Genomic DNA, 121,074 nt, shown 5'->3' with positions numbered 1-121,074 from the left:
GTATATGTGGGAAAGGAAGAGCTTAGCCAAGGCCTTGGCGGAAGGAATCTTGTGGCACGGCACGAAGTGAACTTGCTTGGAGAACAAATCAGTAACCACCCAGATAACCGTGTGCCCCTGGCTCTCGGGAAGGTCCACAATAAAGTCCATAGAAATTTCCTTCCACGGGGCAATGGGGCGGGCGACGGACTGTAGAAGTCCGTGTGGTTTCCCCGGAGGTTTTTTGGCGGTTAGCGCAAACCGGGCAACTGGAGACATAAAGTTCAATGTCCTTTTTTAAAGAGGGCCACCAGAATTGTCTCTTCACGAGGTGCAAAGTTTTCACGAATCCAAAATGACCCGCCATCCTGGAGTCATGAGCGCGACGAAGGACCACAAGACGTAAGGAAGCGGGGATGTATAATTTAGCTCCAATCCACGGTAGATCGTCTCTCATGGTGCATTCGTCCCGATGGTTCAGGAACCAGTCGTCTTGAGGGAGAGCTGCTTGAGGTCAGAAAGCAGGTCGTGAGGCACGTCCTTTTGGGCCTTGGTCTGGTGACGTGTGAGCACCGGAGCCGCCAAGAGCGGTTGGACGATACTCAGCTTGGAACAATTATACTGAGGTAACCGGGACAAAGCATCGGCCATGAAATTCTTTCCACCCGGGATATACTTCAGAGTGAAATTGAAACGGTTAAAATATTGGGCCCAACGCATTTGCTTTGGGGAGAGACGGCGAGGCGTGCGCAACGCCTCCAAATTTTTGTGGTCAGTCCACACCTCAAAAGGGTGTTTAGAGCCTTCAAGGAAGTGGCGCCAAGTAGCGAGGGCCCAACGAACTGCAAACGCCTCTTTCTCCCAGACCGCCCAGCGTCGTTCCGTGTCAGTGAGTTTACGTGAGGTGTACGCGCAAGGCTGTAAGGTACCCTGGTCATTGGCTTGTAGCAGAACAGCCCCAACAGCGACATCACTGGCATCAGCTTGGACAACGAAGGGTTGGTTGAGGTCAGGATGTTTAAGAACTGGTTCAGCGGCAAAAAGGCGTTTAAGCTTTTCGAACGCCGCCTGGCATTCCATGGTCCAGTCTAAAGGCTTACTGGGTTTAGGTTTTGGGTCGCCTTTAGTTTTGAGCAAATTAGTAATAGGGAGAGCAATGTCGGCAAAAGAGGGAATAAATTGACGGTAGAAATTAGCGAAACCCAAAATTGTTGCAGTTGTTTACGAGTTTTGGGAGCGTCCCATTCAGTGACGGCCTTTACCTTCTCAGGGTCCATTTCAACTCCATGAGGGGAGATACGGTAGCCCAGATAGTCAATAGTAGTTTGGTGAAACTCACACTTAGACAATTTGGCATACAAGTTGGCTGCACGGAGTTTTTTCAAAACAGTGCGCACCAGATTGACGTGGTGGTCGTGAGAGCGAGTATAAATGAGGATATCGTCCAGATATACGATAACGCCCTTATAGAGATGATCGTGCAGGATCTCATTAATAAACTGCATGAATACAGCAGGAGCCCCCTGTAGGCCAAAAGGCATGACCCGGAACTGGAAACAACCAAGAGGGCAGTTAAAGGCGGTCTTCCATTCGTCCCCCTCCTTAATGCGAACCCTATAGTACGCTTCACGCAGGTCCAATTTTGTGAAGATGCGGCCCTTCCCCAGTTGCGCCAATAAGTCCTTCATCAATGGGAGTGGGTAGAGGTTTTGAGAACATATGGCGTTAAGTAGAAGGGGCCCCTTGTTTGAACTCACCCAGTGAGGTGAAGTGTCGTCATCTGAGTCATCAGAAGAAGAGGAGTTAGCATCCGCGTCATCCTTCAAAGGTTGGGGAAGAGGAGGGGGGTTGGTTTCCCCAGCGAAAGCCGTTTCCCTCTTTTTCTTTTCAGAGCCTCTGGCAGGTTTCTCTTCACGTCTGGGAGGGGGTTGGGCAGAGAGGGGTGATTTCGCCCGACAGAGGGGGGCGGTGTGCCCAAGCTTCCCACAGCGAAAACATGTTAAAGGTCGGGAGGAGCCAGAAGGGGGCTCCCTCGCGTCGCCTCGGCGTTTGGAAAGCGCTTGAGTAGTAGGAGGGGGGAGGGACTTGGCAGCTCTTTCTTTTCGCTTCCTTCTTTCTTCAGTAGCATAACGCAGACGAATTAAGTCAAGCTCAGCGTCAGCAGCATGTTCAAACCAAGTGATTAAACGCCTCGGCAGGTTACGATTGACACATTGTTGATAAATGTCAGCGTTTAAGCCTTCAGCAAATCTGTCCAGAAGTGCATCCTCCCCCCAGCCTCTCATGTACTGAGACAGACATTGAAATTCCTGGATGTATTGGGCGACTGGTCTATCGTCTTGGTCAAAGGTTAAAAACTTTAATTTGTTCCGCTTCTCAGTTAACGGGTCATCAAAACGTTGGCGGAAAGCCGCCATAAAACGGTTGAAATTCCCCAAGAGGGGAGAACCAGACATATGCAAAGCCGTTGACCACGTAGCCGCGTCACCATCCAAAGATAAAAGAACCATTCTGACCCTTAAAGTGTCAGATTCAAAGTCCCGCCCATATATTTCCATGTAGTTAAAGACTTGCATAAGAAGGAGGGAAGGGTGGCTGAAGCACCATTAAAACGCACAGGCAAGGGAGGAATTTTAGCCATCCGATGTCGTCGAGGGGGGGCCTGGGGGGGAGGTCCCCTTTGATCAGCAAAACCTCTAGCCGCAGGGGGTGATACAGGCCGAGGGGGGGGTGGGGGAGAATCCTGGCGTGGGTGACGTTGCCAACTTCTCCAGTCTCTTTCCTCCTCCCCCCTCCTGTCCTCCAAAATGTTTGACCCCAATAATCAGGTAACTCACTCCGCTGTGGTTTTCTCACGGGGCCCTGGTGTTGATAATTTCTCCATTCAGCTTCATCGCCTCTTTGGCTCCAATAGTCAGGGAAATCACCCGCCTGAGGTTTCCTCACGGCCCCTGGCTCCAGCGAAGTTTGTTGAGGTGGTCTCTGGGTGAGTCCAGCATTCCAGCTTGTCTCTATTTCTCCTTGCCCCACTGAAGTTGACCAACGGGGTAGGGGGGAAGGCTCAGGCTGATTGGAAATTTGTAGTTGAAATAAATCTTCGTGCAGAGGTCGGTCAGACGGGCTGGGCTGGTGTAAAGAAAGGTCGGGAGGTCCCAGTTCACTGGAATCCGTCCCTCCCACGGCGCCTTCCTCTTCTCTGGTCGGAGAAGACATTATGTCCCTTCTCGGTAGACGTAAATCTCCTGGAAAGGGATATTATTCAGATCTTGCTTCTTGTCACGCCCCACTCCATTCCATAATTAGGAAAGAAGACCAAGAGACTCCATGGGTTGGAAATCCAAAGTACTTTTACTAATTATAAACGGTAAGCGAGCAGTAGTGAAGCAAGATCTGAATAATATGGCGCGAAAGCAATTGATATATGGCAAAGCCCGTTCCCCCCCTTAGGATCAAAGCTCCAGTCCAATCATAAGTCCTTCAAATGTCAGGTGTGAGATAACTTCAAAAGACAGGCCAAGATGGAATGTGAAGGCCGTTGATGCAGGCGGGAAACACGTACGCATGCGTAAACCCCAACGACTGGAACATCCTAGAACATTCCTGCAGCAGACCTCCAGCACATCAATTAAAACCCTCCCACATACACGCCCCCCCCCTCCCGATTCATGGCAGCTGAAGCAGCAGCAAAGCAGAAGCTGACACATACGCTTTTAAGGAACAAAACACTCTTGTGGTTGAACCATAAGCTGTCTAGGCAGGAAAAAGGGGTCCCATCACCCACCCACCCACCCCTCATTTGGGTGCTGCCAAATTTTGCCAGCTTTTGACTTAACAGCATTTTATAAACCAAGATGCAGGATACACCCATTTTTAGCAAAGTTCGTTTGTTGAGAGAAAGGGAAGGGCAAAAGGCTACTTACGTTAACTTTCCTCCCCCACCCCGTCAAGAGCTGAACAGCGAGAGAACGGGGACGGTTGATCTGGTTTAAGTCAAAAGCAAAAAAAAAAAGGAACTAGAGAAGGAAAGGTATTCATGTTCTGAAGCTCTCCACCACAGAGTTTGCTGGTCACCTTGGAGGTGTGCAAACAAGCTAAGGTTTACTTTTGAGGCAGTTCGGAGCCAGCCCTCTGCAAACAGCTGAACCCCTTGGAGACCGGGGCATTCGGTGGCAACCCAGAGAAAGCATCTCCATTTCGGAGTCCTACCAGGGGGTGATCAAATGGTCCAGTGGGTGGATGACCCTCCCTTGAACTTTTGCCTAAGGAAAGGAAATGATTTTGTGGTGGATTTGGGGGTTTTGATGATCAGGGGAAAAAAACCTGGATAAGAGAAAAGAGTTTTCTTTTGCAATCAGAGTAAGGAGATAACTTTGCATTTGTTAAAAAGGAAAATGGCCCATTGTTGTGGCCCAGCAGGAGCGGTTGGAGCAGACTACTACAGCGAGGGGCCCTCTGAGTTGGCTCTGGAGGATGTGGAGGACCCTGGATAGGGTTCCAACTCCGAGCAGGGTGCAGAGAGGCTGGTTGGCCACCAGGAGGCATCTGAGCCTTGGACCAGTGGGGAGGAGACAAGGGAGAGTGAGCCAGATGCCAGTAGTGAGTTGTTCCTGGATGCACGCCATCGAAGAGCTAATAGGCGTCAGGAACATTTGTGCAGTTACAGGAGGCAATTGCACTCAGCTGGTGGTCATTAGGCTCCTCTCCAGACTATAAAAAGTTACTGGTGCACATGCCCCTCTTTGCAGAAGTCAACGCAGGATTGAATGTCGGAGGACATTACTGTGAGCTTGGCAGGCTGGATTGCTACCAAGCCTTATCTGTGTTTATTGCTGCCCGAGTTTGTGAGTTGCTGCCAAGGTCCTTATCTGTTTGTTATGCTTGGCTTTCAGCCACCGAGGTTTTGGTTTCTTGCTATTAAAGTACATTCCAGTTAAGCTTGTCTCAGCAGTCGTTACTGGATGGAGGAGGGAGTCAGAACAGCCCATTATTCTTTCTTTTGCTTTTTATTCTTCCTTCTTGCACTTTTTTCCTTCTTTTTCCTTTCTTGACTGTCTTTTCTTATTGTATTACTTTTTATGCTCTTTATAAAACTTTCAATAAGAGTGGTGCAGTTGCCCAGAGTTCTCGCCTCACCATCAGGAGGCTGTAAGTTCGGTCCTAGGCAGATATTTCATTCTCTGGGCACAATGAGAATATATCTGCTCAACAAAGCAACAGGAAAGGCATCCGGTCATTAAAACGCTTTGCTAGTGCCATCCAGGTGCCCAGACTCCACTCGCAAGGGATTATTAGAGCCAAAGTGGCGCAGTGGTTAGGGTGCAGTACTGCAGGCCACTTCAGCTGACTGTTATCTGCAGTTTAGCGGTTCTAATCTCACCGGCTCAAGGTTGACTCAGCCTTCCATCCTTCTGAGGTGGGTGAAATGAGGACCCAGACTGTGGGGGCGATATGCTGACCCTGTAAACCGCTTAGAGAGAGCTGAAAGCCCTATGAAGCGGTATATAAGTCTAACTGCTATTGCTATTGCTGTTATGGGTTTGTTAAATGATGATGATGAGCACTCCATGGTAGTGGATCTGGGTACTTGAGAGACCGCCTTCTGCCGATTACCTCCCTTCGACCAATTAGAACGCACAGACTGGGCCTCCTCCGAATCCCATCTGCCAGTCAATGCCGACTGGGCGACCACACGGAGGAGAGCCTTTTCTGTTGCAGCTCCGACCCTGTGGAACGATCTCCCCGTTGAGATCCGTACCCTCACCACCATCCAGACCTTCCGCGCAGCCCTCAAGATCTGGCTCTCCCAGCAGGCCTGGGGATAGGTTCCCAATTCACCCGCCCGAGTGTTTGATTGCTGAACGAAAGTTGTGTTTTATTATTTTTCTTTGTTCACATTTTGTTTTGTTTTTTTGATACTGCACCCCCCCTCCCTTGTGATTGTAAGCCGCCCTGAGTCCCCTCAGGGAAAAGGGCGGCCTATAAATTTTAATAAATACTCAAATACTCAAATACTCAAATGATGATAAAGCTGTCGATAAAAAATATATTTAAAAAAATGAGAATTAGGATGAAATCTTTGAGAGCAAAGTTTGATTAGAATTGTATGTATAGATGACTTACGACCAGATGGCCCATCAGGGTTGAACGTTCTGATGGTCGCAAAGTGGATCACCCACATCTGATCCAATTTCACAACCTTTTTTATGACGGCTGCTTAAGCAAACTTCATGGTTGTTAAGTGAACCAATGGTTCTCTAGGAGCCAGTTTTGACAAATCTGGAAGGAAGTGCCGGTTTTCGGCAAAACCATCAAACAGGGCCACATTACTAGGAGAGTGTAAACAGCTGTAAAAGTGAGGTGATTGTGAGCACTCAATATGCGATCACAAGACAGAGCATCAGTGTCACCGAAGAACCACAGCGACACTCTGAACACTTGCAAGAAAGGATCGGGTCTCCCAACTATAATCCTGTCCCTGTCCCTTAAAATAAAAAGAGCAACCAGACAAGACAAACACACTGATCTTGTTCTTTTGGCCTCGACAATCGGATTTTATACAATCACCACAGGCACAAAACAATTTCTACAAGGAAAAAAAAAAGATATTGAGACCCTAGAAAGATTGCAGAGAAGAGCAACCAGGATGATCAAGGGACTGGAGGCTCAAACAGTACGATGAACGGTTGCAGGAAGTGGGCATGGCTAGTCTAGGGAAGAGAAGGACCAGGGGAGACAGGATAGCAGCATTCCAATATTTGAGGGCTGCCCCAGAGAGGAGGGGGTCAAGCTATTTTCCAAAGGCAGACAAGGAATAATGGATGGAAACTGACCAAGGAGAGATTCAACCTGGAAATAAGGAGGGATTTTCTGGCAGGGAGAGCAATCAACCCATGGAACAGAAGTTGCCTTCGGAAGTTGTGGGAGTTTTCATCCCTGGGAGCTTTCAAGAAGAGTCTGGACTGCCATCTGTCAGAAATGGTGTAGGGACTCCTGCTTGAGCAGGAGGTTGGACTAGATGACCTACAATGTCCCTTCCAACTCTGTTAATCTGTTTAAAAAGTCTCTTCTACACTTTTTTTTAAAGGATTGAGGGAGAATGGTGTTATGATCCTGACTTCACTCAGCCATGTGCCTGTTTTATTCCATATACACACTCCCTCCCACTTTTAAATTCATGTTGCTCCCCCAAAACTGGGTGCATTTGACCTTGAGAATGATGTTACGCTGATGCATGAGACAATTATGGCCCCATCAAAGCTTTAAAGGAACAACCGCAATGCTTACTTAAGATGCATTCTTATTCCTGACAACTTTCTCCTGTAATTACAGAGAGATATTAGGATTTAATGCTCCAGAGATTTAGGAGAGAAGAGGCTGGGTTTGTAGAAGGATGGATGGATGGATGGCATCCTTCACCCAGTCTTGGGTTCCAACTGTTGCAGAACCTCCGTTTATCCAGGTAGTCCTCGACTTAACGACCGCAATTGAGCCCCAAATGTATGTTCTTAAGTGAGAAGTTTGTTAAGCGAGTTTTGCCCCACTTTACGACTTTTCTCGCCACCTGTGTAGAGCGAATCACTGCAGTCCTTAAAATAGTAAAGCAGTTAAGTGACCGCTGGTTTTCCATGTAGAAAAGTGGTTTTCCACGTGGAGTTTGCTTGTCAGAAGATTGCAAAAGGGACATGTGACCCCAGAACCAGTGGTGAAATCCAGCAGGTTCTGACAGGTTCTGGAGAACCGGTAGCGGACATTTTGAGTAGTTTGGAGAACTAGCAAATGCCACTTCTGGAGGTGGGGAGGGAATGGAGATTTTGCAGTATCCTTCACCTGGAGTGGGGTGGGAATGGAGATTTTGTGATATCCTTCCCTTGCCATGCCCACCAAGCCACGCTCACAGAACTGGTAGTAAAAAAAATTGAATTTCACCACTGCCCAGAGCACTGCACACACGCTCACATCTGCGAACCGGTAGGGAAGGGTTGTGAATAACACTCCTGCTCTGAACATTCTTAGCCAGCCCACCGACAACTTTCCCCAGTTGGTTTCCTTGTTCCTAGTTTCGCTGTTCGCCCAGACCAAGACGAGGCAGAGAACAAATTGGAAGGACAACAAGGAAAGATTCCTGGAAGAACGCGACTTACCTTGGATTTCATATCCAGCAGAAGCCGAGGTATCAGGTCCCTCACTGCTTTGCTCCAAGCCCAACGCAGATCGCAGCTGATCAATGCTTGTGCATGCTGTCACCTCACCAGCGGGGTCCCCAATCTGCAAAAGAAGCAATGATTATTTGATTTTTTTCTTAAAAAAATGGATGCCTGCTTTGACAATAGCTTGCAAAAGTGAATTTCCAAAGCCCAAACCTCCTAAATGCCCCCTTGCAAAGAAGCTGGAGAGCTAACCCATCGCTTTATTTTCTATGGATGCCCATTACATGCTTGCTGACATTTTCCTTTTTATAAATTAAATAGTTGAATATAAGGTTGGAAGATATCTGACAACCCTGAAGCTGGCCTGGCTGAAGCCACCTTGAAGCTGGATTAGAGATAGCTAATTAGCAGTTAGACTTATATACCGCTTCATAGGGCTTTCAGCCCTCTCTAAGCGGTTTACAGAGTCAGCATATTGCCCCCAACAACAATCCAGGTCCTCATTTTACCCACCTCGGAAGGATGGAAGGCTGAGTCAACCCTGAGCCGGTGAGATTTGAACAGCCGAACTGCAGAACTGCAGTCAGCTGAAGTAGCCTGCAGTGCTGCATTTAACCACTGCGCCAAAATAAAATACTTTCTCTTGGGAACCAAGGACGTTCTCAGACCTGGTCCGAGGAAGGAGGAGGGATGTCACCAGGCAACCAGACAGTGCTTTGATTGGACCATGTGACTGATTGTTTGGGGTTGAGGGAAAACTTTTACTGTTAATTAGGTGAAAACCCGCGGGAAATCTTAAGAGTCGGTTGTCACCATTCTGTACCAATATGACAAATCCAATAAAACTATTCTTTAAGGAATCGATCTGCCTTGTTTTGTTTTTTGTAAAACGTTTTATTTTTTCCTTTCCACATACATTCATAAATATACATTGTCATGAGTACCCTTAATATTTATCTGTTATCTTCTAGCATTTATCACAATCTGTTGTGAAGATGTTGGATAGCCATTTGTCTGAAATGGTATAGGGTTTCCTGCCTAGGCAGGGGGTTGGACTAGAAGACCTCCAAGGTCCCTTCCAACTCTGCTATTGTATTATTGTACAATCTGTTTAAACATATAAAAAACATAATTGTGGTCACACTCTTTCCACCCCGTACATCCATCTTATTTTGCAACAACCCTACCCCTTTCTTCACAACCTCCATTCTCAACCTTCTTCTTTCCTCTCTCCTTCCTCTTTTCTTCTTCTCCTCCCCTCCCCCACTCTGCTCTTCTTCTCCTTCTTACCCTACTCTTATACCCCTCCCTTACTTCCTCTCTTTTGCCCTTCCTTCTTTTCCCTCCTCTTCCTCCCTCCTTCCGTTGTCACACTTGCTTATTTTCTTCTTTACTCTGATGGATTTTTGGGGTGGAATACCAGCCATCCCGGTCTCATAATTATATAGAAGTAAATTTCCTCTTCCACGTTTTATTTCCCTATAATAATTCCACTTGTATCGTCTTTTAAACTGTATATTTGTATCTTAATACTTTGCTATTTTTTCTTTTCCTTCCTCTTGATTTGATAACATGTCATCTGTACAGCTTAATCTGTAATCTTTTTCTGTTTTACTTATAATCCTTTTCTAATCAATCATAAAATCGCCCCCAAGTCCTGAAGTACACCGATTCCTCTTTGTCCTTTATGCTCAGTGTTAACCTATTCATTTCTGCGCAATCCAATATTTTCTTTATTACTCCCCTTCTGACGGGATTTTGTCTGCTTTCCAGTTCTGTGCAAATACAATTCTGGCTGTTGTTATTATGTGTATAATCAAGTATGTATCTTCTTTGCTGCATTTCTCTGGTAAGATACCCAATAAAAATACCTCTGGTCTCAATTCGGTGTAACATTTTCTCTAACCATATTTGTATTTTAACCTGCCTTGGAGTTTTGTTTGCTATGAGTAAGTTACTTGGAACCCTGGCAATATCGTAGATATCATCTTAACTAGTGTTTCTTTTTTACTCTGGCCACTTTAAAAATGTGTGGACATTAACTACCAGAACTCTTCAGTCACCTGGCAGGGAATTCTCGGAGTGGAAGTCCATAGAAAGTTGGGAAACGCTGCTCTTCTCCAATCCTCTGACCTGAGCAGGAATCCATCATGGACCTCAGTTGAGACACTACTTCAACTGTTGAGAATTCACTTTTTTTGTGCTGAAACAGTCTGTTCTGCTCTTAGCACATTTTAAAATGATTTCGAAGAACCTATTTTTAAAACAAAGTCAAAGGAGGGCAGGATTTGTACAGAACAGTTCTGCGAGAAAGGCTGGAGAGGGGACGATAAAACCGAGCTCCTAACAATTAAGGAACCAGTTAACAGATCCATTACTGGTCACCTAAAGGGGGGGCAGCGGGCTTTCTAATTTAAAAAGAGGTTAAGCAAAGGAGGGCACGACGCAAAACACACCTGCACCGAACAAGTTTAATAAAACAGAGTTGGAAGGGACCTTGGAGGTCTTCTAGTCCAACCACCTGCTCAAGCAGGAGACCCTATACTGGGTTGAACTAGAACAGTGGTCCCCAACCCCCGGTCCGCGGACCGGTGCCGGGCCCTGGAGTACCTGGCACCGGGCCGTGCAGCGGCCGGGGACCATGCAACGGCCGACTCTTCACTCATGCAGCGCCGTCGCCGGAGGGGGGGAGCTGCGCGGAAGCACAGGAGCAAGTGAGGCGAGGAGGAAGAATCCCCCGCTACTACACCACCTCCGCCCCCTCCCCGAGTCAGCCGTCCCCTCAGTGAACGCCTCCGCCTCTTTCTCCTTTCTCGCCTCAGTCGGCTCGCCTGGAAGCGAGGCGAGGAGGGGGCGGACCATGCGCTGGAAGCGGAGCCCTTGGAGGCCGCTCTCTTCTTTTTTCCCGCCCAGCCTTGGCTTGTGAGAAGGAACGGCGGGAGAGGGAGAGAGAGAGAGAGAGAGAGAGAGAGAGAACGTCGGGCAGCCGAGGGCGGGGGGGGGTCTTTTGAGGGGAGATGGGGGGTGCGCGATTTTGGCGCCAGATTCAGGCCGCCGCTGCTGCTATTGCAGCACACGGTGGAAAAGCGGCGGTCTTGCCCACCCCTTCCCTGCCTCCCGCCCGCTCCAGTTGCCGCAGCCAGGGGTGGGGGCTCGGTGCCTGAAGTCTTTTGTCTCTCTTCCAAAATTTCGCCAACGGGCATCGGTGAAGCACGCTCTTTCTCTTCCTCACAAAACACATTTCCTTTCCCCCCACGCGTAGTTATTGGCGATATGGACTCTTGGAGGCTGCGCTCCCGGGTCGCGTTTCCTTTTTGCAGCCCACGAGAATGCCTGGTTCTGAGCCTCAAAAACGAGAGTTCTCTTAAGGCTGCAAAAAAGGAATATACTTTGGTCCTTCTGTAAATATATTTATTCATTTTTCAGATTCCATTGCAATCACTTATATACAGGGTATTTACTATAAGAAAAGAAAAAAAGAAAAAGGAAATAAAACGAACAAGTAAAAAGGAAACACAACTCATCATTCACAACCCCACCTAACCCTTCCATACTCCTTCCTTACTCCTCCCTCTTCTTTCCCTCTACCTCCCTCCTTGGTGTATGCCTTTATTCGAGTGTTAAAATGAACCAAGAAAAAGAAAAAATAAAATAAAAGAAAGAAAAAACCACCGTATATAAGTACATTCTTATTCTTATTAAGACTATTTTAACACCCCCCCACCCCCCCCCCCACAAATCCCCATCCCCAATCCTCCCGACTTCCCAGGGCCCACACCTGGCACTACCTTCTGTCTAAAATATCTTGTATACATATGGATTAAAAAATAAAAGTAATATGTCAAAAGAAAGAAAAACAGAAAAAAAAAGAAGAGAGGAAAAAAAAGAGAAAAGAAAAAAAGAAGAAAAAGAGAAAAGAAACCACTCTTTGTGTTGATCTCAGCCCCCCATCTTTATCTATACTTAAATAGTATAAATCATTCTATCTATATTTATTCTCGTCTCTTACTTCTTGCTATTTACCCCAACCTTCTATAGACTCTCCCGTTCCTCTTCCTAAACCTCATGATCCCTTCCGATAAGATTTAAGCTACGTGGTTCATGCCACATATTCAAATATGACTTTACAGAAGAGTAATCAAGCTTTCCCTTCTAGTAAAATTTAAACAGCGTAAGTGATCTTTCTTAACCTCCTTTTCAAACAGTAATTCAAAATAGTCTAGCCAAGCTTCCCCTTCTTAGTAAAATTAAGCAGCGTAGATCAAATATTACTTTACACAGAAATCAATTTCTATCTTAAGATAATTCCAACCGACTTTCTCTTCTAATAGGATTTAAATAACGTAGTTCATTCCACATGCATTTTACCCTCATCCCTTACTTGTCTAATATTTACCACTATCAAATTTATACTAGCATTTGTTTAAAATCTAACTCAAAGCAATTTCAACCAACTTTCCTTCTAATAAAATTTAAATAGCATGGACCGTTCCACATATTCAAACAATACTTTCAGCAAGAGTCAGTTAACCTTCTATTTTAAAGTAATCCCTTCTAACAAAGTTTAAACAACATAAATCATTCCGCATTCTTTTTACACTTATCTTAAGATAATCCCAACCGGCTTTCTGTTCTAATAAGCCCAACGTAAATCATTCCACATATATTTTACCCTCATCCCTTGCTTGTCTGATATTTACCACTATCAAATTTATGCTAATGTTAATTTAAAATCTAGCTCAAAGTAGTTTCACCCAGCTTTCCCTTCTAATAAGAATTAGTCCGCTTTTTCTACCGGAGAGAGGTCTCAAAACCCCATTCAGTCCTCAACTTTGGCGAGTATTTTAAAATGTCTAAATTCTCGATCTCCGTTTTTCTGCTTCTCCGAGGGAGGAAGGGCTACCCCCTCCATCTTGCAGCCACATGGCCTGCCGTTTGCCTTCTCCTTCCGCTTGTCTCTCCTCTCTTCCAAGCGAGTCAGGAAGTCCCGCCTTCAGAATCCTGCAATAGAATCTTGAGCCTCTGAAACAGAGTAAGACAAAATCTTGATTCTCAAATGTAACCGTGATGCCGGCAGGGGCCTCCCATCTGTATCGAATCTGTTGACTCCTAAGCTCCTTAGTTAAAAAGGTGTAATCCCTTCTTGCCTTTAACATCTGGAAAGGTATTTCTTTGAAGACAATCAAGTTCTGGCCATCAACTCGGAGACTGTTATTATAAAACTTTTGCACAATCGCATTTCTAGATTCTTTTGTAGAAAAATATATAATTATGTCCCTCGGGAGCTGTCGCTGTTCCGCAATCAATGAGTTCTGGCGATAGATTTTCCGAATCTGCCAATCAAAGTTAAGTCCCGGGCTTCCCACCGCATCGCTGAAGGCTTCAGCAAAGGTCTGTTTCAAATTCTCTTGCTCCTTTTCACGGAATCCTCTGACTCTTATTGCAAATGCCTTCCTATTAAAATTTATCATCATGAGCTCTTCTTCATTGTCTCTAATTTTTTGTTGTAAAATTTGAATATTGGTAGTCAAATTAAAATTAGCCTCTCCAAACTTTCCAATTTGTTCTCTATTTCAGCAGAGTAATCTGACAGGGCAGACACGGCTGCAAACGTATTCGCCTTCATTGATTAACTTTAGACTTTAAATCATCATAAAGTTCCCATACAAATTCCTTAATTTCTTGTTTAAAGGCATTAAACATTTTAAAGAAATATTCCTGTGTTAGAAATTCTCCAGTAGAGGGCATAGGAGACAAAGGTTGTGGTTCCAGTAAAAATTCTTTAAATTCTTTAGACACATTTGTAGCAAGACGCTTCTTTGACCTGGGTGCCATAAATAAATAAACAAGTAAGCAGCGCTTTGCTCCCCTCTATTTCCAAAAAAAAAGAGTTATTTTGTTAAGGAGCGGTCTGCAGGAAGGTAAAACCGGCTAAGTACGTCCATTATTAATCATCCACGGAGAGAAATCGCCATTTTGAAGTCATTTAGACAAAGAAGTCTCTAAAACAAATGGTGCTGGTATTTAAGATAGTAATAAAAGCATAAATCTCACAGGGTGGGACCCGCCCGTATCAATTCTAGCTTGAAAAAACTTTGTTTGTCCTGGGGGGGGCTAGCTGTCTGGGGCTGCCAAAAAAAAAAAAGGCAGCTGAGAAGAATTGGCTGGAGAAAGCTCTGCTCCGGCTGAATCTAATCTCTGTCCACAGCCAAAAAAAAAAGAAAAAGGCTGTGGCTTACGAATAGACCCTCGCCTACAAAGCTACTCCCTGCCCCTTTTTTGCCAAAAAGGGGTGCTATCTATGATCTTGTTTAGATATACAGACCAGATCTCTGAGGAGCTCGGTGGAGCCCATCCTCGGCAACAGGCCACGCCTTTGGTCCTTGAAGCGCTTTTCCTGTTATTTGGACATTATATATATACGTACGTACATACGTACGGTATATATATGCATGTATGCATGTATGCATGTATTGTATGTATGTATATATATATATATATATATATATTATATATTGTGTGTGTGTGTGTGTGTGTGTGTGTGTGTGTGTGTGTGTTGTGTCTGTAGTCCCATAATATAGTGATGATTAAAAAAAAAATTAGTTGAGCACATGGAATCTTTTTTCTTTTAGTATATTTTAGAGGTGGGGGCCCACTTTGTTATTTAAGATAGTATCTCCTTTTAGATATGGTAGTGAAGATACTAATACTCTCACCCCCTATTTCCCCCACGACACCCTTGTGAGGTGGGGGGGCTTAGATAGAGTGAATGGGCTTAATACTGTATTCTTTTTACATTGCTATCCTCTGGCTTATTTAATTTTGCCCTTGCTCTTTTTACCTTTGACCTTGATTAATTCAGCTGTTTATTCCTTAAAATCTACATACAAAATGGAAGGTGGGATATGATTCAGATGTTGAATTGGGAAGGTGGATTTAAAAAGCGGGCCACGGTAAAATTATCAAAGGCTGACTGGCTCGCGGTGATAAAAAGGTTGGGGACCACTGAACTAGAAGACCTCCAAGGTTCCTTCCAGCTGTATTCTGATTATTATCTTCTCCAATATTGTTTTCTAGACTGGTCTGGCCTAGGCTTTAGAATAGAATAACGGTGTTAGAAGGGACCTTAGAGGTCTTCTAGTCCAACCCCCTACTTGGGCAGGAAACTGGTCTGATTGTCAGGTCTGGTCTGATTTACCTGATCCTACCCTACTCTCTCCTATTTTACCCTAAATTTCCAACTAACAGATTTCATTTATAGTCTTATACACTCACAAAGGCTTAGGGATTACAACAAAATGTGTTAGCTGGAAAAGCTGTTACCAGATTCCTTGCAATTTTCGGGGGAAAGGGGAAACAGAATTGGACATGATGATGCAGGCGGCAACATGGCACATGAAAAAGCATCTCTGGGCACAACTGGGACCCAAGAGGAGCATAGTTAAATCTGCCACCATAGGTAAGCCCACCCCTATTGAAATGGGGATAAAATCTTGCAAGCTGATTTACCCCTTGTTTAGGATAACATAATAACAGAGCTGAAAGTGACCTTGTAGGTCATCTAGTCCAACCCCACCCACCCAAGCAGGAAACCCTACACCATTTCTGACAGAGGGCAGTCCAGCCTCTTCTTGGAAGCCTCCTGGGATGAAGCTCCCAACAACTTCTGAAGGCAACTTCTGTTCCGTGGTTGATTGTTCTCACTGCCAGAAAATTCCTCCTTATGTCCAGGTTGAATCTCTCCTTGTTCCTTTTCCATTCATTGTTCCTTGTCTGGCCTTCAGGTGCTTTGGAGAATAGCTTGGCCCCCTCCTCTCTGGGGCAGCCCCTCAAATATTGGAATACTGTTATCATGTCTCCCCTTATTGTGGGGAAGAACACGGGCCAGTTCTGGAGCCTGAGGAAGGCTCTGATGGATGCTCAGCATCAGACACAGAGATAGAGCAGGGCCATCCGGCAATTCCTAGCCACCAAAGAGGCAGCTGTCTTTGGAGGCTGAATTGAGTGAGGAGGAGGAGGAATCTGGGGCCTGTTCCAGATGCACATATGCACAGAGCAGTTAGGAGAAGTGAACAACAGAGGAGGAGGAGGAGGAGGAGGAGGAGGAGGAGGAGTCGACTTGGGAAGCAAAGCACACATTGACTCTGAATGGCCCCTCCCTGTCTGGGGAATAATAGAAGGAAAGGGGAGTGTGGTCGTAGGAGACACAGTTCGTATTTCTGAAGATTTTGCTCACTATATTTCGTGCCACAAGACTGCCTTGCCAGAATTTAATTGGCAGCCTTTCGGCTACGAGCTCATGGCCTAGCTATTATTGCAAGGAACTGATAAGGTCTGTTGCTGCAGTTAACTTTTGCCTGGACTTTTCGGTGGATGAATGCCATTAATTCCAAGAGGTAAATAAAGAGGGGGTTTTCTTTGCAAGAAGTCTGTTTCTTGCTTCTGCTAAGGTAGGTCAGGAACAGCCCTGGTCCTTCTCTTCACTAGACTAGCAATGCCCAGTTCCTGTATGTTCTTTATGTTTTAGCCTCCAGTCCCCTCATCGTCCTGGTTGCTCTTCTCTGCAACCTTTCTAGAATCTCAACCTCTTTTTCATAGTGTGGGGACCAAAACTGGATACGTGTGGTCTTACATAGAGCTTTATAGAATGGTATAGTATCTCACATGATCTTGATTGAATCCCTCTGTTATTGCAACTTAGCTATGCCTATTCCACCCATGCTGGGCCAAGGGACCAGGATTCGGCTCCCTCTGCAGTTTGTGCAATCATGAGCAGAGCAGAAATTCTTCTTCTGAGAATCTTGACACAGAAGGAACATCTTCCGCCTCCATACTTCCCCCACCACCAAAATGGGAGACAACCTGTCGCTTTCCCTCTCTTCTGAGTCAGTAATTAGGGGGACCCTCTTCCCCACAATGCCAGCCGCCCCCCCTGCCCAGAAACGTCCATTGTTCCCTTCCCATCTGGAGTTGAGTAATCAGCCTGCCACAAAGTGCAAAGCCCAAATTGCACCCAGCAAATAATATTTATCTGTAGCAGCTGACAGTTTAATTCTAGGGCGAGCAGAGGCAGGCGTAAAATGCCTTAATACCCTAAGATACTGGCCCTCAGACTCAAGGCTGACTTCCCTGCCTCTGCTAGACTGATTTAGTTTCCGTTTTTAGGATCTATTTATAACATTTCTGACTTGCATTCTGGCTGATAACCACTGACATCCATCCAGAAATTATAAAACATCTTGGACCAGACCATAAACCCTATTCCTACCAAGCAACTTTGCAAGTAAAACCATGCTAAATCACTGTTTCAGCCATTGAGTTAGTCATGGCTGCTGGGCAATTCTGGAAGTTGAACTCCACCTGTCTTAAAACAACAAGGTATCGCCTGCAGTCATATTCCTTTTAGGGATCTTTGGCCTGCCACACTCTCTATTATTTTCTATGCTGTTTCATTAGTGGGGATTGGGGAGGGGAATAGTAAGGAGTTAATTGTAGAACGTGTTGTTGTCATAATAGAAGATTCCTTTCTAGAAGCCCAGGTCATCCTTTGTCTCTGCACCTCTGCACCTGACTGGAACTAGATGGGTGGAGATGCCAGCGTGGCAAGGAAGATCGGAGCATGTGATGAACTTGTGGGTGTTGGGGCAAGTCTTGAACTTTCAACTCAATGGGGAAAACCGGGAAGCTTTCAGATTCGGGTTTTCCACAGATTGTACCAACTCTCTCTCTATTAAATTGGAACTTTAATGAAGCTACATGTCTGAACTCTGATTTAATTCTGGATGATATTGGAACGCTGACAAGGTTGAGAAACACTGGTCTACCACAATCAAAAGCTTTTGTGTAGTCAATGAAGCACACTTAGAAGTCCTTTTTGGCATTCCTTAGCTTTTTCCACCATCCAACATAGATTAGTGTTCCTCTTCCTTTCCAAAATCCTGCTTGTACATCAAGCAGTTTCTTATTGTCAGTTGGGGTCAAATGTGGCTAGATGATCTTCCAGAGGATTTTCCTGTTTTCACCCAGGCTTCCTTAGAAAGCAAGAAGCAAAATCTTGGTCCCGACAAAACCTCTTTTATTTGCACGACTGTTAATTCCTTTCATTCACAGTCAGCCAGGCTTTAGCAAACAGCTTTTCAGAGGAATGTTTATCCACACGCACCTTATCTCATTTGGAGCACTGCCAGATAACTAGTTTCCAAACACAGGGCAAAGCAAAACTTGGCACAGAGGCTCTTAGAATCACAAATAGAACTTTCCAGACTGAAGGAACAAATTGTTTCCTGAAAAAGCCCCCTCCCCGTTCGCTCCTCTTTTATTTCCTATGGGAGGGGCCAATCACCTCCAAGGTGTGGCTTTACTCCCAAGTCAACCCTGCTTTCTTAGTTGTTCTTGTCTTCTGGCAGCTCTGTGCATGCGCACACTGGGAACAGGCTCCAGCTGTTCCTCTGCCTCACTGCTCTCTAGCTTCCACTCTGCCTCTGGCACAGAGCCCACGTCTGAGCTTTCTTCAGTCCCCAGGACTGACTCATGTTCCTCTCCAACCTCCTTACTGTCTGACTCTGTGGCCAGTTCTGCTGGCCACCGGTGGGCCACAACATTTCCTCATGGATGGTATCAAGGTTATGATTTGGTGATTGGAACAGTCTTTAGTATCGCCTTTCTTTGGTATTGAAATAAATACTAATCAACATTTAGTACTGTACTTCCCCTCTTTGAAAACAGCCCCATTTTTGCACCTCCTAGCACTCCTCAACTCCCTTTCCCAGTCATGAGGACTGCGGCTGCATCTGACTTCCTTCTTTCAATTCAAGTCCCCTTTAGAAACTAGTTTTGGTCACCAAGCAACATCGTGCAAAATAGGATGCCATGATTTGATTTTCTTTCAGTCTGCAAAAATGTCTTCTTGACATACAACAAAAATATTCCAACAGTGATATAGGGAGATTTTGTAGCATTTATACACCCAGAGAGAGAGAGAGAGAGAGAGAGAGAGAGAGACACCACACACAGAGAGATATAAGAGAGAGAGACAGACACACACACACACACACACAGAGGGAGAGACAGAGACAGACAGAGAGACACAGAGAGACAGACAGACAAGAGACAGGCAAAACACACAGAGACAGAAACACACTCACAGAAAGAGAGAGAGAAACAGAGAGACAGACACACACAGAGAGACAGAGGCACACAGAGAGAAAAAGAAACAGAGAGAGAGATATACAGAGAGAGAGCAGAGAGATAGAGGCAGAGAGAAAAAAAGAGAGAGACACAGAGGCAGAGGCAGAGAGAGAAAAAGAGAGAGAAAGAGATACACAGAGACACAAAGGCAGAGGGAGAGAGAGAGACAGAGAGAGAGGACAGAGACACAGAGATAGAGGCAGAGAGAAAGAGAGACACAGAGAAACAGAGACAGAGGCAGAGAGAGGCACAGAGAGAGAGAGTCAGTTACCTCTTGGGAGAGTTCGAGATGTTTTTCTGCAAAGTGTAAGGCTTGTTCATACTTCCCAAGTGAAACGTAAGCATTCTCCAAACTCCAGCACGCTCTTCCTTCTCCCACTCTGCAAGATCAGAATGATTGTCAGGGAAAGTGCTTTAAAAGCCAGTTTTTAGAGATCAATCTCGATCACAGAACCTCAAGTCAACATTGGCATGGACGGCTAAGAGAATCCAATTCACCCTTTGCAGGACATGCCTTGCTTGATTTGAGTTTAAAATTTCATGGAGAGTCAACCAATTGTGTGTGATCCACCAGCCATAAACCAAGGTGAACAATGGCTTGGTGTGTCAGTAGCCCACAATTATTCTGGTGGCAGAGATCTATGAACATTTATCAGGTTACAGCAGTGTTTCTCAACTTGGATAACGTGAAAACTGAAGCTGCATGGACTTGAAATCCCAGAATTCCCCAGCCAGCCTGATAAGTCTACAATACAGCATGGTCAACTGCCAATTCAAAACTCAAGAAAGGAAACGCTCAACTCTGCTGAATTCGAAAAGAGGTACTTTTACTAAGTTTCAAATTATGGCAGCGAAAGAAAGGCAAGACCTGGTTCAAAATGCATGAAGGTTACACACTGAAAGTTACCTCAACCCCCCCCCTCTGGATCCAGCTCTGAAAGTCCAATCAATATCCAGTATGATGTTATGGGAAAGTTCCTCTGCAGGTATTTCTTGCATCGAGAGTCTCAGGATGGTTGGCCTTGACGGCGTGTAAACAACTCCACTCAGAAGCACCATAATCTATGAATACAAACCTCCCTTCCAGTTCTCATGGAACTACTACACACCAGCTCGCGTCCTCATCCAAAATGCCCATGCCCCCTCCCCATTTCTATGGCAGCCAATAGCAAGCATGCTGCCCCGATGTGGTATAGATCTAAATCTAGCTATATAGATAGAATGCATCCTTTTCTCCACTTCCTACTGTCCCCCTGTAATCTCATTTGTGCAGGAACTTTACTATAGAGTTAGTCCTCAACTTACAACAGGCTGCTTAGTGACCATATCAAAGTCATGACAGAAAAAGGGACTTTGAAAGATATTATGGCCCTTCCCCAGTCAAGGGACCATGTTATACTACAAAAAGGGCCATAATATCAGGTATGGTGATTGACGACCTGTTTTACGACAGTCATAACTAAAACTGCAGTCCATCTATAGTTTATGTCATTTCTCTTTCAAGAGCTGAGGTACCTTTGGGGTGGGGGAAGGGATTCACTCATTACAAGTAGTATTTTCCTTGCTAGTCTTTTTAAAGAAAGGGATTATTCCTATAAAAATGCCCATTCATCATCATGGCATAGTCTTAAATTTCTGGGCGAAGGCTTTGCCCCGCCCATCCTATTTCATGCTTTGTTCTCTCATCTCAGGACCCTTGTTCCCTAATTCTGTCTTATTTCACTTGGGGAGGGGGGAGCAGAGGGACTACAGGTCCTAACATTCCCAGCCAGAATGATAACACTGCAAATAGTTCCAACCTTGAAGAGCCTCGCGTGTTCTTATTTTGTTATGTGCTTTCGAAAACTTGTGTCAGGCCTGCAGCCTTCTTTTCTTTTGGATCTTTGGCCTGCTACACTTAATATTATCCTACTATGTCTTTTCTATGGTGGGAAAATGGGAGGGGGGAATTGTACAGAGTTAGATGCTATGTAGCCATAACAAAATTCTTTCTAGAAAACCAAGGTCATCCTTTATCTTTGCACTTCTGCATCTGACCGGAACTGGATGGGTGGAAGCTGCCAGCATGGCAGTGGGAGATTGGACCACGGGGTGGACTTGTGGGTGTGGGGGGCCAGATCTTGAACTTTCAACTGGGTGGGGAAAACCGGGAAGCTTTCAGATTCGGGTTTCCCCAGATGTGCCAACATGGCTCTCTTCATCAATTGGAACTTTGAGCAATACTTTGCCTTGGACTCTGATTTACTTTTGGGTGCTGTTTGAAACCCTGAAACCTTGAAGACGCCCAAAAATGTCAATAAAGATGCTTAATTGCCAATAAAAGTGATTAACCAAGGACTTTGGGAAGTTTACCTGGGACAGGTAGCAGGCTGGCTGGGGAATTCTGGAAGTTGGGCCATACAGTTTGAAGTTGCTAAATTTGAGAAATGCTATTCTAAAACATTACCATATTGGGCCGATGCATCTTGGGCTTCCTTTCAAATCCAAAAGGAGAGAGAAAAGTTAACAACCCTGGATTGAAGTCTTCTACCAGCTTCAATCAATCAGAACAGAGTTGGGAGGGACCTTGGAGGTCTTCTAGTCCAGCCCCCTGCTCAAGCAGGAGACCCTATTCCATTTCAGACAGGTGGCTGTCCAGTCTCTTCTTAAAAACCTCCAGTGATGAATCACTCACAACCTCTGGTGGCAAGCGGTTCCACTGATTAATTGTCCTCACTGTTAGGAAGTTTCTCCTTAATCCCACGTTGCTTCTCTCCTTGTTTGGTTTCCATCCATTGTTTCTTGCCTTCTTTGGTGCTTTGAAAAATAAGTTGACCCTCCTCTTCTTTGTGGCAGCCCTTCAAATACTGGAATCCTATTAACATGTCACCCCTTCTTCTTCTTTTCTTTAGACCAGCCAAACCCAAATCCTGCAACCGTTTTTCATCTGGTTTTGTCTCCAGGCCTTCAATCATCTTAGTTGCTCTTCTTTGCCATTTTTCCAAAGTCTCAAAAGTCTTTTTAATAAACAAACAGGAGCGAAGTGACTGAATGAATTAAAAGGAAAGCCTCTTCCCACAACCACAGGGACAAATATTACTGTTGGAGATGCTCCCATAAAATCCCATCCAGATTAAATTCTGGGAGCTGAAGTCCACACATCTTAAGTTAACGAGGTGGAGAACACTGTTTTATAATACATGAGTGGCTTAAATCAAGACACACCAGTTACGTGACGTGAGGTTTATGGCTGGTGAGGCACTGACACAGTGGTGGGTTTCAAATTTTTTTAGACTTGTGGACTTCAACTCCCAGAATTCCACAGCCAGGCATGCTCAGTTCCGATTTAAAGCAACAGCATTTGTTTTTCTCTTTTGCGAAAAAGTTTTCCTTCATTCTTTTTCTTCTCCGTGCCTCATCTACATCAGGAATTTTTCGGCTTTTAACCCATGCTTAGCTCTGCTCGAGTGATAGACTAGATGAGGCACCTCGTTCTCCTGCCGCCTCCTGTAGAGGGCGCTTTTTTTAGAGGCTTTTTTAAACAGTTAAGCACTAAGCAAAGTCATCCATGGTGATTCTGGCAGCAACTAGCTCAGCCTTTTTCCTTTTACATTTTTTTCTTTTCATGATGACAGTGATGAGGCTCTGCCTCCCCTGCCTCCCCTGACTGCACGTCCCTGAGACGCACACACCGTCATCGCCTCACTGTCCCTAAGCCATCCAGTCTGACAGTAAAAACAAAACCCCAGGAATTTAGTCCAGTCTGGTTTGGGGGAAAAGTCAGTGAATAATAAACGCAGCAATTACACAGAAACACAGCCAGATATTCAACAGGTCTGCCATCACATTTCTGCATAGGGGCACATGGTCCTTGTACTTAGGTCTTGGAAATTTACCAGGGAAAAGAAAAGGTGGGAATGCTTATCATAACGGCAGTGAGAATAACATATGCACAAAATTGGAAGAAGAAGAATATACAGAGGTGAATGTTACAATGAAAGTGCTAGAGTGTGCAACGATGGACAAATTTACAAAATAAATAAAAGAAAAGGAGGAAACAGAATATTAATGGTATGGAACAAGTGGTGCAAATGGCAGGTGTAAAGCTTAAGAAAAGACTAAATGAAGAAACACAGGAGTTAGAAATTAACAATGCATAGGTAGAAATGAACAAACATGTATAAATGGAATGAAGGATTGTAAATTAAGGAATGTATATAGTATCATATGTATAGACAAAGAAACACTGAAATAAGGGGGGAGAAGTACATTTGCAATGGATGTACACCAAGGTGGAAATGTTGTACAGAAGAACATTGCAAAGAAATATTTATTTTCGTTTGTCTTTTCTTTTAAAAAAAAACCTGTTCAATAAAAATTTTAAAAAAAGAAAAGGTGGCAATGCCATCTTGTGGCAAAACAAGAAAATAAACAACAGGGATGGTTAAGCTTGCAGTGAACGTTTAGTTATACAGTTTGGAATGGACACTCTTTGGATGGTGTGGGAGGAGGAATGGATTTCCAGAGGGGGAAAAATTGCAGACTCCAGGAACTATTTGCACCACTCAGGTGACCCTGAGGACACAGAGAAACCTCCAAGTGGCCTCAACGGCCCTATAAAAGAATGCAAAGGACCAGCTGCCTACAAGGAATATAAATCCTTCCACTCCCCACTATTCCATCAGAGCTGAAGGAGTTTCTTGGATGGGAAGCAAATCATCTCCAACAGAAAAAAAAACAAAAAACAAAAAAGTCCAGTTGCCTCCTGGGGGAAAAAAAGCACCTTTAGGACAGCCACGGGCTGGATAGCTAAAACTCTCTACAGACTTGTAATCTGATGTGCTGAGAAAAAAAGGGTCTTTCATTTCAGGGATAGGTTTGGGAAGAGGTTTAAGTTTCATCTGATGCATCAGATTTCATCTTGATTTGCAGATCATTCACTTAATGACCATCTAAAGCCAGACAGACATGAGTAGATACTTGACTAGATACAGATTAAGTGAAACCTGACCAGAGGTGGTTCCTACCAGTTTGCACCAATTCGGTAGAATCGGTTCGTCAAATCTACCGAACCGGTTAGAAGAGGTTCCACCAGTGGACCCGGAAAGCAGGCCACACCTACAGAAGAGGTTCCAAAAATTTTTGAAACCCACCACTGGTCCTTGAATATGATTATTCTACACTATCATGCTCATATTTATAAAACTCAGTGCCTCTGTGAAAGGTAAGGATGACTACTGCATTTGTGGTGCAATCAGAACATTGTGTGTGTTGAAGTTGTTTTAACACAAACCAAAGATGCCTTTTAAAAAACAAGTTTACATCATATTCTTATGCATGCCAGTGTGTGTGAGGTAATTTAAGGTGGTTCTGACAAGTGTCATTGGCATCTTCATATCCAGTCACATGGGCAGCCAGCCACTCCCATCCGGTCACATGGGGGCAAGCCACTCCCACAAAGGAGGCCACACCCGCAGAGTAGGTTCGAACAATTTTTGAAACCCACCACTGAACCTGACTCAAAAACAATCACTGTGAGTGGGACCTTGAAATCCTAGAGTATAATCCCTTAAACATGAGCCAGTTGTGTGCGGCGGCAGTCAGAAAAACTAATATAATCCTGGTGTCAGGGCTGTAGTTATGTTCCTTTTAGGATCTTTGGCATGCCACACTTTCTATTATTTCACTATGCTGTTTCATTAGTGTAGTAGTTGGCGTGACCGACAAAAGCGCGAACGTCATAAGCGCGCCGACAAAACCGCAGCGCTAAAACCGCGATGTCAAAACCGCGTCGACAACAGCACGCCGACAACAGCGCGCCGACAGAAGCGCAATTTAAGTTAAGGTAAGGTTTAGGGTTAGGTTTAGGGTTAGGTTTAGGGTTAGGTTTAGGGTTAGGGTTAGGGTTAGGTTTAGGGTTATGTTTAGGGTTAGGTTACAGCGTGCTTCTGTCAGCGCGCTGTTGTCGGCGCGCTTCAGGGCTCATTCGTCGCTCCTTCGTCGCACGGTTTTGTCGGCGCGGTTTTGTCACCGCGGTTTAGTGAGGCGCGCTTTTGTCGTTCGCGCATTTGTGGTGGAACCCTAGTTGGGAGTGGGGAATAGAAAGGAGTAGAATTGTGGAATGTGTTGTTGTCATTCCTTTCTGGAAGCCCAAGATCATCTTTTGTCTCCGCACCTCTGCACCTGACCGGAACCAGCTGGGTGGAGATGCCAGCGTGGCCAAAGAAGATTGGACCATGTGATGGATTTATGGGTGTGGGGACAAGATCTTGAACTTTCAACTGGGTGGAATCCCAGGAAGTTTTCAGAATTGGGATTTCCAAAGATGTGCCAACATGTCTGTCTTATTAAATTGGAACTTTAAGGATAGCTCTGCCTTGGACTCTGATTTAATTCTGCATGATATTTAAAACGCTGACACCTGGGTTGTATAAACAGAGGCCTAGAATTAAAATCACATGAAGTATTAGTAGCGCTTCATAAAGTCTTTAGTAAGGCCCAACCTATTGCATCCAGTTGTGGTCACATTACAAAACAGATGTTGAGACTTTGGAAAAAGTGCAAAGAGCAGCAACTGATTAAAAGCCTGGAGATTAAAACTTACAAAGAACGGTTGCAAAAATAGCTGTATTTCGTGTATAAGACACACCAACATTTCCACGCTCTTTTAGGGGGGGAAAGGTACGTCTTATACTCTGGGAAATATGGTAACTTCCTGAACTGCATGTTTGCTATTCCAGCAAAAGAGACGTCAAGATCAACACCAGATCAAAAAATAAACAAAAAGCAGCACATAAAATAGATATTTCTTACCTGTCACCAAGTTCCTGGGCAATGGCCAGGTGTTTCAGGTGATATTCCACAGCCTTCTCGTAGTCTTCAAGAAGAGTGTACGTGTTTCCAAGACTGTAGCATGTCTGAGCTTCCACTGTTTGGTCCTTCAGTTGCCTGGAGAGGTGGAGGGTTTTCCTGAATTAGGAGAGAGAGAGAGAGAGGAGAGATGGAGCACTTCTTCAACTAAACACTGAAGCCAACTCATGTTCTGTGCGTAGTAAACGGCCATCTTCCTCAAGCTGGGGCACTCCAGATGTCTTTAAGTGAGAATTCTTGTACATCCGGAGACACCCCCCCACCAAGTTATGGAGACCTACAAATCAATGGATCTCACTGAGTCAAAACAACTATAACAGATCAGATTTACTGGATCCCATGAGGTTTACATGGACAAGGAATGGATAAATAAATCGTATTTTGGGGAGGTGCCCTAAGAATCAAAAGACGTTTCTTTAGTGTACTAAGCTGTTACATTCTGAAAACGTTTAATACTGTTTGTATAATAGTTTAATATTTTGAGACATCATTTTGAGTATGTACATAGTACAAGGAAAAGCCACTGGACAAAAAAAGGGAATTCTCTGCGCTCTTCCTGTCGCTAAGAAAGTTATGCTTCATCCCTGGAGGTTTTTAAGATGAGGAGAACTGGACAGCCACTTGTCTGAAATGGCATAGGATCTTTCTGTTTGAGCAGGGGGCTGGACTAGAAGACCTCCGAGGTCCCTTCCAGCTCATTCCATTCTAAATTCATATTCCATTCCATTCTATTCATTTCAATTCATTCCATTCCATCCCATCTTCTATATTCCCTATTCCATTCCATTCCAATTCCAATTCCATTCTATTCTAATTCTATTCCAATCCAATTCCAATTCCATTCCAATTCATATTCCATTTCCTATTCCATTCTTATTCTCTTCTATTTATTCCATTCCATTCCAATTCCAATTCCATTCCATTCAATTTCAATTCCATTTCCTATTCCTATTCCTATTCTGTCCTGTCCTGTCCTATCCTATTCCATTCCAATTCCATTCTATTTCCTATTCCATTCCATTTCCTATTCCATTCCATTTCCTATTCCATTCCATTTCCTATTCCATTCCATTTCCTATTCCTGTTCCAATTCCAATTCCAATTCCTATTCTATTCCATTCCATTCCCATTCTATTCCATTCCCAATTCCATTCCAATCCCAATCCCAATCCCTCTTCTCTTCTCTTCCATTCCATTTCCTATTCCATTCCTATTTCTATTCTATTCTATTCTATTCCTATTCCAATTCTATTCTATTGTATTCTATTGGGACACAGGACCCCTTAGCTGATCTACTGCCACAAATCCAAAGAGGTCAGATCTGGAGGGTACTGGCTTCCCCTGAGACACCCCCCCCTTTGCTTACTTGTAATACTCCGCAGCAATATCGAAGCTCCCCAAGAAGATGTGAGCGTTGGCCAAGTTGCTGTACGCTCTCCTCTCAGCGGCTCTGTCTCCAAATTCCTTCGCGATGTTCAGCCGCTGAAACAGAGAAAGTTCGTAGGTGTCACTGCAGGGCTATCCCCTCTATTAGGGCACCAACCTTCTAGCCCTCCCCAGACGCATATGTCAACCCTGAAGAGCCCCTGGCTGAGGCCATCTTGGGGGCTTCAGGGTTGCCACAAAGTAGAAGGGACAGGGATTTGGGGGGGGGGAAATAGCTAGATGGGATTTTGTTTTTCTGTGGGAACCAAGGACATTCTCACAGGTGGCTGGCCAGAGGAGGAGTAAAGTAATCAAGCAACCAGCCAGCACCTGGATTGGACTGCGTGACCAGTGACTTGGGGGAAAGGGAAGCTTTTACTTTTTAATGAGGTGAAAGCCGTGGGAACTTTTTACCAGTTGTGTCAATAGGATGTATCCAATAAATTGTTCTTTGGGGAATCTGCCTGCCCCAGAGATCTACTTTCTATGGGTACATTACTTGAAATGCTCACAGTACATTTAGCAACCAAAGAGTTCCAAAAAGCATGGTTTTTTTAAAAAAGGTTTCTATTAAACATTTTAACCTTTAAACAGGGAAAAAATGCACGCCGTTGAAGGGCTACTCGGCGTCAAGAACAACTACGTAATTACAGGAGGTAATTACGTTCAGCTGATGGTCATTAAGCTCCTCTCCAGACTATAAAGAGACTGCTTGTGCCACGCCCTTCTTGCAGAAGTCAACGTTTGGGACTAAAGAAAACGAACTTGGCAGGCTGGATTGCTGCCAGAGTTTGTTGCATTGCTGCCAAGGTTTGTCGGACTTGCTGCCAAAGTCCTTATCTATTTGTTTATTTGGCTTTCAGCCACCGAGAGTCTGGACTTGCTAATTAAAGGACATTCTCATTTAAGCGTATCTCGGCTTTCGTTACTGGACGGAGGAAGGGGGTCAGAACACCTTCCTATCGGTTTTAACATCTGTAATAATGTAATCCCAGTTATACCCACAGTTGCAACAATAATAATAATTTGTTCATATCACCATTAGATTTACATTATGGTCAATACTTTTAAGTTTGATAGTAATTAGTAACTTTGGTTAATTTTTATTCAATACTGGTTTAGAAAAAGAAAAAAAACTTCTATTTTCTGTTTTGGCTTTCTGTTTTTCCCCAAAACATGTTGGCACGCTTATTGCTTTGTTCAAAATTCAGGGCCCCCTCCTCAAAATCTCCCCCCCCCAGTTTTATTTACACATAGTTCTGGACTTGATGATCAGAATTTGGACTGGGATTTCCATCGTTAATCATTGCAGTGATCCGTAAAATTGGACCCAATTATTAGTTAATAGTTAAATTATTGGAAAGGTGTGTGTGTCTGTGTGTGTCTGTGTGTGTGCGCGTGCATCTATGTTTTGGTAGATTTTCACGGGTATAGGTATGCTGGTCTTGTTGTATTCGGGTCTTTTCCCGTATAAGATTGAGATTGTCTTGGCAACGTTTCAGCAAGGTCTCACTCACTATCTTCAGGTGAGTGGTGTGTGTGTGTGGAGTGCTGGCTTTGTTGCTGTAAGTGAGTATAGAAAGACGGCAGCTCCGACCACGGTTTAAGCCCAAAACCCAGACTGAAGATATATATTATGTCACAACCCCTGGTATGCCCAAATACGGGAGGAAGCATATTGCTTCCTTTCTCTGTCTATCGGCTCATCTCAAGAGACCATCCAGACAGAAAGCCCATTATTTTTACTGTTGCCTTTGTTACATTTGTGTTGCATTTGTACTGATAAATAAATAAATAGAGACTAGTATAGATCTATTTCAAGCTATTTAGTAATCCCAGTAAGGGTATAGCTAGCTGATGAGAGCTAAATAGCTTGAAATAGATCTAAACTAGTCTCCCTTTATTTATCAGCACAAATACAACACAAATGTAACAAAGGCAACAGTAAAAATATTGGGTTTCTGTCTGGACGGTCTCTTATGACGAGCCGATGGACAGAGAATGGAAGTAGTGAACTTCCTCCCATATTTGGGCATACCAGGGGTTGTGACTTTAAATATCTATCTCTCTATCTCTATCTCTATCTCTATCTCTCTCTCTCTCTATCTATCTATCTATCTATCTATCTATCTATCTCTCTCTCTCTCTCTCTCTCTCTCTCTATATATATATATATATATATATATATATATATATATATATATATATATATATATATATTTCACAGGTGTAGGTATGCAGGTCTTGGCGCATTCAGGTCTTTTCCCATGTAAGATTGACAGTATCTTGGCGACATTTCAATGAGGTCACACCCGTCATCTTCAGGCTGGTGCCTTTGGCTTCGTGCTTGTGCGAGCAAAGTGTGATCGGAGCTGCAGTTTTTATCTAAATATAGATGGGGGTGTGTGGAGTGTTGGCTTTGTTGCTTTAAACGGATTGGTTGGCTGTGTTGTCACATCTTGATTGGTTGATGGAATTGATGTTTGGTGAGGGTGATTGGTGATGATGTCCTGTGTTGTTCTGGGTCCTGTGTCGGTTTTTGTGGCTGGGACTCATTTATTGACTAGGGCTGGTTTCCACACTAGGGCTAACACACACAGACACACACATACACAATTAGTTAGTTAGTTAGTTAGTTAGTTAGTTAGTTAGTTAGTTAGTTAGTTAGTTAGTTAGTTAAACATGTACAAGATAACAGGTATATGAACATGGACATGAACAGAGGAAAACAGAGGAAATGGGTACAAATAAATGGGGATAGTAGGACAGGGGTGGTAGGCACGCTGGTGCACTTATGCACACCCCCTTTACAGACCTCTTAGGAATGGGGTGAGGTCCACGGTAGACACTTTAAGGTTGAAGCTGTCAAGCTTTCAACTGACAAACCCAACCAAGCAAGCACTGTCGAGACGATCCGATCTCTTAGTGCAAAACTTTATTGAGTACATCATTTTGGCACAGATGGAAAGCAAAACCAACTCTGGTTAACTCCTGCGCAAACCTATAATAGTTAAAGAATAGACTTCCCCCTCCCTTGATTAGTGCAGGTCATATTGTCCAATTGAGTGTTGATATATTGTTATGGGAAAATATCTTTAGGGTTAGGCAAACACCTGCAGAAGTGTCCTTGGTTCCCAGGGGTTGTCTCAGGCGATGTCTAGAACCTGCCTTCCAATTCTCTCCCCGCTCCCCAAACTGAGAAGCAGTAATGATTGCAACGCCATAAGCGTGCTTCAAATGTTGTCGAATTTGACAACATTGTTGTAATTACATATCTTTGTTCATGGCCCTGAGTCCCATCCCCCCCCATGCTGTACATCTCTACAATGGGTCAGAAAGGAGACAACCCCACCTCTACCCTGTGTGTGACCCAACAGCGGAGCTGGCAGCAGAGTCGGACAGCGAGGAGGTTGGGGAGGAGCATGGGCCAGTCCTGGAGGCTGGGGAAGACCCTGATGGGGGCTGTGTCGGAGGCAGAGAGGGAAACAGGGCCATCTGGCAGTTCTCAGCTGCCTTCAGAGCTAGACAGCAGTGAGGCAGAGGAACAGCTGGAGCCTGTTCCCAGTGTGCGCATGGGCAGAGCTGCCAGAAAAAAAGAACAGCTAAGAAATCAGGGTTGTGAGTAAAGCCACAAGTGAATGGTGAATGGCCCCTCCCATAGGAAATAAAAGAGAAGTGAAAGGGGAGTGGGCTTTTGCAGGAAACAATTTGTTCGGTTGGTCATTAGATTCGTTTCAGGAGTGTGAAGATCTGTCCGTGAATCTCAGAGACTCTGCGCCCAGCCTTTCCCTGCACAGCACCTCATTTGGAAAATATTGACATGGCAGCTTTCCAAGATAGATAAGGTCTGTGGTCATAAATACTCCTTTGAAAGACTGTTTGCTAAGCCTTGGTTGAATGGGAATGAGAGGAATTCACATTCGTTTAATAAAAGGGGTTTTGGCGGGACAAGGACTCTGCTTCGTGCTTTTTGGGGAAGCCTAGCTCAGAACACTGTGTTTCACCTGCTTATGGAAAATAATTGCTTTGCTGAAGTTGCCCAGCAGGTAGTGGGCATTGCCGAGGTTTCCGTAGGCCCGGCCCTGTGCAGCTCTGTCGGCCAACTCCTTCACGAGGGAAAGGTTCCTCCTACAAGTAAGCCAGAAAAAACAGCCCTTAATTCTCGAGAAAAGGACCAGAAAATCATTTCAAATAGGAAAATCGTGCATTGCTGAAGAGCATCATTGCCACCTTTCCATTTCCTCACTTACCACTTCTCCCTTTTCTTCTTAACAACATAGGCTTTTGTCTGGAGTTCGATAGGTAGATAGATAGATAGACAGACAGACAGACAGACAGACAGACAGACAGACAGACAGACAAATAGCAATAGCCCTTAGACTTCACAGTGTTTTACACCCCTCTCTAAGCGGTTTACAGAGTCAGCCTCTTTTCCTCAACAATCTGGGTCCCCATTTTACCCACCTCAGAAGGATGGAAGGCTGAGTCAACCTTGAGCCTGGTGAGATTCAAACTGCTGGCAGTAAGCAGAGTTAGTTTGCAATACAGCATTCTAACCACTGCACCATTACAGCAGATGATAGATGATAGATAGATAGATAGATAGATAGATATAGATAGATAGAGATAGATAGATAGATAGATAAAGACAGACAGACAGACAGACAGACAGACAGAGGGACGGACAGACAGACAGCAATAGCACTTAGTCTTATATCCCGCTTCACGGTGCTTTTTACAGCCCTCTCTAAGTGGTTAACAGAGTCAGCATCTTTCCCCCAACAATCTGGGTCCTCATTTTACCCATCTCGGAAGGATGGAAGACCGGGTCAACTTTGAGTCTGGTCAGATTCAAACTGCCAAATTGCAGGCAGCCGGCAGTCAGCTTGCCGCGCTGCACTCTAACCACTGTACCACCATGGCTCATTTGGGATGTTAAAAAGCACCGTGAGATTTCCTTGTGGTCTCCTCTCCTAACTGTAATGAATGACGTTTCAAGGCCAGACAAAATTACCTGCGGCTGAGGTTTTTTTTCTTAAGGAGCAACGCAGGTAAATAAATCATCGAATAACATCATTGCACTAATAATTGAAATGTCAGGACTGCAGTTATATTCCTTTTTGATCTTTGGCCTGCCACACTCTCTCTTATTTCATTATGCTGTTTCATTAGTGTAGAAATCGGGAGGGGGAAATAGAAAGGAGTAGAATTGTGGAATGTGTTGTTGTCATTCCTTTCTAGAAGCCCAAGGTCATCTTTTGTCTCCGTATCTCTGCATCTGACTGAACTAGATGGGTGGAGAGGCCAGCATGGGTGAAAAGATTGGACCATGTGAGGGATTTATGTGTGTGGGGATAAGATCATGAAGCTTTTAGATTTGGGATTCCACAGTTGTGTCAACATGTCTGTCTGTCTATCTCTGCTCACTTTGCTACCTGTTACCTAATTTATTATTTATCATCTGCTGTTTGCTATTTATTATCGTTGTAATCCCCTCCGGACCTTGCTCCCTGCTCACTTAATTATAAGAGGAGTAGGACTGTGGCCAACTGGCAAGGAGGAATAGAGGATGGCGACAACAGGGACAAGGACTGAGCCCCGAAAATACCAGCAATTTTCCTTCCATTTGCAAGAGCGGTGCAAGTTAGCCTCGAACTCTGGCCTCCTACATTGGGGCCCTTATACATCTTTGAGAAAGAGACTTTCGAATATACAGCCCGCTAACCTCCACCAGTGGGGCAAGACTATATGGGAGCCGTCTACGAACTCTGGAGCTTTATATTCAATCTTGTTTGTCTACAGCCACCTTATACTACGTACTTTTGACTTGGTGGCTAAGGACATCTCCCCAGGACATAAGAAGGGAGAGGAGCAGACCATCGCTTCCTCCACTGTTTCCATATTATATATTATAACTGCGCAATTTTAAATAGAATGTTGAGTGTATGGGAGTTGCTTGGAATTGAATGAATGGCCCACTTTTAGTAATTGTTACCTTTGTATTTATATGTTTTAAATTCTTACGTGGGATTTGTTAGAGTGGATAAATGAGAATGTTTGACTCAGGACCTGCTGCGGAAGGCGGGAGGAACCGGGGTGGTTGGGGGGACCATGGACATGGGAGTGGGTCGGAGCATAGCGGTCGTGACAGGGAGAGGCAGATACGGCGGGGACCTTAGGGCTGGCCATTACCGGGGAAGGAGGGTTCGCTACATTACAGAGATCCCTCCTTCCGGCCCTAGGAGTCCCACTCCAAGACCAGATGGCGCGAGTAGTCAGGACCCTGGTCTCAGGCTGTTGTCGCTAAATGCCAGGTCTGTTGTTCACAAAGCTCCCCTCGTCCGGGACTTAATTGTTGACGAGAGGGCAGACCTGGCATGTATTACTGAAACCTGGCTGGGCACAGAAGGAGGAGTCCCCCTTGTAGAGATGTGCCCAGAGGGATTTCAGGTGCTTCATCAGCGAGAGCCCAGGGAAGGGTGGCGGTGTGGCTATTGTAATCCGGGAGTCTCTGTTACCTCGTAGGGTCCCTGCTCCGGAGCTTGTCGGGTGTGAGTCTCTGCTGATAAAGTTGGACCTCAAGGGTCAAGTGGGTTTGCTGCTAACGTACCTGCCTCCCAACTGCGTTGCAGCATCCCTCCCCTCGCTCCTCGAGTCAGTAGCCGAGCTGGCAGTTGAGTTCCCCAGGCTTATAGTTCTGGGGATTTCAACTTGCCATCGCTCGGTGAACGCTCTGATGGGCGCAGGAGTTCATGGCTTCCATGACAGCCATGGGCCTGACCCAAGTAATTCGGGGCCCAACCCATGCAGCGGGTCACATGCTCGACCTCGTATTTCTCTCGGAGCAGTGGATGTGTGATCTTGGTCTGAGGGGTAATGAGATCATACCCCTGTCGTGGTCAGACCATTGCCTACTGAGGCTTGACTTCCGGAGGCCAAACCCCCACCGTAGGGAGGAGGAACCGACCAAGTGGTTCCGCCCCAGGCGACTTATGGACCCTTTGAGGTTCCAGACGGAGCTTGGGGTTATTCCTGATACCCTCGCCCACAGTTCGGCGGAGACTCTGGCTGCCGCCTGGTACTCGGCGGCGTCGGAGTCTCTCGACCGGATTGCGCCACTACGGCCCCTCCGGGTCAGTGGATCCCGGAGAGTTCCCTGGTTTACCGAGGAACTCCGGGAGAAGAAACGCCGGAGGAGATGCCTAGAGCACCAGTGGAGGTCCGATAGGTCCGAGGCAAACCGAGCACTCTTAACTACCTGCACCAAGGATTATGTCCGAGCATTAAGAACTGCAAAAAGATCATATATTTCTTCCTTGGTTGCGTCCGCCGAGTCACGCCCAGCCGCCCTGTTCAGGATAACCCGCTCCCTCCTTAATAGGAGGGATGCGGGAGACCCCTTGCAGGGTAGGGCTGAGGATTATGCTCAATTCTTGGCGGACAAAGTAGCTCGGTTTCGATCGGACTTGGACTCCACCGCAGTAGATCCAGCTGAGACACAGGAGGATCATTTGCCACATCAGTTCTGGGTTGAGTTCCAGGAAGTTGCCTCTGGGGATGTGGACAAGGCCATCCGAGCTGTAAGTGCCTCCACTTGTATTCTGGACCCGTGTCCCTCCTGGCTGGTGGCCAACAGCAGGGAGGTGACACATGGCTGGATCCAGGCGGTTGTCACCGCCTCCCTTCGGGAGGGGCACTTCCCCGCCGCACTCAAAACGGCGGTGGTGAGACCCCTCCTAAAGAAACCATCGTTAGATCCAGCCATCTTAAACAACTTTCGTCCTGTCTCCAACCTTCCCTTTATCGGGAAGGTTGTTGAGAAGGTGGTGGCCTTTCAGCTTCAACGGGCCTTGGAGGAAGCTAGCTATCTTGACCCCTTCCAGTCCGGCTTCAGACCTGGTTACAGCACAGAAACCGCTTTGGTCGCATTGACCGATGATCTCTGGAGGGCCAGAGATGGAGGCTATGCGTCCATCCTGGTTCTCCTTGACCTCTCAGCGGCTTTCGATACCATCGACCATGGTATCCTTCTGCGACGACTGCGGGAGGTGGGAGTGGGAGGCACTGTTCTGCGGTGGTTCTCCTCCTACCTCTCGGACAGGTCGCAGTCGGTGTTAGTAGGGGGGCAGAGATCGTCCCTGAGGCCCCTAACATGTGGAGTACCTCAGGGTTCGGTCCTATCCCCCCTACTATTTAACATATACATGAAACCGCTGGGCGAGATCATTCGGAGGCACGGGATAAAATACCATCAATATGCGGACGATACGCAATTGTATCTGTCCGCCCCGTGCCAACTCAATGAAGCGGTGGACGTGATGAACCGGGGTCTGGAGGCCGTTAAGAACTGGATGAGTGCTAACAAACTGGTGCTCAACCCGGATAAGACCGAGTGGCTGTTGTGTTTCCCCCCCAATAATTTGGCTAATACACCAACGCTGCTAGGCTGGGGGGTCAAATTTTATACCCCTCAGATAGGGTCCGCAACTTAGGAGTCCTCCTGGATCCACAGCTGACTTTTGACCACCAGCTGTCAGCTGTGACCAGGGGGGCATTTGCCCAGGTTCGCCTGGTCCGCCAGTTGCGGCCCTACCTAGATCGGGGGGCCCTCACAACAGTCACTCGAGCCCTTGTGATCTCTAGACTGGAATACTGCAATGGGCTCTACATGGGGTTGCCCCTGAAGTGCATCCGGCGACTACAGCTAGTCCAAAATGCAGCCGCGCGAGTGATAGTGGGCGCACCTCGGTTCGCCCACGTTACACCTGTCCTCCGCGAGCTGCACTGGCTGCCTGTTGGTCTCCGGGTGCGCTTCAGGATAATGGACCATCTTTAAAGCACTCCATGGTAGTGGATCTGGGTACCTGAGAGACCGCCTTCTGCCGATTACCTCCCTAAATCGACCAATCAGATCGCACAGACTGGGCCTCCTCCGAATTCCATCTGCCAGTCAATGTCGACTGGCGACCACACGGAGGAGAGCTTTTCTGTTGCTGCCCCGACCCTATGGAACGAGCTCCCCATAGAGATCCGCACCCTCACCACGATCCAGACCTTCCGCGCAGCCCTCAAGATCTGGCTCTCCCAGCAGGCCTGGGGATAGGGCTTCCAATTACCCGCCCGAGTGTTTGATTGTTGAATGAAAGTTGTGTTTTATTATTTTTCTTTTGTTCACAAAGTGTTTGTTTTGACCTTGCACTTCCCCTCCCCTGTGGTTGTAAGCCGCCCTGAGTCCCCTCAGGGAAAAGGGCGGCATATAACCCAATAAAACCAAACCAAACCAAACCTGTCTTATTAAATTGGAACTTTAAGGATAGCTCTGTCTTGGACTCTGATTTAATTCTGCATGATATTTGGAACGCTGACAGGAGATGGAAGGTTTGTGTGTGTGTAGAAAAGCAATGAGGTGAATTCATTCTCGCAACTTCTCAAAGTAAGGCAAAGGCATGAAAGAAGTCAAGTCAAATCTAACCACCTGAAGAGGTTGGGAAGGGCAGGCAATCGTGCCAAGAGAGTTCTTGCCAACTTCTTGGTGCCCAAGAATACCAGGAGAAGACAATTGCTATACTTATTGGGGGACTGGAACCTTTATGGAAAGGTTGGCTTTGGCTGAAAAATGAGAAGAAATAAACATGTGATTTGTGATTTGGTTGTGTTTTATTTTTTTGTCTTTAATGACAAAACCCATAATCCCTTGCATTGGGGGTGGAGTCGGGGCAACTGAATGGAGCTGAGGGTTTTATTGCCGGATTCCCGTCCTGTCGCCAATTGGTGGAGTTTTGTTCAGCAGATATATTCTCATCGTGCCCAGAAAAGGAAATATCTGCCTCTACCTAGGATCAGAACCCACAGTCTAGTGATTGTGAGGTGAGACCTTTACCTCTAGGCCTACCACACCACTCAATTTGTGGGGCTTTTTTAATATCTAAAGTGTTTTAATTTGACATTTCCCAAACATTAATCACAATTACACTTTCACAGCGTTCGCTTATCGTAATTTCTTTTTTTCTGATTTCGGGTTTTCCATTTTCCATTTCTCTTCTCTTCTACATATTCTTCTTTGTGTTCATACTTTCTCATTTTACAATATACACAAATATATACAATATTTCCATCTCTATTGCTTTCTAAGCAGAAATGTGCAGTCAGGGGAGAGCAGGGGAGCAGTTGGTGGGTTTTCAAAAAAAATTTGGAACATCTTCTGTAGGTGTGGCCTGCTTTCCCAGGGTCCACTGGTGGAATCTCTTCTAGACAGGTTCAGGTAGATTTGACGAACCGGTTCTACTGAATAGTGGCGAACTGGTAGAAACCCACCTCTGTAGGGTGAGGCAGGAGCCTCACCACTGTCATCATGAAAAGAAGAATAAAATGTAAAAGGAAAAAGGGCAGAGCTGAGGTCAGGCTGAGCTAGTTGCTTGCCAGAGTCACTATGGATGACTCTGCTTAACTGTTTAAAAAAATCCTCTAAAAAAGTGCCCTCTACAGGAGGGAGGCAGGAGAATGAGGTGCCTCATCTAGTCTGACCTTTTTATGATCACTTGAGCAGAGTTAGCAAGGTTAAAAGCCGAAAAATTCCTGACGTAGATGAGGGCAAATTTGTTCTCCTGCCTCCTCCTGTAGAGGGCGCTTTTTAGAGGCTTTTTAAACAGTTAAGCAGAGTCTCCACGTGGCGACTCTGGCAGCAACTAGCCCAGCCTGACCTCAGCTCTTGCCTTTTTCCTTTTACATTTTTTTTCTTTTCATGATGACAGGCAAGAGCAGAGTTGAAATCCTCTCTGAAAAAGCTGGAAAATGTATGTGTGGGTCGGAGGGAGGGGGAGGAATTCAAACTTCATCCTCCTGGTGCAACTTTGTTTGTGTGTGTGTGTGTGTGTGTGTGTGTGTGTTTGAGAGAGGGGGGAGGGAGGGAGAGAGGGAGGAAGGAGGTGAAGGGAGAAGAAAAAGAAAAAGAAAGAAGGAAACTTATTTAGCAAAGGAGAAAAACAAATGTTGTCGCTTTAAATCGGAACTGAGCATGTGGAATTCTGGGAGTTGAAGTCCACAAGTCTAAAAAAATTGCTGCCTCACCAGCCATAAACCTCACCGCACGTCACTGTTTCTAAGTATATGCCATCTCTTTCATTGTGTTTACGTGTTCCTTATGCATTGATTTTACATCTCTTTTCAAGCCAGTTATACCCACCTATTCCATATCTTATAGTACTCTGTTCCCTCTCTATCTCTTAGCTCCATCGTTTACTTTGTCCCTTTCCACGCATTCTAGCATCTTTTTTTATGATTTCTGCATTTGAGGAATGGTTTTTTTGTTTCCAACTTTGGGCAAATGAGATTCTGGCAACAGTGATTATATGAAGCATTATATATTGGATATCCTTACTAATTTTTAATATTATTCCTAGAAGAAACAGCTCAGGGTTCATGTTAATTTTTTGTTCTATTATTTCTTCTGACCATTTTGAATTTTTGTCCAAAATTCTTCAGCTTTCGGACACGTCCACCACATATGATAGAAGGTTCTCTGTTGGTGGTTACATTTCCAACAGTTTGGAGATCTATTTGGGAACATTTTGGCCAATCTCGCCAGGGGTAAATGTCACCTATAAAATATTTTGTAGATGTTTCCTTGTAGGATGCTGACATTGTCAATTTATCATTTTTCCCAGTGCTCCAATTCAATATTGTACCCGAAGTTTTTAGCCCAAATTATCATTGTTTCCTTCACGGTTTCCTCCTCCATTTTGAATTTTTAAGAGATAATTGTATGTTTTGTAATCATTTTTTCTTGCCGTTCTTGTTATTATTTTGTCCAATTATTGTTGTTCTTTTGAAATCCATACTGTTCTAAATAATTTTGTATCTTGTTTGAATTTGTTTTGATATTGTTTTCTAATTTCTTAATCATTTTTTTCCCTTTAATGCTTTCTTATTCTTTGCCTCTTTCCTCTAGCCATTTGGACCATACATTCCATACTAAGTAATACTCAGATTCTTCTTTGTCTTTTCTTTTGTAAGTCTGTCCATTTCTAATACTTTTTTAAATCACATTTTCTTCTGCTGGTTTATTTTTGTTTTTCCAATTTTGTGCATACATGATTCTTGCTGCAGTTATTGCATGCAATAGTAAGTATTTGATTTTTTTCTCACATAATTCCCTGTAATTATCCCTAATAGAAATAGTTCTGCTTTTAATTCTATTGATGGTGTGGTTACATCTTCCAGCCAGTTTTTTTATTCTTATCCAATGAATATTGGGGTGTCTCAATGGGACCCACACCACTCCTCTCCACCTGGAGAAGACCACCCACTCACTCACTTGTAAAATTCGGATGCCTTTTGCAGAGCCTCCTGAATCTCCTGGGGCAACTGGCCTGGCTCCTCCTGGGGTAGGGTCCACAATGCTTCCTTGCCTTTGGCATGGTAGACATTGCCAATGTTATACAGTGCTCGGGCCTCCCCCACCTATAAAAAAGAAAAGAGAAAAGAGCTCATGGCCCCTCCAATGATTGCCACATTCACAGTCGTATCACAGTCCAGATATTGGTGTCAGACCTGCCCTAGTCTGATCGTTTAGGAAAGAAAAATGCTCAACTCCCTTTGGTTGAAGTGATAAGTGTCTTTTACTAAAAGATGCTGGATGCGAAAAAATATCAGAGTTTGAATTTCCCACACGCAAAACAACACAGAAAGTTTCCCCCCACATCCCAGCCCGCTTTCCCACAACCATCCATCTTCAGCCAATAAGAGGTTGGCCTAGGTCCGTGATGGCAAAGCACAGGTGGCATGTGGAAGCCTACTCTCCGGGCACGTGAGCCATCGCCCACTAAGTTCCACCGCACTTGCGCTCCTGCCTCCTGCCCAGGCCACTGATTTTGGGTCTCCGCTGTGCATGCAGGAGATGGTACGCGTGCGTGGAAGGAGGGTTGTCGTGTGTGCATGCGCGGGTGCATTGGGAGCACGGGGAGGGTGGTGCATCTCCCTGCACCCCATTTTTGATCCAGGTTTTTAGAGAGGCATGGTAGGCCCAAAACGGGCGGCGTCAGAGGGGGGTGCATGGAAGCGCGGGGTCGCGTATACCCCTGCGCATGCATGCAACCCCCCTAAGGCCCATTTTGGGCCTAACAGGCCCTCTCTAAAGACCTCCTGGAGGTGAGGAGGGAACGCAGGCATTTGTGCATCAGTGGTGGGTTTCAATTTTTTTTTAGAACCTCTCCTGTGGGTGTGGCCTACTTTGTGGGAGTGTGCTTGCCAATCATGTGACCAGGTGGGAGTGGCTTGCCGGCCATGTGACCAAGTGGGAGTGGCTTGGTGGTCATATACTCAGTGGGCGTGGCCAGCTTATAAAATGTGGTGAAAACTCACTTAACAATGCTCTTGCTTAGCAACCAAAGTGTTGGCTCAGAAACTCTGGCATTTGAAGCACGCAAGTCTTAAAGCTGTCAAGTTACAAGACCCGTGCTCCCCCAACCCTTTAGGACAAAAAAACCCAGGGGTATTCAAACTTGACAGCTTTAAGACTTGTGGACTTCAACTCCCAGATTCCTCCTCTCGCTCTTCATCTTGATGAGGTGCGGAACGGATGGGGGGAAGGGAGATGGAACCGGTTCTAAACCGCACTGTAGATTTGTGGACACCTCTTCTATAGAAGAGCTTAGAACTGGCAGAACCCACCCCTGTTTGTATGTGCATGCACATTGTGGGTGTGGACACGCGCATGCACGCTGTCGCTATTTTGGCACACGAGGGCAAAAAAGATTAGCCATCACTGGCCTAGGTGTTTTGGGAACGCTAAGATGTTTAGGTAGTTCACATTCCTTCTCAGGGTGCATGGCCTTGATTGCTGGCACAACTTGTTTTCCTGCTCTCCTGCTCATCATCACGCTATCTTTCCCCCCTCCCAATTTCCCATCATGCACAGTTTGATTGCCCTTTTGTTCCACCCCATGTCCCCCTCTTCCCCGTTCAGCCTTTGATGGCAGGATGCATGGCAGACCTGACAACTGGTATCGGGATGGGGAGGACTCTCCTCCTGTTGTGGCCGGCAGTGGAACTGACAGCAGATTCGGACAGTGAGGCGGTTGGGGAGAAACCTGGGCCACTCCTGGAGTCTTGGGAAGGCTCTGAGGAGGACTCTATGTTGGAGGCAGAGAGAGAGGGGCCATGGGCCATCTGACAGTTATCAGCTGTCTTCAGAGATCAGACATCAGTGAGGCAGAAGAACAGCTGGAGCCTGTTCCCAGTGTGCGCATGCACAGAGCTTCCAGGAGAAGGGAACAACTAAGGAACATGGGTTGACTTGGGAGGAAGGCCCCAGGTGGACGGAGAATAGCTCTCCCAGAGGAAATAAAGAGGGGCGAAAGGGGAGTGGAGTTTGCAGGAGACCATTAGTTCATTCCTGCATTCTTGGCAAATATTGTGGCGTCTGAGAGATATCGGCCTGGCCATTCTCCAAGCCTGATCAAAGCCGGTAATTGGGAACTATCTTGAAAGATTTGCAGGAGAGGAAGACTTTGCTGGAGAGGAAATTCACTGTAAATAAAGGAGTTTATCGGGAGGAAGACTCGGGCTTCATGCTGCTGGGGAAACCTAGGTCAGAAAACCTCCCCTGACAAAGCTTCATTCAGAAAGTTAAGACTCTCAGAGGGAAAGCCATGATGTCAGCCCAGAAATTATGGAATGAAGCCATCCGTCTCCACTGCATCGTGAAAAGGAAGCACATTTTTTGCACCCTGGTGCGTTCCTGCTCATCATCATGCCTATGCCACCTCCGTGCAGCTTAGAATGAGGCCTCTTCCTGTAAGCATCTTCAACCAACTTGAATTCACATCCTAACTCAATGTTTCTCAAACGTAGCAATTTTAGGGTGTGTGGGCTTCAGCTCCCAGAATTCCCCAGCTTAACCTAATCTTAACCCGTTCTGTCTGGGGAATTCTGGGAGTTGAAGTCCACACATCTTCAAATCACCAAGGTAAGAAACACTACTTTAGCTAGGAGTCAGCCCCAGATCAGTGTGGCTGGATGGGACATGGTTTGTAGAGTTAAAAGCTACCATCCTGCGACTGTGTAAGGCTAAGAGGGTCTCCTCATTCCGTTCCTCCCCACCCTAGGCTGCTGTTTTCCTTGCCAGAGGCTGGATGGTCACTGAGGGGGCCCCCCTTCCTACCTTGTCTCCTTGTTCCTGCGAGATGTCCAGATGTCTCTGGCAGCAAACCAAGGCTTCGTCGAACTGGCCCAGGATTTTCAGCGTGTTGCCAAGATTGCCGCTGGCTTTGCCCTCTCCGATCCGATCCCCGATGGTTCTGCGGGCATTGGGAAAAGATGCTGGGAGTTTTCTTTTGGAAGAAGCAGCCATAGCACTTAGGCTTATATACTGCTTAATGGTGCTTTCCAGCCCTCTCTAAGCGGTTTACAGAGTCAGCCTATGGCTCCCCAACAATCTGGGTCCTCATTTGACCCACCTCGGAAGGAGGGAAGGCTGAGTCAGCCTTCAGCCTGGTGAGATTCGAACTGCCAAATTGCAGGCAGCCAAAAGCACCTGAAGGCCAAACAAGGAACAATGGATAGAAACTGAACAAGGAGAGATTCAACCTGGAAATAAGGAGGAATTTTCTAACAGGGAGAACAATCAATCCATGGAACAGAAGTTGCCTTCAGAAGTTGTGGGAACTTCATCCCTGAGGCTTTCAAGAAGAGACTGGATTGCCATCTGTTAGAAATGGTGTCGGGTCTGCTTGGGCGGGGGGGTGGACTAGATGACCTTCAAGGTCCCTTCCAACTCCGTTAATCTGTACCTGTATCCCTTTTCTTGACTGCTTCTATTTCTCTTCCTTTTCCCAGCTTCCCCATGAGCTCCTTCCATCTCCCACAGATCACCTCTCTTTCTTTTCCAGCCCAACCCAAAAGGGAAAATGGAACATTCTGGCTTTCTTTCCTGCGGGTGGAAGTTTTGCCAATCTGGCATGGCTTGAGCGTTGCAGCCCCAGACTCGGTTCCTCCTTCATGTCTCCAGAGGGCTCAGTTCTGGCTGCAGAGCGCTTACCTGGCCAGCGTGAGATCGTGCTTATGGTACTCCAAAGCTTTGGCATAGTCCTTCAGGTAGAAGTAGGCGTTGCCCAGTTGGCTGTATATGGCGCTGAGGGTCTTCAGATCCTCCGTCCCCACTTTGACTGCGTGTTCGAAGAAGGCAGCTCCGGAAGGGAAATCCCCTGCCTTGCACGCCCGCTCTCCTTCCAGAGCTAATTCCAAGCACGAGGCCTCCATCCTCCTAACGAAAACAGTCAAACAATCTTGGTCAAAACGTCATTTTCTAGAAATTCTCAGCTTGTGCGAGAGAAACTGTCCAGGCTTACAAGCAACTGGGAGAAGATGAGATGTTGTATCTTCTATCTATCTATCTATCTATCTATCTATCTATCTATCTATCTATCTATCTTGTGACCCGAGAAAAGCGTGCACGACAAAAGCATGCTGACAAAACCGCGTCGCTAAAACCGCGATGTTATCACCGCGGCGACAACAGCGCAGCGACAGAAGGGCACTTTACAACAGCGCGGCAACAGAAAGCCGATTTAAGTTAAGGTAAGGGTTAGGGTTAGGCTTAGGGTTAGGTTTAGGATTAGGTTTAGGGTTAGGTTTAGGGTAAATGCTAGTAAAGCATTTTGCTGAGCCCTTCGGAAGGTGCGGATTTGCCCTCCGCGGTTATGTCGGCGCGGAAAAGGGCTTCGCGGTTTTGTCGGTGAACATCTATTTATCTATCTATCTATCTATCTATCTATTTATCTCTCTATCCTTTCTATGTCTATCTCTTCCATCCTTGTCCATCCATCCATCCATCCATCCATCCATCGTATTTTTCAGAGTATAACACACCTTTTCCCTCCAAAAAGAGGGTGAAAATCTGGGTGCGTCTTATACACTGAATACAGCATTTTGCCTACCGAAATCCTGCCCTCTTTGCAAAAATTGAGGTGCAGAGGGTTTGGGAGGGCTGCAAAGTGCTCCTGGGGGCTGGGAAGGCAAAAACATGCAAAAAAAAGGCCATTCCCACCCCCCCCCCCGCCACCAGGAGCGTTCTAAGAGCCTCCCAAAGCTCTGCATGCCCTTTTTTTTGTTTTTTGCAAAAAAAATGAGGCATGCAGAGGGTTGGGAGGCCTGCAGAGTGCAAAACCTTTTTTTAAAATTTACCTCTTCAAAACCATGGTGCATCTTATACTCCGGTGCATCTTATAGTCTGAAAGTGTGTGTGTGTGTGTGTGTGTGTGTGTGTGTGTGTTTTCCAGCATAACTCTGGAACGCCTCGAGCAATTTCAACCAAATTTGGTACGCAGACCCTGGAAACAATACTGTGGGGGGGTAAGACACCCCTTCAATCTGCTTCAGCCACCCCAGACTTTGGACCCCTTTTCTGCACCATTTCAGGCCCACAGGAGGGAAGGGAAAACGAGACACTCTCCCCCTTGCACCATTACTAGTTTCCAGTTATTTGAACTGCACGAACCGCTTGCGCGAAATTAACATCTGCGTAAATCCTGCTTGTGGAATGTGAGTTTGTATATATGAAGATGAATGATCCACGTTTTAAATTAATTTAATTTTATATTATTGTATTATTGTACTATTGTATTTTTTTTTAACAATTACAGTGGGGTATGTATGAGGAGAATATCTGTGCGGTATATATGAGAGGATCAAGAGTGCGGCCTGGAGCCCCCTCCACTGAGTGCAGAAGCAGAAGTGGATGGGGGCCCAGATCCGCCTCTCGTCCTAAAATGAATGGTATGAATGGCCTGCCGGGAAGAATGGGGGCAGTGGGAGGAGAGGAAGGGTCTACGGGGATGGGGGCGGGCCGGAGCATCTCGGTTACGACCGGGAGGGGCAGGTATGATGGGAGCTACAGGGCTAGCCATTATCAGGGAAGGAGGGTTCACTACATCACAGCAATCCCTTGTTTCGGCCCTGTGAGCTCAACTCAAGGACCTGGTGACAAGAGAAGTCAGGGCCCATGACAACCATGGACTTGACCCAGGTAATTCAGGGTCCGACTCATAGAGTGGGACACACGGTCGACCTTGTGTTCCTCTCGGGGCAGTGGAGACGTGATCTTGAACTAAGGGGAATAGAGATCTCGCCCTTGACTTTCGGAAGCTACTCCCTCACTGCAGGGAGGTGGAACCGATTAAATGGTTCCGCCCCAGGCGCCTGATGGACCTGTTGGGATTTCAGAAGGAGCTTGGAGAGATACCTGATTCCCTTGCCCACAATCTGACAGAATCCATGGTCGCCGCCTGGAATACAGTGGCGACTGAGGCGCTGGATCGGATTGCGCCTTTGCGGCCTCTCCACAGCAGTGGATCCAGGAGGGCACCTTGGTTCACTGAGAAACTCCGGGAGATGAAGCACCAAAAGAGACACCTAGAGCGACGTTGGAGGGCTAGCAACTCCGAATCCGACCGAACACTATTAAGAGCCTTCATTAGGACTTATTTAGTGGCGAAACGGGCCGCAAAATGTGCACATTTTTCCACTCTTATTGCGTCTGCAGAATCCCGCCCAGCCGCCCTGTTTAGGATAACCCACTCCATCCTGAAAGGGAAGGATGCGGGGGAACCCTTACAGGGAAGGGCTGAGGAATTTGCTCAGTTTCTGTCGGACAAAATTACTCAGATTCGGACAGACCTTGACTCCACTTGGACAGTACCAGCGGAGATGCCGAGGCAGGGTCTTGATCAGATTTCCTGGAATGAGTTCCAGCTTGTCACCCCTGAGGAAGTGGACAAGGCCATGGGAGCAATGAGTGCCTCCACCTGTTTATTGGACCCGTGTCCCTCCTGGTTGGTCTCGATCAGCAGGGAGGTAACCCGAGGCTGGCTCCAGATGATCACAAACACGTCTTTGTAGGAGGGATCTTTCCGCAACCTCTGAAGGAAGCAATGGTAAGACCCCTCCTCAAGAAGCCTTCTCTGGACCCAGCTATTCTTAAAAACTATCGTCCAGTCTCCAACCTCTTTTTGGGGGGGAAGGTTGTTGAGAAAGTGGTGGCCCTTCAATTCCGATGGATCTTGGATGAAGCAAATTATCTGGACTCCTTTCAGTCTGGTTTCAGGCCTGGATACAGCACCAAAACCGCTTTGGTCGTGCTGACCGATGATCTCTGGAGGGTCAGGGATAGAGGACATTCCTCTATTCTGGTGCTCCTTGACCTCTCAGCGGCCTTTGATACCATCGACCATGGTATCCTTCTGCGACGGCTGGAAGAGGTAGGAGTGGGAGGCACCATTTTACGGTGGTTCTCCTCTTACCTCTCCGGCAGGTCGCAGTCGGTGTTGGTTGGAGGGCAAAGGTCGACCCCTAGGCCCCTTATATATGGGATGCCGCAGGGCTTGGTCTTGTCCCCCCTCCTATTCAATATCTACATGAAGCCACTGGGTGAGATCCTCCGTCGGCACAGGATTAAATAGCATCAATACGCGGATGATACACAGTTGTATCTCTCCGCCCTGTGCTAGCTCAGTGTAGCGGTGGAAGTGATGTGCCAGTGCCTGGAAGCTGTTATGGTCTGGATGGGAGTGAACAAACTTGCATTCAATCCTGACAAGACCGAGTGGCTGTGGATGTTGCCCCCCAAGGACAGCCCAGATAGTCCATCCCTAAGCCTGGGGGGTGAAAATTTACACCCCTCAGAGAGGGTCCTCCTGGATCCGCAGCTGACATTAGAACATCACTTGTCGGCTGTGACCAGGGGGGCCTTTGCCCAGGTTCGCCTGGTGCACCAGTTGCGGCCCTATTTGGCACTTCAATCGGTCACTCACGCCCTCGTCACCTCAAGACTTGACTACTGTAACGCGCTCTACATGGGGCTGCCCCTGAAAAGTGTTCAGAGACTACAACTGGTCCAGAATGCAGCCGCGCGAGCGATACTGGGTGTACCAAGATACACCCATATTACACCTATCCTCCGCGAGCTGCACTGGCTTCCTATCGGTCTCCGAACGCAATTCAAGGTGCTGGTTATTACCTTTAAAGCCCTATATGGCCTAGGACCTGGATATCTGCGAGACCGTCTTCTGCCACATACCTCCCAACGGCGATAAGATCGTACAGGGTGGGCCTTCTCCAGGTGCTGTCAGCCAGACAATGTTGGCTGGCGGCTCCCCGGGGGAGGGCCTTCTCTGTAGCCGCTCTGACCCTATGGAATGAACTACCCCCAGAGATCCGGACCCTTCCCACTCTCATGGCCTTCCGAAAGGCTATCAAAACCTGGCTATTCCGGCAGGCCTGGGGCTGTTGACCTTATGACTGAGGTCCAGCCCTGACCAGATTGAGTGCATGATGTGGTTTTTAATCTGTTTTTCTCTGTGTTTTAATTCTTTATTTTTTAAAATGTATTTTCTGTAAGCTGCCCAGAGTCCTTCGGGATTGGGCGGCCTATAAATTTATTAAATACTAAATACTAAGGAGAGAGATTCAACCTGGAAATAAGGTGGAATTTTCTGACAGTGAAAACAATCTACCCATGGAACAGAAGTTGCCTTTGGAAGTTGTGGGAGCTTCATCTGGAAGCTTTCAAGACTGGACTTCCAACTGTCAGAAATGGTGTAGGGTCTCCTTCTTGGGTGGGTGGGATTGGACTAGATGACCTACAAGGTCCCTTCCAACTCTTTTAATCTGTTAAAGAAGAGATTGGACAACCATTTGTCTGAAGTGGTTTCCTGCTTCAACAGGGGATTGGACTAAAACATCTCAAAGGTTCCTTTCAACTCTAGGAGTTGGTGAGTTATTCTGTTATTCCTAAACATTTAATGAACATCTACAACATATGGTCAATTAGTATCTACAAACACAGCACTTCAAGTGTGCAAAATTATCTCATTAAAAGCTTTTCTGTTTCTTCCTTTGGTGTTAATAAATTCAGCCTTGTTCGCAGACGGAAGTCTCTACTGCTTTTCGGTAAACAATGCAGAACACAAGATTAATTAAAGTAAGGAAAACATATGCTATTAAGCAACAGGATGTTAAAATATTTGCAAACATTGATTTTTTAAAAAACATCTGGGTAAAATATTGATTTTGGAATGAAACAGGTTAGACCACACACCAAGTAAGGTGGAATCAGGACAAATAAGTAGGTGGGGCCAATTGATCAGAATGACAGCCAATTAAGACTAACTCAGATTCAGTATCAGTCAAGATAAAGGCCCTTTGTATATTTATTGATTTTTTTTTTTAGCAGCCACAAAATCCTGCAAGTGAATCTGTATTTACGAGCCATCAAAGCTGGTGGACGCTGGCCAGGAATTGTAACTAAAGAAAAAATCCAGACTTTTGAGAACCAGAGAATCTAGAATAGAATAGAACTAGAAGGGACCTTGGAGATCTTCTAGTCTATGCCCAGTCTTTCCTTGCACAAGACCTCATTGGGAAAATATTTCCATGGCAGCTTTCCAAGATAGATAAGGTCTATGGTCATAAATACTCCTTTGAAAGACTGTTTGTCAGTCCTTGTTGAATGTGAATGGGAGGAATTCACATTAGTTTAATAAAAGGGGGTTAATAAAAGGGGGTTTGTCCAGACCAGGATCTGCCTCCTGCTTTCTGGGGAAGCCTAGCTCAGAACAATACTCTCCGCCTTGAGTTATATGCAAAAATAATGAAGGCAAGATATAAATACATTTTTAAAAATGTGCAACCTATGATTTGTTTTGGCTACGAGAAGCCAAATCTGCCACAGATTGGCTTTAAATGTAATCCTAAACACGATTGTGGTTTGGAAGCCATTAACCACCAAGGTGGCGCAGTGGTTAAATGCAGCACTGCAGGCTACTGCTAGATCAGCAGGTCAGCGGTTCAAATCTCACCGGCTCAGGGTTGACTCAGCCTTCCATCCTTCCGAGGTGGGTAAAATGAGGACCCAGATTGTTGGGGGCAATATGCTGACTCTCTGTAAACCGCTTAGAGAGGCCTGAAAGGCCTATGAAGCGGTATATAAGTCTACTGCTATTGCTATTGCTATTGGTTAATCCTGAGGACAAGCCAACTCTGAGCAAAACATGGGACGCTCTGCGAATTCAGCCACTTCCCGACATTTTGTACTTTGGGTAGAGTTGCAAAACTTTTCCAAATTCCGATTTGAGGTTCTCATGCCCTCACTGGACCAGAACTAACTTCATCCAGGACCATCGCTATTTATATCTGGCTCTCACCGCCACAATTCTGTAACTCCTTCTTGGAGAACATCAAATCCTTCTCCAAACATCTGCCTTTGCCACCTGCCTGGTTGTGGCTGAGGATTATGGGAGGTGAATGTGTTTGGAAGGTGAGCATGAGAAGGCTACTTGGGGCTCATCCCTCAATTTAGGTGGGAGGGAGATCCATAAATAGGACTTTTTCGAAGACTCCAAAAAGAGGCAGCATTAATTATTTCTGTCAATGCCAGGCAGGACAGAGAGATGAAGCCAAGCCAGCATGGATAATGACTACATTCCTTTAAAAAAAAAAAAGATTTTATACACACCCAGTGGCTGTGGTGGGCCAGTGCCACCATTGCTGGTCTAAATGGGAATTTTTGAAACCTATAAAAACATCTGTGAGGCTTCATGCAGGACAAGGAGGATCAAAGCCACCAGTTACAACACAAACACAAATCTTTGCAAGGCTCTATCAAATTTTTGTCCAGGAATTGTGAAAAATCCCAGATACCCTCCATCCGTAAAGATACCACTTTGTCTCTCTGCCTTATCCCAATGTTGGGGCCAGTGGAGCTGACAGCAGACTCGGACAGTGAGGATGTTGGGGAGGAAGATGGGCCACTCCTGGAGGCTGGGGAAGGCTCGGATGAGGGCTCTGTGTCGGAGGCAGAGAGGGGGCCAGGGCCGTCTGACAGTTATCAGCTGCCTTCGGAGTCAGATATCAGTGAGGCAGAACAGCTGGAGCCTGTTCCCAGTGTGCGCATGCGCAGAGTTTCCGGACGAAGGGAACAGCTAAAGAACAGGAGTCGACTTGGGAGTAAGGCCACAGGTGGACAATGAATGGCCCCTCCCAGAGGGAATAAAAGAGGAGTGAAAGGGGAGTGGAGTTTGTAGGAGACCATTAGTTTGCTTCATTGGTTCGTGACTCTCCGAGACTCCTTGCCAAGTTTTGCAGAGATCGGCCTGGCAGCTTTTCAAGCCAGATAAGGTCTATGACTGTAAATCCTCCCTGGAAAGACTTTGCTGGAGGTGAATGAGCAGAATTCACAGTCAATTAATAAAAGGGATTTTTATCGGGACCAGGAGTTTGCTTCAGGCTCTCTCCATCCATCCATCCATCCATCCATCCATCCATCCATCCATCCATCCATCCACCTATCCATCCACCCATCTATCTATCTATCTATCTATCTATCTATCTATCTATCTATCTATCTATCTATCCATCCATCCATCCATCCATCCATCTATCTATCCATCCATCCATCCATCCATCCATCCATCTATCTTCTATCCATCCATCCATCCATCCATCCATCCCTATCTATCTATCCCTCCATCTATCTTTGATGTATCAAGAGGGGCAAGTGAAAGGTGTATATGTATATTTGTGTGTGTGTGTGTGTAAATTTATATAGATATATAGATATATAGATATATAGATGATAGATTGATAGATAGATAGATAGATAGATAGATAGATAGATAGAGATAGATAGATATATAGATAGATATAGAGATACATATAGAAATAGAGATAGATTATATAGATATATAGATATATAGATATAGATATAGATATAAAGATACATATATAGATATAGACATAGACAGACAGATAGATAGATAGATAGATAGATAGATAGATAGATAGATAGATAGATAGATAGATATAGAGAGATGGAGATGGAGATAGAGATAGATAGAGATACATATAGAAATAGAGAGATAGAGATAGAGATATAGATATATAGATAAAATATATATAGATACAGATACAGAGATATAGAGATAGAGATATAGAGATAGATATAGATATAGAGATAGATAGATATAGAAATAGAGATAGAGATAGAGATAGATAGATTATATATATATATATATATATATATATATATATATAGAGAGAGAGAGAGAGAGAGAGAGAGATGTAGATAGAGATGTAGATATAGAAATAGAAATATAGAAATGAAATAGATATAGATTTATTAGATTTTTTTAAATCTCCCTTTATTTTTTTTGTCTCCCTTTATTTATTTATCAGCACAAATACAACATAGATATAGATATATATAGATGTAGATATATAGATGTAGATGATGTAGATGTAGATGTATAAATATAGATATATATTTATATATATAGATATATATTTATATATATACATTTAGCAGTGTCTCTCCTTGACCAGCTTAGCTCGGAGACCTCCAGGTTCAGCCCTGAAGAGGGGAGAGGGCTTTTGCAACAGGCTCTCTCTAGCACCATAAATTTTATCCCATTTATGACCATTTAGGCTTTTGCAAAACAAGCGTCTCTTTCACCCTGCATTCTTGGAGCAATTCAGGGAGAGATACGGTGACCTTGGTGGAGCAATGAAACTGGAGGTTTTCAACTCAGGGAAGGGAAAATAGCCCCTTTGGGGGGGGGGGAACCCTCACCAAGCATGGAAAAACAAGCCGCTGTATTTACTCAAGGCAGCTGAGGCCAAGGATAGGAGACGGGAAGATCTGGCACAGCCGGTGGGCTTTTGTGGGTTGAAACTTGATTACAGGCTCCGCTGAGGACCAACTGCCAGAGAACAACCAGAGAATCCAAGAAAAACAAGAAAAGAGGAAACGAGCTTGGAGGACCAGCCACGTTTCATGTGGCTGGACGTGGCACTCCACGTTGCCAAGACTCTCCCTTCTGCCGCTCAGCTCAGGTTTGTCCCAGGAGGGACGATTCCAAGCTATCCTCCTGATTTCCCAACTTCTGAGACCCAAGGAATAGTTTTCCTTTTAAAAATAGGCCGCTGTGGGCAGCCAGGGCTGTTAAACGCCCTTCTCAAATGCCCTGCAATTTCACAACTTCACTTTGGAAGAGAATATGTTCACAATGAGGATGTATCTGCTGAACTAAAACTCTGTATTGGCGACAAGGAAGGGCATCCGGCCAATAAACACTCTGGCAGCGCCATTCATTGCCCAGATTCCACCCCGCAAGGGATTACGGAGTCGTTAAATGAGGATGATGATCACAACTTCTCTTTGGAAGAGAACATATTCTTTCTCTGAGCACAAGGAGGATATATCTGCTCAACAAAAACTCCACACTGGCAACAGGAAGGGCATCTGGCCAATAAACACTCTGCCAGCTCCATTCAGTAGCCCAGACTCCATCCCAAGGGAAGAAACAAGGTGCCACCGTTGTTAAGTGAAACACTGCAGTGGTTCAATGACAACATGGGTGTTAAGTGAATCTGTGTCGACACCCATAATGCAATGCATGCCCCCCCAGCATCCATGCGCGCATGACGGGTGCGACCCCCCCCCCCCATTTTTTGCATGCTTTTGTCGTCCTTCCCAGGCTCCAGAGGCTTTATAGGAGCCTGGGGAAGGCGAAAACAGCCTCCCCCCCCACCCGGAGACCTTCCGGAGGCTTCAGGAGCTTCCCTGAAGCCTCCGGAGCACAACAAAACAGCTCTATAGGCAAACCAGAAGTTCAGGAACGGACTTCCGGTTTCCTCCTAGGGCTGGTTTAAGCCCTCTGGAGCCTTCAGGAGGCTTCCCTGAAGGCTCCGTAGGATGAAAAACAACTCTACGAGCAAACCGGAAATCGCTCGTAGGGTTGTTTTTCGTCCGCCGGAGCCTTCAGAGAAGCCTCTGGAAGGCCCCTGAAGGCTCCGGAAGGCTTAAACTGGCCCTAGGAAGAAACCAGAAGTCCGTTCACGAACTTCCAGTTTGCTCATAGGGTTGGTTTTTTGCACTGGAGGCTTTAGGGAAGCTCTTTTCACCTTCCCCAGGCTCCTATAATGCCTCTGGAGCCTGGGGAGGGCAAAAAATGGCTTTAAAAAAGGCTGAACTCAGCTGGCCAGCGTGCGCATGCTCGCTGGCCAGCTGACAGGGCAACACCTCGCGTGCCCTGACAAATGGCTCCGCAAGCCACCTGTGGCACGCCTGGCATAGGTTCGCCATCCCGGGTATCGTCTTTATTGTCATTGTACAAAATAAATGCAACAAGATTGGTTTTAGCCTCACTGGTACAAAACTATAGCGGAAATGAAAAAGAGAAAGAAAAAAAATAGTCATACATTTCTTACTTGTGCAGGGAGTGATTGTGGTTGTGTTTAAAAGTCTGACAGCCCAAGGATAGGAACTGTTTTTAAACCTATTTGTTTAAAACATGTGCCGCCCCTCCCCCATGCGTGGCAGAGACCCGAAAATCAGCTGGTGGGCGGGAGACACGCCTACATGCGTGATGGAGCTGAGCAGTCCCCATGTGTACCCTGTAGCTTCGCCATCACATTACATAGGTTATGCTGAAAGGAGGAAAGACGTGGGCAGGGGGTGGGCCGAAAAAAGAGTATTTGTGCCCAGTGGGGGGCTGACATGGAGATTGCACAAAATCAGGCCCCCAAAAACTGCAGAATCACTCTGTGTGTTTTTTTAGAAGCACCTTAAGAAAAGAGGTGCTGGAATACTACCAAAATTTAGCCACTCTGGCTTCCTCCAGCAGCGCAGTACTACAATGTCCATGGTCCTCCTTTAGATCACAGATTAAAAAACAGCCCTTGGACCAGGCTGCATCTGACTGATGTGAAGTGTAGTCCAAAAGTACAGGTCAACTTGTAATGTGTTTCCAAGACTACTATCAAGTTGACATGGAAAAGGGAGCAGGCCTGTGAGGCGTGAAATCTCACAGCCTGCTACAGTACCTCGTTGGTGGATGTGACTTATGACACAAACTGAGGGGAGGGGGAGACATGGAGTAAAGTTCAGACACCATTAACCAGAAATCAGGTTCGGCTCCGCAGAAGAACATGCCAAAATGTTGCTCCTAATAAATCACTAGATTTCTTTTGAACTTTGTCTCGAGGCTCGTAAATTAATTAGGGCATCTCTTGGAAACTTCACAGTACAATTCGCTTGCCCTCACAGCCTCCTTTATCGGCTTCCATTCCAGAAAGACTGGACTATAATACCCATCCTCCTCTACTTTGCACTGCTCTCCAAGCTATTGATGGTCAGTTGTCCCAGGGATGAAAAATATACAACATTCCAGCTAGGAGCCAAAGCAAGGCAACACTTGGCCGTTTCAGTGTGGTTAGAAATGAGACAAAAATCTGCTTTCTAGGCCCTTTTGGGTCTTCAGATATATTATTATTATTTCCTTTTTGGAGGGGAACTGATATTTAAGCCTCTGGCTCAAGACAAGTGCTGAATTGCAGCTCCCATTATCCCCCACTGGCCCCACTGGGACCTTATTTGAAAGGTGTGAAAAGCAAAGCTTGTGAGGATCCGCAAAAACCTTTCATTTCACAACCCCCGGAGAGAAGGTTGTGAGTCAACAACGCTTCCATCCTTTCCTCAAATACCGCGAGGGTTGCTACAAGCCCTTCGTCCCCACTTTCTTTCCAACAAGCAGCATATCATAGCTTCCTTCTGCGGCGTGACGCCAACATACTTCGATAGCTTCACCACAGCCAGACTTCAAAATCATGCGGTTTCCTTCAGATTGTGTGGGGAAATGGTTTTGCCAGAGTTTTCCTCTCAGATAATATATATATTATAGATATATATATATATATATATATATATATATATATATATTATATATATATATATATTATATATATATATATATATATATATATATATATATATACATACACACACACACATATACATACATACATACACACACACCACACACACACACACACACAAACACATACTTTCCTATGGTCTCCCATCCCGCTCGGTGCGATTTTGCTTAGTTTTAGCTAGGCACTCTCTCACGACCCCAGGAAAGAGGCAAGGGAAAACCACTGCTGGTCAGCTCCACCTGTGGCTTTTTTTACAACCTTCAAGCACAGCTGGAGGAGGAGGCAGCAGTGGCCTTGGGTGTAGGGCCTTCTGCTTGGGTGGGAGGTTGGACTAGGTGACCTCCAAGGTCCCTTCCAACTCTGTTTAATCTGCTGCGGCCTTCTTGCAAGCCCCGTCCAGCAACCCCCTACCAGATGGATGATTTTTGCAGCTGGTTGCACTGTGCAGAGGCAACAGGAGAATCTTGAGCAGGGAGGACGAGTTTCAAGTCCTCATGAAGGCGGGGGGGGGGAAGAATGGGAGAGGCAACGAAGCAGGGGTGCCAACAGGCGCTTGCAGGGGGTCTGCGCCCCTAATGGCTGGAGGAGAGCAAGGTAGGCATTCCCCAGCAGACCCTTCCCCAGCCAAACCGGGCAGCCTCTAAGTCTAAGATGTGCCCAGGCAGAGATAAGAGATAACCACAACAACAGAAAAGGAATGGAAGGAAGAGGAGGAGAGGAGAGAGAGGAAAGGGAAGAGAAAGAAGAAAGAGGAAAAGGAGGAAGGAGGGAAGGCATAGAAAGAGGAGGAAGAGAGCATTAAGGAGAGCAAGGGAAGAAGGAAAGGGAAAGGAGAGGAAGGTCTGGTACGCATAGAAAGAGAAGGAGAGAGGATAGGAAGGTGAAGAGGAAGAGAGTAGTAGGGGAGGGTAAGTAATGAAGGAAGGTGAAGGAGAGGAGGGAAAGAAGAAAGCGTAAGGAGAGGAGGGTGGAAGGGAGAGAAAGAGAAGGAGAGGAGGGCAGAGTAGAAAGAGAGGATTAGGGGAGAGGCAAGGGAAGAAGGAAAGGGAAAGAGAGGAAGGCTGTAGGATAGAAAGAGAAGGAGAGAGGGTAGGAAGGGGAAGAGGAAGAGGAGAGTAGGGAGAAGTAAGGGACGAATGAAAGTTAAAAGAGAGGAGGAAGGAAGAAGGGAGGGAGAGTGAAAAGAAAAAAAATCAGGTTGGTGACCATGCAAAATAGGTGTATGGGATGATAAGCAAATGTATATTTTAACCCTTTATATGGGAAAATAAATATGCAAAAGTGAAGATAAACAAGAACAAGAACAATGTGAATGTATACTTGCAACTATATATAGGAGGGGGGGGAAAACTTATTAAAAGAGAACTGACCAAGTGGCTCAGCAGCTAAGACCACGAGCTTGTCGATCAGAAAGGTTGGCAGTTCGAATCCCACGTGAGCAGGGGGGTTGGACTAGATGACCTCCAAGGTCCCTTCCAGCTATTACTGTTGAAGGCGGCCCCATGCAGCCGGTTTATACACCAGGAAAGGGGCTACCTTCGCAATCCAAGTTAAGGAGACCACAAACCTACATGACCCATGATGGTTAAAGGAAGGTTAGCTCACCCTGTAAAGGGGGGGGAGAGGATGGGAAATGCTGGGGCTGCCTTAGCTGCTGCTTCACACGACCCCTTAAACCAGGATGAAGGCATTTGGGGCTCTCCCGTTCCCCGCCCCATTTCCTCCCCGCCTCTGCCCTAGAGGGACCCCTCCCCATGGGCTCCTCCATGCCCAAGCCCCCCCTCCACCCCCTCCCCTGCCTCACCTGGACTGCAGGCGCCCGGCTGCTGCCCCGCCGAGGGGCTCCTGCCCGTCCATCCGCCCTGCCCGCCTGCGCTGCCCGGGCGAAGGCTGCGCTGAGCGAGACCAGCCCTCGACGCTGACATCACGGCCCCTCCTCCGCCCCGCCCCTCCCTCCCTCCCTCCCTCCGAAGGGAGGCTGGCCCCATCAGCTGGGCGGGGGGGGAGGGTCCGCCTTGCCTTGCCACCCCCCCCCCGCCCCTCCCGCAGCAGTTCCCTCCGAAGCCGCCTTCATGAGGACTTGAAACGCCTCCCGAAGTTGTGAATGCTCCAACACTGGAAGTTTTAAAGACGACGTTGGATAAGCATTTGTCTGAAGTGGCGAAGGGTTTCCTGCCTAAGCAGGGGGTTGGACTAGAAGACCTTCAAGATCCCTTCCAACTCTCTTATTCTATTCTATCCTATTCAATTCTCTAATAATTCTATTCTCTAATAATTCCATTCTCCAATAATTCTATTCTATTCTCTAATAATTCTATTCTCTAATAATTCTATTCTTTCTATTTTATTCTATTCTCTAATATTCTATTCTCTATTAATTATGTTCTTTCTATAATTTTTCTAATAATTTCTATTCTATTCTCTAATAATTCTCTTTTATTCTCTAATAATTTTATTCTATTCTCTAATTTCTTTTCTTTTCTATTCTCTAATAATTCTATTTTACTCTCTAATAATTCTATTCTATTCTCTATTAATTCTTTTCTATAATTTCTCTAATAATTCTATTCTCTAATAGTTCTATTCTATTCCCTAATAATTTTATTCTATTCTTTAATCATTTTATTCTATTCTCTAATTCTTCTTTTCTATTCTCTAATAATTCTATTTTATTCTCTAATAATTTTATTCTATTATTTAATAATTTTATTCTATTCTCTAATAATTCTCTTTTCTATTCTCTAATAATTCTATTTTACTCTCTAATTCTATTCTCTATTAGTTCTTTTCTATAATTTCTCTAATAATTCTATTCTATTCTCTAATAATTCTATTCTATTACAATTCTATTCTCTAATAATTCTATTTTCTATTCTATTCTCTAATAATTCTATTCTATTCTCTAATAGTTCTATTCTATTCTTTAATAATTTTATTCTATTCTCTAATAATTCTTTTCTTTTCTATTCGTCCTGCCCAAGATCGAGGCTTTCCTGCACCACAGCCAGCTGAAAACATCCGCTCAGTGGGTCAGAATTGCTTGGCCAGAAGGTTGTCAGAAAGGCTACAGGTGGAGACGAACTGGAGACCTTGGCAAACAACTAATACAATCCTAGGCTGCATTAATGGAGGGATAGAATCTATAGAATAGAGATCATGCAACTTTCTAGTACCGCTTGCAAAGTTTTAGTAAAATCACACTTGGAACACTGCCTCCAAGTTCTGGTCACCACAATATACTAAAAAAGGACGTCGAAACTTTGGAAAAAGTGCAGAGAAGAGAAACAAAGACGATTAAAGGCCTGGAAATGAAAACATATAAAGAACGATTGCAGGATTTGGGTTTGGCTAGTCTAGAGAAAAGAAGGACTGGGGGGACATGGTAACAGTCTTCCAATATTTGAAGAGCTGCCACAAAGAAGAGGGGGGTCAAATTATTTTTCAAAGCACCTGAAGGCAGGACAAGAAACAATGGTTGGAAACTAATCAAGGAGAGGAAGCAACCTGGAATTAAGGAGAAACTTCCTTGACAGTGAGGACAATTATCCAGTGGAACAGCTTGCCACTAGAATACGTGGGTGCTCCATCACTGGAGGATTTTGAGAAAAGTCTAGACAGTCACTTATCTGAAGTGGTGTAGGTTCTCCTCCTTGAGCAGGGGGCTGGACTAGAAGACCTCCAAGATCCTTTCCAGCTCTATTTTACGATTCTATGATGCTTTTCCTTCTCCCAGGAAAAGCACTCTTGATATGCTCAGTAGTCTAGCCGCCGACTCGTTGCTTGCAGTGAAAGCACCAAAAGCAACTTTTTCAATTTTGAAATATGGGGGTGTGTGTGTTGTAGGAATGGGGGGTCTGCAGGGAAACCATAAAGTCCATAAAGGCTGCCACCATGGCCCCACTGGGCTAGTATTCCCCTCTAAGAATAGGGGCAGTGACCCATCGGAAAGGCTGGGACAAGCTATGGTTTGCTTCAAACCTGGTTTCCTTATTCAGTAACCTAATATTACTTAGGGGGGGGGAATAGAAGCTTGGAGCTTTCTGTCTCTGCTGCTCTTTGCAACGTGATGTCATAAAAAGAGGTAGCCCAGGGATCTCCAACTTTGGCAACTTTAAGACTTGAGGACTTCAACTCCCAGAATTCTAAAGATGGCTGAGGAATTCTGGGAGTTGAAGTCCACAAGTTTTAAAGTGGCCAAACTTGGGAGACCCCTGCCGTAAACCATGATCAACAAATCACTTCTGTCGTCATGAACCATTTATTTGTGTTTTTCATTTGGGAGCCTTCTGTAAAAATCGACTCTCTCCGTTTCAAAGTTTGGACTTACCCTAATGAACTTCTGTTAAAATTCCCTAACCCTGGTTTAGTGTGTTGCGTGAATCCTGGAACTATCAATGCTGGCCTGTGAAGCTTCAGACCTTGGCTAGAGTCTCAACAACTATTTTGTATCATAGTGGCCAAAACTGGATGCCATATTCCAAGTGTACACTGGTAACACCACACACATAAGTACTGTGTCCGTTTTTTGTCACCAAGATGCAAAAAACGAGATTAAGACTACAAAGAGCATAGAGAAGAGCAACAAAAATGATTAGCAGCCTGGAGGCTAAAACATTTGATGAACGTTTGCAGGAATTGGGTATGTCTAATCTAATGAAGATTAAGGCACCTGAAATAATAGGTAGAAAGATCCCACTCTTAGCCTAAAACAAAAGAGAAATTTCCTGACAGTGACAATAATTAATCAGGGGAATGACTTGCCTTCAGAAGTTGTGGGAGCTCCATCAGTGGAGGTTTTTAAGAAGAAATTGGACATCCATTTGCCCAAAATGTTATGGGACCTCCTGCTCGAGCAAAGGGTTGGACTAGAAGACCTCCAAGGTCCCTTTCAGCTCTATTATTCTGTTTTCTGTTCTGCAGCTCTCTACAGTCTGCCTAGTGTGAGCATGGAGATGTCTTGATAGTGAGGTGGGTGGTCTATAAATTTAATGAACAAACACTCTGCATTGGCTGCTGATTTAAAATAAAGCAGAATTAACTCTTTCAAGACTGTTTTGGAGCATAGCCTCCTACTCAAAATGGCCCGCGACTTTTACAAATTCCTATACTGACCTAATCAAATCAAATCAAACCAAACCTTTATTGTCAATGGGCAACGTGTGTGTACAGAGTAACTGAATGAGCCTGATAATTATGGGCTGCCTCACAGGGCTGTTGTAAACATTGCAGATGCCACATGTTAAACCACCGATGGAGTTCCCGTGGATTGTTTACAACTGCCTTAGGCAAGAAGTGAGAAAGGGGCTGTCATGGTTTGTTCAACAAACTGCGTTTTTTAAAAAAAAATAAAGTTATAAGCTATCCAGAATTGCCTTATAAAAATGGGTGGCATGAACATTTAATAAATAAATATGTGCCAGGTATCCATGTTGCCATTCTGTGGTGGAGCTCTGCATCAGAAAAATGTATTCTTTCCCTCTTTTCTGCATAAGAAAGCATCTCTTTCTTTAAAAAAAACCTTCTCTCTCTCTCTTTTACCTGAGCATCCTGTTCTCTGCTGCATTTTCCCCTTGTCTGCTGCCATGGAAACAGCATCCTCTGGTCCATGCAACTGACATCAAAACTGGGGGATTCTGCAGAGTTTCTTTTTTCCTTTTCTTTCGACATTGCCAAGGGTGAGACCTTCTCCTTCAAGCTGTCCCACCCCCTCCCCAGACACAGAGGCTCTGTGCCGTCTGGAAACATCTGAAAAGAGCCAGGGAAAACTAGCCCTCTTGAAGCCATCTTGGCCTCTTTGGTAAGAAACAACCACGAGACAAATAAAGGCACTGCATAATTGGGAGCTGCAATATGAAAGTGAGCAGGTTGGACTGGAAGATCTCTCAAGGTCCTTCCTGCCCTGATTCTATAATCATGTAATTATAGGGAGTTGTCGACCGGGCGACTGTAATTGAGCCCATAATTTGGTCGTAGGTTGCGATGGTTATAAAGCAAGTTGTGTGACTATGTCCAATTGCCTTTTTGTGTGGTCATTAAGCGAGCGTGTCGTGCCGGCAAATATGGCTCCGCATGCCATTGGTTCACCATCACAGGGATAGGGTCCTGCTTGAGCAGGGGGTTGGACTAGAGGACCTCCAAGGTCCCTTCCAACTCTTGTTATTCTATTCTGTATTCTATATTCTATATTCTATATTCTATATTCTATATTCTATATTCTATATTCTATATTCTATATTCTATATTCTATATTCTATATTCTATATTCTATATTCTATTCTTATTCCATATTCTATTCTTTTCTATTCTATTCTATATTTATTCCATATTCCATTCCATATTCTATTCTATTTCTATTCCATAGTCTATTCTATTCTGTTCTGTTCTATACTAATCTATTCTATATTCTATTCATATTCCATATTCCATTCCATACTATTCTAATCTATTCTATTCTATTTTCTATTCTTATTCCTATTCCTAATCCATATTCCATTCCATTCCATTCTATATTCTATTCTATTCTAATTCCATATTCTATTATTTTGTTTTATTCTATATTCTATTTCAATTCCATATTCCATTCCATTCCATTCTATGCTATTTCTATTCTATATTCTATTCCTATTCCATATTTCATTCTATACTACTTCTATATTCTATTCCTATTCCATATTCCATTCTATACTACTTCTATTCTATATTCTATTCCTATTCCATATTCCAGTCCAATCTGTACTATACTATTCTATATTCTATTCTTATTCCTTTTCTATATTCCGTTCTATTCTTTCTATTCTCCATTCTATATTCCATTTTATATTCTGTTTTATATTCCGTTCCATTCCGTTGTTCTGATTAAAGCCACCGAAGTCTGGACTGCAGGAGTTTCCCCACCCTCCCCCTCTGTGCAGCGAGGGCATGGAGAGAAGCCACTTGCCAGTTTGTCCGTCCCTGCCAACTTCCTCCTCCTCTCTGCCAAGCATCAAAAACGCCACTTTTTGGCAAGCCAGGCGTCTGTTTTGTACACACAGCTGCTGGGAGTAAAAACATTCAACAGAAGCTTTTTAACTGCCAGCCACCGAAAGAGGGCCTGAAATCTACCATATGTTCTCCCTGGGAAAATGCAATGGAAAGGAAAAAGGAGAAGGAACAGCAGTAATTGAGTGGGGGTGTTGGGGGGGGGGGCAAAGGGTTCCAGAAGACACTGTTGCCAATAGCATTGCGCCTTTTTCAGAGTCAAAAAAGGCAAGTGCCAGCCGATCCACGACACTTCGATGGTTTGGATCTTAAGCCCCATTCGAAGTCGCAGAGAATCTCCATGGTATATTTTGGGATCTCATTGAGTTGAGACTTATAGAGTGGTGCGGGGAAGCTCTCGCCTCACCATCAAGAGGCTGTGAGTTCGATCCTAGGTAGGCAGATATTTCTCTCTCTCTCTCTGGGCACAATGAGAATATATTGACTGAACAAAACTCAGCACTGGCAACAGGAAAGGCATCCGGCCATTAAAAACTCTGTTGCCCAGACTCCACCCCGCAAGGGATTATGGGGTCTTTAGATGATGATGATGATGATGATGATGATGATGATGATAGCATCACATTTGTGATTGGGTCATCCTTGATTTCCTAGAAAGCCACCAATTGCAGAAGTCCTCAGTAAGCTCTTTATTTAGCTTAAACTAATCTTTAAATCCAGAGTGTTATTTTAGGCTTCACAGCATCTTCTGCACCATAGACTTCAGATGTTCAAAACAATAGAGGAAGGATTGAAGTGAGGATAGGATAGGATAGGATAGGATAAAATAGGAATGGAATAAAATAGATTACAATAGAACAGAGAACAGAGAGTAGAGAAGAATAGAATAGAATAGAATAGTATAGAATAGAATAGAATAGGGAATAGAATAGGTTGCTTCTCTCCTTGATTAGTTTCCATCCATTGTTTCTTGTCCTGCCCTCCGGTGCTTCAGAAAATAAACTGACCTTCTCTTCTTTGTAGCAGCCCTTCAAATACTGGAATGCTGTTATCAGATCACCCCTAATTCTTCTTTTCTCTAGACTAGCCAAACCTATTTAGTTTCCAATCACTGGGACCACCACGGCCAGGATGACTGAGAATCCCTGAAGAGATATAACTCCCAACATTCTTGACATTCCCCAGGATGGCCTGTAGAGCCCAGCCTACCTGGGCAGGTTGTTGTGAGGTTCTAATCTGGGGAGATCCACCAGCGTCCCACCTGCTCGGCAGGAAGGCAGGCTGGTAGCTGCCCTCCCAAGGACTGAGCATCATAGACTGAGCATCTTTGGGCTGCAGTTCTACCGAAGGCCGGCATATGACGCGAAGATTCGTCCTTTGCTGCCCCCTGATGGCCAGTTGCGGAATTGCTGCTCGGCTTTACTCCAAGGCCGGGAAAGGCGGCGGCGTCGCCGCCTCCCACAATAAAAATGGCGGCTGCGGCCTGCAAAGCGCTGCTCCGGCCACGCCGCTGGCTCTTCCTGGGCCCGGGGGTCGTGGGAGTCGGGTCGCGGGGGCTGGGCAGGTGGCCGGTGCGGGGGTCAACGGCTTCATCATCTCCGGCTGCGGCTTTCCGGCGACGAGCCTTGACGGTGGGACCGGAGGAGCGGCAGCCACAGGAGAGCCGGCTCGGGGCGGCGGCGACGCACTACCAGCTGCTGTTCACGTGTAAGGTGGGTTCGCACGGGATGCGTCGCCCCTCCTGAAGGGGTGGGAGCGGTTGAGGGCGGCGAAGCGAGGGCGCCATCTTTGTAGCGGGTGGAAGGGAGAAGAGGGAAACTGCGGGCGCCATCTTAGCCGGCAAGATGGGAAGCCGCGAACGCCATCTTTGTAGCGGGCGAAACAGGCAGGGAGGCTGCGGGTGCCATCTTTGTAGTTGGCAGAGCAAGGATGGGGCCGTCGGCGCCATGTTGGTAGCTGGTGCAACGTAGAGAAGCCGCGGGTGCCATTTTGGGAGTTGGCGAAACAGCGGCCACTGGCGCCATATTGGAACAGGGAGGGAGGCAGAGAACACCATCTTGGTAGCTGGCGGAACAGAGAGGGAGGTTGCGGCCGCCCTTTTCGCCCTGTGCTATCAGCTGGGAAAGGGAAGGGATGAAGAGTTGGGGGGGGGGTCACTTAGATTAGGAAGAGGAAGCAGCGGAACCCGACGCCCACTTCACACGACCTGCTTCCCCACTCCTGGGTTTGCCCATCCAGATCCCAGTGCAAGCCATCTTAACCTGGCATAAGACTACTAGCCAATGTGAGGGCTTCCCTTGCCCGTGATGCTTATTGCATGGAACCTTCCCCCCACCCCGAAAATCGTCCACCTGGGAACCTTCTCCAGCTGGATGACTCCCCGTCTGTATCTGGACAACCTTAGCTGATCTGGGAACCCAAACAGGCTTCATTGGTGCTTGGATGGGGGACCACCAGGAAATGCAAGAGCTGCTGTCTAGCACGGGAAAGGTTAAAAAAAAGAGGACCAGGTCAGCCTGTGTTGCTGTTCAGAAAACGCCTTTCACAAGCACCTTCGCTTGTGAAAACACTGTGTGTTGGCTTTGACCAGAGGATGGTTTGTCTACTCAGCTGACTAACATCCCATCTGGGAAAAGGTTAATTGAGGCCCGGCCTGTTTAGCACTAGGAGCATGGCAGACACTGGAATTGGAAAGGCAGTGATGGCTGATTGCTTACGTAATGCTCCCAAGAGAGCTGCAGGCCCCTTCCCTGTCACACAGCGTCACCCCAAGATTTGCGTGGCTCACCCAACAAAGGTGCACAAATCTTTGAAGAAGATGCTTTGCTCCTGGGCCAGGTGCTCTGGCTGTTGGTTGAGGCACAGGGGGATTTCATTTTTAATATAATAAGTGTTTTGCCCAAGTGTACACCTTCCTTCCTGTTTTATTTTTCTCTTTTGTAAGCCGCCCAGGGTCATTGGGAGCTGGGCTGCTCTCCAAATGCAATAAAAGAAGTCACACCTAAATAAATGGGCCCTCTCCCAAATTTCCTGCCCTTGGAGATCCTAGAGAACCTCTGTGAAACTTCCCTGAGAGGATCCTGGCTTCTCTTTCAGGTATGCAGGACACGCTCTGCAAAAACTATTTCCAAGGTGGCTTATCATCATGGAGTTGTGATCGTGAAATGCTCTGGCTGCAACAACCATCACGTGATTGCTGATAACTTGGGCTGGTTCTCTGACTTAGACGGAAAGAGGTAAGCGGGCTATCCTTGGCCCTCCCCTCTTTTTGATTCTTCAGGGTTTGATGCTTCAGCTGCCAAAGGTGGAGTTAGTTCCTGGGAACAATTCAGAACTAACATGATGGACACGCCACCATTCATAACCCACAAATCTTTGTTTATTGTTTTGGCTTGCAAAATGAGCACCAAGCAGAATTCCTTCGGTGACCAAAATCCTATAGAAACTATTTTACTCTATTATTGTTGCCTTTTACTACTCTTATCTCAACAAATGAAGGCTGAAAGTATAGCATTACGAAACAGATAAACAAAACAGAGAATCAGTATGATAGCCTTTGTGTAATTAAGGTAAGACAAAGAGCAAAAATCATTGCGGCTTATCTTCTCTGGGGAGTGACGACTTCTGCGGTCATTGTTAGCTGGGGTGTTTCCTTGCTTACAATTTCGCATCAGAGGTGTACAAACCAAGGCTTTCCCTCTGATGCCAAGGTGGCGCAGTGGTTAAATGCAGCACTGCAGGCTACTGCTAGATCAGCAGTTCAGCGGTTCAAATCTCACCGGCTCAGGGTTGACTCAGCCTTCCATCCTTCCGAGGTGGGTAAAATGAGGACCCAGATTGTTGGGGGCAATATGCTGACTCTCTGTAAACCGCTTAGAGAGGGCTGAAAGCCCTATGAAGCGGTATATAAGTCTACTGCTATTGCTATTGCTATTGGTGACAGCTGATGCTTCCCGCCTTTTTGGTAACACAATTTTCTTTCTGAATTAGGAACATTGAGGAAATCCTGGCAGCCAAAGGAGAGGCAGTGAGGCGAGTGGCAGGCGAAGACGCTCTCGAGCTCCTAGTTGAAGATCCCAAATTGCTGGAATCTCTGAGCAAAGGAGGAGGAAAAAAAGATCCAGAGTGATCCGGACAGATGTCTTCAATCAACCTGGAGGAGCGGGGGGAAGCTTCCCTAAGCTAGACCTTTGCTTGAAGTAACACATTGTAGTGTTCCTTCAGTTGAGTTTTTTCCAATCGTCTGGATTGCAGGATTGTCATTTCTTGAGAAGTGTCCCCCCCCCCCCATGCCCAGGATGAAGTCCAGCTATTGAACATAATTGCACTTTCTTCTCGTAGGGCATAGCAGAGAAGATGTAAGTGGAGCCTTGTGTGTGCACATAGCTGCACTTCACACATGTTTACCCATATTTTCAAGCAAAGGGTTGCCTGTTCCATCTTGAAAGGAGAGTCCTATGTGAGGCCATCCAGGCCGGAGAGCCCATCCGGCCTGCATAGGAGGGAGAAACAAACACAACTACACCAAAGCTATCAATCTAAGATCCATGCAATTAATGGGGTTCTACTGTGCCCTCATCCTGGCTTGTCTTGGTGTTTGATTTCTTCTCCATCCCAGAAGGTGGGACAAGAAACAATGGTTTAAATTACATGGATTTTGATAAGATTTTGGATTATTGTTCTTATGGCAACAGCAGTTCCCTAGCACAGTGTTTTTCAACCTTTTTTGTGCAAAGGCACACTTTTTTCATGAAAAAAATCACGAGGCACACCACCATTAGAAAATGTTAAAAAAATTTAACTCTGTGCCTATATTGACTATATATAAAGTAATTTTCCCACGGCACACCTTACACTATGTCACGGCACACTAGTGTGCTGCGGCACAGTGGTTGAAAAACACTGCCCTAGCAGAACAGGCTGTCCTGGGAAGCGGGAGAGGCCTCGTGGGGATCTGAACGTCCATCTCTCAGTGATTCGGGAATGTTGGATTCTCACCCGGGCAGAGGTCATCTTCAAGACCCCTTCCGATCTAGGATCCCACTGTCTTTAGAACTGAGGGCGTCTTCCAATAGCCCCCAATTAGGAAGATCCCCTAAAGTGTTGGCTCTTTCTGCCAACTTGGTGTCATCTGCAACTTTGATGAGTCCCCCTTCTCATCTAAATGGTTTATGAAGATGCTGAAGAATAGTGGGCCTAAGGCAGCATCTTGGGGTACCCCACTGCGTGCTTTTCTGATTCTGAAGCTTACTGGGAACATTCCTCAGGAAGTGACAACACAAACACCGAAGGTTCCCGACCTTGTCTGTTACCTGGAGAATTTTCCAGGGGACTCCTCAGTTTTGATGTAGCCGAGCTCCAACTCCTTTGATTCATGAGCAACGTGGCCAGAGGGAGGGTTGAATAACCGGGTTATTTTGTGGAGGGGACCTAGATTTACATCGTAGATATATATAACCCCAAATAATTGGATTATTTTGCTGAGGGGACCCTTTGGTCTCCCACCAAAGACGACTCAGTGGGCCATCTTTTAGATCTGCCCTGGGCATACAGCCACAAGGGCATCTCTGCTTGGCCTTTTTTTCTTCTCTCCCGGGGGTTGCAGATGGGCTTTCTTTACTGCTGGGTCTCCCTTGGGAAAGGCCTCCCCTCCCATCACCCCTAGTCCAGATGTCCCTGGCTGTCTTGCTTCCCATGGAGCCTTCAAGACCCAGTTTACTTCCTGCAGGAAGGAAAGGCGGGTGAGGTTATCATCATTGCCAGCATCAAAGATTCCTTCATTATATGAATCTTTCTATGTATTATAATAAATGTTACTTGAGTTTAGAGTTTTATTTCATTTGTATGCCGCCCTTTTCCCTGAAGGGACTCAGGGCGGCTCACAACTCAAGCAAGGGAAGGGGGATACAGACCGTTGACAACAACACAAAACAATACATAATTAAAAAATGGAACAATCATACCATTCGAGATAGGGGCAATGATTCTTTAGCCCCAGGCCTGTCAGAACAGCCAGGTTTTAAGGGCTATGCGGAAGGCCTGGAGGGTGGTGAGGGCGCGAATCTCCACGGGGAGTTCGTTCCAGAGGATCGGAGCAGCAACAGAGAAGGCTCTCCTCTGGGTAGTCGCCAGTCGACACTGGCCGGCGGATGGAATTCGGAGGAGGCCTAGTCTGTGCGATCTAATCCGTCTGGTGGAGGTAATTGGCAGCAGGCGGTCTCTCAAGTATGGAGGCGGTCTCTCATCACCTGAGCATTTTACAAGTGAGTTAAAGCATTTATTATAAATGGCTCTGATGACTTTTGAATTCCATCCGCACGCTGTTAACGGATCACCTAACAAATACATTGCTTCCATGTTCTGTATTTTATCTGTGATTCACCTTCCTTGGTCACCTTTTGATTTCTAGTAGTTTTGAGAGTGCCAACTCTCTGTCTCCCCATCCGTTTAATTTAATAATGCAGTCTAGCCTTCTCCCTCCGTCCATAAAATATTTAAATCCAAGAAGCTGACCCAGTGGACTATAACCCCCCTTTCCCTCTTGCGATTCAGTTCCTAGTCCTAGAGCTGAGCGCAGCTTGCAGTTTGAGAGGAGCAAGCTTGAAGGTAGCAAAGGAGCCTGGTTGAATTCAGAAATGGGGACCTACAATTAAAGAGTTTTCAAAATCTGCTGGAGAAGTTCAGCAGCATTGGTGCTGTCTTTCGGCACTCCTACAAAAGTAGGGGCAATGAAAGGCTGTTGTTACCCAATGGTGCCACCCCGTGCATAACTCCACCCTTTAAACAATGTCATTGCGCACATATCACATCACAAATGATGCCATTGTTGCAGTGATACAAATTATGCAACTTGACCATCAACAGTACATAGAGAAAACCCACATATACACACCATTCAAAAGAGCTAAGAAAAAGTCCAGAATACCTCCTTTCCAACATTCAACTACCAGATAAGCAAGGAGTAACACCAGACAAAAAAATCCAGCAGAAAATCACAAAACAATGGCAGGGCAAGTTGCTGTGTATAAACAGGGAGCAAGCCACTCACTAGCACTGATGTTACCTAGTTAGGTTGTGAAATGTCTGCAAGCAAACAGCCAACCTGAGGAGTACCAAGGACTCCACAGTTCACCTCTGAGCTACAGACATTATTTTATTGGGATTATGCATTTTAGCTGCCTTATTCACAGGAGGATGTCACAATGTGGAGCCCACCCATGGCTGCTGAATTTACCACCCGGAGTCATAATGGGTGACTTAGAAATGTGTAAACAGAACCCAGAGCTGCTTCTTAACTAATAAATCTCCCAACAGAATCTCTCACAGAGCAAGTGATGGGACCAAGAGTGAAACAGGAAGCTTTTGGTCCATAGCAATTTTCCAATATTTGAGGGTCTGCCACAAAGAGGAGAGGGTCAGAACTTTTGTAAACTATTGTAAACTGACACTTCGCAACAGAGAAAGTAAGTTTTTAGACATTTTTATTTTATTTTTAAAGATATTTTTATTAAACAGCTTTTTTTTTTTAAAAAAAAAAAGGCATTATTTTTTTTTGCAATTTCCTTTTGTACAACATTTCCACCTCGGTATACATTCATTGTAAATGTTATTCTCCCCTCTTATTTCAGTTTCTCTTTGTGTATACATATGCTATTATATACAGTCCTTAATTTACAACCCTTCACTCCATTTATACATGTTTGTTCATCTCTATATTTTGTTAATTTCTAACTCCTGTGTCTTCTTCATTTAGTCTTTCCTTAAGCTTCACATCTGTAAAACTTAAGGAAAGGAATATATGCTTTTCCTTGTGTGGACTCTTTGATGGGAATAAAGTTCCTGCTTTGAAATGAAACTTTTCCCAGGCATTTATATGGTTTTTCTCCTGTGTGAATCATTTGATGTCTATAGAGTTCCTCTCTTACTGAAACACATTCCAGTCATTTATAGAGTTTCTCTCCAGGATGGATTATTTGATGTTGATGTCCTTAGTAAAGCTCTTCCCACACTGGAGGCATTTTCCTGTTTCAGTTGATTACCGTATTTTTTGGAGTATAAGACGCACCTTTTTCCCTCAAAAAAGAGGCTGAAAATCTGAGTGCGTCTTATACACTGAATACAGCATTTTTAGCCTCCCAAAACTTCATCCCTTCACCAAAATCGCCATGCATAGCTTTTAGAGAGCTCCTGAGGAAGGCAGAAATGAGCGAAAAACGGCACATTTTTGCCCACCCAACCCCCAGCAGCACTCTATAAGCATCCTAAAGGCTATCCATGCCTTTTGGGAAGAACCAAGCCCGTTTTCATGAAAAACGGCCCATTTTGGGGAGGTTTGCAGAGTGCAAAAACTTTTTTTTTAAATGTTCCTCTTCAAAACCTTGCTGCATCTCATACTCCTCTACAGCTTACACTCCGAAAAATATGGTAACTTTGTAAGCAGCAGATGGAAGCAGAGATTGGAGGGGGGGGGGAGGGAGGTAGGCAATTTGGATGGCCATGGGAGGCTCGTTTTGCCACAGTAACACCAGGAGCAGACAGAGGCAGAGGTGCAGGCGGACAGCAGGTGATCTAGATGCGGCGGATGGGCTGCAGGCAAGCCGAGAGATGTGAAGATGAGCCTCCCAGACCGGACTTTCTCAATCCCCCCCCCCAGCACATCTGGATCACTTGCTTAACCCCCGCACCTCTGCCTCCGTCTGCTACTGATGTCACCGCACGGAGATGAGCCTCCCCTGGCCACTCTGGTAGACTCTTGGCTTTCCCACGGCCCGTGTGGGAAAGCCTGCCTCCCCCCCCCCGCCTGCTTCCACTTGCTGTTTTCACAGGTAATGAACTCACCTGCGCTGTGTGGGCTACGGCTGCTACCAGACACCGTCAGCCTGCACGGATTTGCTGTCTCCTGTGCTGGTGATACCAACTTCCTTTCACTAGGACTCTTTTTGGGGTAGGGCTTACATTAGTCGCACACTCAAAAATCGGGCTAGGGTTATTTTTGGGGAAACACAGTATATGAGGTTTCTCCTGTGTGGATTCTTTGATGCTTATAGAGACTTCTGTTTGCAGAGAAACTCTTTCCACACTCTAGACATTTATATGGTTTGTCGCCAGTGTGGATTCTTTGATGTATGTAAAGGTTTCCTCTCCGATTGAAGGTCTTTCCACACTCCAGACATTTATGTGGTTTTTCTCCTGTGTGAATCATTTGATGTGTATATAGAGTTCCTCTCATTTTGAAACACTTTCCACATTCTAGGCATTTATGTGGTTTTTCTCCTGTGTGAATCATTAGATGTGTATATAGAGTTCCTCTCGTATTGAAACCCTTTCCACACTCCAGGCATTTATGTGGTTTTTCTCCAGTGTGGATCCATTGATGTTTGCGGAGAGTTCCACTTTCAGTAAAGCTCATTCCACACTCCGGGCATTCATATGGTTTTTCTCCTGTGTGGATTCTTTTATGTGCATAAAGATGTGCCTTCCGAGTGAAGCTCTTTCCGCAATCTAGGCACTTATGCAGTTTCTCTCCTGAGTGGATTATTTGATGTCTATTAAGGGTGCTCTCGTGAGTGAAACACTTTCCACACTCCAAACATTGAAGTGGTTTCTCTGCTGTGTGGATTCTTAGATGGTTTAGAAGACCTCTATTTGTTTTGAAAGATTCTTCACATTCTGTACATTGATATTTCTTTTCTCCCTCATGGGTTCCCTGGGAATTCCTGAGTTTTTCGTCTGGTCTCCTCTCACTAAAGCTCTTTCCACACCCCAGGCGGGTTTCCTGTTTCTTTCCTATGTGGACTCTTTGATGTGTAATAAGGTGTCCTGTGTGATTGAAGCTCTTTCCACACTCCAGGCATTTATATGGTTTTTCTCCTGTGTGAATCCTTTGATGTTTACGGAGGTTTCCACCATCCATAAACCTCTTTTCACACTCCAAGCACTGATATGGTTTCTCTCCTGAGTGGATCCTTTGATGTAGATAAAGGTTAGTCTTCTGACGGAAGCTCTTTCCACACTCCAGGCACTTATACGGTTTTTCTCCTGAGTGGATTCTTCTATGCCTATAAAGGCTGCTCCTCTGACAGAATCTCATTTCACACTCCAGGCATTTATACGGTTTCTCTCCCGAGTGGATCCTTTGATGTAAATGAAGGTTGCTCCAATGACCAAAACTCTTTCCACACTCCAGGCATTTATACGATTTTTCTGCCGAGTGGATCCTTCTATGTCTATAAAGGCTGCTCCTGTCATTGAAGGTCTTTCCACACTCCAAGCAATTGTTTGGTTTGCCTCCTGACTGGATTGTTTGATGTCTACAAGGGCTGCTCCAATCATTGAAGCTCTTTCCACACTCCAAGCAATTATTTGGTTTCTCTCCTGAGTGGATTTTTTGATGTCTACTAAAGCTACTCCTGTGATTGAAGCTCATTCCACACTCCAGGCATTTATGAGGTTTCTCTCCTGAGTGGATTGTTAGATGGCTTTGAAGATGGTCTTTTCTTCGGAAAGATTTTTTACATTCCGGACACTGATATTCCTTTTCTCCTGAGTGGATGCTTAGATGGATTTGGAGGTGTCCATTTCTCTTGAAGGTTTTTTTACATTCTGGGCACTTGTATTTCTTTTCTCCCTTTGGAGATTTCTTCTTTTCTATTCTTTGTGGATTTCCAGGATTGCCGACAGACTCCGTTGTCTCCAGACATTTATTAAGTTTCTCTTCCGAGTGGATTCTTAGGTGTTCTTCAAGGATTTGAATTGTTTTGAAGGATTTTTCACATTCCCAGCATTCATATGTTTTTTGTAAATGGATTTTTTTATGTCTATAGAAGCTGCTCATATGATTGAAGCTTTTTCCACACTGTAGGCACCTATGAGGTTGCTCCCCTGTGTGGATTCTTATATGGTTTTCAAGATCGTTATTTGTTTTGAAGGATTTTTCACATTCCCGACACTGGTATTCCTTTTCTCCTGAGTGGATGCTTAGATGTCTAAAAAGGCTTTCCCTCAGATGGAAGCTCTTTCCACATTCCAAGCATTTATGTGGCTTCTCTCCTGTGTGGGTTCTTTGATGTGTATTAAGGCTTTCCTTCAGGTTGAATCTCTTTCCGCACTCCATGCATTCATATGGTTTCTCTCCGGAATGGATCCTATGATGTCTAGAAAGGTTTCCCAACTGACTGAAGCTTTTTCCACACTCCAGGCACTTGTGAGGTTTCTCTCCTGAATGGATTCGAAGATGTCTTTGAAGATGGTCATTAGTTTTGAAGGATTTTTCGCATTCCGGGCACTGATATTTCCTTCCTTCCTCATGGATCCTTTGGGGATTCCGGGGTTTTCCGAAGGACCCTCTGCCCTCCAGGCCCGTCTCGGGGTCTCCACCCGTTTCCTCCTCCCCGCATCGCCCTCCAGGCAGCCGCCTTTCCCGGCGTCCCCCTGGGCTCATCCCTCCTGCAGCCCCAGGGCCTCCCGACCTTTCTCCGCCGTCTCCCGGGGAAGGCGCCGCAGGGCAGGGCAGGGCTACTCCGCGGGGCACGCTTTCCTCCTCCTCCTCTCTAGCGGCGCTTCCTTTCTTCCCCCGCCGGGTTCCTCGGTCCTTCTGCAGGTAAGAGAGAGAGGCGGGTCACGACGGCGTCCCTTTCCTTGCAGCGGAGGTCCAGGCAGAAGCCTCCGCCTCTCGCGGTCCCTGCGAACCCGGCCTCCTTCCCACCCCCCACCCCCCGACTAGCCCTCGGCCTCGCAATATTGTCCGCCTCCATCAATCCTTTCAGCCCCCCCACCCACTCCGGAGAGACCTCCCGCCCGGCTTGCGACTCCCAGCATCCCCTGCGCCAAACCTGCATCATCCGGGCTCTTCTGTCGCCGATTCAGGCAGCTTCCCCGTTTCTCCGTTTAGGTTCCGGAAATGGAGGCTTCCTTCTCTTTAGGCTCTCCCGGGTAGGAAAGCCGTAGCTCCTCCTGTTCCTCTGATAGGACCGCCCCAAACAGTCCTCCTGCCAATCACCGCCCTCCCCAGAACGGCCAATCGGAGTGCGCCTTCTTTCAAAGAGCCAGAGGGCGCCTGCGCCTTGCCGAGGTTTCTTATGGTTGCCAGGGGAGATGGGCCGAAGGGAACCTATAGAGTTTGGGGTTCGATCTGCTTCCCCACTGCCCGCATCCAAGCAGGGGGAGGTTGTGGTGGTGGGGGGCTTCGGGGTCTGTATTTCCTTTCCCTCGTCGGAATGTCTCCCCCTAACAAATGGAGTGGGGGCACCCTTTCTTTAGAATAGTCCTCCAGCTATTCGCCGCCGACTCCAGAGCGACCAATCGGCGCCCTCCATTTTCAGTCAGCCAGAGAGCGCCTGCGCAGTGCCGAGTGAGGCTGGCGTGGCGGGGGGCTCCCTTTGATTTCTGCCCCCCCACCCGCATTCAGGCAGACGGAGGTTGGGGGGACCCTTCCGGGGCTTTGACTTTCCCCCCATCCGGAGTCCCCCCCTAGGCAAGGGGACTCCTGTTCCCCCCTTTCCCGCTTCCTCCCCCCCAAAGACCCCTTTGCAAATCTGCAGGGGGGGGAATCCTCTCCAGGACCCCCCCCTTCACATGTGGACTCTCAGCCTCTTCTGGCCTCCAGGAAGGCCCCTTTCAGGCCCCCCAACTTCACTCCCCCAACCCCTCCCCAGGAAGAGGGGCCCGGGGCTGGAGGGCCCCCGCCGCCTTGGGGGGCTTTTCCTGGTTGATGCGTCCAAAGGCTGGAGGGGCTCCTGGTCCTGCTGATCTCTTGCACTGCAGCTCCTCCTCAGCTGGGAGGCGATCCTGATGGAGCTCCTTCATAAGTCTTTAACCTTAGATGTCCCCCCCTCTCGCCAAAAGCTACTTTTAAGATTTGTCGTGTCTTTCCTTCTTTCCTTTTTATTTTGTATGTGTGAACTTGCTTTTTCAGGAACTGCACAACAGAGTATTCTGACTGTCTTTGAATCCATCTGCAACTTTCAAGCAACCCAGCAACCCAGCTGAGAAAGACTAATGGGGCCCATACATTTGTCCCTTGTGGAAGGTTATTTAGAATCCATGTCTTCTGTTGTTTAAACTTCTCAAGCAATCAGTATATTTTATCCTTTCATCATTTCTTTACTGACCCTGAATGTATGTACCATTTGACACCCCATCCTTAATAAATGTTTTTGCTTTGCTTTTGCTGGATTATTTGATGGTCTGTAGTTTCAGGTGCCCCTTTGCTTCTGTCAAAGTCTCTCAAATTCAGGTGATCAAGTTCTATACTAAACTTGGTGCCTGAGTTTGGAGATTAAGACTTGATTTAAAATTATCAATAATTAAAAGTAACAGGAAAAAGGGCTGGGTGTTCTCATTTTCTTCCTGCTTCCCTCTGATTAGTAGCCAAATGGGGATTTCTGCTCTTGCAATACAACTCTGATAAATTGGCTATAGAGGGAAGATTTCCCAGAGCCCAGGACCCCTACGGACACCAAATTACCACTTGGAGAGCATCTTCACTCTGATAACGGACAATTTAACATGCATGGATGAGGTCATAAAGCCATCAGAATTCCCAAGGAGTTGACAAGTGGTTACCAAAGCTCTCTGCTCCAGATTCCCAGGGCTGTATTTTCACCTCCATCTTCTTTAAGGAGCAGTTCCACTCCTCAACAGGTCAACTGACCATCTCCTATTTAAACCTGCCTCTATCCCTGGGCCACAACGTACCTCTCATCCTAAAGGCTGAGAATATGGCTTAGATCTCATAAAGCTTTGTCGGCCTTAAAGTGTGTAAGGACTTGCCTTGTCTCTCCACTCAAGAAACTAGAACTCTTGAAACGCTTGGCATTTCAAAAGGAACCTATTGAGAAAGGGATAGCAAGACAAAGAAAACAGGATCTGCTGATTCCCTTGCAATTGCTTCAGGGTAAAACAGCTAGAGTCCCCTCCACTCAGTCCGGTGTAGGAGAAGCCAATCCATGGGTGTGGTTTTGAGAACTGTAGGTTGAGAAAGTGATAAGTTGTCCTCCGGCATTGCTTGCTGAAGGGTCCAGTGTTGAGCCATAACAGATGGCCCTCAATTGCATCTCTCCCCACTTTCATTCCCAAGAAGGAACATCTCAGTACAGGATAAGCAGGAAAAGGGATATAAAGTGAGGAATGCACCAAGTCCCCCCCCCCCAACCAGAATAGGCATCTATGGGACCTGAGAATCCCTTGTAGCAGTTTCTGCTGGAAGACAACAGGACCATTGAGAAAATCCAATTGTCTGGGGATGGTCTTACATGACACTGATATTTGGAAAACCCATATAGATTATATCAAACAATGACAGGGAGAAACTTTCACACCCACAATAAAGGCCAATTAGCCCTAGATTCATCAAGGCCACACTTCCACCAATTAGGCAACAAGGGGGATGTCCTTCTAAAGGCAACTTATTATTGTAGCAAAGAGATTTCCCTCAATGAAAAGAAGGAATTCAGAACACAGAATTGGACTTCAGTTCAGTTCACACAGTAGGAAAAGTAGAAAATAGAAGAGTTTATTGCATGGAAGAAATCATTCTGTGCAGTTACAGTTACATAAGAGACATTGACAATAACCTCCCATAATATTAAGTATAACCACTGAAATGAGCATTGCATTAAAAGAACATTCACATGGGAAACGGCATCTGTTCTGAAAAAAGTACAATTTCAGTCAATTGAATCATGTACCAGGTACCATTGAAAAAGGCCTTTATTATTCAGCCTGAAAAAGTCCCTTACTTGGTAATTATTATTTACTACTCTTAATATCCTCTTTACTCATTTGGAGTAAAGATAAATAATTCCTCCTATTGGAATTATTATAAATATAATGAATATTATTTGTTGCTTTTTTGTACATTGTGGGCTCTCAAGGTGAATTCCTAGTGCGTCTACTCACACTTGGCCAAATTAAATATACAATTCAATTCCTCAGATAGTGTGAATTTTCCCACACTCAGACATATTTATCATATTTTCCCCACATGAATTCTCCCATGAGTGGATTCTTTGATGTCTGTTAAGCTGTGCTTTCTGTCTGAAGCTCTTTCTACAATGCAGACGTGTATGGTTTTTCTCCTGTGTGAATTCTTTGGTGTTTATGTAGGCTACCCCGCTCAGTAAAGCTCTTTCCACACTCCAGTCATTTATATGGTTTGTTAGGTAAGCTCCCCGTTGGGAGAGCGAGTACATTCAGAGAAGCGTTGTTAGAGTTGTGTTGGAGAACTCACAAACCAGCATAGAGAGACACTGCAGTTTAAATAGGCTTTTACTTTCGTGGAAATAGAGGTATCAGAGTCCATCAAACAGTCCAAGTCATACACGGATAAGTCAGTCAATCATCAATGTCTTCCAGTAAAGGGATAATCCAAATAACATAGTCCAGTCATATATAATCAGTCTGGTACACAAAGTTTGTTAACAGTTGCAAAACTTACAATAGTTCAGGGCACTTCCAGCTTCCAAAAACACTCAGATCAGATCAGCCCAGCACCTAATGAACAGACAGAGAACTAACAGTCGTTCTGGCTCCCTCTTATGGCAGATTGAGGAAAACAGCAACCAATCACATTTTACAGTATGATTTAAAGAAACAGGTACAACAATGTTACATGATTTATATATTGCCAACCCAACCATTAATTATATTCCTAACATGGTTTTTCTCCTGTGTGGACTCTTTGATGTCCGTCAAGGTGTGCTCTCCGACTGAAGCTCTTTCCACACTCCAGACATTTATGTGGTTTTTCTCCTGTGTGAATCATTTGATGTCTATACAGATTTCCTCTAGTACTGAAACACTTTCCACACTCCATGCATTTATGAGGTTTTTCTCCTGTGTGGATCCTTTGATGTATATAAAGGCTGCTCCTCTGACTGAAGCTCTTTCCACACTCCAGGCATTTATGAGGTTTTTCTCCTGTGTGGAAATTTTTATGTTTATAAAGGCTGCTTCTCAAACTGAAGCTCTTTCCACACTCCATGCATTTATGAGGTTTCTCTCCTGTGTGGATCCTTTGGTGTATATAAAGGCTGCTCCTCTGATTGAAGCTCTTTCCACACTCCATGCATTTATGAGGTTTCTCTCCTGTGTGGATACTTTGATGTGTATAAAGGCTGCTCCTCCAACTGAAGCTCTTTCCACACTCCATGCATTTATGAGGTTTCTCTGCTATATGGATCCTTTGATGTATATAAAGGCTGCTCCTGTGACTGAAGCTCTTTTCACATTCCAGGCATTTATGAGGTTTTTCTCCTGTGTGGATCCTTTGATGTATATAAAGGCTGCTCCTCTGACTGAAGTTCTTTCCACACTCCAGGCATTTATGAGGTTTTTCTCCTGTGTGGATCCTTTGATGTATATAAAGGCTGCTCCTCCGACTGAAGCTCTTTCCACACTCCAGGCATTTATGAGGTTTTTCTCCTGAATGGATCCTTTGATGTGTATAAAGGGTGCCCCTCTGACTGAAGCTTTTTCCACACTCCAGGCATTTATGACATTTCTCTCCTGAGTGGATCCTTTGATGTATATAAAGGCTGCTCCTCCGACTGAAGCTCTTTCCACACTCCAGGCATTTATGAGGTTTTTCTCCTGAATGGATCCTTTGATGTGTATAAAGCGTGCCCCTCTGACTGAAGCTCTTTCCACAATCCAGGCATTTATGAGGTTTCTCACCTGTATGGATTCTTAGGTGCGTTCGAAGATGCTGTTTTCTCTTAAAGGATTTTTCACATTCTGGGCACTGGTATTTCTCTTCCTCCCCCTGGATCCTTTGGGTATTCCGTGGTCTTCTGAAGGACCCTCTGACCACCAGGAACTTCTTTCCTTTCTCTCCCCAATGGATCCTTTGATGTCTATAAAGGCTGCTCCTCTCACTGAAGCTCTTTCCACACTCCAGGCACTTATGAGGTTTCTCTCCTGAATGGATTCTTAGATGCCTTTGAAGATGGTTATTTGTTTTAAAGGATTTTTCACATTCTGGGCACTGATATTTCTTTCCCCCCTCCTGGATCCTTTGGGTCTTCCGGCGTCTTCGGAAGGATCTTCCGTCCTCCAGAACTGTCTTGGAGTCTGCGCCCGTTTCCTCCTCCCCGAATCCGCCTCCAGGCATCCGCCTTTCTCGGGGTCCCCCTGCGTTCATCCGTCCTGCAGCCCCAGAGCCTCCCCGCGTTTTCCCGCCGTCTCCTGGGGGAGGCGCCCCAGGACCGGGGAGGGCTGCTCCGCCGGGAACGATCTCCTCCTCCTCATCTCGGGCGGCGCTTCCTTCCTTCCCCCGCCGGGCTCCTCGGTTCTTCTGTAGGTAAGAGAGAGAGGCAGGTCACGGTGGCGTCCCTTTCCCCGCAGGGGAAGCTTAGGCCGAAGCCTCCGCCTCTCGCGGTCCCTGCGAACCCGGCCACTTCACATCCCCGCCCCCCCCAGACTAGGCCTCGGCCTCCCAATCTTGCCCGCCTCCATCAATCCCTTCAGGCTCCCCACCACCACTCCAGAGAGACCTCCCTCCCGGACTGCGATTCCCAGCATCCCCTGCGCCAAACCTGCATCATCCTGGCTCTTCTGTCGCCCATTCAGGCAGCTTCCCCGTTCTCCGTTTAGTTTCCGGAACTGGAGGCTTCCCTGTCTTTAGGTTCTTCCGGGTAGGAAAGCTGTTCCTTTGAAAGAACCGCCCCAAGCCGTCCTCCTGCCAATCACCGCCCTCTCCAGAACGGCCAATCGGCGTCCTCTTTCCTTGAACGAGTCAGAGGGCGCCTGCGCGTTGCCGAGGGTTGTTATGGTTGCCAGGGGAGATGGGCGAGGGGAACCTATGAAGTTTGGGGTCCGGTCTGCTTCCCCGCTGCCCGCATCCAGGTGTGTGGGGGGGGGGGCTTCTGGGTCTGTATTTCCCTTCCCTCGTCGTAATGTCTCCCCCTAACAAATGGGGTGGGGCACCCTTCCTTTAGAAGGACCGCCCCAAGAAGCCTCCAGCCAATCGCCGCCGACTCTAGAGCGGCCAATCGGAGGTCTCCATTTTCAGTCAGCCAGAGAGCGCCTTGCGCAGTGCCAAGTGAGGCTGGCGTTGCGGGGGACTCCCTTTGATCTCCGCCCCCCCTTCCCGCATTCAGGCAGATGGAGGTTGGGGGGGACCCTTCCGGGGTTCTGACTTTCTCCCCATCCGGGGTCCCCCCTAGGCAAGGGGACTCCTGTTCCCCGCTTTCCCGCTTCCTCCCCCCCAAAGACCCCTTTGCAAATCTGCAGGGGGGGGGGAAATCCCCTCCAAGACACCCCTTAATATATCGACCCTCAACCTCTTCTGGCCTCCAGGAACCCCCCAGCTTCACTCACCCACTCTCTCCCCAGGAAGAAGGGCCCGGGGCTGGAGGACCCCACCGCCTTGTGGGGCGTTTCCTGGTTGATGCCTCGCCCCAAAAGCTGGAGGGGATCCTGGTCCTTCTGCTCTCTTGCACTGCAGCTCCTCCTCGGCTGGGAGGCGATCGTGATGGAGCCCCTTCATAAGTCTTTAAAATTAGATGTCCCCCCTCTCTCCAAAAGCTACTTTTCAGATTTGAGCTTTCTTTCCTTCTTGACTAAGACTTTTTATTTTGAATGTGTGAACTTGCTTTTTCAGGAACTACACAACAGAGTGTTCTGACTGAATATATCTGCAATTTTCAAGAAACACACCAGCTGAGAAAGACTAATGTAGCCCATACATTTGTCCCTTGTGGAATATTTCTAGAATTTCTGTTGTTTAAACTTCTCGAGCAATCAGTGTATTTTATCCTTTCATCATTTCTTTACTGACACTGAATGTATGTACCATTTGACAACTCATCCTTAATAAATGTTTTTGCTTTGCTTTTGCTGGATTAATTGATGGTCTGTATTTTCAGTTGGACAAAGAAGCCCCTTTGCTTCCCTCAAAGTCTCTCAGATTCAGGTAATCAAGTTCTATAGTAAACTTGGACTCTGAGTTTGGAGATTAAGACTTGATTTAAAATGATCAATAATTAAAAGTAACAGGAAAAAGAGCTGTGTGTTCTTATTTTCTCTCTGCTTTCCTCTAATTAGTGGCCAAATGGGCATTTCTGCTCTTGCAATACAACTCTGATAAATTGGCTATAAATGGAGGGAAAATTTCCCAGAGTCCAGGACCCCTTCGGACACCAAATTACCTCTTGGAGGGCATCTTCACTCTGATAACTGACAGTTTAACCTGCATGGATGAGGTCATAAAGCCATCAGAATTCCCAAGAAGTTGACAAGTGGTTACCAAAGCTCACCTGCTCCACCTTTTCTACACACACCATTGCCAGGCAAATGTCTGGTAGGTGACCAAACCAATTACTAAAGCTGCTCATTCCTCATCTTTTTGCACATAAGGCAGATTGTTGGAGGTAGACTGCCTCTGTCAAGGGAAGCTCCACTCATTAACGTAGCTCTGGATGAACTTCCCATTGCATTTCCTTTGTATTGCCATCCTGCTTTACATTTTGTTCCATTATCCCAGGTGAGCTCCTTTCAGTCTTTCTGCTTAGGTGAGAAACCTCTTTGTGAATCCCAAAGTAATACAGCCATCCAGGAAGGGGAGGGGAATCCTGTCTCCCTTGAACAATTTCTGCCAAAAGAAAATAATGCATAGCTTAATTATTCTGAAACCCCAAGGCACATGATCCTCTTTTGGCCAAGTTCCAAATGTTGAAGGATTCAGCAGTTAAAGAAACCCAGAAAGAATCCAACTTGGATCCTATCAAAATTACATGATTTCCTGCTTCATTTTTCCCACAATGTGTTGGAATGAAAGGAAATTTACTAGCAGGAACAATTGGCAGGAGATTCTCCTCCTTAGGTCCTTTTAGCTGGAGACGATCTCCTTTTGTGCATTAATTCTGAATTCTTATATCCAGGAAGAAGAATGTTCCTGTATCAAAGAGAGACCATTTAGTTGCTATTTAAAAACACAGTTGTGAGTCACATAGAGTGAGTTTATTTATTCATTTGGATCCTGCCTTTATTATTTCTGCAACTAAGGTGGAGAAGATATGCAATAAAAGAAAGAATATTTGTAGCTCAGGGTTGGACTGCGGGGTCTTTGGAGCTCTCTTCCTCACTTCTTCCCCCAACAACAACCGTATGAGATGGTACGGAGGGTGATATAGGACATCTATGAGCTGATGTTCAAAGCTCTCTATATCTCTCTATATGATGGTGTTGCATCCCAAGCATTTCACTATCAGGACTCCAGGATGATAAGCCACCTTGGAAATAGTTTTTGGATTTGTGTCCCACAACCATGAAAGAGAAACTAGGATCCTCTCAGAGAAGTTTCAAAGTGGTTTCGACATGGTGAGAGCCTACTGGCAGATGCTCCCCTTGGAGATCGGCTGCTCAAAGGGGCTGCAATAGATTGGAGTCACTACTAGATCAAAAAGATTTTCCACTCAGAATTCATGAGGAAAATCTGGGTTTGCTTGTACAGCCACTTTCCCTTTCATTTGGAGCTCCTTGGGGGGGGGGGGATAACCTCCTCTCCCCCTCTATCTTCGCTATAATTGTCATGGACTAAATCACTTCCCATCTCCACAGCCAGTCTCTCGGTAGGGGGCGGGGTCAGCATCATGCGGGGCCTCCATCCCAATGGCTGCCTTACTTCCCCAAGGCATAGCAATTTTTCTTACCTTGGCTTCTTCAATGAAAAATACGTCTCCGAACTGTTGCATGTAATTCCACCGCAGCCTGAGGAGGGACCAGAAATCAGACCTCTCCTCTGTTCTATGGAGGTCCGCTTCCTTTCCAGGGTCACGGCTGGAATGTTTATTTTTCCAAGCCTCTGCAAACCTCCCCCCGGTTGCTGCCTTGCTGGGACATGTTCCAGGGGGTGGGGGGGTAGGAATTGGGTGCACTCCCCTCAGAAGTTATCAGCTCCGGGATAAGTGCGTGTCTGAGACCTCACTTAATGTCAGAGCTGCTTCACTCAGTAACCAAGAAAAGAAACCACTCAACTCCATTTTGCAGAATTAAGAGTACTTTTACTGGTCATGAGTAGATAGTAGCTAAGCTAAGTGAGGTCTGAGGCAAAAGCGCGCGTAATCATAGATATCAATATGTGACCCAACCCTCTCCCCCTGGTAACCTTAGTCCATAGTCCAATCAGTACACCCCAGAGGTGTCATGTGGGAGACATCTTCAAAAAGCATCAGTAGGCTGGTATGCCGGACAGTTGGTCTGGGCAGCAAATCCTTTATCTGCAGCATGCGCAGTAGATGGTGAGAACACCTCCCTTTTCACAGTCACTTCTGTGCTGACACTTGCCCACCCACACAATGCCCCCCCTCCCCATTTCAATGGCAGCCGAAAGCAAGCAGCAAAACAGAGGCTGACATTATCATTGTAGAAAGGCTACCTATTAGCACAGAGAATGGGTGGCTGCTCCAAATGTTAGGGTAGCGAGGTTAGTTACGTTTCACACTAAGTGTCCTCAATGGTCCCAATAAAGAATATAGCAATAGTTGGGTTACTACTTACATAATAATTGTACCTATGTTTACTGTTGTTTCAGGTCCACCTTTCTTCTGGGGGAGGGGTCAGCATGTCAAGACTGACTAGCACTGTTACCTATATTCTGCTTCACTCCTCCCTGGATGAAGAAAAGGGAGGAAGTGGGATGGAATGCACCGTTTGGGAGCAATGGCATCCAACCATTGTCGATTCCTGTGAGAAATTACTCCCATCGCAAGGACTTCCCAACCAGATTTCCCAGCATGGCTGGTTTCTTCCCATAACAAATTGAACAAAAGTTGTTGAGGGACATAATGGAGCGTGGGTGGCCCATGGGGAAAGGGGGAATGAACTATGCCAAAAGTAGGGCTACCCCTTTACCAAATAATCTCAATTTACTGTGAAATCAGTTGAAACTGATGCAGGGCGTAAATTTTGATTCACAAGTAAACTTTCTTCTAACCGAAACAAATTAAAATGGCAGGGAGAGAATGATTGCATGTAGCCTGTGTTGTTTTTAAATCAACATTTGATTCCATCTTGAGAGAAATCATTAAGAGGAACTTGGAAAATAATGTACAAAGGGTGTTTCTCATTCAGCAATTGGATGAAATGTGCTAACCATCCTTTTCAGAAAAGTCTTCCAGGGCTGTATTTTGACCTCCACCTTCTTTAAGGAGCAGTTCCACTCCTCAACAGGTCAACTGACCATCTCCTACTTAAACCTGCCTCTATCCCTGGGCCACAATGTACCTCTCATCCTAAAGGCTGAGAATATGGCTTAGATCTCATAAAGCTTTGTCGGCCTTAAAGTGTGTAAGGACTTGCCTTGTCTCTCCACTCAAGAAACTAGAACTCTTGAAACGCTTGGCATTTCAAAAGGAACCTATTGAGAAAGGGATAGCAAGACAAAGAAAGCAGGATCTGCTGATTCCCATGCAATTCCTTCAGGGTAAAACAGCTAGAGACCCCCTCCACTCAGTCCGGTGTAGGAGAAGCCAATCTATGGGTGTGGTTTTGAGAACTGTAGGCTGAGAAAGTGATAAGAAGTTGTCCTCCGGCATTGCTTGCTGAAGGGTCGAGTGCTGAGCCATAACAGATGGCCCTCAATTGCATCCCTCCCCACTTTCATTCCCAAGAAGGAACATCTCAGTACAGGATAAGCAGGAAAAGGGATATAAAGTGAGGAATGCACCAAGTCTCCCCCCCACCAACCAGAATAGTCATCTATGGGACCTGAGAGTCCCTTGTAGCAGTTTCTGCTGGAAGACAACAGGACCATTGAGAAAATCCAATTGTCTGGGGATGGTCTTACATGACACTGATATTTGGAAAACCCATATAGATTATATCAAGCAATGACAGGAAGAAACTTTCACACCCACAATAAAGGCCAATTAGCGGGAGGCGGAGCCTGGATGCCATGACGAGACGACGTGTGATTTCAAAGCTCTGATATCGCACTCGATACTTTTATTTCTCGGAGGTTCTAACGGACCTAAATCATCCCGAAGAGATGGTGAACAGGAAGATTACATCTTGCTGATCTCGGGGATATCGCAAAATCTTCGAGAAAAGCAGGTTTAAAGTCTTCGTCTGGCAGTAAAAATTCCAGTCTTTTAAGGCTGACAAAGTCAGGGCAATTTGAAGGAGAAGTTTTTTAGCTGGTAAGAAACTTTTATTGTTTAAAGAAAAACGGACTGCCTAAAAATTTTTAAAACCAATTTAAATTAAAGAATAGAAGAACTTAGCGGCAATTTTGATCTTTCTAATGGTTTTGGACAGTGGTTATCTTATTTTTTAAATGTTATTCACATGGATTGATTCTAAGTAAATCTTTTCAAATGGATAGATTACTCCAACATTTCTTCTGACTCTCTGTAAGCTAATTGACTACAATTTGACTGTTTACATCTTGACACTTTTATTGCTTGGCTGTTCTGGCTTAAGATCTGATAAGATTGTACAGCTGTTCCCTTTGTAGTCTGCTTTCACTTGCGAATGTTTCAGAGCTTTTAAGGAAAAATACAACTGCGTATAAACACGGCGTCTCTGCAAGCGTCTCTCCAAGCGATACTTTCAGCTTTGAAGAGGGTGTTTGATACAGAGGATAGAATTCAGAGAAAATTGGATTATTTTGTTTTTTTGGCAACAAATGTGAGGAAAAAACTGAGGATGTTTATCAAATACAAAATAAGATGGAAATTCAAAAAATTGAAATGGAAAACGGAGATAAAGAATTTGAGCTTGTTGATATTCGTGACAATTGGTTTATTTCTGAGGGAGGAAAGAATGGAATATTTGAAGATGGGTTAAATGGAGAGAAAATTTACTTCAAAGGACAGGGCATAGAAGGAGAAGAAAATATCAAAGAATTTATGGACTATGAAATACTATTTGCAAAACATTTGATACCACTGCTGAGAATTAAAGACAAGCTGATAAAGGAAACAAAAGGAGGGTGTCAACATTATATGAGAGATACCACAAACAAGAAGGTGCAAAGATTTCTTTGTATGGACTCGTTCAAAAAGATGTTTGGAGAATTGGATCCACAAATGGCAGCAGATATAAGACTGTTCTGTTATTGGAGAGATACAGTTTGATAGATGGAAGAGTATAATTCAAAATTAGCTAAACTTAGTTAAATCCATTGGTAATAGGTATAGTTAAATAAAAACTGATAACGATAGTAATGTATACAATGTTGAGCTGTTATGATAAGTAATAATTGGATATGAGAAGGGAAGGTTAGAAATATTTTTGGACTATATATAAAGATTATGAATAACAATAATTATAATAAAAAAACAAAACTATATACAGTTACATTTTAACTGTATAGGGGGAAATGTTAAATAAAGAAAGGATAATGATAATAAACTATATACATGGAGGATTAGAAAACTTTGGTATTAAATATTATGGATGTTTAGCTAAAACAGGATATGAGGATTTAATGTTAATGGAGGATTTTATAAATAAGTAAATGAAATGCCAGCATGTGGTTATGGGTTGAATCTTGGTATACTTAAGGATGAAGGACTGCAGTCAAATAAAAGTGGATGATGTTAATATAGTAAATTTTTGAGTTAAGATATTTGAATTAATATCAATTATATTTGGAGCTTGGAGAGATACCTGACTCCCTTGCCCACAATCCGACAGAGTCTTTGGTCGCTGCTTGGGATACAGCGGCGGCTAAGGCACTAAATCGGATTGTGCCTTTGCGGCCTCTAAGTGGCAGTGGATCCGGGAGGGCTCCTTGGTTTACCGAGGAATTCCGGGAGATGAAGCGCCAAAAGAGAAGCCTAGAGCGACGCTGGAGGGCTAGTAAATCCGAATCCGACCGAACACAACTAAGAGCCTTTATTAGGACTTATTTAGTGGCGATACGGGCAGCAAAATGTATTCATTTTTCCGCTCTTATTGCGTCCGCAGAATCTCACACAGCCGCCCTCTTTAGGATAACCCACTCCCTCCTGAAAGGGAGGGATGCGGGGGAACCCTTACAGGGAAGGGCAGAGGAACTTGCTCAGTTACTGTTGGACAAAGTCACTCAGATTCGGACGGACCTGGACTCCACTTGGTCAGTACCAGCGGAGATGCCGAGGGAGGGCCTTGATCAGATTTCTTGGAGTGAGTTCCAGCTTGTCATCCATGAGGAAGTGGACAAGGCCATGGGAGCGATGAGTGCCTCCATCTGCTTGCTGGACCCGTGTCCCTCCTGGCTGGTCTCGACCAGCAGGGAGGTAACACGAGGCTGGCTCCAGAGGATCGTGAACACCTCTCTGCAGGAGGGATCTTTCCCGCAACTTTTGAAGGAAGCGGTGGTAAGACCTTCTCTGGACCCAGCTATCCTTAAAAACTATCGCCAGTCTCCAACCTCCCTTTTTTAGGGAAGGTTGTCGAGAAGGTGGTGGCCTTTCAACTCCGATGGACCTTGGATGAAGCAGATTATCTAGATCCCTTTCAGTCTGGTTTCAGGCCTGGTTACTGCACCGAAACCGCTTTGATCGCGCTGACCGATAATCTCTGGCAGGCCAGTGATAGAGGACATTCCTCTATCCTGGTGCTCCTTGACCTCTCAGCGGCCTTCGATACCATCGACCATGGTATCCTTCTGCGACGGCTGAGGAGGTAGGAGTGGGAGGCACCGTTTTACAGTGGTTCTCCTCTTACCTCTCGGGCAGGTTGCAGTCAGTGTTGGTTGGAGGACAGAGGTCGACCCCTAGGCCCCTTAAATATGGGGTGCCGTAGAGCTCGGTCTTGTCCCCCCTCCTATTTAATATCTACATGAAGCCACTGGGTGAGATCATTTGCAATTGTTTTCTGAATCATTGGGCTTCCACAAAAGGCAACAAATTACCTGTCAGAAACCACTTAGCCAGGATGTCGAATGCAAGAATAGCTCCCTTACAAGGAAACCCCCAAAACTACAGAGCTAGAATATGAAACTAGAAGCTTTGAAAGATACCTGTGACCTGGGGTAGGCAACAGGTGGCCTGAGATTTAGCTATTTAGCATAACAAGCATAAAAGCTTGTGGGGGTGGGGGGCTTTAACTCAGGTAACCAATAAATATTATAGGCATTATTAGTGGGAGGGCAAAGGTATGTGTGCGACTCACCTTGGAGTATAAAAATTGAGTGTAAAACTATAATCGGGGACTTGGAGGCTTTCAAAGCTTGGGTCCTTCTATCTTGATACTGAAATAAAAGTATATTCTGGTCTCACACCTTGTGTTTGCCGATCAATTGGCTTTGACAATAAATGACCACCCAGGTCCCTTCCAGCTCCGTTCTGTTTCTTCCCCATTTACCTAGTTAACTCTAATTAGTATTCCTAAGGAAAGAGTATTGGGCCCCTGGGAGAACCTTGGGGTACCCCACTGCCTACTTTCCTGCATGTGGAAGGGAAGTTCCATTAAGGCAGGGGTGTGGATCATAAGTCCTTCCAAATATGATCTCCAGAATCCCAATAGAGGAGGATGTTCGAAGCTTTGGCCCTCAGCTTCCCTATAGAGTGGAAGCCCTGGAGTGCTGTCCACGAAGTGGCTGCCCTTTTGGAGTGGCCAAAAATCATTGCAGCTGCTCTCAGAATGGAGCCCGCTTTCAGGACAACAGCATAAATCCTCTTGTCACGAAGGCCATGCATTGGAGTGGCTCTTTCCTGAAGAGATCTACTCAAAAGATTTGGTCCAGGGGTTAAGGGACAGGGCCGGAAAGCAAGAGATGCAGAGTTCTAATACACCTTGGGCATGGAAGAAAGATGACCAAAACCAGCCACCCCATCTCAGCCCAACTGACCTTACAGGGTCCTTGCGGGGAAATGAGGAAAAGAATGTGTTGGATATATCCACCGCTTGGAAAAAATAATAAAGGTGGGATATAAATAAATAAAAGTGAGCAATGACCGGCAGATGGGGATGAGGCCATGGGACCCCAGGAGGAGAGGAAAGCAGGCCCAATACCTTTGGGGACCGAGTGGGGCTGCAAGCAGTGCCCAGGAGGTCTCAGGGTGGGGGAGGTCTGTGGAAGGCCACATGTGGGCTGGGGAGGTGCTGCAGTGTGGGCCCTATTTGAGCCTTTAGGTTACGTTATCTACCTTTTCAAACAGGACATCTGACACTAAGTGGACCATTTGACAAGTTTAGACTTTCAAATAAAGGGATGGTTTTGCAGAGCACTAACATTCAGAAAACCCCTATAAGTTATTTATTTATTTTGTATGACATAGTAGAAGGCAGTTATGGGCTGGCTGCTAAAGCAGGGTCATGGCACACACTTGAAAGTAAAGCAGGAAGACTGTAATTGGGGTATGTGTGTGTCTCTTTGGCAAGAACAAAGAATGCTTATCAACAGGAAATATGCATGTATAAAGCCTGTAGCAATTATGGGTGGTTAGAAAGTTGATAAAATAATAAGGATTAGACAACTTGCAGACCTCAGCCAAAAGTTAGCAATGGAGATGGCCTGCAGCAAATGAAATGTCTATTAGAAAACTCCTGGCACATTCATTAGCCAAGGCTTAGACCAATAGAACAAATTGTAGAATTATTGCTCAAATGTTTATTAGAGGATATTTCTTATTATTTCACCTTGTCCCGCCTTCTCCTTTAGTGAAAATGTATAAAGCTTTCTGAATCCTTTGTTCTTGATTCTTGGCCTTTTGACCAGGAACCCTTTTGTCTGGTGTCCATCATTGGCATCGGCACCAGGCTCAGACCTGAATTGGGGGAAACAATCTGGGGGTTCGTTCTGGGATTCCACACCTGGATTCAATTGGAAGGCACCAAAGACTACCAGAGGAGGGTCCCTGGATGGGTAAGACTTAGTGGCTGAAAGGTGTGTGATTGCTCTGAAATGAAACTCCCGGTCGGTGACCAGGACTGTGTGTTTCTGCACCGTCAGCTGCCCTCAGAGCTCATGAGTCTTTTGACAGTGATTGAGTACTCTGAAAAGCAAGGGGCAATGCAGAGATCCGCGTGTCCTACTGATGCAAAGAGTGGGTTGATGAATGCTATGAGCCACTGTCTAAATGAACATCCAGCCTGGGAAAGATCCTTGGTGACTCCTTAATTGAACTCAAAGGCTGAAGCCCTGAAGAAAAGCGAGGAACAGGATCCGGTGGAAGAATAGAAAGAGGCAAAATGTGTAGGAAAGGCAAAGACCGGACAGGAGGCGTCCCAGGGGATTGGAGGAATTCACTTGAGATCCGGCTTTGAAATTGGAAACTGGTAGCAAAAAGGAATCCAGTCCAGGAGAAACAGAGTTGCTAAAAGGGAAGCTGCCCAAAGATTTGCCAGTGGGTTGTATTTTGCCTCAATCTGAGATATTAAGAGAATTAGATATAGGGATCAAAGGCAGCCTTTTTCTCATTATTGTATGTCTGTCTGGCCTCAACTTCCCTTGGACAATCCAGGGGATTTTTGGCCATTTCAGGGACCTCATAATATGGGACTTATTGAGCAACTAAAAACAATATTGCAGGAACAAAAGAGTCAGGCAGAGATACAATATTTGAGTTTATTTGTGACACTTGTTAATAGTCCATTTCTGTTAGAGGAGTGTAGAGGTAGTGTATATGTGTTTCTATGTTGTGTCACTTCCAAGACTTGGGAGAGGAGCAAGACCTTATTATTTTTTATTTTACTTTAAAAAGAAGGGATTTGGGAAAAAAAATGGAGTGGCTTGTGAAAGTTCCCTAAAATAATGATAATAATGGTTGATTTGCCTGGAGAAAGTATGAAAGGAAATATTTGTATGTGGATTTTTATGCAAGCAGTTTGAATGGAGGATAAATCTGTAAGTACGCTGATGTGTAAATGCTTCTGTGTGTTGAGTCCCTATCCCCAGACTGTGAAAGGGGTTAATTATTTTGATTCCCTTTCTTACAAAGAAACCCAGTGCTCCTCCAGTTAAACTAGTCTGCCACCCCCTACTTACTAATGGAATGAGACACCCCAGACAAGAGATCCTAGTAAAAGCAAGAACTGCAGCAATCTGCAGAAAATATTTGCTTGTCAGCTATTCTTTTCTTGCAGTGTTCCCAGGCATCAAGGACACAGGATGATACAAAGTATAACCTGTAACATTCACTCATTTGATAACACTTGATTCATTCAGTGTGTGAGAACGTGCACGTTCTCACGAACACCAATGATGTACGGACTAACCAATTATTGTGCCTTGGAGACTTGTTAGCCAATAATGATATAACACGTAAAGTAGGTAGAGCTCAAAGAAGCTGAAACCACTATAAGAATGATGTTTAATGATTAATACTTTTTCTGTTGATTCTCATGTCAATTCTGGTTGCTCAATAAACTCTTGTTGGTTCAGCTATCCATGGATTGGATTATTCTTTCATCTCCAGCATCGGGACCCTAAATGCTACAATCCACACAGGAGAAAAACCTTATAAATGCCTGGAGTGTGGAAAGAACTTTAATCTGAGGGGAAACCTTTATAAACATGAAAGGATCCATTGCTGAGAAAAATCATATGAATGGCAGGAAGGCAGATGGGAAAATTTACAATTGTCCCTGATGAATGCACTACCATAATTTCCTCCATAAACACCAAAGAATTCACACAGGAGAAAAACCACATACATGTCTGCATTGTAGAAAGAGCTTCAGTCAGAAAGCACAGCTTAACAGACATCAAAGAATCCACTCAGAGAATTCAACTGGGAAAATATGATAAAAATGTCTGAGTGTGAGAAGCCCTTCAATCACACTGTATCTGAGGAATTGAATTGATTTGAATTGTATATTTAATTTGGCCAAATGTGAATAGGCACCCTAGGAATTCTCCTTGAGTGCACAAGCTCTCGATGTACAAAAAAGCAACAGTATAATAATGCTTGCATGGAGCTTCGATCCATGGAATGAGTTTGCCAAGAAATTAAATATTGCAGATTCTTTTTTTTTTTAATCCTTGGTTTTTATCCATCCTCGTTTTCTGCAGTCCTCCCGCCTGGATGACCAGTGCTGTGCCCCGCCCCATTCCACCCCCCCGTGGCCCCACGGTGCCCGATGAGGATTTCTTCAGCCTCATCCAGCGGGTCCAAGCCAAGCGCATGGATGACCAGAGGGTGGACCTGGCTTCAGGCGAAGAAGACCAAGCGGAGGACTGAGCACCAGATCGCCAGCAAAGCCCCAGCTTCGGTTAAGGCAGAGCACCCGCCCAGCAAAGGGACTCTGGATGCAGCTGAAGATCTGGGCCTTGGCACTCAGTGCATTTCTGGGTGGGGTGCACTTTTTCCCCCTGGGGAACTTGCCACTGGCCAGAGTGGCAAGCAGAATGGGTGGGCACTTTCTCCTGACCAAGGTGCCTGTGGGCCAGCTGGGCGGGATTGCCAAGTGTGCAGCTCCTTCTTAAGAGAGGGAGGGGGGAGGGAGGGAGGGAGAGAGAGAGGGGAGAGGGAGAGAGGGAGGGAGGGAGAGAGAGAGGGGGGGGCATTTATGAGGTTTCTCTCCTGTGTGGATTCTTTGATGTCTATAAAGGTTGCCCCTATGACTGAAGCTCTTTCCACACTCCAAGCATTTATCTGTTTTTTTCTCCCAAATGGATCCTTTGATTTTTATAAAGGCTCCTCTTCCAACTGAAGCTTTTTGCACACTCCAGGCATTTTATGAGGTTTTTCTCCTGTGTGGATCCTTAGGTGTGTATAAAGGTTGCTCCGTCGACTGAAGCTCTTTCCACACTCCAGGCATTTATGAGGTTTCTCTCCTCTGTGGCTCCTTTGATGTGTATAAAGATTGCTCCTCTGACTGAAGCTCTTTCCACACTCCAGGCATTTATGAGGTTTTTCTCCTGTGTGGATCCTTTGATGTTTATAAAGGCTGCTCCGCTCACTGAAGCTCTTTCCACACTCCAGGCATTTATGTGGTTTTTCTCCTGTGTGGATCCTTTGATGTTTAGAAAGGCTGCTCTGCTCACTGAAGCTCTTTCCACACTCCTGGCATTTATGAGGTTTCTCTCCTGTGTGGCTCCTTTGATGTGTATAAAGGTTGCCCCTCTGACTGAAGCTCTTTCCACACTCCAGGCATTTATGAGATTTTTCTCCTGTGTGTATCCTTTGATGTGTATAAAGGCTGCTGCTATGACTGAAGCTCTTTCCACACTCCAGGCATTTATGAGGTTTTTCTCCTGTGTGTATCCTTTGATGTGTATAAAGGCTGCTACTCTGACTGAAGCTCTTTCCACATTCCAGACATTTATGAGGTTTTTCTCCCGTGTGGATTATTGCATGTTGCCTAAGTTCTGCTCTATAATTGAAGCTCTTTCCACACTCAAAGCATTTATGTGGGTTTCCAAATGAGTGGATTTTTAGATGGTTTTCAAGATGGTCGTTTCTCTTGAAGGACTTTTCACATTCCGGGCACTGATATTTCTCTTCTTCCTCCTGGATCCTTTGGGGATTTCGGGATCTTCCGAAGGACCCTCCGCCCTTCAGGACCGTCTCGGAGTCTCCGCCCGTTTCCTGGTCTCCGCACCGCCCTCCAGGCAGCGTCCTTTCCCGGGATTTCCCTGAGCGCATCCCTCCTGCAGCCCCGGAGTCTCCCGGCCTTTCCCCGCCCTCTGCCAGGGAAACCGCACAGGGATCACCTGCTCTCGGGCGGCGCTTCTTTCCTTCCCCCGCCGGGCTCCTCCGTCCTCCTGCAGGGAGGAGAGAGAGGCCGTCACGGCTGCGTCCCCTTCCCCGCAGAAGAAGCCCAGGCCGAAGCCACCGTCTCCCACGGGCCTCCCTCCCCAAGTCCCCCTCAGCCGTCAGACCAAGCCTCGGGCGCCCGCCCTCTCCTCCCTCACAGGTCCTTCTCCGGAGGAACCTCCCGGACTGCAACTCCCGGCGTCCCTTGCGCCCTACCTGCATCAGTCCGCATGCGCACCTGTAATCGGTTTTTTTTCCCCCGTTACTTCTCCGTATCCGAAAATGAGGGCCAGTCCGGCCTCCGTCCGTTTTCGTCCAAGCTCCGCCTCTTCCTCTCTTCCACCGCCCCCTGCACCTCTCTTGGTCCGATTGCGGAAGTCGGGAAGAAAACGCTTTTCCTACCAGATCGTGTAATTTGCATCGGGGAACCTTTTACGCTCATCCCTTCTGCAGCCCCGGAGCCTCCCGGCCTTTCCCCGCCGTCTCCCCGGGACGCCGCGAAGGGACTGCTCTGGGGGGGGGGGGGAAGGGGGCTCTTCCTTCCTTCCCCCTCCGGATTCTTCCGTCCTCCTGCAGGGGAGAGAGAGGCATAGAGAGAGGCGGGTGACGGCTGCGTCCCCTTTCCCGCAGCCTCCCTTCCGAAAATGACCCTCCCGGACTGCGACTCCCAGCATAACCTGCGTCATCCGGCCTCCTCTGTCGCCGATTCAAGAAGCTCCCTAGTTGCCCGTTTTGTTTCCGGAAGTGGAGGCTTCACGCCTTATCTTCTCCAGAAGTTTCGCCTGTTCCTTTGCAGAGACCGGTCCCAAGCTGTCCTCCTGCCAATCGCCGCCCTCCCCACAGCGACCAATCGGCGTCCGCCTTCCTTCAACCGGCCAGATAGCACCTCCGGTGTTGATGGTTGCTATGGTTCCCAGTGGAGGCGTGGGCACAGGGTTCCCTTTGATCTTTGGGGTCCTTCTCCCCCCCCTCTTTCCCCCCTATTGAGGCCGCGGGAGCTCAGGGGCTCTTCTGGCGCGTAGGCCTTATAGCCGCCTATAAAGTGGAGCCAAAGGGGAGAAAGCAAGGGAGCCTGAGTTCAAGTGTGGGGCAGCCGCTCTTTCGGACCAGCCCACCTCACAGGGTTGTTGTTGGGGGAAGAGAGGAGGGAGGGGTCTCCGTGGCTGGAGGGGGGGGGGGCTCAGACAACTCCAAAGACCCCTCCGTCCAACCTTGAGCTCCAAATTGGCTCCTTCCTTTTCTTTCACATCTTCTCTCATTTGCAGAAATAATAAAATCGGGATCCAAATAAATAAAGAAACTCTCCATATGTGACTCACTCAGGTGTGTTTTTAAATAGCAACTACATGGATACATTTTCTTCCTGGATATGAGAATTCAGAATTCTTGCACAAAAGGAGACCGTCTCCAGTTAAAGAGGACCTAAGGAAGAGAATCTCCTACAATGGTTCCTGCTAGCGAATTTCATCATAGAAATCAATACCTCATTGTTGGAAAAAGGAAACAGGAAATCATACATTGTTGATAGGATCCAAGTTGGATTCTTTCTGGGTCTCTTTAAATGCTGGATCCATTAAAAGTTGGAACTTGGGTAAAACAGGGTCATTAAGCTATGTAGTATTTTCTTTTGGCAGAAATTCTCGAAGGTGACAGGATTTTTCCCCTCTTGGATTGCTGGATTACTTTGGGAGTCGCAAAAAGGTGTCTCACCTAAGGAGAAAGCATGGAGGGAGCTCACCTGGGATGAGGGAACAAAACACAAAAGAGCATGGCAAAAGAAAGGGAATGTGATGGGAAGTTCATCTAGAGCTACATTAATGAGTGGAGTTTCCATTGACAAGAGGCAGTCTACATACAAAATTCTGCCCTTTGTGAGAAATGGGCAACTTTATTGATTGGTTTTTTTACCTCCTTCAGACATTTGCTTGACATTGGTGAACTTGTAAAAGGTGGAGCAGGTGACCTTTGGTAGGATGCCAATAAAGGCATTATCTCTTAGGGAATTCTGAGGCTTTATGACCTCATCCATGCAGGCTAAACTGCCAGTTATCAGAGTGAAGGTGCTTTCCAAGAGGTAGGTTGGAGTCCGAAGGGCTCCTGGACTCCGGGGAAGCTTCCCCCTATTGGCAGCCAATTCATCAGAGTTGTATTCCAAGGGCAAATATGCCAATTTGGCCCCTTCTTAGGAAAGGGAAGCAGGGAGAAAATGAGAACACCCAGCCCTTTTCCCTGTTACTTTTAATTATTCGTTGATCATTTTAAATCAAGTCTTAATCTCCAAACTCAGGCACCAGTTTTGGTGAGGAGCTGAAAATAACTTGATTACCTGAATTTGAGAGACTTTGAGAGAAGCAAAGGAGCTTCCTTGTCCACCTGAAAACACAGATAATCAAGTAATAATTTGAACATGTTTATTTTTGTTTCAGTTCAACCTTTCTTGGGGGGGGGGGGGGTCAGCATGTGAAGACTGACTAGCACTGTCACCTATATGCTGTTTCACTCCCACCTGGATAAAGAAAAGGGAGTGGGATGGAATGCAACCATTTGGGAGGAACGGCATCCAAACATTGTTATTTCCTGTGAGAAATTACTCCCACCACAAGGACATCCCAACCAGATTTCCCAGCATGACTGGTTTCTTCCCATAACAAAATGAACAGAAGTGATTGAGGGACATAATGGACTGTGGGTGGCTTATAGGGAAAGGGGGAATGAACTATGGAAAAAGTAGGGGTACCCTTTTAACAAATAATCTCAATTTGCTGTGAAATCAGTTGAAACTGGTCCAAGGAGCAAATTTTGATTTACCGGTAAACTTTCTTCTAAACGAAACAAATTAAAATGGCAGGGAGAGAATTACTGCATGCAGCTTGTATTGATTTTAAATCAACATTTGATTTCACTTTGAGAGAAATCATTAAGAGGAACTTGGAAAATACAGTACAAAGGGTGTTTCTCATTCAGCAATTGGATGAAATGTGCTAACCATCCTTTTCAGAAAAGTCTCCCAGGGCTGTATTTTGACCTCCACCTTCTTTAAGGAGCAGTTCCACACAACAGGTCAACTGACCACCTCCCACTTAAACCTGTCTCAATCTGTGGGTCCCAAAGTACTTCTCCTCCTATAGGCTGAGAATATGGCTAGCAGGTCACAAAGCTTTTTTGGCCTTAAAGTGTGTAAGGATGTGCCTTGTCTCTCCACTCAAGAAACTAGTACTCTTAAAACAATTAGTATTTCAAAAGGAACCTATTGAGAAAGGGACAGCAAGACAAAGAAAGCAGGATCTGAGGATTCCTGTGAAATTCCTTCAGGGTAAAACAGCTAGAGACTCCTCCCCTCAGTCCAGTGTAGAAGCCAATCTGCAGGTGTGAAGTTTTTTTGAGAACTGCAGGATGAGAAAACAATAAAAAGTTGTTCTCAGGCATAGCTTGCTGAAGTCTCCATAGTGAGACATAACAGATGGCCCTCAATTGCATCACTCCCCACTTTCATTCCCAAGAAGGAACATCTCAGTACAGGATAAGCAGGAAAATGGTATAAAGTGAGGAATGGACTCAGTCCTCCCCCTCCCCCAAACCAGAATATTATCTATGGGACCTGAGAGTCCCTTGCAGCAGTTTCTGCTGGAAGACAACAGGACCATTGAGAAAATCCAATTGTCTCGGGATAGTCTTACATGACAACTGATATTTGGAAAACCCATATAGATTATATCAAACAATGACAGGGAGAAACTTTCACACCCAAAATAAAGGCCAATTAGCCCTAGATTCAGCCATACCACACTTGCATCAATTAGGCAACAAGGGGGATGTTCTTTTAAAGGCAACTTATTATTGTAGCAGAGATTTCCCTCAATAAAAAAAAGGAATTCAGGAGATAGAATTGGGCTTCAGTTCAGTTCACTCCATACAGTAGGAAAAGTAGAAAATAGAAGAGTTTATTGCATGGAAGAAATCATCCTGTGTAGTTACAGTTACATAAGAGACATGGAGAGTAACATCCCATAATACTAAATATAACCACTGAAATGAGCATTGCATTGAAAGAACATTCACATGGGAAACGGCATCATGAATCACTTAAGTCTGTGCTGAAAAAGTACAATTTCAGTCAGTTGAATCATGTACCAGGCACAATTGAAAAAGGCCTTTATTATTCAACTTGAGAAAGTCCCTTAATTGGCAGTTATTATTTACCCTTCTTAATATATTCTTTACTCATTTGGAGTAAAGAGAAATAATTCCTCCTCTTTGTATTATTAAAAATATCACGAATATTATTATACTGTTGCTTTTTTGTACATCGAGAGCTTGTGCACTCAAGGAGAATTCCTAGGGTGCCTATTCACATTTGGCCAAATTAAATATACAATTCAAATCAATTCAATTCCTCAGATACAGTGTGATTGAAGGGCTTCTCACACTCAGACATTTTTATCATATTTTCCCAGTTGAATTCTCTGAGTGGATTCTTTGATGTCTGTTAAGCTGTGCTTTCTGACTGAAGCTCTTTCTACAATGCAGACATGTATGTGGTTTTTCTCCTGTGTGAATTCTTTGGTGTTTATGGAGGCTACCACGCTCAGTGAAGCTCTTTCCACACTCCAGGCATTTATATGGTTTTTTTTCCTGTATGGACTCTTTGATGTCTATTAAGGCTGCTCCGCTTACTGAAGCTCTTTCCACACTCCAGGCATTTATGAGGTTTTTCTCCTGTGTGGATCTTTTTATGTTTATAAAGGCTGCTCCGCTCACTGAAGCTCTTTCCACATTCCAGGCATTTATGAGGTTTCTCTCCTGAGTGGATCCTTTGATGGATATAAAGGCTGCTGCTATGACTGAAGCTCTTTCCACACTCCAAGCATGATTATCATTTTTCTCCCACATGAATTTTTTGGTGTTGATAAAGGGCTCTACGCTCAGTATAGCTCTTTCCACACTCCAGACATATATGTGGTTTTTTCACCTTTGTGAATTCTTTGATGTTTATTAAGACTGCTCCTCCAACTGAAGCTCTTTCCACACTCCAGACATTTATGTGGTTTTTCACCTTTGTGAATTCTTTGATGGTTATTAAGCCTGCTCCTTTCATTGAAGCTCTTTCCACACTCCAGACATTTATGTGGTTTTTCACCTGTGTGAATTCTTTGGTGTTGACGGAGGCTATTACACCAAATAAAGCTCATTCCACAATCCAGGCATTTGTAGGGTTTTTCTCCTGAGTGGATTCTTTGATGGATATTAAGACTGCTCCTTTCACTGAAGCTCTTTCCACACTCCAGACATTTATGAGGTTTTTCTCCTATGTGGATCCTTTGATGTTTATAAAGGCTGCTCCTCTGAATGAAGCTCTTTCCACACTCCGGGCATTTATGAAGTTTTTCTCCTGTATGGATCCTTTGGTGTTTATTAAGACTGCTCCTCGAACTGAAGCTCTTTCCACACTCCAGGCATTTATGAGGTTTTTCTCCTGTGTGGCTACTTTGATGTGTATAAAGGTGGCTCCTCCGACTGAAGCTCTTTCCACACTCTAGACATTTATGAGGTTTTTCTCCTGTGTGGGTACTTTGATGTGTATAAAGACTGCTTGGCACACTGAAGCTCTTTCCACACTCCAGACATTTATGAGGTTTTTCTCCTGTGTGGATCCTTTGGTGTTTATAAAGCCTGCTCCTCTGACTGAAGCTCTTTCCACACTCCAGGCATTTATTAGGTTTTTCTCCTATGTGGATCCTTTGGTGTTTATAAAGACTGCTCCTCTGACTGAAGCTCTTTCCACACTCAAGGCATTTATGAGGTTTTTCTCCTGTGTGTATTCTTTGATGCATATAAAGGTTGCCCCTCTGACTGAAGCTCTTTCCACACTCCAGGCATTTATGAGGTTTTTCTCCACTGTGGCTCCTTTGATGTGTATACAGGTAGCTCCTCCAACTGAAGCGCTTTCCACACTCCAAACATTTATGAGGTTTTTCCCCTGTGTGGCTACTTTGATGTGTATAAAGGAGGCTCCTCCAACTGAAGCTCTTTCCACACTCCAGGCATTTATGATGTTGTTCTTCTGTATGGACTCTTAGGTGTCTTTGAAGATGTCCATTTCTCTTGAAGGATTTCTCACATTCCGAGCATTGATATTTCCTTCCTTCCTCCTGGATTCTTTGGGGATTCCGGGGTCTTCCGAAGGACCCTCCGCCCTCCAGGACCGTCTCGGGGCCTGCGGCTGTTTCCTCCTCCCCGAATCGCCCTCCAGGCAGCCGCCTTTCCTGTGGTACCCCTGGGCTCATCCCTCCTGTAGCCCAGGATCCTTCCGGCCTTTCCCCGCCATCTCCCTGGGAAGCCGCGTTAGGACAGGGCAGGGCAGCTCCGCGGGGTCCGCTCTTCTCATCCCGGACGGCGCTTCTTTCCTTCCCCCGCCGGGCTCCTCCGTCCTCCTGAATGGGAAAGAGAGAGGCAGGTCACGGCTGCGTCCCTTTCCCCGCAGGGGAGGGCCAGGCCTCCGCCTCCGCCTCCCACGGTCCTCCCTGTCAGCGACTCCCCCCGCCAAACCAAGCCACGGGCGCCGCGGCCTCCCCTCCTTCACAGGCCTCCTTTCTTCGGAGGACCCTCCAAAACTTCAAGTCCTGGCGTCCCCTGCGCCCTACCAGCATCAGGCCGCATGCGCACCCGAAGCGGAAAACTCTTTCCGTCGCTTCCCGGATTCCGGAACATCAAAATTTTGATCGCGTGACCATGAGGATGCTGCAACAGTCGCTAAGTGTGAAAATGGTCGCTAAGTGTGAAAAATGGTCATCAGTCACTTTTTTCAATGCCATTGTAACTTTGGTCACTAAACAGCCATGTTCCTGACTTAACAACCACCATGATTCACTTAACGTGGCAATAAAAGGTCACAAAATGAGGCAAAAATCATTTAACAAACGTCTCCCTTAGCAACAGAAATTGGGGGATCAATCCTGGTCGTAAGTCGAGGATTACCGGTAGCCAATTGCAAAAGGCAACTTTACTTGGAACAGGTGAGATTGTGCCTGGATCCCTTTCATGCCAACATCCCATCCTGTCCATGGGGAGAACTCCACAGGCGGACAAATGCCCCCAATCCCCTCTCAACCTCCAGCTGACTCTGCCATCCGCCATAACCACACATGCCCCTCAAAGGCAAAACTCAGGGGGCTGAATTCTACAGGGGGAGGAGTAAAGGGGGGATTTGAGGGGCAGCCCAAAGCACCGTCTGTCTAAATTTGCATCAGGCAGGCAGTAACATTTTCATAGACCATGATCAGAGGAGCAGCTGATCCTATGGAGAGACTCCTCCTGCATTCAGTCCCAGGCGTACAAGTGGAAGTACCCCTTCCTTCCTTCCTTCCTTCCTTCCTTCCTTCCTTTCACCTTCCTTCCTTCCTTCCTTCCTTCCTTCCCTCCCTCCCTCTTTCTTCCTTCTAGCCTTCCTTCCTCTTGCCTATCTGCCTTCTGTCTTTCTGCTCTTTAGATCTCTCTTCCTCCTTCCTTCCTCTTTCCATCCTTTCACCAAAAATCAGGATGTTTTATTAGCATCAGCATCATTCTGCTGAAAATGCCAGATTCTGTGGTACTTCTGGATGAGATTTAGAAAATTACAGAGACATGAGGAACCATTATATAATTTCACTTGGCAAAACTCTGATTAAAATAATAGCAACAAAATGTAAGGTTTTTTAATTTTAAAACTCTAGCAAAACATAGATTTATTTCCAGTTTAGTTAATTAATGTCATTATAAAAAGGAATGCAATTGATTAAATAAAAATGACTTTTTCTTTTATTAAGAATATTTCTTAAGAATTCTAGATTAAACTAGAAAATATTTCATAGGCCCTTCAACAAGTTTGTTACAAGTTTTCAGGAAAGCATGCATTCTTGAAATTGATACCATGTAATGTTAAAAAGCAGATGGCTAACTAAGTACACTAAAAACCATGTTTAATTATTTGCTACTTGAGGCCAATAGCAATGATGAAGAAATTTCTGTCATCCTCAGTGACAATATTTTTAGGGCCAAAAAATAAACTATATTTTTATTTTTTATATTTTTATATGTATATTGGATCTGTTGAATGGAGAAAGACCTCCCTCATTTCAAGGAGCTGCCGCTTCTTCCACCGCCTCCTCCCCCCCCACCTCTTAGAAGTCCAGCCAGCTGCCCGCCAAGCTCTCCGTGGTGACTCACCCAGAGTTTTCATCGCGATTTGCCTGGTGAGGGGAAGCGGCAGGTTGATGCAGACCAAATCCACAGTATAATAAATACAAGTATAATAAATACATTCCTCCTCCTTCTCCTCACTGCAATCTGGATGCCCAACGCACCTTCCTTTCCTCCGCGTTCGGCCCTTTCGCGTAGAGCCTCAAGATTACGAGCAATGCAGGGTTGCTACGTTAAGGGCGCCCGGTCCCAACTGGGAACTACTGCTGTTGCGGCACCCGATCCCTGCAGCAGTGGCTGGCTCTGCTCCCGGCCGCGGGCCCCTGCCCTGCCGCGTCCAGCGCGTCTTCAACAGCATGATCCGGCATCTCAAGCGAAGCTCTCCCCCCCCCCCCCGCCTAGCTGCGTTGCCCACACGGGCGGGGATTCAAGGTATCCGGCCGGATTCCTTGAATCCCCGTGCGTGTGGGCAACGCAGCTAGGCAGGCTCTGCTTGGGATGACCAGGCTATGGAGAGCATAGCCTGGTCATCTCAAACGAAGCTCCCCCCCTCCCCGCCTAGCTGCGTTGCGCACATGCGTGGGGATTCAAGGTATCCGGCCGGATTCCTTGAATCCCCGCCCGTGTGGGCAACGCAGCTAGGCGGGCTCCGCTTGGGATGACCAGGCTATGGAGGGCATAGCCTGGTTATCTCAAGCAAAGCTCCCCCCCCCGCCTAGCTGCATTGCGCATATCCACGGGGATTCAAGAAATCTGGCCGGATTCCCGCGCGTGTGTGCCACGCAGCTAGGCGCGGGGAGCTCTGGGTCGTGCATGTTTGGGATGACCCGGCCAGGGAGTGGCAGCAGCAGCGGGCCGGGCGGGCAACCCGCTTGCTGTTGAAGACACGCTGGACGCAGCCGGGAGCCGCTTCTGGCGGCTCCCGGGCAGTGATCCCACCACCATCCGCTCGCGGCTCTTCCTGCCCAGACACCCAAAGCCTCCCAGCCCGCCCGGGGTGAGTCAGCTGCAGTGCAGCCGGTGGTAGGCAGGAAGGCTTCTGGCGGCTCCCGGGCGGCAATCCCACTGCCATCCGCCCGCTCACTCGCTACGCTACCCCGCCCATGTGAGCGCAGCGGATGGGCAGGGGAGCGAGCCATCGAAGAAGGCATCAAAATTAAGCGGGATCTTTTGGGAACGGCCTGGGACATGGGAAAAATTATGAGAAAGCGTGCCTGTCCCGCCAAATGTGGGAAGTCTGGTCACCCTACTCTAAGGTGCGCAGGTGCGCGGCCGCGCACATGACAAGAAAACCCCGCGCAGCAGTTTCTAACTGCCGCCAGGGGCCTCAGAAAATCTAGGGTTAGCACGGGTGCAGGGATGATGGCAGGAGCTTACGCGGCACAGCTGGTCTCCTAGGACCTCCTAGGCACCGGCTGCACTGCTCATTACCGTCAGTCGCCCCGTGTACAGCAAAGCAAACGCGGGGAAGTCCTTTGCAGGTGGCTAGAACTGGCCGCTTGCGCCCGGCTCTGTGGCTGAAGTGAACCCCCAAAGCCCCCACCGCCACCAGAATATCTGCTACCGCCTCCTCCTCCTCCAACAGCATGGCCGGATTTGCCACCAAAGCTCCCGCCCGTGGCAATGGTGCCTCCCCCTCCACGCGAGCACCTGAGCTGGCCCCCGCATTATCCCTCCCCCTTCCTCCTCTGCCGTGCTTTTGAGGAGCCATGAGGCCGCGGGAGCTAGTAGGAAGGTGGCGGAGGTGGAGGCGACGGCAGGGGTAACCCCGGAGCCCAGCCGAGGTGCTCCGAGCAAAGGGGAGGCACCGCCGCTGCTGCCATGGGTAGGGACACCAGCGGGAGCTTTGGCGGCTTCACCTCAGCTGCAGCGCTGGGCAGCAAATGTGGTGGTGCTGTTGGAGGAAGAGGAGGAGGCAGCAGCAGTTATTCTGGTGGCGGCGGGGGTTCGTCAGCATCTTCAGTGGCAGCCCTGCCCCCTGTGAAAAAAAATGAAGATGGAGCAGATCCACACAGATGACGTCACCGTAACATGACTGGAGGAGGAATTCTGGGAGTTGAAGTCCACAAGTCTTAAAGCTGTCAGGTTTGAAGACCCCTGGGATTTTTTTTCTAAAAGGTTAGGGGTGCAAGGATCTTGTAACTTGACAGCTTTAAGACTTGAGTGCTTCAAATGCCAAACTTTCTGAGCCAACATTTTGGTTACTAAGCAGGAGCGTTGTTAAGTAATACTGATATTATATAACACTTTTAATTAAGCGGGTACCTTGAATAAACATAACTTTGAGTTTCAAATAATACTGATTTCGTTGTTGTCTTAGGTGACATCTGTGAAAAAAATTAAAAATTCAGGTGCTCAGGCATGAAAATATGCTGCTCAAACACTATACTTTTCTGCTCACATTGAAAAAAAATTAGATGGAACATTGCTCCCAACCCCTCGAGTTGTCGTAGTAGGATACCATGGTCGATGGTATCAAAAGCCGCTGAGAGGTCTAATCAGCCTATTAACTTGATTGTTGATACCAAATATGTTTTTCTTGCAATGCAATCTCTTCCTTATGCTTATTGTGCTGTTTCTCTTGACATTAATCTTTTGTCTTTATTTTTATCTTTAAAACATGTTTTGGCAGAACGTGTCTTTCCTTTATATGTTGAGCACACTAGGAGCCATTCTCCTTTTCAAAATCCTTTGACGGAAGGAAATAGACGAGCTGATGAGACTCTCAAAGAAGTTACAACTCTTTTTTCAGATCCTGTTGCTAGTCATTCATATTTTCATCAAAATGCTAAATCTTTGGCTAAACAATTTGCTGTTCCTTTTCCTATGGGAGTAAATCCTCGAGGAAAAAGCTAATCAAATTTGGCAAATGGATGTCACACAATTTGCTACCTTTAAACCATACATTTATTTACATGCATCCATTGATACATATTCTCACTTTTTGTGGGTCACTACTGCTAGACAAGAGTGCATTTTTGATGCAATGTCTCATTGTCTTTCTGCTTTTTCCGTAATGGGCCGACCAATTCAATTAAAAACTGATAATGGTCCTGCGTATACTAGCAAGGACTTTAATTTTTTTGGTCAACAATGGAACATTCAATTGATACATGGAATTCCTTACAATTCTCAAGGGCAAGCTATAATTGAGCGAGCTTATCGTACATTCAAAGCTACATTAATTAAATTAGTAAAAACCGAATCTGGTCCCTTCAATTTGAGAAAAATTAAAAATTTGATCTCTATTGCTCTTTATGCATGGAATTATTTAACTTCTTTAGACTCCTTTTCAGACATTCCAGTCAAGTTTCATTTTCAGACGTCCCCAGGTGATAAGTTGATCGTAGTTATAAGTTGGACGTGGTTACGCTGCAATTGAAGATTTGCAAACAAAGCAAGCTTTGTGGATACCAGGCCGGTGTGTTCGTCCTTATCATGGAAAAACAAATGAAAGATCCAAGGATGCAACGTCCTCCAATCTTGCCTTGGAATCACATTGAAGATCAACATCAATTGAAAAAATCCTTTTTTCTCATGTGTTGTTTTCTCTTTTTCTTTCCGGTTTCTACTAACTCGGAAACTCTTGCTTTTCCTCTTAGTCCTAATCTTTTGGATTCGTCACGCTCAATATATGTTTTTGATTCATGGTCGTAATATAACTTTATATTATGAACCTCCTATGGCTCTTGGTCAAGTTGCTTTTATTCCTAATTAATTAATTCTTCTGCTTTCATTGTTTCGCAACTTCAACATATTTCTTCTTCTTGGTTATATTCGCATTAACCAATTTACTAGAGGCTTATGTTTTTGTTGTTATGCTCGTTATAATTGGTTTAATCAATGGTCTGATTACCCAAAAGCTAAACGTATTTTAGATAAAGTAGGGAATTATAGTTATTGTACTCAGAAATATTTGTTATGGGGTACTATTAAAAAATCACAAGGTCATAACACTATACCTGATATGTATCCTGAAAATTTTCCTATTTTTCAAACTGACTCTTCTAATATTGGAACAGGTGGCTCAATCTGTGCTGGATGGCAATTAAAAGATCCTGCAATGTGGTTTTTCTTTGACAAATATGCAACTAACGTACACCCTCAGAACTATCAATGTGCTGCCATTGGATATTTGTCTTTACCTGTACAAGTGGGTGTTTCTGGAAGCTTACCAACTTGAAAAAGATGTGCAGCCTTGGGATCAAAAAGGTTCTGATGAAGTTATTATTGATACTCAATTTTCTTCATTGCTTACTTTTGGACGTGTATTAGTTGGAGCCATAACTGGAACTATTACTTTGGGATCATACCCAGGAATATTAGCTCAAGAAAATAGACATTCTATTTTAGGTCTCACATGGGGTTTGGAGAAATCTATTAATGCTACTGCTACAATTATTAGAGATTTGCAAAATGAAATTGAAGAACTTAATCAAGATTTAATTCAACAACGCTTTGCTATAGGCTATTTGTTACCTCGTCAAGGTGGATTTTGCAGCTTAGTTGGTCAACGTGCTTGCGCTGTGCATTTTCATTCACTTAATAAAACTATTGAAGATGAATTAGCTAATTTACAAGCTTCTATAAAAAATAATGTACATGATGAATTTTCTCCTTATGCTTGGTTAACTAAATGGTTACCTGATATTTCTTGGTTAAAACAATTGTTTTTCTATGGTGTGAACATAATCGCATTACTTATACTTTGCTGTTGCTGTATGCAATGTGTTCCTTCATTTTTTGCCATGTTTCGCAAGTCTCCTGCACCTACTTTGAATGTGATTCAAATGCATGCTCTTGAAAAATCTTTTTTCGTCATTAAAAACAAAAAGCGAGGAAATGTAGGGTTTTTACAGTGAATCATCTGAATGGTCCTTAGAACTTAGGTGACATCATTGGAATCTTCCGGTGACGTCATTGTGCCTAGAGCAGGGTAAGGGAGCTTCTCTAACCCCTGACTCTAATTTTTTCATGTGGGCTCCTTTTTTGGAGCACTGCTGATCCCGAAGAGACCAGCAGATCAAAGGGGATTTTCTGCAGATGCCGGGGTGGTAAGGCAAATCCCCCGGCAGACAGGAGACCCCCCCCCCCCAAATGGACGAAGAAGATATCCTACCCTTTGGTTAGGACTGAGCAATGGCGTCTGCATAGAAGGAAGAAACAGAAATAGAAGCAGACGAATTTGGGTGCTTGTTATTATTGCCGACAACCCAGAGAGGAAAGCAACGCTTAACTGGCAAAGTAGGTGAGCTGAGAGAAGAAGAAGCTGAGAGAGAGGCTGTTTTTTTTTTTACAGCTTAAGTTTGCCGAAAAGAAACATTGCAAAAAGGCTGAGTCAGAACGGACAGGAAGGGACAGCCCAGCCGCAACAGCTTTAAGATTAGCCACAGTAAGAACAAAATCCCGACATGGACTTCAGGGAATAAAATTTGCCGGACGGATTTGGAATGTTTAAAGAAGTGACTGCATAATAGTCGGGTTGGCAAAATGGAGTTTCCTTTTTTTTCTGTTTACCAGCTCTTCTGCCGCTGGGTTCAATTTCTTAACTATTTGATATTGATCTGATTGGGAGCTTGGAGCTGTGCTAGAGACAAGAAATAGAGGTCTGTCTTTCGCTTCGTGGACTCTAACACTGACATCAAGAAGAGAGTGACTTAGACTAATTATTAGAACAGAATATTGAACAACCGACAAAACTGAGATATTTATTGATATAAGAATAGGGTGTGATGTATAAATTTATGATACTTACTAATCAAATTAATCAAATAGAATACTACTAGTATTACTACATAGGACTGTTCAAGTATTGAAAAGTTATACCAAGGAAGGATAATTGTGGAATTGTTGTTGAATATTGGTTTATACAATTATAATAATTTTAATATATTATTGATATTACTGATAAGATATAAATAAGGTAAAAGTTATAACCAATAGTGGGCAAGACCAAAAAAAGGGGTTAAAAATGGCAACCTCATCAAAATTCGGGAAAAAGACCATACCCAATGCGAGTGCAGCAACGCCCCCCCCTCAAATCAAAAAACCATGGAGAGTGCGTGGGGGTTGGAGAAAGGGGAAAAGATGGCAGAATCAGCCAGATCAGCACCTACGATGCAAAACATGCAAATGATGCTCCAGATGATACAGGAGACCTTGGCTACAAGCCAAGTAGAGACAAGGAAAAATCATGAAAAACTTAAAAATGAAATCATTTCATTCATTCATTTTATTATATTTATATGCCTCCCTTTTCCCCCGAAATGGGAAAATTGAAAGGAACAATCAAAAATGTAGATGATAAAGTTGAAAATATACAGAATGCCTTAACAATCAATGAACAGAAAATCCAATGTATGGAAGAAAAAGTACAACACTCAGATCAGAAGATGGGAAAAATGGAAATAGAATATAGGCAACTTAATAAAGAATTGGAATTGTCAATAATCTGACTCGAAAACAAAAAAGCGGCATTCTATCTAAGATTTCAAAGCATACCGGAAGAGAAGGAGGAAGATCTGAAAGGAAAAATGGTTAATATCCTTATTGAATTTTTGCAAATAACAGAACAAGAATTAAGAGGAACGATTGATGAGGTTTACAGGGTGAACACTAATTATACAAGGAGACATAGGCTCCCGAGAGAAGTACATGTAAGATTCACTAAGAAAACTGCCAGAAATGAAGTGTACAAAAAAACCAGGGAAGAGACGATTATACTACAGGGAAAAGAGCTGACCACGCATAAACAGATCCCACGGAGAATCCGGGAACAACACAGGCAATACCAATTTTTAACAAACGAGTTGAATAAAAACAGAATAATGTACAGATGGCTGGTACCAGAAGGGGTTCTGGTATCTTGGCAAGGAAAAAGATATAAGATAGAGAATTTAGAAGATGCACACAAATTCTATGAAGAACACTGTAATAGGGAAGGAAAACAAAGAAGCAAAGAGGACAGAGGTCAAGTGGAAGAAACATCAGAAGACAGCGAAAGAAGCAGGAGAGAAGAACAGGCAAGAAAGAGAGAGAGCAGAGAAGGAAGGCACGAGAGGGAAAAGTCAGATACAAACTAGAAGCAGAAGAAACAATCTCAACTAGAGATGGATCAAGAAACAACAATTATGTCGATAAACCTGAATGGACTGAATGCACACACACACACACAAAAAGAGACCAGATGTTTAATATTCCTAAGAAATTGAAAATAGACTAGATATGGGTTAATTGGTATAGATGGATGTAGCAAAGAAATAAAAAAACATTGAAAGAATAGAATAACTCTCAAAAATAATAATTATGAGTAAAACAAGGGGGTCATGATTGGTGAAATCAAATCAGGATGATAGCTGGCATATAGACAGTAGAATGATAGAGAAAAAAGGAAATGATACCTGTGGAAATAACAACCCCAAGAAAACATAAACTGGATTTGAAAGAGACACCCATAACAATAGAAAAAGAAAGGAAGGGAAGAAGGAAGGAAAGGAGGGGAGGAAGGAGGTAGAGAATGGAGAGACAAAGGAAGGGAAAGAAGTGGAGGGTTGGAGAGAGAGAGAGAAGGAGAGACAGTAGGAGAGGAAGGAGAAATGTGGAGGAGAGGTAGGGGAAGAAGAAAGAAGTAAGGAGAGGTGAGTGGGAGGGAGAGAAAGAAAAGGAGAGGAGGAAGGAAGAGAGAAAAGGAGAAGGTGAGAGGGTAGGAAGGAGAAGACAGGGTAGGAGTAGGGGAGAAGTAAGGGAAGGACGATGGGGAAGGACGAAGGGGAAGGAGAGGAGGAAGGAAGTAGAGAAGGAAGGGAGGGAGAAAAGAAAAGAAAGAGAAAATAAGGTGGTGTCATAGCAAGTGCTAAGGATGGTAAATTATACATTCCAAATTATATCTTATACCCTTTTAAATGGAATAATAATATAAGAATGGCCAAAAAAAGAATATGTGAATGTATACCTATAACTGCATGTAAGAGAATAGATGACAGTAAAAATATAAAGCACAATATAGGCAAATAATACCTGATCATAAGTAGCTAAGTATAAATAAATTAAGAAATATATATAAAAATGGATAATGAGTAACGAGATTACAAACGCAACCGGAACTGCTGTATGATATATGATGGAACTTATTGTTCCTATGTTGTTTTTAAATTATGTGGTTATTTTTGTTAATGTGTTTATGTGTTCTGTTGATGTGCTTATGTGTATAAAATAAATATATATATTAAAAAAAAAGAAAAATCTCTTTTTTTGTCATTAAAAGCAAAAAGCGAGGAAATGTAGGGTTTTTACAGTGAATCATCTGAATGGTCCTTAGAACTGAGGTTACACGTGTAAGCAAGAACTGCAGCAATCTGCAGAAAATATTTGCTTGTCAGCTATTCTTTGCTTGCAGTGTTCCCAGGCATCAAGGACACAGGATGATACAAAGTATAACCTGTAACATTCACTCATTTGATAACACTTGATTCATTCAATGTGTGAGAACGTGCACGTTCTCACGAACACCAATGATGTACGGACTAACCAATTATTGTGCCTTGGAGACTTGTTAGCCAATAATGATATAACACGTACATGGGAAGAAGGCAGGGCTTAGCAATGTGAAGACGGACTTTCAGGCTGCTCCTGAATGACCATCTAAACCGGATCACCTGTAACCAAACAACATGCTATATGTGATGATGTTTTTTTGTGTTTTTTTATTGTTGTGTGTATTAAATATATAAGTATATATACAACATAGAGATACAAAATGTGTGTGTGTGGGGAAATATAGCAATAGCAATAGCAGTAGACTTATATACCGCTTCATAGGCCTTTCAGGCCTCTCTAAGCGGTTTACAGAGAGTCAGCATATTGCCCCCAACAATCTGGGTCCTCATTTTACCCACCTCGGAAGGATGGAAGGCTGAGTCAACCCTGAGCCGGTGAGATTTGAACCGCTGATTTGAGATTTGAACAGCAAAGGAAGGGAATAAGAAATGATACTAAATTATGTCTGGGTTGGCGGAAATACCATCCCAAGGAAACATAAACTGAGATTTAAAATAGATACACCAACAACAATAGAAAAAGAAAGGGAGACAGGAGGAGAGAATGAAAGGAAGAAGGGGGAAAGAAGAGAGATGAAAGGAGAGGAGAATGGAAAGGAGAGAAAGGAGGAGAGAGGGTAGAAAGGGGAAGAGGAAGAGCAGGAGTAGGAGAAAGGTACGGGAAAAAGGAAGGGAAAGGAGAGGAGGAAGGAGGAAAGTAGAGAAGGGAGGGAGGGAGAAAGGAAAGGGAAAGGAAAGGAGGATGGAAGGGAGAGAAAAGGAAGGAGAGAGGGTAGGAAGGGAAAGAGGAAGAGTAGGAGCAAAGGAGAGGTAAGGGAAGAAAGAAGGGGAAGGAGAGGAGGAAGGAAGAAAGAAGGGAGAGGGTGAAAAGAAAGGTAAGGAGAGGAGGATGAAAAGGAGAGAAAGAGGAGAGGGTAGGAAGGGGAAGAGAAAGAGCAGGAGTAGGAGAAAGGTACAGGAAGAAGGAAGGGAAAGGAGAGGAGGAAGGAAGTAGAGAAGGAGAAAAGAAAGGGAAAATAAGGTGGTGTTACAACAGGAGGAAGGGATGGTAAACAAAGCAACCCAAACAATATATTATAACCTATTAAATGAAATAATGTATAAGAATGATAAATGTTAAAACACCTGTAACCAAACAACATGCTGATGTGATGATGGGTTTTTTTTGTGTGTTTTTTCTTTGTTTTGTTTTTTTAATTATTATTATTGTGTGTATGTGTTGTCTATGTAATAAAAATAAATATAAAAAAATAATGTACATGATGAATTTTCTCCTTATGCTTGGTTAACTAAATGGTTACCTGATATTTCTTGGTTAAAACAATTGTTTTTCTATGGTGTGAACATAATTGCATTACTTATACTGTGCTGTTGCTGTATGCAATGTGTTCCCTCATTTTTTGCCATGTTTCACAAGTCTCCTGCACCTACTTTGAATGTGATTCAAATGCATGCTCTTAAAAAATTTCTTTTTTCGTCATTAAAAACAAAAAGCGAGGAAAGGTAGGGTTTTTACAGTGAATCATCTGAATGGTCCTTGTATTCTTCAGGGACTTTCTGAATTGTTCAAGATTCCTATGGTTTCCAATCTTTCTTTCAGGTAAAGTGGGCATAGTAGACTTAATATCTTAGCCTTCACATACAGAGATGCACCAATCAGCTAGTGGTAATAATTGGGTAACTCCTAATTCTAGTGTGGGTAACTACAAATACCTTTTGGGAAAATGTTCTAATTGAGAAAACACCTATGGGAGATCACAGTTCTCCTCTCACACAACTATGGTTCCAGAGGCTTTTGATTCCAGAACAATAACTTAAGTCCCAGTTCTGCTACTGAGAAAGTCCAGGCTGCACAGTCCAAGAATCAGGAAGGGCAGATCATCACTCTGGAAGTGATGTATCCAAGATGCCAGGCCTTCCATTTTTAGTGCTGTGTGGGTGGTCTGAAGCCCTTGAAACGGTCCCTTCCACTGCTCATCCAAGGAGGTTGTTGGTCCCCACGTCTTTACAAGCATCCAGCCTGCAGGCTGAAATGGATGCACTGGGTGATCTACTCCTGCAGATAACGGGAAATTCATAACCTCAGCGAGTTGTCTTACATTTTTGGTACAAGGTCAATTTGCCCACCAGTGGGATGGACCTCTCCTCTACCTTTAGGGAGGGATGTGGTCATCCAAAAAGGGCCTCAAAGAGGCTCAAGCCTATTTGCTTTCGAAGTGCAATGTGAAGCCCCAACAACATGAGTGGCAAAGTTTGCGGTGAGGACAGGTGAGCGTCCTGGCATAGCTTAGCTAGCTGTTGTTTTTGTAAATCATTACATTTCCCCCCCATAGGACTACTAGCCAGGTGGTAGGCTCAGTAAAGCTTCCAAGTGATGTTTAATTGTTCACACAATCTTAGCTATGAAATATGGGTCACAATCAAATGATATACTATTTGGCAGCCCAAACCTAAGAATAATTTCTCCCAGTAGGATGTTTACTACTTCATGATCTTTATTAGTCCTGCAAGCAAAAGCCTCAGGCCACGCTGTGAAGGAACATTGTAGTTCCAAAACATACTTAAAACCTTGCTTTCTAGGTAATTCAGTGAAGTCTATTTCTCAAATTGTCCCTGGGTAGTTGCCGTTAAGTGGGATTCATAGGGGCTGGGTGCCTGTCTACTTTTGGATTTATCCTGCACAAATCAGACAAGCTGCCTTGGCAAGGTTTTGCATTCTGAGCCAAGAACAGAGATAGATATTTTGCATGCTTGGCACTTATGTAGATATGCTATATAAATGTTTGGTCAGAATGAAGAGAAGCTTTCTTCTCTTTCAACACCTCCCTCTTTTCAACCTCCTCTTGCTGTGATATATCCTCCGCACTCTGAAAAGGACTGTCTCCTGATTCGAAGGCTAAGGCTGCAATACTTTCTTCTGCTCCTTCTGACATTGAATTAAAGCCTCCTCCTCCTCCTAACATTGTTCCAAAGTCTTCTTTTCAAAAGATGGTGGAAAATTGTAAGACAGATGGTACTATTTCTGGAGAAGAGTTAGCTGAATTGTTGTCAGTATGTCCAGTACAGTATCAACCAGGGCCACAGGCTGGACAACAGATAGCAGAATGGGAAGGTTTGCCATTTCAAATCTTAAGGGAATTAAAGGCTATTTCTGATTATGGAATTACTGGAAATTTTACTAGAGGTTTTTAGAAGGAATTAAGAATGGTTATTGTATGATACCTCAAGATTGGAAGCAATTGTTTTGTATGATTTCAACTTCTATGCAATATGTTGTTTGGGAAAGTGAATATTTGCGTCATTCTCACGTAGCTGCTTTAGGTGGAGGTGGTGCTTACACAGTAGAAAAGTTATTTGGATCAGGCCAATTTGCAACTATTCCTACACAGGTTGCCCTTCCTCCAGCTACACTAGCTATAGTCTCTGAGTGTGCCTTTAGAGCTTTTTTAAAGGTTCCACAAGCTGGTGAGCCTAAAGTTAGTTTTTCTAACATACGTCAGGGAGCAAATGAGCCTTATACTGATTTTGTAGAAAGACTTTCAAAAGCTTTGCATCAACAATTGGGTAATCAGGAAGCATCAGCAGAATTACTGTGTCAATTGGCTATTGAAAATGCTAATATGGATTGTAAACGTCTTTAAAAGCTACAAATCAATATACCTTAGCAGACATGTTATGTGTTTGTCAGGATATAGGATCTCAATCATATAAAATGCATTTATTAGTTGCTGCAACTCAGAAAGGAAGAAAGCCTGTGGGGAATTGTTTCAAATGTGGAAAATCAGGTCATTTTCAGAAAGATTGTCGTTCAACGCCATCTACTGATGGTTGACTACCATTGTAGCAAGCAGAGGGCTTTACATAGCTCCTGAAAAAATACAACACACTGAACCTTATTCATATTTAGGGTTTAAAGTTTTACAATCTTCTTCCATTCCTATCTTACCTGAACTTTAAGTGTAATCTTCATATACTTTGGTTCAATGGCAAAAACTTTTAGGTACAATCAATTGGGCTCGTCCATACTTCCAAATTGCTACAGGAGAAATGTTACCTCTTTTTTCTTTACTAAAAGGTTCCAAGCATCCTGGGGATCTGGTGTCTCTTACTGCTTTGCAAAAGAAATGTCTCCAGAACATTCTAAACATTTTTAGAAAGGAAAGGAAGGAAGAAAGGAAAGGAAAGGTAAGGAGAGGAGGAAAGGGGAATGGAAAAGGGGAAAGGAAAGGAAAGGGGGGGAGGAAAGGAGGAAATGAGAAAGGAGGGGAAGGAAAGGAAAAGAAAGGAGGAAAGGAGAGGAGGAAAGGGGAAAACTAAGGAGAAAGGACACACAGTATTCTGGGAGCATACTGGCTGGAGAAAATTCTGGTAATTTTCCACATACCTTAAAATCTTCTAACACTGAGAAATATTGCAGTAGTGGAGAGACTGAAAGTTCTGTGCTGTGCTAGGTTTCTTTAAACAGTGGGGTGAGGCTGATTAGATGCAGTGGCCGTTTCCCCTGGCATCGGAAAATGGGAGTTTCATCTGGGTGTCCTTTGTACAAGGCACCGTGCCAACACTGAGCCAAAGGGTGAACTCTCTGTTAACTTAGGGACTGTCAGGAGGCAGAGGTCCCATGGCCAGTTGCTCTGCCGTTGGCATCGGCACACACCTGCTCCTAATAACCCGTGAGGAAAACACATCGGTTGTCTTGAGCTTGGAATCCAGTGGGTTGGTCAGAAAATGTGAGACCACCTGAGTTTTTGCTGTGGCAGATTAACACAGCTCCTGCCCTCTACAAGAAGCATGAAGTAGTTGTGGGCTAGACTGGACGAATCCCCAGAGATAAAGCAAGGACTAATAATTCTGCACTGCTGCTAAGAGAAAACACAAAGCTCTTCGTGAAGTCACCAGGAGTTGAGGAACATGGATGCGTGCGCATGCGTGCCCATGTCTCTGTTTTCCTCTGACTCTTTTTACTGATCGCACCTTTGTCAGGTTTACCCTGAAGTGAGGGGATAAACCTGAATCTTGCAAGCCACAGCAATTGTAAGGGGTGGGGTGGACTTCAACTCCCAGAATTCCCCAGCCTGCATTCTGGGCGGGAGTCGAAATGCCCCCCCCCCATCTTAAAGCAGCAAAACGTGCCTTGGATGAACATGGAGCTCCGTCTAGAATGAAATTCTGGACATCCTCATCCGATGGATCTCATTCTGCTTGCTTCTGTGATGCTTGTCAATTCCCATTGTTTTGTTTTGAGAATAAGGTTGAGAAACAAGAGTCTTAGAGGGATGAGAAAGGTGGGCTAGGCCAGCTCAGTCCATGGATTCCTCACAGACCGAGGAGCTCTTCGACCTCATCGCCAGCTCCCAGAGCCAGAGGTTGGATGACCAGCGGGCCAGTGTGGGGAATCTTTCCGGCCTCTGCATCACGCCCAGCAACCTGGGTCACCTTCACATGGACGGCGAGGCCCAGGAACCTGGCGATGGTTTCGTCAACATGCTGATAAAGTGCCAGGTGAGTATGTTGCCCTTTGTACCACTGTTGGGAAATTCGAATAGTAAACGGGTAGGAAATTCAACCTCTGCCAAACTTGGGTGAGGAGCTTCTCTCATTCACAGGCCTTCATGTTCCCAGCTAGATCTATCTCGCAGGCTTTAGAATGGAATAATAGAAAATGAATGGAATGGAAACAGGAATAGTAATAGAAATGGAAATAAAAAATAATTAAGAATAGAATAACAGAGTTGGAAGGGACCTTGAAGGTCTTCTAGCCCAACCCCCTGCCTAGGCAGGAAACCCTACACCACTTCAGACAAAAGGCTGTCCAACGTCTTATTTAAAACTTCCAGTGTTGGAGCACCCACAACTTCTGGAGGCAAGTTGTTCCACTGATGAATTGTTCTCACTGTCAGGAAATTTCTCCTAGATCTAGGCTGCTTCTCTCCTTGATTAGTTTCTTGTTGAGGTGGAGATGACATGAGGAGGGGGAAAGACACTCCCTGACATAGGCCATTTTCAACAAAGTGGGATATAAATGCAGGAATGAAATAAACAACATAACCGGAACAGTCTGGCCCAGTTCGTGAGAAGTTGTGGCTAACTTCTTTATCTAGCATTGGGCAAATCTTAGCTTTTCGGGGAATGTAAGAGGTGTGATGCCAGTCCAGAGCCCCAGGGACTAAGCACAGGATGGGTGACCCCGTCCTTCACTTGGGGAGCCAAGCAGGAGGGTTCAATCCGTTTCCCACTGCAGGGAAAGATCTTGAGAGTGTATGGCTTCCCCTGCTAAAGTCAGCTTTAGCACATCAAACACTTGGCTATCCTCTAAAATTAGATTACAATCCCTCCTGCTTTCTCGTGTTTTCTCATGCTGAGCAAGATGCTCAGTGCCGTATGTGGGGTTCTTCCTGATTCACGCTGAAGTCCTCTGACAGCCCTCCAAAGCTGGCTGGCAAGGAAGCCCTGCCTAGTGGAGCAACTCAACAGAAGAACCTGGTTTGGTGACCCTCCTCTAAAGTCATGAACTTAAGCTTTTTCCTTTGTTTTCTGCCAGGGTGGGTTTGAGTTAAATGAACCCCCATTAGATCAATCACTATTTAAATCACTAGTAAAAAGGCTTGATTTAAATTCACTTTAATGGGAGGGCTGGTGTTGCAGGAGGGACACAGCAAGGTGAGGGACATGGTGGGCAACTGGTGAGTAGATGCCCACTAACAGGCGTTGCCATGATGGATCTGAAGTGACAGGTGCTCTTTAATATTATATTTATAAGCTGCTTACAAGGTTTGACTTCCATTTTTACTGCTTGCCCTTTTCCCCTCCCACTTGGAACTTTGTGGTACAAATGTATATCTCTTCAAACAATCTTGCAGTTTGTAGTCTACGTAGATTTGCAAAACATGGGGATAAAGGAATATTCCTACACTTTTATGATTTGTCTCATGGTTACTGGAAAATTGTGGTGAACGGATCAATGCAGTGCCTGTTGTCTCAGCTTGCATGGAGCTTCGATCCATGGAATGAGTTTGCCAAGAAATTAAATATTGCAGATTCTTTTTTTAATCCTTGGTTTTTATCCATCCTCGTTTTCTGCAGTCCTCCCGCCTGGATGACCAGTGCTGTGCCCCGCCCCATTCCACCCCCCCGTGGCCCCACGGTGCCCGATGAGGATTTCTTCAGCCTCATCCAGCGGGTCCAAGCCAAGCGCATGGATGACCAGAGGGTGGACCTGGCTTCAGGCGAAGAAGACCAAGCGGAGGACTGAGCACCAGATCGCCAGCAAAGCCCCAGCTTCGGTTAAGGCAGAGCACCCGCCCAGCAAAGGGACTCTGGATGCAGCTGAAGATCTGGGCCTTGGCACTCAGTGCATTTCTGGGTGGGGTGCACTTTTTCCCCCTGGGGAACTTGCCACTGGCCAGAGTGGCAAGCAGAATGGGTGGGCACTTTCTCCTGACCAAGGTGCCTGTGGGCCAGCTGGGCGGGATTGCCAAGTGTGCAGCTCCTTCTTAAGAGAGGGAGGGGGGAGGGAGGGAGGGAGAGAGAGAGGGGAGAGGGAGAGAGGGAGGGAGGGAGAGAGAGAGGGGGGGGCATTTATGAGGTTTCTCTCCTGTGTGGATTCTTTGATGTCTATAAAGGTTGCCCCTATGACTGAAGCTCTTTCCACACTCCAAGCATTTATCTGTTTTTTTCTCCCAAATGGATCCTTTGATTTTTATAAAGGCTCCTCTTCCAACTGAAGCTTTTTGCACACTCCAGGCATTTTATGAGGTTTTTCTCCTGTGTGGATCCTTAGGTGTGTATAAAGGTTGCTCCGTCGACTGAAGCTCTTTCCACACTCCAGGCATTTATGAGGTTTCTCTCCTCTGTGGCTCCTTTGATGTGTATAAAGATTGCTCCTCTGACTGAAGCTCTTTCCACACTCCAGGCATTTATGAGGTTTTTCTCCTGTGTGGATCCTTTGATGTTTATAAAGGCTGCTCCGCTCACTGAAGCTCTTTCCACACTCCAGGCATTTATGTGGTTTTTCTCCTGTGTGGATCCTTTGATGTTTAGAAAGGCTGCTCTGCTCACTGAAGCTCTTTCCACACTCCTGGCATTTATGAGGTTTCTCTCCTGTGTGGCTCCTTTGATGTGTATAAAGGTTGCCCCTCTGACTGAAGCTCTTTCCACACTCCAGGCATTTATGAGATTTTTCTCCTGTGTGTATCCTTTGATGTGTATAAAGGCTGCTGCTATGACTGAAGCTCTTTCCACACTCCAGGCATTTATGAGGTTTTTCTCCTGTGTGTATCCTTTGATGTGTATAAAGGCTGCTACTCTGACTGAAGCTCTTTCCACATTCCAGACATTTATGAGGTTTTTCTCCCGTGTGGATTATTGCATGTTGCCTAAGTTCTGCTCTATAATTGAAGCTCTTTCCACACTCAAAGCATTTATGTGGGTTTCCAAATGAGTGGATTTTTAGATGGTTTTCAAGATGGTCGTTTCTCTTGAAGGACTTTTCACATTCCGGGCACTGATATTTCTCTTCTTCCTCCTGGATCCTTTGGGGATTTCGGGATCTTCCGAAGGACCCTCCGCCCTTCAGGACCGTCTCGGAGTCTCCGCCCGTTTCCTGGTCTCCGCACCGCCCTCCAGGCAGCGTCCTTTCCCGGGATTTCCCTGAGCGCATCCCTCCTGCAGCCCCGGAGTCTCCCGGCCTTTCCCCGCCCTCTGCCAGGGAAACCGCACAGGGATCACCTGCTCTCGGGCGGCGCTTCTTTCCTTCCCCCGCCGGGCTCCTCCGTCCTCCTGCAGGGAGGAGAGAGAGGCCGTCACGGCTGCGTCCCCTTCCCCGCAGAAGAAGCCCAGGCCGAAGCCACCGTCTCCCACGGGCCTCCCTCCCCAAGTCCCCCTCAGCCGTCAGACCAAGCCTCGGGCGCCCGCCCTCTCCTCCCTCACAGGTCCTTCTCCGGAGGAACCTCCCGGACTGCAACTCCCGGCGTCCCTTGCGCCCTACCTGCATCAGTCCGCATGCGCACCTGTAATCGGTTTTTTTTCCCCCGTTACTTCTCCGTATCCGAAAATGAGGGCCAGTCCGGCCTCCGTCCGTTTTCGTCCAAGCTCCGCCTCTTCCTCTCTTCCACCGCCCCCTGCACCTCTCTTGGTCCGATTGCGGAAGTCGGGAAGAAAACGCTTTTCCTACCAGATCGTGTAATTTGCATCGGGGAACCTTTTACGCTCATCCCTTCTGCAGCCCCGGAGCCTCCCGGCCTTTCCCCGCCGTCTCCCCGGGACGCCGCGAAGGGACTGCTCTGGGGGGGGGGGGGGAAGGGGGCTCTTCCTTCCTTCCCCCTCCGGATTCTTCCGTCCTCCTGCAGGGGAGAGAGAGGCATAGAGAGAGGCGGGTGACGGCTGCGTCCCCTTTCCCGCAGCCTCCCTTCCGAAAATGACCCTCCCGGACTGCGACTCCCAGCATAACCTGCGTCATCCGGCCTCCTCTGTCGCCGATTCAAGAAGCTCCCTAGTTGCCCGTTTTGTTTCCGGAAGTGGAGGCTTCACGCCTTATCTTCTCCAGAAGTTTCGCCTGTTCCTTTGCAGAGACCGGTCCCAAGCTGTCCTCCTGCCAATCGCCGCCCTCCCCACAGCGACCAATCGGCGTCCGCCTTCCTTCAACCGGCCAGATAGCACCTCCGGTGTTGATGGTTGCTATGGTTCCCAGTGGAGGCGTGGGCACAGGGTTCCCTTTGATCTTTGGGGTCCTTCTCCCCCCCCTCTTTCCCCCCTATTGAGGCCGCGGGAGCTCAGGGGCTCTTCTGGCGCGTAGGCCTTATAGCCGCCTATAAAGTGGAGCCAAAGGGGAGAAAGCAAGGGAGCCTGAGTTCAAGTGTGGGGCAGCCGCTCTTTCGGACCAGCCCACCTCACAGGGTTGTTGTTGGGGGAAGAGAGGAGGGAGGGGTCTCCGTGGCTGGAGGGGGGGGGGCTCAGACAACTCCAAAGACCCCTCCGTCCAACCTTGAGCTCCAAATTGGCTCCTTCCTTTTCTTTCACATCTTCTCTCATTTGCAGAAATAATAAAATCGGGATCCAAATAAATAAAGAAACTCTCCATATGTGACTCACTCAGGTGTGTTTTTAAATAGCAACTACATGGATACATTTTCTTCCTGGATATGAGAATTCAGAATTCTTGCACAAAAGGAGACCGTCTCCAGTTAAAGAGGACCTAAGGAAGAGAATCTCCTACAATGGTTCCTGCTAGCGAATTTCATCATAGAAATCAATACCTCATTGTTGGAAAAAGGAAACAGGAAATCATACATTGTTGATAGGATCCAAGTTGGATTCTTTCTGGGTCTCTTTAAATGCTGGATCCATTAAAAGTTGGAACTTGGGTAAAACAGGGTCATTAAGCTATGT

At 45.5% G+C, this 121,074-nt stretch overlaps 4 protein-coding genes and 1 pseudogene across 4 annotated transcripts; 1 reads left to right on the top strand and 4 right to left on the bottom strand.

The window, feature by feature from the left end:
* Positions 1 to 18,057: 18,057 nt before the first annotated feature.
* GPSM1 (G protein signaling modulator 1) lies at positions 18,058 to 57,263 on the bottom strand. The gene is made up of 9 exons (XM_032233212.1): positions 57,157 to 57,263; positions 43,624 to 43,848; positions 42,748 to 42,883; positions 39,901 to 40,046; positions 31,592 to 31,715; positions 27,529 to 27,644; positions 26,106 to 26,261; positions 19,585 to 19,693; positions 18,058 to 18,157 (listed from the first exon to the last, which is right to left on the bottom strand). Exons 1-9 carry the CDS (start codon positions 57,207 to 57,209, stop codon positions 18,104 to 18,106), a joined length of 1,119 nt encoding a protein of 372 aa, XP_032089103.1. The 5' UTR covers positions 57,210 to 57,263; the 3' UTR covers positions 18,058 to 18,103.
* Positions 57,264 to 63,352: 6,089 nt separating this feature from the next.
* On the top strand, positions 63,353 to 67,077 carry DNLZ (DNL-type zinc finger). The gene is made up of 3 exons (XM_032233215.1): positions 63,353 to 64,042; positions 65,427 to 65,566; positions 66,321 to 67,077. The coding sequence occupies exons 1-3, from the start codon at positions 63,800 to 63,802 to the stop codon at positions 66,457 to 66,459; spliced, it is 522 nt and encodes a 173-aa protein (XP_032089106.1). The 5' UTR covers positions 63,353 to 63,799; the 3' UTR covers positions 66,460 to 67,077.
* A 3,613-nt stretch (positions 67,078 to 70,690) lies between these two features.
* On the bottom strand, positions 70,691 to 74,256 carry LOC116519641 (zinc finger protein 271-like). Its single transcript, XM_032233626.1, has 2 exons — positions 74,162 to 74,256; positions 70,691 to 73,923 (listed from the first exon to the last, which is right to left on the bottom strand). The coding sequence occupies exons 1-2, from the start codon at positions 74,168 to 74,170 to the stop codon at positions 71,317 to 71,319; spliced, it is 2,616 nt and encodes an 871-aa protein (XP_032089517.1). The 5' UTR covers positions 74,171 to 74,256; the 3' UTR covers positions 70,691 to 71,316.
* Positions 74,257 to 77,930: 3,674 nt separating this feature from the next.
* On the bottom strand, positions 77,931 to 95,395 carry LOC116518951 (zinc finger protein 271-like). The gene is made up of 2 exons (XM_032232517.1): positions 92,930 to 95,395; positions 77,931 to 79,071 (listed from the first exon to the last, which is right to left on the bottom strand). The coding sequence occupies exons 1-2, from the start codon at positions 94,181 to 94,183 to the stop codon at positions 77,980 to 77,982; spliced, it is 2,346 nt and encodes a 781-aa protein (XP_032088408.1). The 5' UTR covers positions 94,184 to 95,395; the 3' UTR covers positions 77,931 to 77,979.
* A 2,486-nt stretch (positions 95,396 to 97,881) lies between these two features.
* Positions 97,882 to 120,598, bottom strand: LOC116518948 (annotated as a pseudogene).
* Positions 120,599 to 121,074: the final 476 nt, after the last annotated feature.

The sequence above is a fragment of the Thamnophis elegans genome, chromosome 16 (genome assembly GCF_009769535.1).
Source record: "Thamnophis elegans isolate rThaEle1 chromosome 16, rThaEle1.pri, whole genome shotgun sequence".
Classification (NCBI taxonomy): Eukaryota; Metazoa; Chordata; class Lepidosauria; order Squamata; family Colubridae; genus Thamnophis; species Thamnophis elegans.
Note: the sequence above shows the minus strand (reverse complement) of the source record. Positions and strands in the feature narration are given on the sequence as shown.

What these genes read in the sequence shown, in the direction of transcription:
- DNLZ (XM_032233215.1), top strand. Translation starts at nt 63,800, where the DNA reads ATGGCGGCTGCGGCCTGCAAAGCGCTGCTCCGGCCACGCCGCTGGCTC. An exon ending in AGCTGCTGTTCACGTGTAAG is followed by an intron (nt 64,043 to 65,426) that starts GTGGGTTCGCAC and finishes CTTCTCTTTCAG; the next exon opens with GTATGCAGGACACGCTCTGC. An exon ending in TCTGACTTAGACGGAAAGAG is followed by an intron (nt 65,567 to 66,320) that starts GTAAGCGGGCTA and finishes TTTCTGAATTAG; the next exon opens with GAACATTGAGGAAATCCTGG.
- GPSM1 (XM_032233212.1), bottom strand. Translation starts at nt 57,209, where the DNA reads ATGGACGGGCAGGAGCCCCTCGGCGGGGCAGCAGCCGGGCGCCTGCAG. An exon ending in AAGGCATCCGAATTTTACAA is followed by an intron (nt 31,716 to 39,900) that starts GTGAGTGAGTGG and finishes GCTTACTTGTAG; the next exon opens with GAGGAACCTTTCCCTCGTGA. An exon ending in GCCCAGGAACTTGGTGACAG is followed by an intron (nt 19,694 to 26,105) that starts GTAAGAAATATC and finishes CTGATCTTGCAG; the next exon opens with AGTGGGAGAAGGAAGAGCGT.
- LOC116518951 (XM_032232517.1), bottom strand. Translation starts at nt 94,183, where the DNA reads ATGCAGGTAGGGCGCAAGGGACGCCGGGAGTTGCAGTCCGGGAGGTTC. An exon ending in AACCTCATAAAATGCCTGGA is followed by an intron (nt 79,072 to 92,929) that starts GTGTGCAAAAAG and finishes GAGAAATACCAG; the next exon opens with TGCCCAGAATGTGAAAAATC.